General features: G+C 47.3%; 9 protein-coding genes, 3 long non-coding RNA genes and 1 pseudogene across 19 annotated transcripts; 6 read left to right on the top strand and 7 right to left on the bottom strand.

Moving 5' to 3' along the window:
- Positions 1-3,141: 3,141 nt before the first annotated feature.
- Positions 3,142-6,271, bottom strand: LOC120650152. Of its 3 annotated transcripts, none has more exons than XR_005665509.1 (10): positions 6,109-6,271; positions 5,857-5,930; positions 5,460-5,773; positions 4,686-4,745; positions 4,510-4,596; positions 4,341-4,403; positions 4,177-4,257; positions 3,668-4,050; positions 3,518-3,559; positions 3,142-3,415 (listed from the first exon to the last, which is right to left on the bottom strand). It is a non-coding gene; the product is annotated as an uncharacterized LOC120650152 (long non-coding RNA). The 3 variants fall into 3 exon arrangements; XR_005665510.1 differs by having other exon boundaries at positions 4,510-4,558; XR_005665511.1 differs by having other exon boundaries at positions 4,510-4,552.
- A 20,364-nt stretch (positions 6,272-26,635) lies between these two features.
- On the top strand, positions 26,636-27,363 carry LOC120650151. The gene has a single exon (XM_039927174.1). It carries the CDS (start codon positions 26,855-26,857, stop codon positions 27,200-27,202), a length of 348 nt encoding a protein of 115 aa, XP_039783108.1. The 5' UTR covers positions 26,636-26,854; the 3' UTR covers positions 27,203-27,363.
- Positions 27,364-29,240: 1,877 nt separating this feature from the next.
- On the top strand, positions 29,241-33,149 carry LOC120650149. Its single transcript, XM_039927173.1, has 6 exons — positions 29,241-29,409; positions 29,510-29,585; positions 29,974-30,081; positions 30,173-30,271; positions 31,404-31,529; positions 32,680-33,149. Exons 1-6 carry the CDS (start codon positions 29,266-29,268, stop codon positions 32,811-32,813), a joined length of 687 nt encoding a protein of 228 aa, XP_039783107.1. The 5' UTR covers positions 29,241-29,265; the 3' UTR covers positions 32,814-33,149.
- Positions 33,150-33,930: 781 nt separating this feature from the next.
- On the top strand, positions 33,931-40,001 carry LOC120650147 (ARF guanine-nucleotide exchange factor GNOM-like). The gene is made up of 2 exons (XM_039927171.1): positions 33,931-34,846; positions 36,220-40,001. Exons 1-2 carry the CDS (start codon positions 34,127-34,129, stop codon positions 39,724-39,726), a joined length of 4,227 nt encoding a protein of 1,408 aa, XP_039783105.1. The 5' UTR covers positions 33,931-34,126; the 3' UTR covers positions 39,727-40,001.
- Positions 40,002-40,114: 113 nt separating this feature from the next.
- On the bottom strand, positions 40,115-44,556 carry LOC120650148 (switch-associated protein 70-like). Its single transcript, XM_039927172.1, has 10 exons — positions 44,353-44,556; positions 44,146-44,250; positions 43,400-43,461; positions 43,233-43,316; positions 43,105-43,136; positions 42,904-42,985; positions 42,026-42,257; positions 41,262-41,489; positions 40,894-41,186; positions 40,115-40,784 (listed from the first exon to the last, which is right to left on the bottom strand). Exons 1-10 carry the CDS (start codon positions 44,374-44,376, stop codon positions 40,424-40,426), a joined length of 1,503 nt encoding a protein of 500 aa, XP_039783106.1. The 5' UTR covers positions 44,377-44,556; the 3' UTR covers positions 40,115-40,423.
- Positions 44,557-46,210: 1,654 nt separating this feature from the next.
- Positions 46,211-49,017, top strand: LOC120650146. 2 transcript variants are annotated; one of them, XR_005665508.1, is made up of 5 exons: positions 46,211-46,714; positions 47,777-47,877; positions 48,138-48,209; positions 48,348-48,367; positions 48,447-49,017. It is a non-coding gene; the product is annotated as an uncharacterized LOC120650146 (long non-coding RNA). The 2 variants fall into 2 exon arrangements; XR_005665507.1 differs by having other exon boundaries at positions 48,138-48,367.
- Positions 49,018-50,584: 1,567 nt separating this feature from the next.
- Positions 50,585-51,921, bottom strand: LOC120650145. Of its 2 annotated transcripts, none has more exons than XR_005665505.1 (4): positions 51,799-51,921; positions 51,011-51,514; positions 50,863-50,922; positions 50,585-50,770 (listed from the first exon to the last, which is right to left on the bottom strand). It is a non-coding gene; the product is annotated as an uncharacterized LOC120650145 (long non-coding RNA). The 2 variants fall into 2 exon arrangements; XR_005665506.1 differs by having other exon boundaries at positions 51,011-51,559; positions 51,799-51,915.
- Positions 51,922-53,702: 1,781 nt separating this feature from the next.
- Positions 53,703-55,382, top strand: LOC120650144 (trihelix transcription factor ASR3-like). Its single transcript, XM_039927170.1, has 2 exons — positions 53,703-54,523; positions 54,627-55,382. The coding sequence occupies exons 1-2, from the start codon at positions 53,950-53,952 to the stop codon at positions 55,124-55,126; spliced, it is 1,074 nt and encodes a 357-aa protein (XP_039783104.1). The 5' UTR covers positions 53,703-53,949; the 3' UTR covers positions 55,127-55,382.
- A 5,834-nt stretch (positions 55,383-61,216) lies between these two features.
- LOC120650143 (ras-related protein Rab5A) lies at positions 61,217-65,345 on the top strand. The gene is made up of 7 exons (XM_039927169.1): positions 61,217-61,448; positions 62,003-62,080; positions 62,165-62,332; positions 63,352-63,400; positions 63,922-63,995; positions 64,669-64,762; positions 64,977-65,345. Exons 1-7 carry the CDS (start codon positions 61,407-61,409, stop codon positions 65,081-65,083), a joined length of 612 nt encoding a protein of 203 aa, XP_039783103.1. The 5' UTR covers positions 61,217-61,406; the 3' UTR covers positions 65,084-65,345.
- A 265-nt stretch (positions 65,346-65,610) lies between these two features.
- On the bottom strand, positions 65,611-69,545 carry LOC120650142 (TLC domain-containing protein 4-B-like). Of its 4 annotated transcripts, none has more exons than XM_039927164.1 (9): positions 69,315-69,541; positions 68,500-68,636; positions 67,374-67,462; positions 67,143-67,278; positions 66,957-67,031; positions 66,761-66,882; positions 66,561-66,636; positions 66,153-66,234; positions 65,611-66,052 (listed from the first exon to the last, which is right to left on the bottom strand). In XM_039927164.1, exons 2-9 carry the CDS (start codon positions 68,614-68,616, stop codon positions 65,859-65,861), a joined length of 891 nt encoding a protein of 296 aa, XP_039783098.1. In that variant the 5' UTR covers positions 68,617-68,636; positions 69,315-69,541; the 3' UTR covers positions 65,611-65,858. The 4 variants fall into 4 exon arrangements, with proteins under 4 accessions (XP_039783098.1, XP_039783099.1, XP_039783101.1 ...); XM_039927165.1 differs by having other exon boundaries at positions 66,153-66,212; positions 69,315-69,535; XM_039927167.1 differs by lacking the exons at positions 67,143-67,278; positions 67,374-67,462 and having other exon boundaries at positions 69,315-69,545.
- A 7,916-nt stretch (positions 69,546-77,461) lies between these two features.
- Positions 77,462-81,526, bottom strand: LOC120650140 (BTB/POZ domain and ankyrin repeat-containing protein NPR3-like). Its single transcript, XM_039927163.1, has 4 exons — positions 80,584-81,526; positions 79,670-80,435; positions 78,208-78,393; positions 77,462-78,043 (listed from the first exon to the last, which is right to left on the bottom strand). Exons 1-4 carry the CDS (start codon positions 81,118-81,120, stop codon positions 77,757-77,759), a joined length of 1,776 nt encoding a protein of 591 aa, XP_039783097.1. The 5' UTR covers positions 81,121-81,526; the 3' UTR covers positions 77,462-77,756.
- Positions 81,527-82,900: 1,374 nt separating this feature from the next.
- LOC120650139 lies at positions 82,901-97,772 on the bottom strand (annotated as a pseudogene).
- A 3,541-nt stretch (positions 97,773-101,313) lies between these two features.
- Positions 101,314-102,880, bottom strand: LOC120650138 (fe(2+) transport protein 2-like). The gene is made up of 2 exons (XM_039927162.1): positions 102,146-102,880; positions 101,314-102,036 (listed from the first exon to the last, which is right to left on the bottom strand). Exons 1-2 carry the CDS (start codon positions 102,824-102,826, stop codon positions 101,581-101,583), a joined length of 1,137 nt encoding a protein of 378 aa, XP_039783096.1. The 5' UTR covers positions 102,827-102,880; the 3' UTR covers positions 101,314-101,580.
- Positions 102,881-140,310: the final 37,430 nt, after the last annotated feature.

Genomic DNA, 140,310 nt, shown 5'->3' with positions numbered 1-140,310 from the left:
TTTGGGAATTAAACAGAGCCTAACTATAAATGTGAAATATCTCTGCTAACAAAATCCCTTCATGCCATCCCACAAAAAAGTAGTAAGTCGAAGAGGAGGCTCAACTCCACGGACCATGAGTTTCAAGATAGTTTGCATTTTGCAATTTAAATTGTAAAACATACCAATCCAAAAGGGCTAGTCCCCTCCAAGGAAGACTCGGCAAAGCCGCGCATCTTCTAAAGACCTAAATGGGGGCGATTTTTGGCCCCCCATCGAGCCACGTCATCAAAAAAATAAGGGCCGTCCGACCGGCCAGCAAAGAGATCTAAGCCGTCGGATCGCATGTAAATTTTACAAAAAAAGTCTCTCAACTTTATAGAAATTAACCCACAGTCTGTATATTTTTATGAAAAAACCCTAAACTTTTTACAAATCAACCCGCAGTCCAAAATTTTGCCAAAAAATCCCCAGGCTTTGTGAAAATCAATCCATAGTCCCTGCATTTTTACTAAACAAACCCTAAAATTTCTACAAAATAACCTGTAGTCTAAATTTACAAAAAAGTCCCTCAAGATTACAGAAATCAACCCGCAGCCTGTATATTTTTATGAAAAAGACACTGAGCTTTTTACAAATCAACCCGCAGTCCAAAATTTCGCCAAAAAGTCCCCTAGCTTTGTGAAAATCAACCCATAGTCCCTGCATTTTTACTAAACAAATGCTAAAATTTCTAAAAAAGAACCTGTAGTCTAAAATTTTGTAAAAAACATCAATAACCTTTGTAACAATCACTAGTCTACACTCTCCCTCTCTCTCAAACCCTAGCTATTTAAGACAAAAGTTTAAGACAAAAGAGAGGACCTCTAAACGAGATATACAATACAACCACTCTATGTGTTTTAGTTAATGCACTATATTTTTTTGAACCTATGCTGAATGTCACAAGACAAATACTATGGTCTACTCTTACTTCGCACAAATAGCTCTGATATTTAGGAAGGGCACATATTTCTGCTCTTTCCAACTAGCAAAAACTAAAGATAAGCACAAGCCTGTAATATTTTGGTGTGTCATATGCCAAGTTATAATAACAAAAATAATTGTGTGTGTGCAATGAATTATAACTCCAAATGCTGAACAATTAAGTTTTTTCTTCATAACTCCCACATAATTCTCTCTATTAGTCACCACCCTACACATTCGTTTTCGTATCACAGAAACGATAGACAAATACCATGAGTTCCACCACATTGGCCTACAGGTCGTGGTGTGGCAAAGACGCGCCAGTTTTTATAGCCACGTCAGCCGGAATATCCCGGCCGTCGGATCACGCGTGGATGGCTCAGATTATTTAGAAGGCTCGGCAATTTTATAAAAAAACCCTCGAAATTTATCAAAATTAATAAATAGTCCAATGCACACTCAGTTAATTTTATAGAAACCCCCTTGAACTTTGCAGAAATAGCATTTGCTCAAGCCACCTCGCAAACAGTTTTACAGCAACCCCCTCAAGCTTTATAGAAATACAATTTGAACCACGTCATCGGGAATTTCTCGGCCGTCGGATCGCGCATGGATGGCTCGGATTATCCACGAGGCACGGTAATTTTATAAAAAACCCTTGAACTTTATTAAAATTAATATGTAGTCCAGCCCACACTCAGTTAATTTTATAGAAACCCCCTTGAGCTTCGCTGAAATAGTATTTGCTCAAGCCACATCTCAAACAGTTTTACGGTAACCCCTCGAGTTTCATATAAATACAATTTTAATCAAGCCAACTCTCAGGCAGTTTTATGGAAACCACCGCTAACTTTGAACGAATGCCAGCTGGGCTGCCAATTTTACAAAACTCCCCCAAACTTTATCAAAATTAAACTGTAGTCCAACCACTCCTCTAACAATTTACTGACACCCCCCCGAGCTTTTCATAAATACCATTTATTTAAGCCACCTCTCCGGCAATTTTACGACAACTCTCTCGATCCAGCCACCTCTCAGGTAATTTTATGATAACCAACCCACGATCCATGCATTTTTTACAAACCCAAGCTCTACAGCAATTAACCCACGCTCCACAGACTTTTACGAAAAAGGCCCTAAACTTCCTAAAAATGTACCCACAACCCGAAACATTGCAAAAAAGACCCCCCAGATTCATGACAATCAACCCATGGCCCCTGCATTCTAACAAAATAATAATACCCTAAAGTTTCTATAAATTAATCCATAACCTAAAATTTCGCGAAAAATATTCCAGTACCAATCACTGGGCTACAGGTCGGCCGCGCCAGTCTTTCTAGTGTGTTTCTAGTCTTTTAAATGAACTGAACTGTCAGGAGCTTTTTTTACCACTGTAAACGAACATCATTGAGGTCGACAGGTGCTCTTGATCGAAGAGGACAAGGATTGGTCACTTTTGCATGACCTCACTCCAACTGCTACGCTTTTATTGGGATTTGTGGATCACGCCCGTCTTCTTTTGGCTCCCATTCCAGGATCCACAGCACTCGCATGCCTGTCTCTTTCTCCGTCGCGTCTGCCAACATGTCTGCTGTACTATCCATCCATCTAGGCCAGCAGCACTGAGCTCATCTCATCATGGACTCTCTAGCAGCACAGGTTCTACACTTTTTTGTGATATTTGCTAGGCTTGGAACTTGGAAGAGCATGGCAGCCCTTTTTCTTTGTGGAGCTGCTGATAGAAAAAGGTTCTGAACTTCGTTTAGCTGCAGAGCTCGTGACCATTTCCCTATTTGCTCTTGAAAGGAACAAAATGCTGGGAAATGGATGTGAAAGGGTACCCATAACGGAAGCTCGTGAAGCCAACAGCTTCAAGAAGTATTTCATTTTGATACGAATCAGTGCGCATCTCTCATCAGCAGCAGGCGATCGACCATCTTTCTCAACTTCTGCAATGAGACGGGATTGTAATTTAGAACTCAAACTTCTGGATGCTGTCTTGCTGGGCTTCGATTTTTTTCTTGGTAGAAGTACGCAACTGACCCTTTCTTTAGATAGTGTTTAGGCCCAGCCCAATCTCAGGAGTATATGCACTGCAGGCCGAACAATCTAGGGCCTGCCCTTCGGTGTCATATATATGCACGAGTACTTTGCGCACGCCTTGGCGCGCCCTAGTGTTACTTTTTATAGGAGATCAAAGAAAATTAAGAGTATTGTTGGGTAATAAGTGTTGCAAGGTAAAGTAGTATGGACATTTGCTGGAGTCGGGATATAGGTACGTATATATTACGTAGGTACATATATACAAGCAGCGTGTACTGAATGTTCGGTTACGTGCACTGGATTTATGATATGAAAACAACAGTAGATAGGCCGAGGAACTGGGTGCCTAGAATGTGTTAGTCTTAGAAGCAATATTGCTTTCTTCTTTCCCCTTCACGTTGGCTGATATTTGTCAAGTGCTGGGAGCCTGCAGATTTGCATGGTAGTTATTAGTGGTTGATCATTATTTTTTTTTTGAATGACTATTTTGCAGGGCAATAGGTTATAGATTTGTGAGAAGAACTTGTACCTGATGCATGGATTTATCAGTTTTTTGGCTCGCGATCTGGGTCTGCAAATAATTGTAATTACATATAGGTACATACGTATTTGGTTCATGACAAAGTAGTGTGTTGATATATAGAGGGAAGAAATGTATTTTGTAAAGCTGAATACTTACCTGCATAATAATAGGCTTCGTTTGGATCATCATCATCATCGGAAGTTTCACCTGAATATGTGAAGCCATTGACGACAGAAGGGTTGTTCATCCTTCTTTCATTCTCTATCTCAGTTGTTCATCCTTTTTTTCATTTTCTATCTCAGCTGAATATAGAAGGGTCATATGCAGCATCTTTTTTTTATTTTTTTAGAATCTTAAACTAACCTTCATATACTGCTCAGTTGCATTCCCTTACCATCTGGATCTTCTATCTCTTGTTCTTGATCTGGTGAAAAAAGAGTCGTGTATAGAATTGCAAATCACTCTGTTCGCTTCATCTTCGCTACATCCAGCCAACAGTATTTCTCTCACACAAAATCAGCACCAGACAACCAGCAGTACTTTTCTCTCACAAAAAATCAGCACCAGCCACCAGCACCAGCCAGCCGAACACAGTGAATATGATCAAGTTATGGTTACAATAAAGGAATAAAGAAGTGATATGTAAATTGTAAATGTGCACTAACCTTTGATGGGAGGTGGATTGTCATAGTCTGGATGTATTGGACGCTCGTAAATGTATCTGTGTAAAAGTTTGGTAGGTCCGGCTGCATATAGGGTATTAAATAGCAAGCCGTAAGAAGTATACCCTAATCATTTGTAGTAGGGGAAATACAGGAAACATGCTTACCAGCACAGATGGCAAGTAATTTTTTTTTTCTGATCTACAAGCACTAGCAGCAAATATGGAAATCTGGAAAGCAAAGAAAGGGAACAGAAGCTAAGAAAAAAAGATTGGATGGAACTTGGAGGGACTAAGCATCGGGAATAACTACGCTATGAGGCAGATGAAAACATACCAATGGAAAGCGGAACTCTCAGACGAGCAGAAGTCACGTCCACCTGTTCCTGGACGGACACTCTCAGGTGATCAGATGTAATGGTTACTGTGGGGGAAGAAACACAAATGGAAATGGCTGTTCTTAATTGCATTTACAACTTTGGAATAGCTGAATAGGTGGTTTATCTTGCTTACCTGGAACTATAGCGATAGTTCTTGCAGACCTGGAAGCAAATGAGACTTCTTATTCTCCTCCTACAAGCAGCAGTGGAAGCGGGGGGGGGGGGGGGGGGGGGGGGGGGGGGGGGGGGGATTAGAAAATACTTCCACGAAATGGCTGGAAGCCTTACAGAGGGTCCATGCTGACATTTCAGATGGATGTAAGCTGATTCAAGAAAGAGTGTGGTAACTGATGCAAGACAGGTAGTAAATATGATAAGCCTGAACTAATAATGTAACTTGGAGTTATGGGAATATTTTTCTAGGTAAACCCATATCACTGATCTTATCTCATGAGAAAAGGCCTAGTGTTAATAAGCCATTAAAAATGTACCAGACGCAGTATAAATTAGGGCATCCAAAATGATTCAGATATAGCATCCTATTATAATCTGATACCTAACAAACGGAAAAAAAGAAATATAAATGGGAGTTAAGTGATCATATGAACCCATATTCCCACACATCAATTCCACAAAATATGAGGACTCATCATGGAAATGAACAGCAGCTCTAAATATGGTTGCATAAACCTTTATTATAGCAATGCTCAAATGGAACATTATAAAACAATCCAGAGAGAAACCAATATTAAGTGTCTTCACCAAAAATAATGGTAAAGTTATGCCATCAAGCTCAACGGAAAGCCAGCAACAGTTTATGTGGAACACACGAGCTCCCTGTTAAATTTCAGTGAAAATTCAGCAACTACTAATTCTCCTGACCTCATTGTTTAGCTTTGGAAAATACCTGCAAGCTCTGCACTTGAAACTTGAACTTCAAAATATTGGACTCCTGCAGCATCTCACTCTGCACACAGAGAAGCAAGGCTATTGGTAGTAATGGAACCTCAGATTTTATCAACAGGGCAAATTCATGGCTAACAGGGCAAATTCTATTCAACAGAGTCTATGCTATTTCACAACAGAGCTGTTTATGAAACATCATATGTGGCAGTAGTGTCGATATCGCAGGCCGTTTGGCATATATTGCATGTTACGATATTGAGGTCGTAGCTGCCCAATATTTTTATCAGTAGCTTGGCATAGCAATCCAAATAGACCCTGCATTGTTATACCATATTAAGCTACTGTAAACAGGTACTCAGTACTAATATATGTAAATCATGACAAGCTTAGTTGCTTACCAAAGCGCTGAGCTTGGCCCGGCACCAAAATCCAACATCTTGGCAGGCGCAAACTCTGGCAACCTCCATCGAACCTGCAAAGCATACAAATCAGTCCGTTAATGGACCCCATCAAATAAAATCGGCTCATTGAAAACAAACAATATTGCGGAGCACATGGTGGAATGGCCCATAGGTGGCAGGCATGCGCAACACAGGCAACATTTCGTCCTTGCAGTGCCGCAGGATGATATCGCCGTACACGGACCGCACCTTCTGCGCGGCACCTGAGAGCGCGTTGAGGTCGTTGAGGAGCGTGACGCCGATGGCGGCCACGACGAGCTCGACACTGCCGCGCCGGAGTTTGGCGTGATCGAAGGAGGTCGAGAGAAGCAGCACCTTGCGGTTCATGGGTGCCTTGTCTTGTTCTGCGAGAGCAAGCTGTTGACAGCCAAATTTGGCACCTGCCGAGGCCGACCGGTCTGACCGGTCGACCGGTTAGACCGGTCTAGTCTGTACAGTCCGAGTAGAATTAGGTTTCTCATAAAGAGTCCTCATGTAATCCTACTGGTGAAGGGGTACATTTTCCCCGGCCTATAAATATAAAGGCTAAGGCCGATTGAGGTTATTCACAATCGAATCAATACAAAAATTGCATTACTTTTTATCTCTCAAACCCTAACCTTTTCCAACCTTAGATTGCTTTCTTCCTTCGTCTCGATGGCGTTTGAAGACGTTCTGAGTGGCCTGTCGACCTCAGAGCAACCCTACGTCCACGAGCTCCGACGGGGTCCCTCCCGAGCTCGCTGTTCTAGGTTTCCGGCGACGCCTTGCTTGCACCGGTCAGACCGGTCGGCGGCACCGGTCAGACCGGTCTGCCCAAGGTTTCGCGGGTGTTGATCGTTTTGACGATCGTCCGTGCATTCTAGCGCATTCGAGTGTGTTGGTGCGATTCTGCATCAACATACTTTTTGGCGACTCCGCTGGGGAACAGATTAATCTGGTTTTTTTTAAACCGATCTAATCTAACTTCTCCGGAAAGATGGGTTCTCATGGTGAAATTCACAACGACAACGTCATCAAGGCGACCATGGAGGAACTCACTGAAGACGAGCGCAGGGCCTACCTCATCGCTGAAGAGCACCTGAAAGAGCAGTTCCTTCAAGGATTCAAGGAGCGAGGAGGCCTATTCAAGAGGGTCGGGGAGTTCGTGATGCCATCATTCAAACTGAACCAAGACAAGGTCGAGGTACTTCCTAATGATCCCTTTGAATTAGTCAAGCAATTCTCTCTTATGGTAGATTCGAAAATATCCGCCGCGCAAGTAGCTACAGGAGAGAGTTTTGCTGGGCTCAATGATCAGATTGAGGCACTTAAAAAGGGCAAAAGTGTCGAGGGTGGCACTTATATTCCAGAAGCGAATTCGGCTAGCACATCTGCTACCCAGGATCAATTCTTTGGGATGCCGCCGAACTCGTTTCCAGGGCAAACACCGTTGCCATCTACTATCCACGCGCCACCAGTCCCACCGGTCTCCTCGACCGGTCAGACCGGTGCGGGCGGTCAGACCGGTTACACGACCGGTCAGACCGGTCCAACGGGACAGTGTCCAGTGCCCTCTGCACCGCATGCTTCTATTCCCGATTCGGACGTCCCTAGCCGAACCAATGAGATAGTGATGCATGCCGGGCCTCATACTACATCACAGCAGGGATCTGGACCTCACCGAGGGCCGATTCCTAACACAAACATGACTTACACCGGTCCTACCACGCAACGTGTCTCGGCCTCTTCGCATGCATCGGCCAGCAGTACTTATCAGGCCGATTTCAACAGGTTTAAGGAGGATTTGGCCGGTGTACTTAAATCTAAACTTGGGATTGGTATGGGTGGGTCACGTTTATATCAAAAGCCGTATCCTCCAGAGTTTGATTTCGTTTCATATCCTGCTGGTTGGCGTGTTCCCGAGTTTGTGAAATTTAATGGTGAAGATTCTCGTACGACTTGGGAGCATGTTAGCCAATATGTCTTGCAATTGGGAGAAGCGGGTCTTAACGATGCTTTGCGCGTTCGCTTATTTTCTTTATCTTTGACCGGAACTGCTTTCTCTTGGTTTTCCTCGCTTGCGCCGGGATCGATTTTAAATTGGAATCAATTAGAGCGCAAAATTCATGATCACTTCTTTAGTGGGAAAGCCGAAGTTAGATTGCTAGACTTAACATCGGTTAGACAAAACCGAGATGAATCGGTTTTGGATTATTTCCAGAGGTTTAAAGCTTTGAAAAACCGTTGTTTCAATTCGTCTCTTTCGGAAAAAGATTTGGCGGATTTGGCATTTAATGGCTTGCGTTCTTATTTGAAAGAGAAACTTGAAGGTTTTGATTTCATTACGGTTAATCATTTGCAAATGCGAGTTGTTGGTGTCGAATTTAAGTGTAAAAATTCTAAAGATTTCTTTAAGCCTCATCGGTCTAACACGCATGTTGTTGAGAATGATTCCGACTGTTCGGACGATGAGGAAAAGGGAGTGTACAGTGCTGAATTTGTTTGGTCGTCAAAGGACAAACCTTCTATGTGTCCTTCGCTTAAGCCGATTCAAAAGAATCGGCAAAATGAGATGAAATTTACTTTTGATGTTTCCAAGTGCGATAGGATTTTTGATGAATTACTTAAACATGGAAACATTCCTTTGTCTCATGCTATACCATCACCGGAAGAACTAAAAAGACATGCATATTGTAAGTGGCATAATTCTTTCTCACATGCTACTAATGATTGTAATGTTTTCCGTCGACAGATCCAATCGGCTATAGATGAAAGACGATTGGTGCTTTCTGAGATGCAAGTAGACAAGAATCCCTTCCCTGTCCATACTTTGGAACTAAATAATCCAAAGGTTCTCCTTCGGCCGGAGCAAGCCGAAGGGGCTCAAGGGAAGAATGTGGTGATTGGAGATCCGAGGCCGATGAATGCAAATGGCAAGATTCTGGCCCGAGAAGTCGTTGCTGAGAAGACTCCTGATGGGAAGCCGACTTTGAGGATTTTTGTTAATGCTATTAAGCCCGGGGGGCAAGCAAGTTCCTCCAGTCAGCCTGCTGTCCAGGCGCAACCGGTCAGACCGGTAGCATCAACCGGTCAGACCGGGTACAATGACCGGTCAGACCGGCCCAGGGAGCAACCCCGAACTTTCAAGCCAAAACGTCCGGAAGAGGGTACTTGGAAAACAAATGTGCCAAAATTGTAGGGTAAACATACAAATCAGGGACTTACCTTTGGGCAGTTATTGAACAAGTACACTAAGGCCGTTCAACAAGATCGGCCATTAAAAAAGAGACTTCATTCACCACCGCGTCGGGGCAATGCTTCGCCTCCAAGGAGGGAATTCATCAGGCGCAGGAGTGATTGTCCTCAGTTTCCTCCACAGAAGGTGTATGCTACTATACCTTGGTCCCCACCGGCGTCAAATGCAGTTAATCCGGTGTGGGTAAGGCTGGACGAAAAACTCGTGGCTCGGTAGCTCGCTCGACTCGGCTCGTTAGTGGCTCGGCTCGACTCGTTAGGAAATATTAGCGAGCTGAGCCAAGTATTTAGCTCGGCTCATTAACGAGCCAGCTCGAGCTGGCTCGCGAGCCGAAACGAGCTCTCTCTCTCTGGCTCTCTCTCTAGGGCGCTCTCTCTCTGGGTCCAGCACTCGTCCGCCCAGGTTGGTAGGTGGTCGTCAGGCGACAGACTGCCAGCGCCCGCCTCCATCCCGTGGCTCCTCGCTGCGGCCGGCGGCCCTGCGTACTGCTCCGTCCGCCTGCCTCCGAGGCGTGGCCGGTGGCCCCGCGTGCCGCCTCGTCCGCCTGGCGCACGCCCGGGCCGACACTTCGCGCGCCACCCCGTCCGCCTGTCTCGCGCCCCAGCCGGCGGCCTCGCGCGCCGCCCCGTCCGCCTGCCTCCGCGTCATGGCCGGCGGCCCCGCGCGCTGCCCCCTCCGTCGGCCTCCGCGCCCCGGCAGGTGGCCCCGCGCGACGCCCCCTCCGACGGCCTCCGCGCCCCGGCTGGCAGCCCCGCGCGACGCCCCCACCACCCCCGTACCATGGCTCCACGCCGCGGCGGCGGCCTACGCTCCGCCTCCGTGTGACGCCCAGATGCTAATTCAAGCTGGCTCACGAGCTAACGAGCCAGCTCGAGCTGGCAAACGAGTCGAGCCGAGCCTATCTTCTGGCTCGCAACGATAACGAGCCGAGCCGAGCTAGCTCGTTATCCTAACGAGCCAGCTCGAGCTAAGCCGAGCCGAGCAGAGCCGGCTTGATATCCAGTCTTAGGTGTGGGAACATGAGGGGATTTGGCTCCAGTGCTTTCCAATGCCATATCCACCACCATATCAGGGGGAGGAAAGATCAAGGACGCCAGTACACGACCGATTGGGAGCACACCAATCTGGTCCAGCTCAGCAGGCGCCACCGGTCAGACCGGTCCCCTATGACCGGTCAGACCGGTCTCAGCAGAGACCGGCGCGATTTGTTCCTCCACAGGTTGAATACCGCGTGAAGGAAAAGAAGTTAGAGGTGCAATCAGAAGCTACTCCAGAGAAGGCTAAAGCCGATATTGTTGTTCAGATCGGCGAGATTAAAGTGGTTGTACAAGATAAGGGTAAGAAGCCGATGGTGATTGATAAATCGGCTACTTCTTCTGCTCCTCCTGTCCAGAAACCTTTTACTGCTAACAATCATGAGGCCGTTGGCAGCAAGGTGGCGGACAAATACCATCAACCTCGTTGGTGTCCCGAGGGATTGACGCATACCCAGAAGAGGAAGCTCCAACGTCTTCGCAATAAGGAAAAGAGGGAGCAGGAGGCAGAGAAGGCGAGGGATGAGTACTTCAACAAATACAGACCCATGATCACTCAAGGCAAAGTGTGGCAGGTCAAGACAATTGACCAGCCAGCAGAAGGACTGGTCGAACCGACCCCGGCGACCGGTCAGACCGGTGCTTCTGACTGGTCAGACCGCCCTGAGCCACCGGTCAGACCGGTTGAGCCCAGTGCAGAGAGTACAACTGAATCAGCGGTGTCTGTTTCAGTTTCTTGAGTTGGTGGAGTAGAACCAGCTCCTCCAGCGATGGAAGAATAGGAATTGGTGGATTATGAGGCGTCTCTGGAGCGCAACAATTTGGAGATTAACGTTGTGCATATGTCTTCGGATTATCTCATAATTCCTGAAGAGGAGGTGGTTCATCTTCAATTTGGGCCTCGTGATGCTGTGTTCCAGAAGCCCAAGGAATCGGATAACCACTTGAAAGTTGTCTACATGAGGGGACATCTTAATGGAAAGCCGATTTCTCGCATGTTAGTGGATGGTGGGGCTATTGTAAATCTTATGCCCTACTCATTGTATAAGAAGCTTGGTGGGAAGGATGAGGAGCTGATCAAGACCAACATGACGGTTAGCGGTGTAGGTGGAGGTGATCCCATTGGTGCCAAGGGAGTTGCATCCATGGAGTTGACCATTGGAAGTAAGACGCTTGCCATAGCCTTCTTCGTCTCGGAAGTGCAAGGTAACTTCAGTTTAATACTTGGGCGTGATTGGATTTATGCCAATCAATGTGTTCCGTCTACCTTGCATCAATTTCTTATTCAATGGATCGGTGATGAGGTTGAGATAGTGCCTGGTGACACTTCTTCCTTCATAGGTACCGCCGATTCCAATTCCATTGGTGCCAATGACAACGTCAAGTGCTTATCGGGCTTGGATCTGTCCGATTATGAGCTTATCAGTTGCACCAAGGAGGGTTTCGTTCCTGCGACTCTCAAGCCGATGGAAAATCGGCTGAATCACTTAATGCTGTAAAGATGAGTCCAGCAGGAGACTCAGGTGCAACCGGTCAGACCGAGTCCCACGACCGGTCAGACCGGTCTTCTTCGAATCGGCCATCAGAGCCGACCGGTCAAACCGGTGGGTCAGACCGGTCCAACGCAGAGTGGCTCCAGCAACGCATTGAGCACTATCGGGCACGTACGAACGATATGTGCGAAACTATTAAAGAATCAGAAGACATGGACAAGTTGGGCCAAGGTTTTATGTCGGCTGATCCTTTAGAAAAGGTAGATCTAGGTGATGGTACTACTCCTAGGCCGACTTTTGTAAACAAGAATTTATCGGTTGAGTTTAAAGCCGATTTGATAAAGTTATTAAAAGAATATATCGATTGTTTTGCTTGGGAGTATTCTGAAATGCCGGGATTGAGTCGTGATCTTGTTGAACATCGCTTACCAATCAAAGCCGGTTTTAAACCTTATAAACAACCAGCTAGACGTTTCAATCCCAGTATTTATGACCAAATTAAAGAGGAGATTAATCGATTATTAGATGCTGGTTTTATTCGGTCTTGTCGTTATGCGGATTGGATCTCTAATATTGTGCCCGTTGAAAAGAAAGATTCGGGCAAGATTCGTGTTTGCATTAATTTTAGAGATCTCAATAAAGCTACTCCCAAGGATGAATATCCTATGCCTATAGCTGATATACTAATTAATGAAGCATCGGGACATCGTGTTATTAGCTTTCTTGATGGTAACGCGGGTTATAATCAAATATTCATGGCCGAGGAAGATACGTCTAAAACGGCCTTTGTGTGTCCCGGGTTTGTTGGTTTGTTTGAGTGGGTGGTTATGACTTTTGGCTTAAAGAACGCCGGTGCAACTTATTAGAGGGCTATGAATTTAATCTTCCATGATTTGCTTGGTTGTAAGGATCACCGGGGTGTCCGACCCTAGAGGGGGAGGGGTGAATAGGGTCGCTAATCGCTTTTTAACCTAGGGCTCAAACTACTTGCATAAGATAAACCTAACACGTCCTATACATGCTAGTTATGACTAAGGTTTATCTATGCTACTCTCTACTTACCCCTAAAAGACTTGCAACCTAGCCAATCCTAATCAAACCAACTAGGAAAGTAAAGGTACGCAAGATAGAGTAAATGCGGAAACGTAATACGGTAAGTAAAGAGGTAAGTGCAAGAGGGATGCAAACTCCCGAGTAGACACGGTCATGTAACGTGGTTCGGCACAAACGCCTACGTCCACGGGACACCGAGGCTCTTCCGATCACCGTCTTGCACTACGCCACCAAGGCGATGCCGGCAAGCAAAGGCAAGTGCCCCTAAGACACTAAGTCTCGTGCACCGCCACCGTCTCTCTCGGTCACCCGGCCGAAATCCACTATGGAGCTTCTCCACCAAGGAGGGGGTCTCCTCTTCCCCTGCACAAAGTGTCGTTGCCACTCCACACCAAGTCGGAGGGTCACACGACGGATCACAAGTTGCTTGCCGCAGCAAGGCTTTCTCTCAAGCTAGTTCTCTCAAGAACTAAGCCTAATCAAGCACTAAACACTCTCACAAGTGTGCTTAAGCCTATATGATGTACAATGAAGCACTATGGTGGTTGGAGATGATCTTTGGCTCTTGTATACTTCCTTGGTCTCCAGCACTCTCAAATGAGCCGTGGGGTGGCATATATATAGCCCCAACCCCTCAAACTAGCCGTTGGAAAAAGGCTGACAAAAACCCTTAACACCGGTTAATCCGATGCTCTAGCTTTTGTCATCACCGGTTTAACCGGTGAGTGCATTCTCCAACTAGCTGTTATACTTCAACGGCTACCTGATCAATCGACCGACGCTCTTAAAACTAACGTCGGTTCAACCGGTGCATGTAATCTTCAATCGACCGACGCTCTCAAAACTAACAGCGGAACCACCGTAGGGGCGGCCCTTCGGGCCTTCTACGCCTATCCTCTCTTTGTCATCACCTGAACCTAAAAGCCTGAGAATGGTCATCTTAACAATCATATTAGTCCAAGTGTTGTGTTATCTATATCAATCACCAAAACATTATATTGAAATATGGCATGAGAGGCCATTTTCGCTACATTGGTGTTATCTTGGAAGTATACATTGATGATATTGTTATTAAATCGGCCAATTTGGATTCTCATTTAGCCTATTTAAGACTTGCTCTTGAAAGGATGTGTCGGTATGGTTTGAAGATGAATCCACTTAAATGTGATTTTGGAGTATCGGCGGGAAAATTTCTTGGTTTCATCATTCATGAGAAGGGCATAGAGATTGATCCTAAAAGAATTGAAGCTATGAGGAAAGTTGAGGCTCCTACTTGCAAGAAAGACTTGCAAAAATTTATGGGCAAGGTAAATTATTTGAGAAGATTTATTTCTAATTTGTCCGGAAAGATTGATGCTTTTGCTCCTATTCTTCGGTTAAAGAATGAAGCCGAATTTACTTGGGGGGCAAAACAGCAAGAGTGTAACATCCAAAAATCCACTGAAGTAAATCACACGCTAAAATTGTTTCAAAAGTTTTTCGTCGCTGAGCTCGAACCATTTTCCCACCCGATCTCCCGATCTTTCCAAGAACCCGATCCTGACATCTGAACCCCACGGTCACATCCCTCTGTTCGCCTTCGTCCCGCGCATCGCGCCCAACCGCGCACGCGTGACCGACGCCGCGCGTGGCCGACCGGGGCCGCGATCGCCGCCGGCGCACGCTCGCACCCCCCTTTTTTTCCCTTTTCCCTTTTTCCCTTTTTTCTTCTCTTTTTCTCCATTTCTTTTTCCCTTTTTCCTTTTATTTTCTTTTTTCCTTTTTCTCTTTTCTCTCTTTCTCTTTTCTTTCCCTCTCCTTCCTTCCCTCCCTCTCTCCTTCCCCGAGTGCAGCTCAGCCCGGCCTGCCCCTGCTCCGCACGCCCGGCCCGGTCCGACTCCCCTTCACCTCCCGCGAGCAAGCCGCTCGCTGCACCGCCGCTCCGCCCCCGCTCCTGGCCTGCCCCTGCTCGCCTGCCCCGCGTGCCGCGCTCCCCTCCGCGCGCCACACGCGCACGCGCGCACGCGGCGTATGGCGCGCCGAGCCGTGCACGCCGCACTGTTCACCCGCGTGCACGCCCCGAGACCTGCCTGCGCGCCGCTCACTGCTGCTCGACGCGTCCCGTCAACTGCCTCGCCGCGCCTCCCGTCGAGCGAACAGCACGCCGCGTCGCGACACGAGCAAGTGGCCGGAGCGCCATTAATGGCGCCCCGCGATGCTCGCTAGCAGGCCACCTGCCCCGCGTCGCTCCACCACCTTGCTCGGACTATAAAGCGACCCCCGCGCCACTCCTCCGCCTCATAGTCACCTCCGCCACCTCCAACTCCCTCTCTTCTAGCTTGCAACGCCGCCGCCGCTCCCGTCGTCCCGCCTCCCCGTGTTGCCCCGGCCCAAGGTAGGGGGCGCACTGGGCTCCTCCCTTCCTCCTCACCCTTCTTCCCCACTCCCTGGCCGCCGATGAGTTCTGCAGCGCCAGCCCAGCGCCACTCGCCGCCCGTCGCGGCCAGGCCACCTCGGGCCGCCTCTGGCCCAGCTGCGACCAGGGATCGGACCCCCGCACCTCCCTCCTCCTTTCCCCCTCGCTCCCGGCCGCCGCCATGGCCCTGGACAGCCGGATTGGCTGCCGCCAGCGCCGCACGGCCCCCTCCCCTATTCTGCGGTCGGGAGGAAGAAGAGGGGGGCATATTAGCCCAAAACCCCCTCCCCTCTCTTTTATTTATTAAAGGGACCTTCCACCTTTGGCCCATTTGCAAAGAAATCCCTAACCTTCATTATATTCACAACTAAACCCTATATCTTTTTAGGATGCACTGAACATTTCTGGAAATTACAACTAAGTCCTTTTCTATTCCAAAACTATTTACAAATGAGCCCTGAACCCTTATGTAACCCCTAAACCTCTATATAACCTATCATTTCATGCGCCAAACGACCTCGAATCTACCTAAAACTTTACCATGCCTCTCACGACATAGTTTTGTCCATGCCATTAGGAAACTGCCCGAAAATATTACTCCTAGTTTTGTCCATGCCATTAGGAAACCGCCCGAAAATATTACTCCGAACTCCATATCTTCATTATTTCCGATTCGAGCTCAACGATAAAACTTTTATTTATTTTTCTTGATTGTGTGTTTGTTTGTATGCGTTGTAGACCACAGTGTGAATGAAGGAGAGCCCGTTGATGAGCAGTACTGCGAGCCAGCGAACGAGGACCAGTTCCGCGACCCCGAACCCGAAGGACAGTGCTTCGATCAGGACCTCCCCGAAGGCTTCGAAGATGGCAAGTTCAATCCCATCGATTGATGCATGTTTTGTCCTAGTTTTTATAAACACAACCTATTGGTCTGTTTTACAAATTTGCATATGTTTTGCTTGCTGAAAACACAGTTGGATAGCCACCCCTTGATTTGTTATAACCATTCCTTGACCACCTAGATTAATGTCTGCTTTTGCTTGGACGTTAATCGATGCAAGGATGCTTAGGGCCTTATACAACTTGTTTTATAAAGAAAACGTGTGCGTGTGGGAAGGGAAAAATGTGGAATTTCGAAAAATGAGTTTAGACGGGATGGATGGCATTTCTGTGGGATTTGCCGGTTGGTGTGCTCGTGCCTGTGTGGCAGGGCAAGGAAGGGAGATATCCATCTTGTCACAGTTAAGGACCGAGTTGATGTGTCACCTCACCTAACTCCACTATCGTGCAAACCACTCGACCGTTGAATGGGCAACGACTTAGCATAAACCCCACTAGTTAGTCTGATAGCCATCAGGAGAGCTGAGAGCAACGGGTGATCAAGGAGAAGGGATTAGCTCTGTGTGACTTATGCCCCGATTAAAACCTCTGTGATAGGTCAATGACCCCTTGGTGCATCCCGTGATGGCTAGTCGGTCTAGCTAAGGTGGGTAATGGCTTTGTTGGGATCTGCACCGACACTAAGGTGATCGAGTTGCGGTACCCCACTTGTGGGTAAAGTTGCACACCTCTGCAGAGTTAAGAATCTATTCAAATAGTCATGCCCACGGTACTGGGCGAGTTACGGTGTGGTCACATAACTAGTGTTTACTTTGGGATGAGTTGGCGTGAGTTGTTTTGGAAATGTGTCCGGCAGTTGTGCCGTGTGCTACGGCGGATGAGGAGTCCAGTAGCAGCTTAAAATTTGGATCCTGTGTGGATCAACCCCTCGTGTTACTCGGTACAAGAAAACTGGTTTTGGAAAATACTTTCTTTCAAATGAACCCCTGCATAAAATATTGCTTTCCGCAAAACAAACCCTAGCCTTATCCTTGATTTACCCTGTGCATTATATTCTGTTTATACCCCCTCCGTGGGTGTGGTTGGACTTGCTGAGTACGTTTGTACTCACCCCATTTCTTAATTTTTCAGAGGAAGATCCAGACTTTGTTCCAGAAGACGTCGAGTAGGGTACCGTCCTGCACCCAACCTTGCCTGTGGATTAGGGTCACCCGCAGGAGATTCCGCATGGCGCAAGACTCTGATGACCCTCTTTTTATAATTAATATCGTTGTGTGGGTATGGGTTGTAATCCTCGCGATAGTGGCGCTCCTCTGCCCATTACCGCGAAGAGTTGTACGGTGATGAACCATCTGATGTAATAAATGTGTCATCAGCCTTCTGGGACTGATGTTTGTATCACATTTAAGTCTTCTCTTATGAGGGGACGCTTCAAAGAGGCATTTGAGAAAATTAAATACTATTTGTCTTCGCCACCGGTTCTTAAAGCACCTAGGAGAGGTGTTCCTTTTAAACTTTATATAGCGGCCGAAGATAAAGTTATTGGAGCTGTTTTGACTCAAGAGACCGAAGGAAAGAAGTATGTTGTTACTTATATAGGCCGACGACTTATTGATGCGGAAACAAGGTATACTTTTATTGAAAAGTTGTGCTTGTCTTTATATCATGCTTGTACTAAATTGCGACACTATCTACTATCTAGTATATGCATAGTAATATGTCAAACCGATGTGATAAAACATATGTTGCAAAAGCTGATTTTGAGTGGTAGAATCGACAAGTGGGCATATGCTTTGATAGAATATGATTTGGCTTGTGAATCTTTGAAGTCTATGAAAGGCCAAATTGTAGCGGATTTCATTGTTGAGCATCGAATTAATGATGAGCATGATTTAGAAATCGGCTATATTTTTTACACGCCATGGAAGCTTTATTTTGATGGATCGGTTTGTGATGATGGGAGAGGGATTGGTGCTGTCCTTATATCTCCAAGTGGTGCTGTTTTTGAGTTCTCAAACCGATTAGAAGAATATTGCACAAATAACCAAGTTGAGTATGAAGCATTATTATTCGGCTTGGAAATTTTACAATCCATGGGCATGAAGCATGTTGAAGTTTTTGGTGATTCGCTTCTCGTTGTGCAACAAGTATCCAAGGTATGCCAATGTTATAATGGTTCATTAAATGCATATCTCGATAAGTGCCTCGAAATTATTTCTTCTTTTGATGAATTCGTTATAAGACATTTGCCAAGAGAAGAAAATGGACAGGCTAACGCTCTAGCTCAGCAAGCATCTGGTTATAATGTTAGAAAAGGAAAATTTAACATTAGAAAACCGATGCAGATGATAGCCGAGTTGCAGTTTCTGGACGAACCGGTCAAACTGGTTGACGCGACCGGTCTAACCGCCCCGACCAGTCTGACCGGTCCAGAGACCGGTCTAACCGATCAGACAGCAGAAAACACTGATTCGGCCATGAAAAAAAGCCGAAGATCAGGATTGGAGAGTTCCTATAATCTCCTATCTTAAAGATCCTGGTCGTGGTGCAGAGAGAAATATTCGGCGTGCAGCGTTCAAGTATATTTTAATTGATGATGAGCTTTATCGTCGAACCGCCGATGATTTGTTTTTTAAGTGTTTGGACTCGGATCAGGCCAAGGTTGCTATGGGAGAAGTTCATGAAGGCATCTGTGGTACTCATAAATCGGTTCCTAAAATGAAGTGGTTGCTTAGGAGAGCCGGTTTCTATTGGCCTTCCATGATTTCGGATTGTTTCAAGTATTATAAGGGATGTGAAGAATGTCAACGGTTTGGAGATTTGCAATTGGTACCTGCTGCATCGTTGCATCCTATCATTAAACCATGGCCATTCCGAGGTTGGGGGTTGGATTTTATTGGACAAATTAATCATCCATCTTCGAAGGGGCATCACTTCGTGTTGGTTGCTACGGATTATTTTACTAAGTGGACCGAAGCGGTTCCTTTGAAGAATATGACACATAGAGAGGTGATTGAGTTTATAACTGAGCATATTATTCATAGATTCGGTATTCCTCAAACTTTGACTACGGATCAAGGCTCTTCATTTATATCCAAGGAGGTACGCGCATTTATCGAATCTTACAAGATCAAGTTGCTCAATTCATCTACATATTATGCTCAGGCCAATGGACAGGCCGAGTCAAGTAACAAGATTTTGATCAAACTTATTAAGAAGAAAATAAAAGAAAATCCTAAAAGATGGCATGAAGTGTTATCTGAAGCATTGTGGGCTCATCGTATATCTCGTCATGGTGCTACCGAGATTACTCCTTTTGAGCTTGTGTATGGTCAAGAGGCCGTTTTACCCGTTGAGGTAAATCTGGACGCTTATAGATTGGCTAAGCAAAATGATCTTTCTGCTGTTGATTATTTTAATTCAATGATGAATAATATTGATGAGGTGACCGACAAGCGTATGAAGGCTTTAAAGGAGATTGAAAAGGACAAGCTTCGGGTTGCTAGAGCTTACAATAAGAAGGTAAAAGATAAATCTTTTTAGGTTGGGAATTTAGTTTGGAAGACAATATTACCTCTTGGGATGAAAAGCAATAAGTTTGGTAAGTGGTCGCCAAGTTGGGAGGGTCCATATAGAGTTGTTAAAGTTATCTTCGGGAATTCCTACATGATGGAGACGCTGCAAGGAGATCAACTACCTAGAGCTATCAATGGGAAGTACTCGAAGAAATTCTACCCAAGCGTGTGGCAAGATGCATGAAGAAAGATGGCCGGTTTATGAGAATCGTCCTTAGCAGTATTTTTTAGGCCCTAGTATTGTGTAGAATACTTCTGTTATGCTTTTTAGCTTGTAAACTCACTAAAAAGCGGGGGGGGGGCATATGTTGACAGTCAAATTTGGCACCTGCCGAGGCCGACCGGTCTGACCGGTCGGGTCGACCGGTGAGACAGGTCTGGTCTGTACAGTCCGAGTAGAATTAGGTTTCTTGTAAAGAGTCTTCATGTAATCCTACTCGTGAAGTGGTACGTCTTCCCCGGCCTATAAATATAAAGGCTAAGGCCGATTGAGGTTATTCCCAATCGAATCAATACAAAAATTACATTACTTTTTATCTCTCAAACCCTAACATTTTCCAACCCTAGATTGCTTTCTTCCTTCGTCTCGACGGCGTTTGAAGATGTTCTGAGTGGCCTGCCGACCTCAGAGCAACCCTACGTTCACGAGCTCCGATGGGGTCCCTCCCAAGCTCGCTGTTCTAGGTTTCCGGCGACGCCTTGCTTGCACCGGTCAGACCGGTCTGCCCAAGGTTTCGCGGGTGTTGATCGTTTTGACGATCGTCCGCGCGTTCTAGCGTATTTGAGTGTGTTGGTGCGATTCTGCATCAACACAAGCACCAGTTGTGGGGTAGGCTATCCGTCGAGCAGGTGGTGGGCGAGGAGCCGGGGCGGAACTAGGCGGAGAGGCATGAGTAGGGGTCATCCCTGGGCATCGGAGTCGATCTGTTGCGCCCTTTGGGTCCACGCCGTTGTTCGCCCTTTGACACCCGCGGCGGGGATGCCGTGGTGGGGCGACCGGAGCCACGCCAGCCGCACACTCCGTGCGCGCCGACCCCCAGCCATGTGCTGGACCATGGGACGGGCGGTCCTGCGCGACCGGCCGGCCGGCTGGCAGAGCTCGCAGACCTTGGGGACGCAGGAGGAGAGGGGGAGGGAGGTCGGGAGGGGACGGCTTGAGGAAGGCCCGCTCGGCCATCTTACTGGACCTCCTCATCGGCGGCCACGTCCGGCCTCAGGTGCAGGTGGACGGGGATGAGGCCGCCAAGATCCCGGATGTGGGACAACGCCTTGCGCAGGGGCCGGGTTTGGTCGGAGCCGATGAGCATTGCCGCTGCGAGCCTCCTCCTGGCTGTGGAGCTGTCAGGAGCCGCCCGCCCCGCTGGCGGCGGCAGCGCCACGGTAGCCACCGCCTTCGCCTCGCCATCCGCGGGAGGTCGAGCGCCATCGGAGAAGTTTCGCGAATAAATTTTTTTTACAGCAGCCGGGTGAACGATGGCCACCGCAGGATATCCATCAAACGACCGAAATCTTTTTTACTGTCGTGACCCAATGAGATGCGGCTGAGGCGTGCGGCTTTAACATATAGAAATGGGCCACCAGCATCGATTCGAGACATTTCAGTAGCCCAGTGATCAGATTTTTTGTCCTCCCACCGTCTTAGCTAATTTAGCCTGAACAAAAAGTAGATATAACTGATAAGAGCCAAAGAGCGCCGTGGCAAAAACCAAACAGCTGTTTATCAGGAACAAATGAGCAAAAAAAAATTAAGAATTTACTTAGCGGCATCATCTTCTATTCCTTTTTGAAGAAAACTTTTAGCTGAATAACAGGGAGAGGTATACACATATATGTCTACATCCTGGACTCATGAGCCAGGCAACCAAAAATGTTTTGTTAGTGTGGCAAGAGCAAGTTCATGTGTTGTTTTTCTTTCCTTAGGAGAAATGCCATGTGGGTCTTTGGGGCGCATGTGGCGGGGTCATTAGAAAAACATGGTTGACACAGTACTGAACCAATGTATCAGGCGACATAGCAGCGTGATCATCTCTTAGGTAATGCAGCTAGCAACTCCCCATGTGCCCACTCATTGGCCTGTGTGCGTGGAAGCATGAATACTGTCAAGCCGAATCAAATAAAAGAAATGGACCCCTGATGACAAAGCAACTAAATAAATTCAGACTTGATAAGAAACTTATCTTTGATCAGATGAAGGATTTTTGCAGGTTATCAAGAAGGGTGTCTACCCTCCTAATGCCTCTCTGTTCTAGAACCGTACTTACTAATTTCTAAAGATCCGTAAACCTAAGTTGTAATCGTGGGGGCAGAACAATTTCAGTATATCTGAAATGGATGATCATGTGAATGCAGTGTCCACTATTTGCTAACTTGTTTACCTGGCATATGTAATAATGTAAGGGAGGAAATACCATGATTTTTCATTTGTTTTTCTTTTTCCAGATGGAAATGAACTTGCCAGCTTGTTCAGCCAGTGACAATACCTCCTCTTAAATTTCCAGTACCGGATAACGATGATAATGCAGCAGCCTCTCATGCGGCTGTGGGAGGACAAGGACAAGGATCACCGTTATCATGTGAGCCTTGGCCACGACATTCATTATCTCATATCGTTTTCCTGCACGCAGCCCCGAAATCCTGTGACCTGCACGCAGTCACCACAGTAGCATGAGGCTCACCAACAAACGAACGAAGGCATGCATAAAGATCAAGGACACTGCCCATGGCGACGGGAAAGTATCAGCAGTTCATGCACCTTTTGTGCATAGCATCAGCAGCTCCATATTGATGCATGTGTACCGGCCCACAGTTCACCGGAAAACCGCCGTCTTCCTGCAGCCGTCTTCTTCTTGCCCGACAACAGTTAGCTCACATGGCAAACGGGCAGTGCCATTTGCCGGCCTGTTCCTTTAGACGGCTCACATACAAACACTGAACCCCCCCACCATGCGTTGCTGCAACTTGCCGCGTCCGCACACATCACATGTCCTCAATCACTTACGCAGCCAATCTCTGCGCCAGCGATGGTGGCCCGTGCTGTTCATGAATGGTTTGGCTCGGACTACAGAGAATGGCAGCATGCCATGGCTGTGTGTCCGATCTTGTCTCTGAAGCTGATTCACCGTGGGTCCCTATTGGTGCCGCTGCCACAAGGCATTGCTCATCTTTTTCTGTGTCCAGAGATGAACATCAATGAATGGCCATGGGAATCGGATAATATGTGTAGAGGTGCTGCAGTCAAGCCCATGTGGAGCCGTGGAGGGAGATGATGGTGAAATGCAGCCACCGGTATATAGTCATGATCTGTTTCGCTGTCATTGCGTCTCTGTCAATTTGCCATTCGATCCCCTGGAGAACAGAAATGAACGGATACGGACATTTGGAGTGGCAAGATTGATTGGCATGGTGTAGTTTTATTGTACATTGATTGGCATGGTGTAGTTTTATTGTACATAAGTACATAACATTCCTCTTTATGATGAGGAAAAAATATATTTTACAAGAGGCAGTTTTCCTTTTCGTTTTCTGGACTCCATGATTAGAGCTTCTCTGTTCAGTAACCTTGTTTGACACTTGGCAGGTAATCATGCTTTCAAAGGTAAAAATATCCAGCAACATTTTCATTAAGCATAAGTTATGAACTGGCGATCCTTAAGAAGATAGCCTATCAAATGCTCCTTATTAACTGGGAAAATTGATTTATAATTGTGGCCTCCACTGGATCAGTGATGATTCAAATATAGCTTTGAACCTTTGGGGTATCAAGTGATGATTACAGCTAGACTTAGCCACCTACCATAGACTTTTTGACCTTGTTAGCCCCAGGCCTTCGAATGGTAAATAGATTGTAGGTTTTTTTTAGGGTCCCCGGTGGTTGGGGGGGGGGGGGGGGGATCCCCACCTGAATTTTCTCTTTGTTTTCACCTAGCCATTTGCTTTAATTGCACTGTTCATATTCTTCACTTTATGCAATTGCCACTTAAGGGAAGCAAGCATATGAGAGAAACAGAACAACTAAATTCATGCACCAAACCAACAGTCCAGCTACCAGAGAGCGGTTGTATACTTGTATATTAATGTAGCGTTTGTGCTCAGCCATATTAAGCTTCAACATGGCCACTGCCCACTGCCACTACATGTCCACATGTTTCATAAGCTGCACGTTTAAGAGGATACTGAACATTTCGCCTTGTACCAAATTGAGGTTTATGCATTAGTCATATACACCAGGAGCATACCTCAACTTTGGTAGCAATGTAACATATAGAGTAGCACATGGATGGACCACGTTACCTTCAACTACTAGAGTAATCTACCTGAAAACTGATAGGCAATCTTACTAACTTATAGGCAATTTAACATTCCCCATAGTAACACGTATGGTATCTGAAGAGGGAAACACACACGCGATATACTCATAGAAGATGATATGCAATTGAGTAGCATCATGTGCAGGGGACTGGAAGTCAAACGGCATGAAAGGGAATACAAATTCGTGATCCCACATTAAAATTGATTGAAACTACATTTGCACTGTATACAGCACGATGTGCCTATGTGGATGAGCACCATCTCCGGGAAAGAAATCATTACATGGGTGGATGAGATTGGCTATGGACAACCTAAAATGTAGCCCTAGATTCTAGTGGTCAATCAAATTACAAAAAGAAGAAGCACCATGTGCATATAAATGGTATTTAAATGGAAGATTGAGACAGATGATCTACATGACTTCTTAACTTATCTAGCAAACAGAGCATGGTTAAAATTTATAATAGTGATATGTGAATATAGAATGCTGGTTGCTCTGTATTAAGTATTCAGAAAGTTTACCTGCGAAGATCAAATGCGTGATTCTGTTTAGCCAGAAAAAGGTATAAGATAGTATAGCAGTGGACAATGACTTAGCCAGCTAACAATAAGAAAAGCTCCATTTCTATTGGAAAGATCTGAAAATAAGACAAAGGGAAGTGAACAATCAACAACTATCAGCTAGAATACCAGACAATGACAGGCCGAGCAAAACCAGTATAACGGTAACCTTCACCGAAAGGCAGTAAATGGAAATGAAAGGTAATACTTGATAGACATACCAGATCTTTTTCTTTTGTGCACGGTATAAAGCAGGATAATGGCAACCTTCACCGAAAGGCAGTACAAATTGGATTCAATAGGCAATACTAGAGGAGCACGATAATTTTAGGCAATACTAGAGGAGCATGATAATTTTAGGCAATACCAGAGAAGCACAGTAATTTTAAGATTGTAATACTGGATATGCAAGTTCTGAAAGTCATCTATTGGGTCCCATAACTTAGTAGAATATGTGTTACACCTGACAAGAATTTAGTATTTTTAGATACTATACTAATAATTCTAGGGTTGTTTCTGCTTAAAAGCTTCCTTAAGCTTAATCCCCAGCATACAGATTTTAAGATAAACTTAAGCGCCTCATTGCATAGATTCTTTCATGGCCTAATCTTTGATGTATTAGTATTGTAGGCCCCTGTCCTTATGTACTATGTAGAGTACATGGAACACTTGGTATAATAACACTCTTGCAAAATGGTACTGACTGCTGAATACTAGCTAACAGTTTTATTTTTAACAAGACGCCAGCTAAATTCTCTCATCTTCTCCAAGCGCATTGCTTCTACTTAATGCATCAAACTCCAAAACCACGAACATCAAATCAAGATCAAAACAAATTGGGCACTGAGGATTTCAGTTTCGTGTTCCTACAGGAAAAAAAAATCCACATCATATAGTGTGGTGTGGAATTGTCCTTGACACCTTGCCATGATACTTTCTCAGTATGTATCTATTCAATAATTTTATTATTCTATAAATATGTTCACATACCATAATCTAGCATTATCTCAGACCGCTGTCAAGTCATTGGCATTAGTGTATGCTGCTATAGTGAAACATAAATGCAGGAAATTGAATGGCACTAACCTGGTTATGGCACCTGATATGTAACGCGTGATTATCAAAAAATTCAAATAAACCAGCAGGTCAGGTTTTGAACTTGCAAGTTGAAATTGGAGGACTAAAGGACCCAAATGCGCTGACCTTTTCATGAGGAAATCTTCTTTGGAGTCATATTTACCTTTCTTTCGTTCTCCAACTGCTTATTTTGAATATTGCTTAGAACACAAACTTCAGCAATAAAATGTACACCAGTTAAAGCATAATCATAATTAATGTTCCATATAAAGTGGTGCATCCTTCCATAATGCAGTGACTAATTCCATTTCATCAGAGAAAAGCAGCAGACATTCAGCACAGCACAAGATTTCATGGGCCAGTCCAAATTGTAGGAGCCATCTCTTGCCATACTTCAAGAAAAGAAGCACCAACTTGCTAAAGTTATTCATAGACCATGTCACAAAAGACTAAAAGATAATGCTAACATGCAAGTCATTTTAGGACATCCAGGTTCAGAATTATATGCAAAGGACCACAATAGGTTATCTCGGGAACCAACTCTGAATCAACTTTGTCTTAAACAAAAAAAAAGGATAATCAATATAGGTTGACAACGACATCCAGCCTAAACTTCCTTTACAAGCGACGACTGTGCTCTGCTATGAATCTATGACAGATATCTTGTAAGCATGTAGAATCTAATCTGGTAGCAGGGTGAGATGTCCTCAGCCTGACAGATGGTTGGCTTTTATATTATCAGGAACAGAACAGAGTTTGAGTTCAAACATTGCAGGAATCCATGACTATAGAGCACCAGGATGATTAAGACTTTTCATAATACCGGATGAATCTCCTCTTATTGTGCCCAGGCAAGTTCGCTAAAAAAAATACCGGATGAAGTTAATACATTCTTTGCTGTGCTATCTCAAGAATTTAGCTTTGAGAGTTGGAAAGGAAATAGGGTGCTGGGTAAGGAAACTGAATCTTGAGAAAGGGCCAACGCAAAAACTCTTAACCAGAAAAAAGTACTAGGTGGCAAGGTGGGCCGATTAGCACGGGAAAGCGTGCTCTTTCTCAGAATTCAGCAAAGGGACAAACTTGGAATTTCCTGAGCGCCCCCCCCCCCCCCCCCCCAACAAATTCCCACAGCACCAGCAAGCCCCGTCCCCTCTAGCCACCAACTGATGCCAGAGTTTTTTAATGCCAGGAAAAGGCCAACAAATGAGGCTCAAACCCAACTAACTCTGTCTCAAATCTCTGACCTCAGAACATGCACCGATACCTCACCATCATAAATACCTCATCCATCCATCCCCACCATTGCCCCCTCACAACCATAATAACCTCCCTACAAATAGCCTCCAGTCCAAGGAACCAAGGCGCACACAAAGAAGCAAGCAATGGAGATAGAGTCGGTAAAGTGTGAGTGCTGCGGCCTGAGGGAGGACTGCACCCTGGACTACATTGCCAGCGTCAGAGCAAGCTTCCACGGCCAATGGCTGTGTGGGCTGTGCTGTGAGGCAGTCCGGGATGAGGCGTGCAGGAAGAAGGCTCAGCCAGGCGTGGAGGAGGCAGTGAGGGCTCACATGGCGTTCTGCAAGATGTTCAAGTCAAACCCCGCTGTCCGGGTGGCTGACGGAATGCGGCAGATGCTCCGGAGGCGGTCCGGTGACATGTCGAAGCCAGAATCAGCCAAGAAGTACAGCACCTCGCAGGTTGGAGATGAATCATCGGTGACACTGTATTGAAGAGTTCATCCATCCTAAGGCTTGTAGACCATCTAGTCCTCTTCTCAGGCTGAAATCCCTTCCATCTTTTGTCAGTTTGATGTATGTTCTCATCATGCCATCTTGGAATGTACATAAGATTCATGAGAATAGATGCTAGTGTTGTCTGGCTTTTTGATGAAGTTGCCTTCTTTCTGTGCTCACAACACAATCATTGAGTTGATAACATATGCTTAGATATACTAACCCGTTTCTGTCTGGAACCTAACAAAAGAAGGGGAATTGGTTAGCATGTGCAAGCAGTATTGTTCACACCTCAGGTCACCGTTCTTGCTGTACCTGACTTGACATGTGATGCGGACACTACACCATCAAGGGATCCATGCATATTACCTAGTTGGTGGTTGCACATTGCACCACAATATTGTGCTTTTCCCTCTTATACTCCTCTGCTTTCTGATACTCACAATAATGATAATCGACCAACTCTGCTCAGACAAAAAGGTTAACCGACTGAATCGAGCTTACTATAACGTTGTAATTGTGATATGACTTGCTATTGGAATTGTAGAATTATGGTACTGCAGTGTCATGGTCACTTTTTGCGAGAATGAACCCTGTTTCTGAAATGGATTCAGTATTATTATTTTGAAGAAATTGAATTAATACAGACATTGCAAAAGCTTCATCAGTTCACCATCCCTTTTCAAAATAAATACTGAACACCAAAGTTACAGTTACTGAGTTGCAAACTGTACTGTAGTTTCATTTCACCTTTGGAAAAACTCCCCAGTCCCCCTATGTGTTCGCTTTAAGTGGCAATTGATGATGTTAACAGCTTAACTTATGGTCTAGTCATCATCTTTCTAATTTTGTTTATGTCAGTTATCCACATCTTATGGCGGCAGAACGGTTACCTAAATCTTTCTTGTGTGCAATGCCGAGCAACAACAGAGGTGAAACGTGCAGACCTAAAACCATGCCATCGAAGCTGTTCATAATCACTTAATCACGGTTGAGCGTGGCCCATCTGTTTGAAACACCATATGAGATAAAGGCATGGCTTAGATCCCCTTCTTCTGGACGGATCACATGAAGTTGCTACTGCAGCTGCAAGCAAGACAGGACTGCACGTCTGCACGCATTGCTATGCGTTCAATTTTCACTGCACTGACACAAATTGTAGTACTATATGCAAACGCAAGCTAATTTGAGGCGTATGGTTCAGCGTTTCAGAGGCTGCAGCGGGTAGAGTTATTATCATGTAAACTGTGGCACTGACGCAGACCGTCGTAACGGGCCGGCACTGGCGCGCGGTGCGGCGTCGCGGACGACCATGCCGTCCAGAACCCAAGAGCACGACGAGGCATGGGTCACTTCAATTCGCAATGATTTCGCATGATCAGGAAAGGGAAATACCAACAGACCCATGCCTCGTCGTGCTCTTGGGGGAAATACCAACAGAGCAGCGAGGCAGCGCGTTGTCACTCGGCACAAGTAAACACTCGAGCTCAGGGAGGACGCACGCACCTGCGCTGCGCGTGTACCGGGCGCCTGCGCAATCCGTCGAGCACCTGGAGGGCGCGCATGATTCGGGCCCGCCCGCGTCTCTTGCCGCCAGACCACACCACACCTCCTCGCTCAAACGGGAGGGAGCCCCCGTCGCGATCGAGCGGCCGACGCGAGCACCTGCCAATCCAAGCGACGGATCGCGAGAGCGCATCATGGCGTCAGGGATCGGAGAGGCAGTGTCGCCGTCGCGTGAGGCGAGCGTGCGAGGCATGGCACCGCACGCGGGTCCGTCGCCGTCGTCCGCACCCGACGGCGCAACGGCCGCCGACGGGGACCGGAGTGGGGGAGCAGAAATCAGAACGCGTTTGGGATTTTGGACAGAGAATCCGGCCGGTATCATGGGCCGGGCGTCCTATGAATCGACACAGGCCCAGGAGGAGGTTGGGCCTGGGCTGGGCTCGAGAGATCTCCTCAACCTTTACGGCCCACTGGGCCCGTGTTTGCTCTCGTCTTCTTCCTCAAAACCTTTACGGCCCACTGGGCCGCAAACCCCTCCATCACACCGTGTCGCCATGCAGCGGGTCTCGCAGCTCGCGCTCCGCCGCCTGCTGTCGCCGCCGTCCGCCGCGGCGGCCGCTCGCCGGGCTGCGCCGGTCACCGCGGAGGCTGTTTCCGGCGGAGGATCAGTCCTTCTGCCCCGAGGCGGTGGCGCCGGAGTACGTCCCCGACCCTCTCTTAGATTTAGCGGTTCTGGGTTCCATCCATCCGCGTCGAACTCCTGTCTGAGCTCGCATGACTCTTGTGATATCGCTCTAGGTAGCAGCGAGCGAGTGGAGTGGTGGCGGCCAGGGGCTCTGGTTGGTTCGGAGGCTCTGCACCTACGACGAGAGAGGTACATCGGGCTCCGGTGGCTTCATTTCTGTTCTTGTGGTTGATCGATCTGATGGGGATAATTAGGCTTGCCAAATTTTGTCCTGGGATTGTTAATTTCCCTGATCAAGCGCATATCCTACTGTCCCTACACTCGTTGGTTCTGAAATCACCTTCCTAGTCTGGTCGTTGTAGAATTTCCTTACTGGATCTCGGTTGATGGAATACTTTTTTTTTTTCCTGGACTATTGTTATGTCACTATTTTTGGAACTGTGTTCAAATGAAATGCTGAGATATCGTGTTGAGCTACAATTTGTGAAGTTTGTTTCTATGTTCTGTCATTTTCTGGTTCCTGCTGAAAACATTAGTGTGGAATATGTCTTTTGGCGTCAACTGAAATGGTGCACAGATGACAGGGCGCTCGAGGAGGAAGCTGAGAAGAAATTTGGATGGATATTGAAGATATTTTTCCTAGGAACTGCTGGCCTAGTTGGCTACCAATTCTTTCCATACATGGGTATCAATTCTTTCACTACTGGGATTGAGTTATCTGCATAGGATATTTTCTGATTGACCTCCAAATATTACTTTGCCTGTCAAGTTTTCAGGGGATAACCTACTTCAGCAATCTATTTCACTTTTGCGTGTTAAGGATCCCTTGTTCAAGCGCATGGGAGCTTCCCGGTTAACTCGTTTTGCAGTGGATGGTAAGTAATTTTACTTAAGCATTTGTGCTGGTCTCAAAAGATTTATCTATTGCATTGTTGAGCTTTAGAACATGATGATAATCAACTGCTTAAAGAGAAGAACTAAACTTGTTGTACTACGTTAGTATAATGAATTGACTTGGATGCTTGTTATGTTTGTCACTTATTGATGATCGTTTTGATTCTCTGGAGTCTTGACCGAGGTCCTTTCTGTCATTACGATACTACTACTTTATGGCAACATGGAGGGTCTTATTCTTAGCAGTTAACACTTAGTTCTTTTGTGTTTTCTGCTGCTTTTATAAATACTGTAAATTGCACAAAAGTAAAGTTGATCTGCTAGTGGCATTGTTTCATTGTTCCATAGAACTAATAATGTTAGTTAATTTAGAGACCCTTGATGGTCTATCTCTTTCACACTTATATAGAAGTGTAGCCACTGTTTTCCTGTCCTAATGCTTAAGATTTTAGGTCTCAAAGGGTTACGACATTGGCTTGTCTCATTTTATTGCATTTTAGAGCTGTACTTAGGTATCTGTCTACACATTTCTATATTGGTCAGATTCTTATTAAAAGAATGTTTCTCATCTTGTGTGGAGGTAATCAGCAAAATATCTAGATGCGTGGTTTTTCATCCTATTTTCAATGAGATGATAATTCAGACATGTTCATTTTTCAAAACAATCCAGATTTCTAGTTAACACTTATTTGGGTTTAATCGACATGGGGCCATGCATTATGGGCTTCTTGACTAAAGGTTGTCAATTATCATAAACTTTTAAAGATCACAATCAATCTATCATGTTGGCTGCTATCATTCATGTTGTCTTGTCTGCTGTAGTAGTACCCACTCGCTGTGATCCATAACTCCATGCTATTAACCAAGTTCCAAACATCAGTCCAAACATCTAAGCTGATCGCCAATAGCTACATGTCACTGTTTCTATAGTCTGAGTGTCAATCCTACCTAGAAATATAAAATTAAGTCTTATAGTTTCAAGTAGGCTAAATGTTCCACTTCTTTTCCTATAACATAACATTTAATTTAGTCTTCACTTCATTTGCTTTATACATTCTATATCAATTATATTTTGGTTTATGAAATATTCTTTACTAATTCCTATGGGCACAGACCAAAGAAGAATGAAGGTGGTTGAGATGGGGGGAGCTCAGGAACTTCTTAATGTATTGGAAGGTGCTAAAGATGATAAAACACGTAAAGAAGCTCTAAAAACTCTTGTTGCACTTTCTAAATCTGGTGAGTAAAAAAAATTTGCCACCTCCTGTCCCTGCATCCTTGTTAATTTTAGTTTCTCTGTCAGTTCAAAGTGGTTTGTTTAAATATTCCTAAGTCCTTTCATTTTTTTTCTTTACTCATGATTTTTTTTGAAACGTATGCATTATCATGATTGAATGGCGTTGATTAGTTTTTGCACAAAAGGAGACCCCAGTGACAAACTTCCCACTGTTTCTCTCTTCTCTAGGTCGCTCTGTAATGATTCCAAGTTCTATTTTGGTTGTTGAAGTTTTGAAAGTTTATTAACACACCAAAAAGAAGGCACAACTCAGGTTGCCAAGAATATTGGAAATTATCAACTTTTTGATCTGCTAACTGATCATGTGACAGAACTGCCACTTCGGTGATTTGGTCCAACTCTCATGAGTCATGGCTCTAGGAGCGTTTGTGTCATTATGTCATGTTGCTGAATTGCCACTGTTTTGCGTTACCTAACACTTAACACTTGCTGTATAGCCTGTTCTGTGATCATGATTTCTTGTTGTTGTTTGTTCCTCTTTTTTTTTCCTTTTGAAGATGTGGTAGGAGCTCTGCTATTTATTGATAGAAGAAAGAGTTTTACTAGAAAACAAAAATTTGGAACATCAAAAGATCCCATCAAGAACAGAACAGAGAAACCCAAAACAGTTCACAACTCTAGGAAGAAACCATCTCCCATGGTAGTGCAGTTAACTAAGGCCTCTTTTGGATCGCTGCCCTGCCAATTTTTTGGCACTGACCATGCTCAGAATTGGCCATTTGTATGGAACCTAATAATTGGAGAGCCAAAACTTGCATCACACTGCCCCTATTGGTTTTCTCACCGGCAGCTGGCCGAACTCAGGGTAGCAGAATCCTTCGTCAAAAAAAAATGGTGAACCAGTGAATTTTCATATCCAAATGAAGCCTGCGTCATTTCCAGGGCACCCATGTTGACAAAAAAATATTCCTCTCACGCTATGTTAAAAATGGCATTTGCTTGAACATAGTTTGTTTGGAAGGTCCACCTCTTCTGTTTCTTCCAAAGGTTCCAACAAACACGTAAACATATACGAAGACTGAATTAGTACTTTGTTTTGGGGCTATCCTTTCCTATACACTATTCCTGTAACTTTTTCTTTGTAATGTACAGAAGAAGCTGCAGGATTTTTGGACAAGGCAGGTGCCTATGCAATAGTCAGCTCCACTCCCAACTCCTCAGAATACGCTGAGATCGAGACGTACAAGACTAGTTTTCTGACGGCCTTAGATAAACTGAAGTCATGACGTACGAATGGAAATGGATATGAGAGTTGATACATTTTGAATGAGAATTCATCCTGGCGGTCTTTTGGTGACCGGCGTCGGCTTGTCTGTTGCTGGAAATGCATGTCTTGTACATTTGTTCCGAACAGGCAGCACTTTTATTATGCCTTTTCTGTGGGCCAATAACAAAGAGCTTTATTTGGTTAAAGCAGGGTTTACTGTCCAAACAGGCAGCACATGGACAGTGTCGGGTGTTCTTTAGTTGTATGATGCGCACTGAATTGGTCTTTTGTTCGAGGAACACATTGGTTCAGGTTAACAATACCAGTTACCTCTAGAATATTTGTGATGACTTCAGGCTTGAGACAACATCTGGTTTGGTTTCTTTGATCCTGTCACGATCTTTAGCTTCCTTGTCGAGAATTGTCTGGTATTCTTTTGAGAACAGGCCACCGGTCTCAACAAGATTTTTGGCAGTTTGGATCAAACTACCATCTGAAGTTGGTCGGCTGGTCGCATAAGAAACCATGCTGAAAACAAAGAGCAACCTAGGAAAAAGTCACGAGTAGGACTTGTCAAGATAGCGAGGAAGGTAGTCTACTTAACCCCGCTCGAGTAGACTTGTTCCATCATAATAAATTAATAATACAGTGCTTTAACAAACTCAGGAAAAGAGGAGAACAAAGATTCGATGTAACTGCTAAACATAAATGACAAAACATAATGTGTTTTTTTTCTTTTTCAGCAAAAAAAATAATATAACGATAAAATACAAGGTAAAACCTTTTAAATCAAAAGGCAGGAGAAATGTACTTCCAGCGACAATCTGCGCGATGCTCTCATGCCAATGACTCGAGAAACCCGGATGCCCGGTGATCAACTCCGATGCATGACTCGAGGAAGGATTGTCCCTCCGGCCATTGCCAAGGAAGGCCAGCCAGGACGGGGACGGCGGGATCTCACGCACGGCTCACTTCGCCCGAGATCCTCGGCGCCGCAGCCCGCAGCGGAACCCGGGCCCCCGGAGCACGGGCCACACGGGCCTTGACGCCTGGCTTGACCTCCGCAACCCCAAACCCCAGCCGATCTCGGCTCACGCCGGCACGGCGCGGAAAAATTAAAGCCGACACGAGGAAAAAGGGCGAGCAGAGCAGGGCAGCAGGCACGCCCCGCACGAACTCCCCCGCGTCCTGCTCCCTCCTCCTTCCCTCGCCGTCTCCACCGAGGCGCGGCCCCCGCTCGGCTCCTCGCTGTCTCCGATCCCTCCCAACAGATCCGCCGCCCATGCGGCCTCCCCGCGCCGAGCCCTAGCCGCCAGCCAGCCCCGGACCAAAATGGGCCGCCCCAGGACGCTCGGCGCCGGCGGCATCGACCCCATCGCCGAGGAGCCCCACCACGCGCGCGCCTCCCCGGCCGATGGCCCCGGGCCCGACCCGGCGGCGCTCGCCTGCGCGATCTCCGCCGAGGCCAGCGCCGTGCTCGCCGTCATGCGCCGGGGCCTCCGCCACCCTCGCGCCGACGACGCCGCCGCCGAGCACCCGCTCGTCGCCTCCCTCCGCGCGCTCCGCCGCCTCGCCTTCTCCCCCGCCGCCCCCGCCGCGCTCCCCGCCGCCGCGCTGCGGCCCTTCCTCGACGCCGTCCGCTCCGAGGACGCCGGGGCCGCCGTCACCTCCGCCTCGCTCGCCGCGCTCCACGAGGTCATGTCCCTCACGGGGCCCGCCCTCCCGGGCGCCGCGCTCAGGGAGGTCGTCGACGCCGTCGCCAGCTGCCGCTTCGAGGCCGGGGCCGAGCCCGCCGCCGAGGAGGCCGTGCTCATGAGGATGCTGCAGGCGCTACTCGCCTGCCTCCGCGCCCCCGCCGCCGCGGCGCTCGGGGACCAGCACGTCTGCACCGCCGTCAACACCTGCTTCCGCGTCGTCCACCAGGCCGCCGCCAAGGGCGAGCTCCTGCAGCGGTTCTCGCGCCACGCGATGCACGAGCTCATCCGCTGTGTCTTTGCGCGCCTCCCGCAGATAGGCAGTGCTGATGGAGTGGACGGTGCTGTCAAACCAGAGGTAAGAGGCTGTGCTTTTGCTATTAATAGTCGCTACTCCTGCGTTGAGTTTACAAGTGCCAGTCAACCACGCATCTCACTCCTGACCATACCAAAGTTACTGGATATAAAGGAAATAAGCGGCATTGCACACGCAAAATGGGATTCTAGTACCACATTCTCAATTAAATAGCTTGTTCAAACCATCATGGTAGAAAATCACACGCTTGGGATGGGAATTACATTTAGTGCATATATTGTATCTTCATATCTTGTTAGGTTTGGGAATTACGCTTGTTAGGTTTGGGAAATATATACCTTTGATATGGGTGGAGGTTTTGTGTCATCTAACTTCATATCTTGCCATGACCTCTTGGAGATGCCTCTGTAGCGCGCCTCTTATCGAGTGAAAAATGCAAATGGAACTGTATGGTGGAACAAGTGAGGTAGATCTGTGAGGCAGATAATGGTGGTTATTTACCCTTTTATGCTCAATAACATTGCAAATAGGCTTAATCCCATAATGTGGATGCATATATGAAGCTTTTGTGACAAGTTTGGGAAGAAACATCTTCATCCTTGAACTCATGAAAGTTACCTCTTAAATCAGTGCCAAAATCAGCTGACTTGAGAAACACACTCCATTACTCCATATGATCTTTCTTAGCTATTAAGCCCATCAACTCAACTCTGTTAACATGACAAATGTTTCAAAAGTAGCATCACCACTACAGGGGCCTTTGATCTTTTGCCAATGTAGCTTGCCTCCTCAAATATAGCTGCACACACAGTTGATGCTACATTGCTGCAACACAGTTGGCCTATTTGATACGCTGACACCACTGCAGCAATGTTGACTGACTTGCATCTTCTAGCTCTACGCTACTTGTGTAACCGCTGGCATTACAACCCTACCAGCCTACTGCTAATTGAGTTTTTTTTGCGGGTTGTGAGAGGAAATCAAGGTCGTGTTGGGTTTAGTTTGTGGAGTGTTTTTATGTGTTTCAACTTTCAACTAGTTTGGTGAATTTCCAACAGAAATCTTGTTCGGACCATTGGAAATTGCTATTTATAGCAAGAAATAGGAATACACAGACATTGCTTCATCCAATAAATAAACTTGCTTAACAGTAAGGTAACCCAATTGGCAATTTTATGCCCGTGCATCCGAGTTTTATCTAGGTGGAAAAAAAATTAACAAGGTATGTGTTGGTCTACGCCCTAATAATTGTTTCACTCATTGGAGTATCAGAAAAGGGCCTTTAGATGTGGAAGTCTTCCTTGGTGTTTGTTTCTCTATTGTGAACCGTTGCCAAGTGTTAATGCATGCACAACATGCTAGCATTTTTGCTTGATGGAAAAGGTTTAGTTACTGCTTTTTTATGTTCTTGACAGATGGGTGGCACGGATATGAATCATCCTTTTGGTATCAGGAAAATGGAAAATGGTAATGGAAGCTACATGTCTGAGACAGGTACCTCTGATGAGAATTCTGCGGATGGCAGTGGTCTTGTTGTGGAGCCTTTTGGAGTCCCTTGCATGGTGGAAATCTTCCATTTCCTATGCTCTCTCCTCAATGTTGTTGAACAGATTGGCTTAGACGAAGATCTTCCTTTGTTTGCTCTCAAGTTGATCAATTCAGCAATTGAGCTTGGTGGGTCTTCAATTCAGAAACATCCAAAGCTGCTGTCCCTAGTGCAAGATGAGCTTTTCAGAAACTTAATGCAGTTCGGGTTGTCGATGAATCCACTCATCCTTTCAATAGTGTGCAGTATTGCATTGAATCTTTATCATCACCTCCGGACTGAGCTCAAGCTGCAGCTTGAGGCCTTCTTTTCTTGTATAATTATAAGGCTTGCACAACCCCGGTTTGGAGCAACATACCATCAGCAGGAGGTTGCAATGGAAGCTCTTGTAGACTTCTGTCGACAGAAAAAATTTATGGTGGAGATGTATGCCAATCTTGACTGTGATATAACGTGTAGAAATGTTTTTGAGGAGCTTGCAAATCTTCTGTCGAAGAGCGCTTTTCCTATCAACTGCCCCTTGTCTTCCATGCACATACTTGCTCTAGAAGGCTTGATTGCTGTGATTCAGGGAATGGCTGATCGTATTGGGAATGCAACCTCACGCCCTGAGCTCATGCCTGTGGAGCTCGATGAATACACTCCTTTCTGGACTGTTAAGTGTGAGAACTTCTCTGATCCTCGGCATTGGGTGAAATTTGTCCGTCAAAGGAAATATGTCAAAAGGAGGCTAATGATTGGTGCTGATCACTTCAACAGGGACCCAAAGAAAGGTCTGGAGTTTCTTCAAGGCACTCATCTGTTGCCCGAGAAGCTTGATCCCCAGAGCGTGGCTTGTTTTTTCCGCTACACAGCTGGTTTGGATAAGAATCTTGTTGGAGATTTCCTAGGCAATCATGATGAGTTTTGTGTTCAGGTACTTCATGAGTTTGCTCAGACCTTTGATTTCCAGGAGATGAACCTGGATACAGCTCTACGTCTATTTTTGGAGACTTTCCGTCTTCCCGGTGAATCTCAGAAGATACAGAGGGTTCTTGAGGCTTTCTCAGATAGATACTATGAGCAGTCTCCTCAGGCTTTCGCAAACAAAGACACTGCTCTACTACTGTCCTATTCCATTATAATGCTGAACACTGATCAACATAACATGCAAGTGAAGAAGAAGATGACTGAGGAGGACTTCATCAAGAACAACAGGAACATAAATGGGGGCAGCGACCTCCCACGTGAGATGTTGTCTGAGCTATACCATTCAATCTGCCGAAATGAGATTAAGACCACCCCTGAGCAGGGTATGGGATATTTTGAAATGTCTCCCAGTCGTTGGATAGATCTGATGCGGAAGTCAAAGTCTACATCCCCATATATTGTTGGTGACTCTCAGCCTTTCCTTGACCATGATATGTTTGCTGTTATGTCTGGCCCTACCATTGCAGCCATTGCAGTGGTATTTGATCATTCGGAGCATGAAGACATTCTATTGACCTGTGTGGATGGCTTTTTAGGTGTTGCAAAGATCTCTGCATTTCATCATCTTGAGGATGTCTTGGATGATCTTGTTGTTTCTTTGTGCAAATTCACCACACTATTGAATACCTCTTTGGTTGAGGAACCAGTTACTGCATTTGGAGATGACCTGAAAGCTAGATTAGCAACTGAGACATTATTTACTATAGCTAACAGATATGGTGATTACATACGTACTGGCTGGAGGAACGTGTTGGATTGTATCCTTAGGCTGCATAAGCTAGGGCTTCTCCCTGCCCGAGTTGCTAGTGATGCAGCTGATGATTCCGAGCTTTCTGCTGAAGCCGTCCAAGGAAAGGCCCCTCTTAGTGCCATTCCTCCATCTCATATTCCAGTGATGGGTACTCCTCGGAAATCTTCTGGGCTTATGGGAAGATTTAGTCAGCTGCTCTCTCTTGACAGTGAAGAACCAAGGTCACAACCAACTGAGCAGCAGCTTGCTGCTCACCAGAGAACTCTTCAGACAATTCAGAAATGCCGCATTGATAGTATATTTACAGAGAGCAAATTCTTGCAGCCTGATTCACTATTGCAACTTGCTAGGGCTCTGATTTGGGCAGCAGGCCGACCCCAAAAGGTTACTAGTTCGCCAGATGATGAGGATACAGCAGTTTTCTGCTTGGAGCTGCTGATTGCCATAACACTTAATAACCGAGACCGAATTGTACTCCTCTGGCAAGGTGTATACGAGCATATTGCCAACATAGTTCAGTCCACAGTTATGCCTTGCGCTCTAGTGGAGAAAGCTATTTTTGGACTCCTGAGAATATGCCAGAGGTTACTACCATACAAGGAGAACCTTGCTGATGAATTACTGAGGTCACTCCAGTTAGTTCTGAAGCTCGATGCACGTGTAGGAGATGCATACAGTGAGAACATCACACAGGAGGTTGCACGCCTTGTCAAAGCAAATGCGGCGCATATAAAGTCACAGATGGGCTGGAGAACAGTAGTAATGTTGCTCTCCATTACAGCTCGCCATCCTGATGCTTCAGAAGTAGGTTTTGAGGCTATCATGTTTATCATGACAGAGGGGGCTCACCTTTCACTAGCAAATTATGGCTTCTGCATTGAAGCATCACGGCAGTTTGCTGAGTCCAGGGTTGGTTTAGCTGATAGGTCTATCCGTGCCCTGGATTTGATGTCTGACTCTGTCAGAAGTCTTGCCTTGTGGTCCCAAGATATAAAAGGAACAGGTGAAGAAGGTGAGAAAAGGCTGGAGGTAATCAGAGAGATGTGGTTCAAACTGCTGCAATCACTCAAAAAACTGAGCCTGGATCAGAGAGAGGAGGTGCGAAATCATGCGCTAGCTTCGCTCCAACGATGCCTAACAGCAACAGAAGAAATCTGCCTCCAGTCCGCGACATGGTCCCATGCCTTTGATCTCGTCATATTTGCCCTGCTCGATGATTTGCTGGAGATAAGCCAGAATCACTCCCAAAAGGACTATAGAAACATGGAAGGTTCCCTTGTGCTTGCCATGAAACTAGTTGCGAAAGTATATCTTCAACTGTTGCCAGACCTTTTCGGCCTAAGCAGTTTCTGCAAACTGTGGCTGGGAGTCCTGAGCCGGATGGAGAAGTACATCAAGATCAAGGTCCGAGGCAAGCGAAGCGACAAGCTGCAAGAGGTGATCCCTGACCTGCTCAAGAACATTTTACTCGTGATGAAGAACAAGGGGATCCTTGCGAAGAGGAGCACGATTGGGGGTGACAGCTTGTGGGAGCTGACGTGGCTTCACGCGAACAACGTCTCCACGAGCCTGCTGCCAGAGGTTTTCCCAAGTCAGGAGTACGAGCAGCAGAGCAGTGCCGGTAGCCCGAGAGGGCCCAATGCTGTAGAGGCTTAGTGCTAAAATTTTCAGATGTTATCTATGACGGCGTGTGTAAGTTTATTTGTTTTACTAGGTTACTACCGCTTGTGTGTTCTAATCCATTGAAAGTATAAGGTTTTGATATTGTAATTGTGTATCGCCTTCATTGCAAGTATTATAGCATGTGTTTATTCCGGCGAGCTCAGAGACATGCTTATGTTCCTTGCTGATGGCCACTGTTTTTTGTAATATTGACATTAACATGACAAATTGACGCGCCATCTCTGTAAATGGAATATGTTTTGCTCAGAGACATGCTAGTGCTCCAATTCAACCCAGATGCTCATTTTCGCAAGGGAGGTCCATTGTACATCTGACATTGATTATGCGATGCTTCATAAGAATTTAACCGGCAAACCAATAGCTCAGGTTATTTTTATTCAGCTCACTGTTGATTTTACCTCAATACTTCGCTCCGCATCATTTTTCACATCATGAAATGTTATAGGAAAAATAACATGAAAAGGGGACGGGGTAAATAATTTACAATCCCACAACCAAACACTACTTATCTTTTTATTCAGTTGTATACTTAAATACAATAAACATACAACCGGCATCGATGCAAAAACACCCGCAACAGCAATTCTCTCCAGGATTCAAATCCCTATCGGTTTCTCAGAAATCACACTAATCTCAGAAGGTGGCAGCAGGCCAGCAGCAAACCGGGCATTCAAGGATGAGTTGCGCCTCCCTGCATATGATCATTGACTGGTGGGGGGTTTACCACAGGAATATCCAAGCTGCCGCCTTCCGCCTCTGGGGAGACCTCCCGCACATCAGCGATCAGAGCCTCTGACTGCTGGAAACTGCCCCACTCTGCATCGCCAATAGGACGGATGTCCACCCCATCCACAGCGAGTTGGACCTCTGTGCTTTCGCTGGAAACCAGGACTGATCTAGAGTCGCTTACACAGGCTTTGTCTACATCATCGTCTGACGCATCAACGTGCTTTGTTAAGGGAGGGGAATCGTCGGCACCAGAGCATGATTCAGACCTCTCCTCACATACTTGCTTTGTGCTGCTCTGTTCTCTGCGACAGTGAATTTTGTGTTTTAGCCATTAGCAATCACAGAGTAATGAATGAATCTATGTTTCATGCATATTAAAACTTCATATATGTTGTAGGAATGAGAACAAACCTCTGGACTTGTGATTGGAGAACACCAACCAGGGCTAGAAGCTCTTCCTTTTCTTTCTCCACAGCAAGCAGTTTTTCAGCAGCTTCCTTTATCCGAGCTGCAGCATCTGCTTCAGAAACCCTTGCCTTCTCCTCCGCTCGGGCAATAGTTGCTTCCTGAATCACTGCTTGCTCTCTAGCTTTTCCTAGTTCAGTGCGCCACATATGAGCCTCTTGAAATGCAGCATCTCTTTCCTTCATCAACTGGTCCTTCTCTTTGCTCAGGCTAATAACCTTCTCTTCAGATTGTCTTAGCTGCAATGTCCCCAAGACCATGCTCATGTCATGAATTTAGAGGACTAACAAATAAAAATTAACATGAAATTCTACCTTATGCATTGATTGTTCTATTTGCCTTTCCAAGGCATTTTTTAGACGCTCAATCTCCAAACATAAAAGTCGTCTCTGTTCATCCATTGTATGTGCCGCCGAAGCAGCAGCTTCTGCAGCCTCTGCAGTTTCAGTTAACTTGTCTGCTATTTCCTTTATTGTAGCATCACGAGAACGAATATCCTTAGCCAAATGCTGCAATTCCTCATCTTTCACTCGGAGAGTCTCCTGAGAGAGCAAAAAAACAAAGCAAGAAGAATTGATCAAATCATGCATGATGATATAATTAAGAATGCCTCAGTCATGAGTCACCACACAAGGACATCTGTACAGTTTGGCAATGTAAATCATGGAACTACTATACTATCAGCAAAAAGTTGGAAGCATGAAACACAACAAAATTTTTCATGGCATTCTGTTCTAGTGATGAATTTTAAATAAAGTTGTTATAGCACATTGTATTTTGCCTCAGGCATCTCGACTAACATCAAACTTAATGGTATACAAATACTGAAGAAATGATGTGTGCGTAGTATATGATGACCATAAAAGGCAAAGTTTTAACTTCTAAGTGGGTATGTAACTGCGGTTGCAGCAAAAATTAAGTTAATTTGCAGGTGTTACTGGTAGAAACTATTTTAGAGAATTGTTATCGCGATAGTATTTTTGAACAGAAAATGAAGTAACAATCATTAAGAGAGATCTGTGGGGCACTCCCTCACAGTTTTCCTTCAAAAAATAGTCATTAAGAGATGGATGCAGACCTTCATGATTGTTAGGTCATCTAGTTGGCCCTGATTGGAGTTATTTGTGCCCAAACCAAGAGCTGCCCTCATCGAGACCTTCATTGCAGCTTCTATCTCTTTGGTAGCCTCCATGGCTGTTGCATTAGCATTAGCAACTGCAGTAGCAACAGTGCCTAATGTAGCTGGAGAGCCATTCCCAGCCAAGGAATTCACTGCCTCTTTATGAGCTCGGAGTACTAACTGAGTTGCGCTGTTTAGTAACAACAGATAACTAGTCAGAATGCAGTAACGAGAATGACTTCAACGTTGTACTTTAACTATGCAAAGGAAATGATACAGTAGCAACAAAACACACACACACACAAAAAAACTACAGTCAGGATGCAGCAACAGGAATAGGACTCAACAAGTCAACATTGAATAGCTTAACTATGCAATTGCAAAGTAAAATTCAACATAATACTACAACATGCCAAATTAGTAACTACCAGGCTCAAGGGGGGAAAGATTTCACCGCTACGCTACATGTAAATTTGATCCCACTGAAAGGTTCTTAAGGTTATCTTATCATTACTGGAGCACAGAAAATAGATAATCCCTAGCCTAAGCATGAAGAGTCTTATCACAAATTCTCGGATCGATGTGGGAATGAATCATATCCTATAGATCCGCATCATGGGAAATTCGAGACAGTAGTTTCCACTGGGACACTGTAATCATACAATTACCAAATGGATGACAATCCAATCTCATATTGACTTTACACTCACATTGGAGTTTGCATTTTGCACTGAGATAAATTTTTGCTAGGTATTTGGCCTATTAATATACAAGACAAAAGTGTGAAACAAACTGTATTGAGCATGCATTGACTGGTCAGAGATCAGAAAGCTTACTGTAATGTAGATACCCAAGCTTTCGCAGCACCAGGAGTTTCAGCGCAAAGAAAGTAATCCTTCTTTTGAGGAGTTCCGATGTCTAAATACAGTAAAGGAATACTAAAAGCTTAAACCATGTGATATTTTTATATACAACTATTTTTAAACATGCTTCCGAAATAAATCAATTTGAGAGCAAAATATAGGAAAATAGGATACAGAAGCAGCAACCATCATACTTCGGCATCCCTCTGCAAAAAAAATAAAAGGAGAAATAATTGTAGGTTATAACCCTAACACTTAGGTACAACGTATCATGGAAAGGTTATGTTCATGAGACGTCTTACTGAAAGTTCACAGGAGACAAAGTAATGGTGCTTGAGGTGTCAAATAGAATGGTCCCCTTTATGGCAGTTTCATTCCTCCGGAGTCTGCACCAAAACATCAGTGCTTTCTAAGGTGATAATTGTAATTACTTGGCATTCTCAGTTATTAAACAGGCAAGGTTCCATACTTGTATTCCATCTTTCCAGATGTGGGGTCCAATATGACCCACCGTTCATTCCATTTCCGCAGCTGTTTGAAAGAAAATCATAAGAGTTTGGAAGGTGAAACTGTTGGGTAACACTCACAGGTATAAACCTAATTAGGAAAAAAGAAAAAAAAACTATGTTCGCTATGACCATACAGTTGTGTACATGGAAACAGTTGGTTTCAGGTGAACCATCAAATAGTAAATTTCAGGACAGTAGCAAGTCAACGAACACCAACAGAGTTACTTTTCAATGTGTGGCCAGCCCAACCATTCACAGTTCCACCCTCACAATGTAATGATACATCCGCAATATCAACGGCAAGGATTTTGATCAGTTCTACCTTGCTTAGGACAACAAAGGTACTTGTACAGATGCAATAAGATTGACTTTTCTCCTTTCTCTCCCTGCTAGAACCCAAAACTACAATACCGAATTATGTGGAAGACACAATTCAATGCACCATTCCCAATTATGAATTATCGCCTGGCGATTTTCATAAAACTAAGTCCCATGATCATGATATGCTAAGGCAATGTACAGAAACACACTAAGCTAATCGCATCCCAAAAAATCGCCACTACCAACCATACCAGTTACTACTGCATAATTAATCAGTAGTCCAATATTAACACCAAATTCAGCACCAAAGTCAAGCCCTCCCACGCCTAAACCCTATGGCACGAGCCATTTCCCCCATGAACATCTAGGCCAGGAACCATCATACCGTCTCAGATCGCTTGAGCAGGGGGCCCTGCAGCAGGTACCTCCCGGAACCCGACGACAGCTGGCGCTTCACCTTCTCCAGGCTGCTCTCCGTGTCCCGAACCCTCTGCAAAATCCCCAACGCCCACAACAAAATATGAACCAAAACGCCACCACCATCTCATAGGGGATAAACAACAGACAGAGTCAACCGCGCTGGGCCGCGTACCGGGGAGCTGCCGTTGGTGGCCATAGCGGGCGGAGAGCTGCGAAGGCGGCAGGGGCAGTAGGGTTTGGGGGGGCGGAGACGGAGACGGACGGCGACGGGCGGGGAGGGAGGTAGGCGGAGGCGCGCGACCGGCGGCCGGTGGGGGAGGGCGTACAGATCGATGGGAGGAAGGAAAACCTCGCGCTGCCGGAAATGCTTGTGCTACGCTGGCGGGCATTACCCGCGAGCTGTCGGTCATGTAGAGTGGGCCCGCCGACGGTGCCTCGGGTGTCAGTCACCTCCTGTTGCTTGGCTTGTGGGGCAACTTCTTTGGGTGATTTGTCCTCATCCGTGGTCGTTGTTTTAGTTTGTTACTACATTCGAGAAAATCCAGAGAAAATTCAAAACAGAAAATTTATTTTTACACGTGTATAGAACCTTATTTGAGCCTCGTTTAGTTGCGGGGTGTAAAATTTTTAAAATAAAATCATTTCATATTTGAAGTATTAAATATAGATTAATTATAAAATTATTACAGAACTCGTCTGTAAACTACGAGACGAATTTAATGAGCTTAATTAATCCATCATTAGTGTATAGTTACTGTAGCAGTTACTGTATCAATTTAATGTCTAATCATGATCTGCTTAGGCTCGTTAGATTCATCTCGTAATTTACAAGCAAACTATACAATTAGTTGTTTATTTCATCTAGATTTAATACTTCATGCATGTAATATTCCTGTTCGATGTGATAGATTTTGAATTTTGCAACTAAACAAGACCTTGGGAGTAGAAAGCATTCCATGAATTCAGTCTGAATTTTGTGAAGATTTAGGATGTTGTATTAAGATGGCGGGTACAGAAGCGCACCCTAACATGTCTTAAAATGTGGAATCCGGCATTTCTAATGACCCACTAATCAACAAGTTCGTATCACCCCCGGGCCATTATGAAAAATGAAAGAACAACTTAATTTAGCGAAATTAAAAAGCGCTGGATTCTTAATTGTCTTATTGCTCCTCATCTACGGCCTTGATTCCAAGATGCATTACGCTTTAGTTTTATCATAACACAATTTCCTGACTTACTCCAATTTTACAGAAATTATATTAATATATAAAATATCAAATAAATATGCTATCGAGATATATTTTCTGGTATATTTGATGAAACTAATTTTTGATGGTGTGGATTTAACTTCTCTGTAGACTAGGTCAAAACTAGAAAGTTTTGAGTCCAGATAAAAATACAACGTCTTACATTTTAAAATGGAGAAATAGCAATTTTATTCTAAATTAGGATGGAAAAATCATGTGGACGGGATTCGAGGGCTGAAAAATGTCAGTTAAAAACAAATTTGGTCTATATATATATATATAGTATTGCTATATGGTACCCAAGGTCCAAATAGCTATTCGGTCCCCAGCTCTCTTTTACCGAGGAGCCGAACAAGCTGGTTCCGAGCTGATGGCTTCCCCTCCGCTCCCACCTCGCTCCCACAGCTGGCGCCCGGCGGTTTTACGCTCGCCGTTCTTTCCACTCCCCACCCCCACTACCTCCCCCACTAGGGCTGGAAAAAAAGCTCGTTAAGCTGGCTCGGTGGCTCGTTTCAAAATTGCTTCGATTACGTTCGTTCTTTTTTTAAAATAAAGATTAATTGATTTGGAACAAAAGTCAATTTTGGCAGGCTCGGCTCGGCTCGGCTCGTTATGCTCGATTTGAAGTTGCATATCAAACAACATGGGAGACTATAATAAATACGAATATATTGATTTCGAAGAAAGCTCGAAAAAAGTCGAGGCTCGGCTCGATTCCACCCCTATCCCCAACCTCCCAGCGGTTCCCAGCTCCCCGGGTGTCATGCCGCTCCGAAGCTCCCCCACCGACACACGCAGCACCATTTGCTTTCTGAGGCCGGGAGCAGAAGGTCGAGTCGCCGCTCCCATGTTCAGCGCCAGCGTCGCTGCAGGCTCTTCACCCGCCGGCGTCGCCCCAAGCTCTTCACCCGGCGCCGCACTAGATTCTGGACCCGCCGGCACCGCCCCTTTCGGAGTTCTCCGTCGGCGTGCCTTATCTCCCCTCCCGCACTCAGGTACGGAGGCGTGGGTGCGGCGTACGTAGGCGCTGCCGCTTCCTTCACCTGCACCAGCGGCGGATCCGGCCTCGCCTGAGCCAGACGCCGCGCCGCCGAGGGCCGTCCCCACCACCGACGCTAGCGGCATCCATCCACTAGCGGTGTCTCGCAGGGTAGGAGGAGGCTCCCCAACCGGTGTCTCGCGGAGGCTCCTCCTTCCCCGACCGGCGGCGGCGCTATCTCCTTCCCCGAGCAGCGGCAGCTCGTCTTCGGTTTGATCCAGCGGCAGCTCGTCTTCAGTTTACTGGTATGGCCTCAACATTCGTGGTGCTTTTTTGTATGTACTATGATACAAATTATCTTCCTTGTCCTTTCCTGTATTGTCAATTTCTTTTTTGAACTGTGAATCTGTATGCCGAGAAGGTTGGTTTCGGTCTGAACTACGGAAACATAAAAACATATTCATATATAATTCGGTGCCCTCATCTGGCTTGATAAATGTTGCATGATGTTCATATAAACATGAAATTAATCTGTAGTATCATATACAGGATTAATCTGTAGTATCATATACATGATGCCCATTTTTCTCTCAATATACTTTGATCCCACTCATAATCGGGCATGTTTAAATTCAACAATAGGAGATGTTTTTGTTGGCAATTTCTCTGCTTCACATCAGATCAGATCACATCACATGGTGCGAGGCACAGCTCTTCCCCAACCTCCACGTCATCCAGCTGACGAGATGGACTAATGCTCCAATGATACCAAATTTATGCATTGTGTTAAAAAAAGGTATTCAGAGAGTTACCTAATTCTCTCCTCTAGAGGATTGCAAGATGTGTGTGGTTGTTGAAACAAAAATCATCCATGCATCTAGACTCAATCCTCAATATGTTCAGGTTAAAAAACTAGCAATTCAAAATCAGCTTAAAAAAGCCAAAAGGCATGCTCCGTCGGTAATTACCCAGCCTTCGGCAAGGTATTTCAACGAAGAAGCACTCTGCAAATTCTGAGATTACGTATGAAATTACTACTACCTAATTTGCTTCTAAGATTACGTATGAAATCTAGGCAGTAGGATCGGCATCTGGTTATATTTGTTCTTTTGTTGTGATCTTGATTTTTACATTAGTGTTTCTTAACGTGCCTAGATAATGACAGCTGTCAGTATGATACTTTTGAAATTTGTGAAGCAAGATGTGCATTATTTTTGGGATGGAGGGATTACTATTTTTACTAGCTAGGTCACCCACTTGATATGTAATGCACCTCATCTCTGAAAGAAGAATTACATTTTCGTGCCACTTGTATATTTGTATACTTGCTGCTGTTGTGTGTATGGACTTACCATATATTTTTGCAGGAAGTGCTTCTATGGATTATTAAATCTGTAATTGAAGAAACTGGGAGTGATGTTAGAACAGATCAACTCAGACTGTCTGGAAGACACTAAAGAGTGGAAAGGTATATCAGTTCACTGAGGTCTAGTGTTTGTGATCATGCTTGAACACAGTTCTGTTTCCCATAGGAAAGGCTATATCAATTCACTGAGTTTTGAATTATGTGCAGTAGGTCTGATAGAGTTGACTGTTTATGAAAGTGACATCTCTCTCATGGTCTGTGCACTGTTGCTGGGCAAGGCAATGTTGTACCAGATTGTGCTCCCACTCCTTTAGTTTCAGCTTACTGGTTATGAACACCATTCTTTGCCCATGTTTTCTCAGGTCAAGAACCCCTGGCCGAATGCTGATGTTCACAGGACTTTTGTTGAACCACTTTGGACTATTTGAAGCACGGTATGTTTATGTTTGTCATTTAGATACCAGTTTAGTCTCTCTTTTCGTTTACTCAGCAAACCTAGTTCTGAGTGAGCTCTCATGTCTGGAACACTATCTGTGCATGTATCACACTGTCTTTTTTGGTGTTTCGAGAAGCATGGGCATAGGATTCTCAGGTCTGCCTTCTACCTTCTCTTTATTGGTTTTCTTCTAGTAATTCTGCCGGCTAATTTTCTTTGATTATCAATGATGCAGCTCATCTGGGACCCTGCCCTTGGCCTGCCACTTGAGAGGCCGAAGAGTGTTACCATGGAGTGGCTGGAGAACTACTGCAAGAACAAGGCTACTTGAAGCTTGTCACAAATGCTGGCTTTTCCCAACCTTATGGTGTTAATAATTAAACATGGGTTATAGAAGTAGTCATTTCCGGATTTCCCCCTTGGCTGTTGAATAACGCAAGAGCACGATGCCCTCAGGCGGTAGAATTTTCTAATCTTCCTTTACTCGTGGACATCGAGATAGTTGATTTGCGGCAACACTGGCATAAGAGATTAGGACATGCTAATTAATCTTTACATGTCAGCATTGCAGAAGTGATTGGGTTGACTAGCATGAGGACGAGAGGTACGACTTGACAAAATCTATATAAGGGAGGAGATTTATTTACATAGCTAGCAATACTGCTACTGTCGTACACTGTACCCTCCAGATGCACAGGAGCTTAATTGCATCTTTAGCAGATCTGTAGGGAAAATATTTTCACAATAAACTTTGTAAAGGAAGCGTATCGAGATTCAAGAGGAATGAATCAGAAGGTGTTTTCCTAGCTAGCAGGATACCCTACAGATTGCCGTTTGGTAGAGGTGTCCCTGAAATCCACTAGCTCTACCAAGCTACTTAACTCCCTTCACACTTCAACTCTGGAAAGCAACGCAATTATATCAACCAAACAACATGCAACTCATACATCTGATCACTAAACAAGCCTACCATGCCATGGAGCCATTGATTTTCAGTTTTCCCAGGTCTACCATGCACCCATTCATTTTTCAGTTTGGCCTGATCTACCAGTGCCTCTAGAAGCTCGTCTCTGTACACTACGCCAAAAAATCACCAACAAGTCTACCATGCAGCCATACATTTTTTGGTTGCACTTGACCGACATCCTGCATCCATGCAACTGCTCATAGCATTCAACATCATTCGTGTTCAACAGATGGCTCAGAGGCGCCCAACCATGGCCGGTGCCGATTTCATTGTGCAAGGGTTGCAAGAACACCACCAGGCATATGGTGTCACCTCGGTCATGTGTTTCAACCATAATTAGCCACACTAACAAAATCAGTACCTTTGCGAGCAACCATGCACAGCAGATGGGTGACTATGCTTTCATGACAAGCGTTTGTGATCTGCAAAAAAAACATATCGAGAGAAGAGGATATACAACATTGATGAAAGGGAGCTATTAACTTGATACAGGAAGAACAACTTATAAATATTCAGATCAAAGTAAAGCGGTGACTCTGAGAATGGGATTGAGATCTCTGGGATCTGTAAAACATCACAGGCAAATATAAAATTATCCTCTTTGTTGAACCAAACTAATGCTGATTGCAAATGCACAAATATTGTCCTAAAATATTAGCACTTCAATGTACATGGAATCCTAGGGAAGGCTGACACTGATTGAAGACTTTAGTTCTAACATTCAACTAATACTTTCCAAGCATACAGGAGTACACTACTGATTAGGAGTTTTAAGACTGCATTCAATACAATATTTAGCTTTTATAGTGATGCAACACTAAATCCTGCATCACTTCTATTACTCACTCCCGCCACTGATGGCTTGTTCCTCCTGCCGGTCATCATCTACATATTCATCATCATCCTCGGAATTACTAGGGATTCCTATGTAAGAGTTGTCTTCCAAAAGCCTCCTCCTTTGCAGCGGCCTTTCCTCCAGTTCCTTCCTATTGTTTCCATGATCATACATGTTCTGCTTGTTCTTTGCTCCCGCAGGTCTGCCCCTCCTTTTATTCTTCATCGCTTCAAGGCGGTCTTTATTCTTTTGCAACGTTGGGCATGTCGCTGAGTTATGGGTTGACTTCAATTTACACACGCTGCATCTTCTGGTTCCCTTCTTTTCTCCTTGTGCTCCAAGAGTGACTTCATTCATTTCGGCTAATGTCTTGCTACGTCCCTTTGTCTTTGTACAAGGTAGTCGTTCCATTGAAATCCCGCTTTCCTGGGTTACGCCAACCTGTACATGTTTGTTCCATTTAAATTTGCTCAACCATAAATTGTTAATTCTATATACACTGCAAAGATTATCTCACATTGAGTGCTACTGTAGTGTCCTGATCGCTGGACTCCCATTTATTTTCCTCACCCACTGCCTGCAGTTGGATGCTCATTTATCCATTTTCATATAAGAATTCACACCTACAGCTATCATATGCACTTCAATTTCATTCAATGTTCATGCAATTTCAATTTACCTCTCCTGATGCCATGTTCAAGTGGTCATGACATGGATTATTTTCCGTGACAACTGCATTACTTGTTTGCCCGATTTCCTGCATTAGAAGAAGAAGAAAAATATCCTATTATCACCATCGATATGGTCACATTGCCAGCTTGTTGAATTTCACAAATTGAAATCAATTACCTGTGTACCTTCATTGTGCCCGCACATGTCTTCGTCACTGTCTCCTTGCCTATATGTTTCCTGTGTTTCAGCAACAAAATCACTGTTTTAGTATAAACTTTTCTACTTTTAACCATTTCCATCCATTCTCGATTCATCATTCAAATACCTGTCCTGTTGTATTTCTTCCTGTCGTGTTTTTTTTTTGGCCCAATATCATGCGGGATGTCCTTTATTTCGTTGAACACGCTATCCATCCCTTCAATTGCTCTTTCAAACGCCGCCTTCGACATGCTACCTGCTTGGACAACTTTTGTGCTCTTTTTCAGTAGCAATTTTGTTCTATAGTTTTTTGTGTTTCCATCGTCTCCTGTTAAAATCTTGTCTTCCCTGCTAAATGCCACATCTCTCCTTGCTGACTTGGTGTACCTCTTGAAAATGTATTTCGCAGGTATTTTATCAATTTGTATGTGAATGAAGGTCCGCAGCAAATGAACGCAGAATAGGCCTGCATGTTGAAACACCCCCCTGTATTCCTTGATTCTCTGCTACATCCTGCTGCATCCCTAGATTGCACCTTGTTGCCTCTTCGACAATGACTTCCTGTTCTTTTCTCACCGGAACATCTCCCTGCTCTCCTACTTCACCAAACTGGAGCCTTCTCGTTGCCATGCTGCTTCACAAAGTAAATGCCAAAACCATCAGCACATTATCCAGTCTGCATCCAGAGATGACAACTTAATTGATTAGCGTGGCATAGGATAGAATATCAGATGAGCAAATGGATAGTGGGGGGAAATCCCTTACTAGCTTCGCTAAATCATTAAGCTACATCATGAAAGCATTAAGCTATTGAATCCTCTCAGTGACATTTAATCGAACACGTGACCTCCATCGTTGGAAAGGGAGCAGATCACGCCATTACGAGCGGACAAACATAATCAAATACTCCAATACCTTGTGGGGCTGCACGCTGGTTTGGAGGCAGAGTAGTCCCCGTTGAGCGCGAGGCAGAGTAGACCACGGCGAGCGTGTGGCAGAGCAGTCCAAGGTGCTTCCTGCGACACCACGCCGTGCGCGAGAGGTCAGCTCCCACGGCCTCCGCCTCCTCGACCAGACACTGGTGCTGGAGAGGACCGCCGCGGCACGAAGTCCGGAGAGGTCCGTCGCGGCCCGAATTCTGGAGCAGTCCGCCGCGGCGCGCGCTCCGATGTTATCCGCCTCGAGCGAGAAACGGCTTACTGCTGTGCGTCTCGATTTCTTGCACGAGCGTGACGCCATTGGGAACCGCCGGGACGTGGGGGTGGTGGGGGGGGCGGCAGGGCGTGGCCGGGTCGGCGGACTGCGAAGGACGAACTGCCGCAGCGAATCGTGGCCGGAGGGAGCGCGGACTGAGGAGCCTTTTCGGCTCGGGGCGGGGGAGAGGGGGTCTGGACCGGCTCCATGTGGACGGCTCGGGGGCTCGTTCTCCTCGGTGGAGATTGGACGTTAGGGACCAAATACCTATTTGGAACCCGGAAACCAAATAGTGCTGCCCTATATATATATATATATATATATATATATATATATATATATATATATATATATATATATATATATATATATATATATATATATATATATATATATATATATATACTACGAAACTAAAGGGGGTGTCCTCGCTCCTCTTGAATTTTGAGAATCTGAAATTTATGTTAGGTTCACAGCATACACATATTTCTAACCGTACAACGAGTTGTAGACCATTATGTATGACTTTCGACAGTTGTTGATGGACAATGGCTTCACTTCCTGTTTCTTGCACCTTCATACCGGCCAATATTATCATCTACTTGCCTACCATTTCATCTCAGCTGGTCTCTATCCGTTGTCGCTTCCAGTTAATGAAATACGGTGGGGGGCCCTCCGGCCGTGTTCTTCTCTGCTGGTCTCTATCCGTTGCATAACTTTGTCGTCCTTGACTCCTTGAGCACACATCGACAAAAGGCCATTGGCCCGGCATTTTATAGAAAGCAGAATGTTAACTGGGGACAATTAATCCCTTGTAGTTTCGTGACCTCAATCAAGTCCCGAGCAAAATATCCAACACAAGTTCATCATCAGGATCCAGCGGATCAAACCTTCAGTAAACTTGATGCAGCGCATCCATTCAAATAATGTCAAGTCGTTGGCAGGGGAGCATGGCAGTGGTGAATGGTGGACCTTTGTCGTGTCCGTCGATGCACATACCTTTCTACTTGAAAGATCACATGCGCCTAAAAGCCTTGAGCTAGGTAGCGGCAATCAATCCACACACCCCAGCCTTCTTTTCTCCAGCCTTTTCCCCCCTGCCACCACACACACCCCAACTCCATGTGGTGCCTCTGGTATCAGTCGTACAATTGCTCCCCAAGATCAGTGTTAATTTAGTCACCTGCACATCCTCTCGCATTACCAAAACAAGATGGCTATTATGCCTTAACATGGGGCCTGATCACTGCCTCAGCAAATGATTGCAGTGGTTCTGCCCACTTCCCCAAAAGTGAGCCTTTTAACAGGAGAATCATAGAGCCACAGTGCTAGTATAACTCAGTTCCTTTAAGCTTGGAGGACTAAAACATTCCCATGCCTGAAACCCTAAGCAAATAAAGCTTCATGTCTTTCTAACCTTAAACTCCTCCCACATGCATTTGTCGATGATCAGATACAGCCAGCAGGGACCAAGAAAAAGGTAGTCAAACTCAATAGAACCCCACAAAATCCAGGTCAAAAAAGCCCACAGAAAGGGAGAGGAGAGAGATAGAGGGGATGAAAAGGCAATGCATAGAGCCAAACAGATGCCACTTTTCTCCTTGCTATCTCATGTGATTCTACAATCTACTGCAAGCATGAAGTCATTGGTGGTACTTCACTTCCCCTCATCACCTCGTGCATGCAACCCTCATCATACAGCTTCCACCAACAATGGCATCAGTAGGCACCACCAAGCTAGGAGGTAGGAGGTCATGGCTTCCCCTCTTGTGACTTGTGACTTGTGCCAGCATGCTATCGCATCAAATAACACACTGATCTCAGCACCGCGGAGCTAGCACCCCACTCCACCAGCAGACTGCGGCAGCAGCCATGGACGGCGGCTCCCGTGCCCTGCTCAGCCAGACGGGAGACGAGCAGTCCAGGAGGAGCGTCGTCATGGCCGGCGCCGGCGCCCTGACGGTGGCGAGGGACTACCGGCGGGGGAACTGGACGTTGCCGGAGACGATGCTGCTGATCGAGGCCAAGCGGAAGGTGCACGAGGAGCGGCACCGGGGGGACCAGGGCCTGGCGCGGTGGCGCTGGGTCGAGGACTACTGCTGGCGCGCCGGCTGCCGGCGCAGCCACAACCAGTGCAACGACCGCTGGGACAACCTCATGCGGGACTACAAGAAGGTGCGCGCCTACGAGGCGGCCGGCGCCGGCGCCGGCGCCGGCGCAGCGCCCAGCTACTGGGCGATGGGCAGGGCGGAGAGGAAGGAGAAGGGCCTCCCGAGCAACCTCCTCCGCGAGATATACGACGCCATGGGCGAGGTCATCGAGAGGAGGATGAGCTTGGGAGGCAGTGGCGGTGGCGCCGGCGCCGGCGGGGCGTCCTCCAGCCTCCTCGAAGTCCCCATGCAGGCTTCCCCGCTCGCCCAATTCCTACCCCGATCTCTACATCTTGGTACGTCATCTCTCTGTCGCGTCCGGTCCTCTTTCTGAATTGAGGCGCCATTTTGTGCTCGATCCTGATGTGCATGACTGGTTTCTTTCTCACTATGATCAAGAACAAGAGGCGCGGCATCACGAGTACGGCGTGGCGCATTTCAGCAGCCCGGAGTCGCCGGAGAGGAAGAGGAGGCGGCCATCGCTGGACGAGCTGCGGCCAGGGACAGGGAGTAGCACGCCACCAGCGCCGGTGGGACCGCACGTCGTCCACCGTCAGGAACAAGGGCACCGCCACCGCGAGGACGACGACGATCACGGGCGCCGCGACGGCGAGAGCTCCGATTCCGACGAGGAGGAGGAGATCCTGGGCGGCGCGATCGGGCGGTGCGCGGCGATCCTGTCGGAGGCGCTGGAGAGCCGGGAGGCCGCGGAGGAGCGGCGGCACCGGGAGGTGATGGCCGTGGAGGAGCGGCGCGGGCGCGCGCTGCAGGCGCGCCGCGAGGCCGGCGAGCAGTGCGTGGCCGGGCTGGCCGCGGCCGTGAACCAGCTCGCCGGGTCCATGCTGGCGCTCGCCGCCGCCAAGCACAAGGACAAGGGCGGCGCGGCGCCCCCCAAGTGAGACAGGTCCCCCGTCTCGCATGATGACGCCGCCGTGCCCGTGCGTGCGGCCGCTGCCGGAACACCGATCCGCGCACGCCACGGGCCATCGAGTGGGCGTCGACCAGATCGAGATCGTCCTGCCATCAGAGTGCTGGCGCTGCTGCATGGCGATGATGCTCGGCCTCGTATCGCAGCTCGAGGCCGTCAGCGCGTGCGCGCTGTCTCCTGCGGCGAGTCCGAGACGCCTAGCGGGGGGCTTTCTTCTGCATGCATGTGATAGGGACTGTTTGGCTCCAGGACTTTTTTCAAAAGTCCCTATCACATTAAAAGGAATCTTACTATTTTATATTATTAAATAAAATCTGTTTATAAATGTTTTTTGACAGCTGAGTGCTTTTTCGCGAGACGAATCTAATGAGCCTAATTAATTCATAATTTGCTACAGTGATGCTACAGTAACCATTCGCTAATCATAGATTAAGACACCTCATTAGATTCGTCTCGCAGTTTAGCCCCAGGGTTCTGCAGTTAGTTTTATAATTAATATTTATTTAATACTTCTAAATACTAAAAAGTCCCTGGGACTTTTTTGAAGTCCCTGTTTCTAAACACGCCCTATAGGGCCTCGCTGGGTTTGCTTTTCTGAACTTCTGATCGTCCTGAACCCGACAGGTCTAGACTACTGTCGTAGAATGCATTCGTGCACGATGGTAGAGGCGTATTAGATGAGTCTTGGAGAGACCTTTTGCTTATCTCTACTGGAGTAGTTCGGTTAATCTATGGTGTCAAAAAATTGATTCATAGTTAGTCCTGGCTGTGTCGATTTTAATCTGTTCATGTGACTGATCGTTTGTTTGCATCATGATACAATGGCCCGATGGGTTAGTTTACTGTGGTGACTTGTGCCACCGTGGTTTGAGATGAAGTAGCCAGGTGCAGAGCCAGAGAAAAATAGAGGAGAGTGCGGCACTTTATAGTACATATGATAAAAATCTAGAAGTGATAAGGGATTATGGATTCTTCGGGGTGCAATTGGTATTCGATGGTGTTTTTTCAGCTAATTAGTTGGATGCCATATTTTATTTGCTCTCTCTCCCGCACACACTAACTACGTGGCATGTCATTCTAGCTCATAGCAAATTTAACCTAATGAGTAATGACTAAAAAATATGTGGAACTTGCATCCCTAGGCACAAGCCTTTTAGGCTCCTTGGCGGATATATGTACTATACCTCCATATATAGAGACAATTTGATGTCTAGATATATAATAGTTTGTGTTAGGGATTGAAAAATCAACCATGCTTGCTACTGATGAGCATATGTTGTAGCATCATGCGAGCTCCAAATTTTCCAAGAGCCCAATCATATATAGGGCATGGAGGCATTTCATTTGGCTCCTCCGGCACTTGAATTTTAGATCATTGGATTTAGATCCAATAGTTATGGGACAAGCGTCTCCATCTTCAATTTTTCATACCCGCCAGTGGAGAACGCACACCTGGCGAATAGATGGCTAATGCACCCCTCTCTTCATCTTCTTCCTTTCCATCTTTTTTCTTCTCGTCCCTCTTCATTTTCTTCTTCTCCGGCATCCATGCATGCATATGCCCATCATTTTCTTCTTCAATTCCTGATAGCGGCAAGCTTTTCCACCACCGCTCGTCCACGGAATGTTTTTCTCCATTGTCTTCAGTGTCTTCAAAGGAATTCTATGCTGTATGCTGCCTTGTCAACTTGCCCACCAACGGCTCTGCTTCTAAATCCTCATTGATTAAACTTGTTTCCAAAATCCGCAACCTAAATCGAAAATCCCTACTCCTAACTGCTGGAGAACCTCATTTTTTGCCTTTGAGATTAAATATATGGGTATGAACTCCATATTAAATATATGGGTCTCCCTTTAGTAAGTCCACGTTAATTGTTGGTGTTACTAATCGGGACTATAAAAAGACTACGGTGTCTATAAAATTTAGACCGTCGGAGACTAAACTCTACCTAGACAAAACGAGAGGAAGCGATGTGAGTTTTTCTACCAATGTGACTGACATAGATATATATGTGGGCACTTGGATTCGGGCCGAGCAACCTTTTTCTGGTACGTACGAAAAGTAAAGCCATTGTGAGTACTTGGTAAAAGCAAAGGAGCACTCATGTGTCATATGAGCCATGAGTCGATCGATCTCTTACGTGCTGATAATATAAGCGCCGGCCAACCTTGTCATGGTGATCATGCATGGCATGCGATGGAAAAGGCTGCAATGCATGCCGTCCGAGGTGTGCCGCCTCTCTACAATCATTATATTGTCACACGCTGCTTAGAGGTAGCTGTACATTCATTTGCATCACATCAGTGGTAGTAGCTTTCATTTGTAGAGAGGTAGAACCAGCTATAGCAGCTAGCGGGGATGCACGCTGCATGCATGCTTTCAGTTCCGGTCCTTTTAAAATTGGTTGTAGTTAGTTGACATGCATGTCCACGTTCTTAGCTGCCTTGTTGCTCATCATCAATCGCCTGTAGAAAGGTTCATTGTATTCGATTCCACGATTTGCATCGCATGAGCAGTACGTATATATACTGAAGTTCGTCCGACAGGAGGATGCTTGGACCAGCGAGCGTCTGATCGATACGGTAGGAGAGAAAAAGAAAAGCGAGCAGTTTGCGATTGCTCCAGCAGTCGTCGGGGCCAAGCGGAAGGGACCAAGGAAACGGCGAGCAGCCCAGCACAGCAGCATGGCACCAACTGATGGCTACTGATGCTGATCAGAGATGACAGACAGATGGAGGGGCCAGGCGCACTACAAGGAGAGCAGAGGTAAAGCTTTAATTTTGTCCAAGCCAGACACAGCCGGACAAAAATTGTTACCATGATTACCGGCCAGTGACGACTGGGAGGGAGGCGCCTCAGGGGCAGGGGCACAGGCAGCTCAGCTGCTGGGAGTGGGACTGGGAGGGAGGGAAAAGTTACTGTGCTGCTTACCTACTGCACAGTAACGCGACTGGGCCGGGCAATGTGGCGCAGGCGGCAGGCATCCATTGATGCTGCAGCGAGCAGCTAGCGCAACCAGGAGCACAGCAGCCAGCAGGGCAGGGGGAAAGGAAAACTAATCGGAGAGAATTCCGGCGAGAAGAGAGAGATGGGCAGATGGCTGTGGCCTGTGGTGCTCGTGCTCGATCAGTTTCCCGGGCGGGGGGGGGGGGGGGGGGGGGGGGGGGTGGTGGCTGGTGCATGAAGACAGAGGCCGTGTTTGGATCGCACTACTGTCCCTAGTGCGTACATTTCTCGAAGGGTCAGTTGTATTTATGCCACTCCAATTTTTTAAAATTGGATTTCATGTTGAAAATCATACCATTGAGTGGCATGATTTTCAACATGACACTCAATTTCACGGAGTTGTGGTGGCATGAATCGAATTTTCCCTTTCTCGAAAAGAGGCATATGCATGGAGCACTAAATGAAATCTATTTATAAAACAATTTCAGAGATGGATGTAATTTTTCACGACGAATCTAATGACGATAATTAATTGATGATTGAATACAGTAATGCTACAGTAACCATTCTCTAATCACACGGTCAAATGACTCGTTAGATTCTTCATGGTTACTAGCGCAAGAGTTTTAGAGTTGGTTTTGTAAACTGACTTTATTTAATAACATAATTAGTGGTAAAAGTTTCCTAACATTAACATTCACTAGCGCGCAAAAGGGCCAGAGTACTCGGGGGCTCCGCCACAGGCTGGCGCGCGCAGCAGAGGGCTAGCTTAGCTCGTCCTAGGCGCGGCAGGTGAGAGAGGACTGGAGCGCGGTCAAAGGAATCAGGCCCTAGACACCGCTGCGATCGCTGCCGCCGCGGCCGTAGCCCTGCCGCGCCACGGCGAATGGCACGTCGAGCTGCTGCGTGCCCCCACTTAATTTTTTGAAAAATTTATCCGTGGGACATTGCGAAAGTGAGATTTTGTAAATTGATTTTGTCAGCAGCATATTGTAAAAAAATTCTTTGATTGCAACACACCACTGCAAATAAATTAATCATTTTTTGCTAGAAAAAGAGGTAAAAAATCTTATTTACCCTTAGCCCCACCTGTCATCTTCCTCTACCTCTTCTTTGCCTCTGCCGTCGTCTCTTTTTCTTCCCCACTAAGCTGCTGCTGCCTGAGCTCCGGCCACCGCCCCGGCGGTGGCACGCGTGGGGCACGACGGCAAGCGCGGCAAGGCAGTGGGCCCGCAAGACGGCTGCGCGCGCGGCAAGGCGGCGGGTGCGTAGCGGCGGAGGAGCACGGCGGCAGCCATGGCGGGCTTCGAGCTCGGGCCCTGACGGCGCGCGGAGGCCATTGCGGGGTGGAGGCCGCGATGGCGCACAGCGCGGCGGCTGGTGGCCGACTGTCTCCTCCCTCCCCCATCGACGAAGCGGACCAGGCGGCCGCGGGCACGCGGCGCCGTCGTAGTGCCGAAATCAAAGCAGCCTGCGTGAAGGGTGGGGCCACGGTGTGAAGACAGGCAGACCTGCAGGCAGCGGCGGCCGTCCCAGCCATGCGCCGCCCCGCACGCGCGGGTGGGGGTGGGGGCGGGGAGTTCGACGTGAAGTCCGGACAGGGAAGGCATAAGGAGGAAATACAGCTAAAGATATTTTAGTTTTTTCAAGTCATGTTCTCTCGTCACTCAGATTGAAAATGAGTTATTTAATGGAGTTCATGTGCCACACACAAAATTTTTCACTCAAGATGTCCTACAGACTAATTCAGGGAGTGGAATGTGCACCGCACAAAATCATGTTTTGAAAGTGTCCTCTAGAAAAAAAAAAACTCCTAATTTTTTCTCATGTGAGACGACGACCGTGACCCTGCTGCGTGCTGCCGGCCGCCCGCCTCGGCCGGCCTGATGCCTCCCGTGTCCAAAACAACAGCGTCGACGGCGCCGTCTCGTCCTCCTCCCTCCCTCCAAACCACCCGTCCCTCCAGAGAGCCGACGCGGTGGTGACCGGTGGCGAGTCGTGCCGTGCGCGTACCGCAGGGGGGGGAGGCGTATCTTTCGGCTTCGCTCCTGTTGTTACGCTACGCTGCTGCTCTTCCGATGCCTCTGGGCTCTCTGCACACATGGAAAAAGCGTCTTGCGAGACGTTGAGGTGGGGTTCTTGTGGAGTGGATAATATAATCCAATGCAGGTATCAATCAGTTCCCATCATTTGTGCGTTTCAATTAAAATAATAATAAAAGAACCACCAGCGCGAGAGTGTTTCCGATAATATGCTGCTGATGATGACAAGTCTTTCACGGTGCATATAAATACCTTAGTCGGTGATGCTCGAGGTGGATTCATGTGTGTGTAGTGGTGTGAATGTGTGGGCATTACTTCTTGTAATAATGACGAAAAGAACCAGACTTGACAGCAGAGAAGAAGACAACATATGGGAATTAGTGAGAGGTTGGGTGGATTATGAGCGATGCAGCCAATTATGGAAGAGAACGAATGTTCTAGAACAACTCTACAAAATGCCTTGGTAATTCAATATTCAAGTACAACAGCATGCATGCAAACGTCGTTGCCGAATTCAAATTGTTATCGTACCATACAAAAACATATGGGAATTCTTTGTTTATATTTCTTTTTTCTCAATGTTAATATTTGTAATGGTTAATCAAACAACTACTCCCTCCATTCTCAAATATATGACGTTTACCTTACATAGTGAATATGTGGAAAGGTTTCATATTATTGCAAAAGTTAAAAAATGAATTGGTAAGAATTATAACATGAGGTAAAAAAAATTCAAATTGAAGAAAATATTTGAACTTTTACAATAATATCCATCCTCAGGATATCCGAATTTAGGAAGAGCTTCGTACTTTCACCTAGCATCTTCCCGGATTTAATAATAATAATAATAATAATTTGGAAACAATCCAATTCCTTTTCTTACCCGCCACGAGAATACGGATGTGGACTTGCTCCATACGATGTCCCCACATTTGGACCATTTCTAATTCTAACCCATGGCTACTCCTCTAGGCTCAAGTGTTCAGATTAACCAACTGGGCTTTCCAGTCATCCAGTGGTGTTGAGCAAGCCTGAGGGCAATTATGTAACTTAGCAAGGGTTGGAGTGGGGAAACCCTTTTTCTTAAGCAAAAAAAAAAAAAACAAAACAAAACAAAAAAACAAGGGGAGAAGCATATAGCTCACGCGGAACACGGGAGCGGCGGAAGCAAACAACTGAAATTCCCCAGTCCGGTTCCTTCCGTGCGATTTGATCTCGTCGGAGGCGCGGCCGCGGTTACCCCCAACCCGCCATCGAATTCGATGGCGGCCAACGCCGGCAACAAGATCCGCAACGCCAAGCTGGTGCGAATTCCCTGTCCCTAGCGCTCAATTCCCGTTTTTGGTTTCGCCGCAGATCGAATCCCGGCCGGCCGGATCTTGATCGCCGGTATTGGGCTGGTTGGTGCTCGGTCGCGTGGGGTTGGTCGCGATCGTATACGCTCTTAGTTGCGGACGGATTATTACGACGAGACAAATAGACGGGGTCCTTCCTTTTATGGTTGTTGATAATAGTGTTAAGGAATTATACATACTTCTCTCTCTCTCTCTTTTTTCGAATTGTCCAACTTATGTCTCTAGATAAGTGGCTACCTTCTGGTTAATTTCTGCGTTAGCTTTCGAGAAACATTACCTGCGTTTTTGGTTGCCAATTCGTGGCTTGAGGTTGTCAAATGTACTTCGGGTGATGACTTTAATTGGCCTTCAGTATTGGTGGTAAATGAACTCCTAAATGGTCTCTTATCCGTGAGTAAATTCCGCTTCTTGAGGTTGTGGGGGCTTGTAGTTATGTCTCAAACATATAATTTTGCATTGTATAATCTCTGCTGCAAGAGTTTCATGATATTTCGATTTGTCAGGTTCTTCTTGGAGATGTGGGCGCTGGCAAATCTAGTTTGGTTCTTCGGTTTGTGAAAGGACAGTTTGTTGAATTCCAGGTGAATCATTTGAAACAGTTCTCATGATGAGATAGCGTATTGCTAGTTTTTCTTCTTCTCATTTTTCGGTCTACCTATTTGTAGGAATCAACGATTGGAGCAGCTTTCTTCTCTCAGACCTTGGCGGTCAATGATGAGACTGTTAAGTTTGAAATCTGGGATACTGCTGGGCAAGAGAGGTACCATAGCTTGGCACCCATGTACTATAGGGGTGCTGCTGCCGCCATCGTTGTCTACGACATTACGAATCTGGTTAGTAAAACACTAATAGTTTACTTGTTCTAGATAAATTGATTTATCAGGATTTAGGACCCCAGCAATTTCTTTCAAAGATTCATAGTTTAATGGATTCTTTGGTTAATAATAACAGTTAGAAGTTAAAACTCTCATGCCAGTGCATTGCTGAGATGAGCACTGGTTAGTAATAAAACCATAATTAGCAAAAGTTTTCAGATAGTTCCATTCATGATTCTTGTGATGCAAGCAATTAAAACTAGATGTTTGTAGGAATATGACAAGGTCTAGCTTTTCATCCTTTCAGTAGTGTGAAAAAGTAAAAAACTCGATCAAGGGGAGAGGCGTCCCCTTGACATAGCCCTTAAGGTAGGGACCCCCCGAACCTCAATAGCCAGCAGGAACCTCACGGGCGCACGCTTCGTGGCGGTCACGGACCCATCTGCACAGTTACTATATTTTTGGAGGGGGGCACAACAACCATGCAGCACCCAGGCTTCGAGCATGGGCAGGGAGGCGCCGCAGCGGGCGGCCTCAACCACAGGGGCAGCTAGTAGTGTGAAAAAGTGTTGACCTTTCAATATAGTAAGTGCTTTTAACCAGTGTTAAAACTACATGGAGTGCCTGCCTGGGTCCTGGGATGACTTATACTTTTATGATATATATCTGGTTGATGCTATTGCCAAAGGCCATTGGCAATGCATAGTTGACAACTTATATATGATGTTCCTTTCAATGCTCTGCACTAATCGATGTGCATCAATCTTAACATGCGTGCTCATTCACTGATAAACACTTGCATTTGGATGTGCACTATCTCTTATTTTGTAATTTTTAATTTTGTAACCATATTCCAATTTCCAATCACTTATGCAGCTCCCTATCACACTCATGCTCCCTGTTGTTCATACATCATGCAATGATTTAGTTGGGGGCTACAATTCAGAAGCAACACATCATTCAACAGTTTTATCTCCTTTACCCTGTTAAATGCAATTACACCACCACGTACTTATTCATTATTATGTTACTGTTAGGCCTCCTTCACTCGTGCGAAGAAATGGGTCCAAGAACTTCAAGCTCAAGGTACTTCAAGATTTAGGATGCTGCGTCTATGTTTTAGTTTTTTCCCTGCAAAGAAACTTTTTTATGCCTACCCAAAAACAAGTATATTCGTGGTCCTTTTTGCACTGATCTGCTCCTTATATTTGATATACTTGCTCAAAATGGTGTTCAACGCCCAATGCTTCTGGTTTTCAGTATTAAATGATGGTGTATCTAGTGGCCTTTTTTAAATACAAATCACTTTAGGCTTCCCTTTTTAGCCTATACCTTTTCATTTGATCTATACCTTGTAATGTTCCATGTATGCTGTTTTTTATTTCGTACTTCCTGTGTGGCTATTAAATCATTTGGCAGAAATAGAGATAGCATACTGAATTTATTTCTTCCTGAAACTTAGATTCCCCCAACCCATTTCATGTTTGAGTTTTTGGGTATGGTACTATGGTTGATGGTAATGCAAATAATGAAAAAAACAAAGCCATGTAATAGTTATGTAGCTTGTTGATACACAAGTAACGAATTTTCCCTTTGCTTTGGTGTAGGAAACCCGAATACAATAGTGGCTCTTGCTGGCAACAAAGCTGATATGCTAGATGCAAGGCAGGTGCCAGCAGAGGTATGCAATTCCTGTTTCTCCTGTCTTTCCTCTCCCTGTTCATTTTACTGTCTTCCTTAATCATGTTGTTCAAACCTTCTTCTGTTTCAGTATATAGTGTAGCATTGTGTCATAACGTTTAGCTGCTTTGTTTTCTGGTATGCCATCTCAGGAGGCTTTAGATTTCCTAATAATAGCCTAATAATATCACTGTTATTGATGCCTTATGACCCTTCTCTTTCTTTTCCCTTTTTTGGTGGCTCATGTTGGGTTTGAAATCTGACGTACCCCAACTTGCTTGGGATTGGCTCAGTTGTTTTTGTTGTTGTGATCGTTGTTTTTTGGTCTGGCAATTTGACTTCGCATAATCCCTTCTGGCACCTTGCCTATTTTTTTCTTTACATATAAAATTAATCCTTTCAGTTGTAAGTTTCCAATCTACCTTGCAAAAAAGAGAACTTAGGACACAAAAATTTCTACTATGACACATCCAAATTTTCAATCCAACCCCACTTGCATGCCACGTGATATAGATATAGCATAAAGGCTAAAATATTGCAATCTACAATTAGCATACGTAAGCCTGGACTGCTTCCTGCTGTTGTAGCATCTTTTTCGTCTGTTGTGGCCCCTGTGTGTTGCAATCAGTTGAACTTTGTTGATGCGTGTATGATATAATATTCTCTTGATGCAGGAAGCAAAAACATATGCACAGGAGAATGGACTTTTCTTCATGGAGACATCTGCCAAAACTGCGATCAATGTGAATGACATATTTTATGAGATCGGTGAGTTGAATTCCATTCTAATTCGGTGGTGGTCCATGGGCTGAACATTCAGTTATAACAGACAGATCTTTAATTCATAGCTCCAGCCACTGTGCCTTCACTCCACAATCTCTATTTATAATACATAATAATCTCGGTAGTTTCTTGCTTTTTATTGCTGATACTGTTACGATCTAACATTGTACACATTCATTGTCTTCTACTCCCTTTGCAGCAAAGAGACTGCTCCAAGGGCAACAGGATCCAAGCCCACAGGCTGGAATGGTTCTGAACCAAAGACCAAATGAGAGAATGGTCAGCAGTTCTTCATGCTGCTCTTGAATCTGTGTTTCAACCTCTTACTGCCATTGTGAAATGTATCAGAGGAAGTTAAACAAAATGTCCCAGTCTTCTGTGTGGCTGCATTCCAGCCTGATAATGCTCCAGCTTCCCTCTTCTTTTCTTCTCATGTGTTTGTCATGTAAATGTCAATACTAGAACATCACTGCACGGATAGTGTTACTGAAGTGTTGAATGTGCTCTTATTATATGATTGCGCCCACTCCAATCAGATTTGCACATGTCACAATTGTTGGGGTTTTCACCTCGGTCTAACATGTGCTATATCTGTTGTCTTTGATATGGTAAACCCGAGTTACAATTGCTGCAGAAACCAAGAATAGAATACTACAATTCCCTGTTATGTTTGACGTCTCCTGTTTATATGACACTTCGGTGGAATTAAATTTCCGGACACACAACAGATAATTTTAAAAGTAAATTAATCTCCGAATTCCTTGCATTGAACCCTTAAATTTAAGGGTAAATTGTGTTGTCGGCTCTTTTATCTTGAACTGTTGAATCACAAATTCAAAGTACATAGAGCTGGGATTGTATTTGGTGAATAAACAATCCATTCAAATGCTCTTCGGATATACACATGGCGCAGATAGTGTGAGCATAACAGCGTGCTAGAACTTCGGTACAAACCAAATTGGTTATGAAATTCCAGCTTTGCTGAAAATAGGGTGATTTCATCTAACCTAACTTGTTTGCTAATATTCTACACATTAACTTTCTCTAGTTAACCTGATATTCATAACTTTACAAATCAAGGTCACACAGTGCTGCCAGAAACGCCAAATCTTGTTAGCAGCTCTTGGATCCGATTGGTGTCATCCATCATGGCCATTTTGCCAGTGTTTTCTTCACACCCTTTAAGATCTTCATAAACCACATTGCGTTCATCACAAAGAGCACTGATGGCACAAGAAATGTCAGGTAGTACCCAAAGGCGTGCATCTGCATAATCTGTAGTTAAATAATTCGGAATTGAAAATGTGTCAGATGGCAAGATGTTTTGTACTTGAGTAAACTAAGATTGATGCATTTGGAATGAAGATCTTTGTACCTGACTGTAGTGCAAATAGATGTGATAAAATACATATATGAACAAAAATATCCTTGCCACCTGAAAGAAATATGAACAAATGCTACCATCATGAGTCATCAGCTCAATATCAGGGAATGAAATGGTAAGAAATGCAAATGATTTTTTGAAAGGGAAAACATCCCAGTATGGCAACCCGCTGCTGAGAGACTTCAAAATTGAAGTCTCAAGAAAAAAAAGGTGTTTTAAAAATGTGATAATATGAGTGCAGTCATTCAGAAATCACTCCTTTTCACCTATTTATTTTTATCAGTTTTTCCATATGGAAGCTTCATGCGGACATTTGCATTCTGTTTCCAACAGAAAATCGAGAACAATGAAATGGAAAGACAGGCTGTTTCTTAGTTCAAGAAACACTAGTATACGCACCAGCCATGCAACAAACATCAGAATTCCGTTAATCAAGTAAGCGCTTGATTTTTTCAGTCCAGCTGTGTCAAGAAACCTTTAAAGAAAAGCAGAACAAACAGCACATTAAAATCAAATCGTATTGACGGTTTTTTTAAAAAAAGTATTGATAATTGAGAATTCAATGTTAAGAAATAAATAAAACAATTCAGTTGCTTTACCATCGCAAGTTGATTTCAGGGGTGGTTGTCTCTGAAATAAGAACCATGTATGTGTAAAACTGCCCTTCCCCAGACAACATTGTGTATGCTATTGCAACTAAGGAAAGAGTATGATGGAGGACCTGAAACAGCAATACATAACCATTACATAAGAACCTTCCAGTGCATATATGTTTAATGTTTAGTTGGCACCTACATATTCCATTCCACCAAGGGAAGGATACAGCCAGAAGATCATTGCAAGATCTGTGATGAAGTAACCGACAGAAACCTGTAAAGCATACATTCAAGACACAACTATGTCAACTGAAGATAAAATGTAAGCACATTATAGACAGAATAAATGAAATGCTACTTTATCATAATAAATGGTATTCAGTACCCCCAATGCAGCAGTGGATATGATCGAATTACGGAATGTAATAGGTCCCTTGATCCGGTCAGAGAAAAGATCGGTCGACGCAACAAGATATAACGACACAGCTGTGATAAAGATTGCATGTGCACTGGACATACCCCTGAAACGTATAATTGATTGTGAGTATGAAGATTCTAAAAAGAAAATATGGGAACATGAGTAATTTAGATATAATAGCTCTCACACAATACTAACCTGTTGTTCCATTCGATGCGTTGTATTTTTGTTAATGAAGTATAGCCCTTGAAATAAAAGGAGCTCAATATCCGAGTGAAATCATAAGCCTAAACAAGAAAGCATGTTGTTTGTCAAAAAAAAAAAACACTTCTGTCATACAAAAAGTTGCTGACAAGGTCCAGAAATGTAAAGGCCAGCAGCCAGCCATACGATGGCATATATTCTGTCACATATAGAAGTTACTCTAGAAGGTTGTTTTGTTGTTTCTGGAGCATGGCGGGAATAATAGACTCACGCCAGACAAGTTATCTTTGTCCTGATCTATATACTTGATTCATACAGGCTAATTTGATTTGGGATGAAAAATGGCATCAGATTGAGGATATAGTAGACACGGTAGTGCTTGACTTTGGACAAATTGATTTAAACCACCACTAAAACTTGCCCAAGCATATTCATATGGTGAAAATCAGCATGTTCAATCAACATTGCTGGTTATGAAATAACAGTTAGCATCAAATTGTCAATGGTACAACTGAACTGAGATGTAGAAGGGTTGTCAAAAAATGTTAGTGACAAAATCACCAAAAAAATTAGCATCAATGGTCAAGAATTTATAAGAAGGAAGCACTAATAAATATTGTGGGCGCATTTTTTTTTCTTTCTGCTAACAAGCCTTGCGACCTGCGAGGGAGGAAATCAATGTCTACTCAACATTGCTGGTTAGGGAATTACAGTTAGCATCAAGCTATTGATAGTACAATTACTGGACTGAGAGGTCTGGAGGTTGTCAACAATCGTGGCAACGAAAGCTACATTTAGAATCAAAAGTCAAGGATTTAAACAGAGCACTAATAAATGTTGCAGGCACAGTAGGTCTTCTTTCTATTAATAAGCCAACAACTAGTCTTATTCGTGGCAGTTAGCCTTTCACACCACAGTGGACACACTGGTGTTACTCATTTGGGTTTAGTAGAGAAGGAAAAAAAACTTCAATTTGGTGTAACTAATCTCTCAGAAGGTAGTCATCCTGTGCAAAAGAGTAAGCGAGAACATGGATTGTTGCTCACATTAAGTTGATTACTCAATGCAATCATGAACCGTAAGTTCATAGCTTAGACATTGGAAGCGAAAATCAACCTACCATCTTGCAGAGGACAATGCCCATGAGCACCGAGGAGTATGGAACAAGTGGATCAGCTAGCAGGTAGTCCCTCATCAATGCCTGAGCTTGATACTTGTAAGCTGTCACGGCTGCCATCTTCACCGCTCAAACCGCACCTGCATCACAAGATGAATACTGACATGAACCTACTTCCAGAGAACATCTCAAAATTGGATCTTCGTGGTGCCTGAAAGGCTGAAACATCCACCAGATTTTCTTAGCAACACGTCTGTTATGCTCATTGATAAGCTCAAACCTATTCTCAGCACTCAACAGCATTTCCACACAACTTCTATCAATCCGGTCCCAAGGCTGTGATAAGGTATAGGGACCGAGCACACACCACTAAGCAATCCGTGTCAACGATCACACCGACAAACTCGAAGCAACTCATGGCTCAGATACAGATGCTGCAAGACATCATCAGGTCGGCTCGGTGTCGGTGACACAGGCAGATCTCCATGCGCAGCAACATAAAGCGATACCCCGAACGCTGCAAACTACGCAAAGGTAATGTACCTAACTTGCCACCAAATGGTCAAAACGCGCATAGGATCGGAGCACATGATGTACTTCACCAAGAACCGCCACCGACGGCGGCATGACCCCAAGAACAAAAAATCCCCCCAAATCGCAGGAAGCCAATAAAGGCCAAGATCCGTGGAAGGGTCAACTCAACCCAACCCCACCGAGAAAGAATGAGGGAGATGAATAAAAACAAGCCGAAAGGATCAAGAAACAGACGCCAACAAATGATCCGCGCCGGGGGGCCGGCAGGGCGGGGCAGCAAGTACCTCGCGGCAGGAATGGGAGCTCGACGGCGAGAGCGCAGGGGAGCGGGGCGCAGCTAGGCGCGCGGAGCTGAGGCGGGGAGGAGGGGGAGGCTCAGCTCCATTTCTTGGGTGGTGCGCTGGTTGTGCTGTTGGTGTTGGCGGCGGGCAGGCACGGGGGAGGAGGAGGAGGCAGGGAGCGGGTAGCTGCGGCGTGCCACCATCCGTCGGAGCCTTGTGCGGTTGCCGCATTTGCAACTACCTCCTTGATTAAAGCTTGCGCCTTGATTACCACACCAGCAACATTAGAGCGTCTCCCATTCTTGTTATTTGCCAACTCCCCAAATAGATATAGAGAGGCAAAAATGAGATCTCAAAAGTACCCCATTTTTACTTTCAAAATTGAAAAATCGTGACCCCACGAGATGAACTCTGCAGAAACGTTTCCTGCTCCCGGGATTCCTCGTCGGCGCTGCCTCTCGGTCGCCCATCCCTCCAGCCGGCTACTCCCACGAGTGAGCAATGCATGCACATGCACTACCCTAGTTTGAGCATGGCGCATCTTGTTTTGCCGATCGAGCACGATCCTTGGCATTTGCTCTGGGAATGATGGCGCCACCACCGTGTTTGTTGGATCCTCGAGGCCTGGCTTCTTTAGCAGTGCCAAATCGAGAACCATTGAGTCCATGGATGGAGGCGGCATCACACGCTTGTTGGCCGCTAGGGCTGCAAAAATAGCTCGAGGATCGCGAGCTGGCTCAAGCTCGCTTCGGCTCGGCTCGGCTCGGAGCGGCTCGCGAGCCTCCAACGAGCCGAGCCGAGCCTACTTCTCAGGCTGTGAAAATGACGAGCCGAGCCGAGCCGGCTCGCTGTGGCTCGCGAGCTCAGTCCACTGAGGCTTATAATGGTTCATAGGTTATTATGAAACACTCTAATCCTAACATGTGGTGTGACAATATCAATATTAATCTATATCTATACTTAATATGATTATTGTTTATTGATTACTTTCATTTCAACACATGTATGCGCTTTATATATTTATATGCACTAGTCAATGTGTTATAATGTGTATACTAAATGCATAGTATATATTTTGTGCCAGGCTCGCGAGCCGGCTTCGAGCCGAGCCGAGCCTCCTCAGCGAGCTCGCCAAACTACCGAGCCGAGCCAAGCTCGGCTCGCTCATGCACCGAGCCTCGCCGAGCCCGGCTCGGCTCGTTTCCAGCCCTATTGGCCGGTAAGCAAATGGGGACGGAACACGCGCCCTTCTGCCGAGGCCCCGGCTCGTGGACGCGCTCGCATGTGGAAGCGACCACATCCTTCGGCGGCTGTGCACTCGCGCGCTCCTTGGCACGGCGGCAAGACCGCATCCGCCGGCAGCGCGCAGGTGTGCTTCTTGGCGGGGAGGCACACCGTGGCCGGCAAGAACGGGACGGCCGCCGCCGGCTCCTCCGGCAACCACGCCACAACTGTCCCAGTGGCGGAGCCAGGAATTTGCGGCTGGGTATGCCAAACATAAAAAAAATCGAAGCTAATACGCAATATAATGGACAATTAAGTTATCACCGCCATAACAAATCCATAATAATAAATAGTGCCAGGCTCCTTCATGCTGGTGCTGGGGCGCTGGCACTGGGATGGCGAGGCGCCTGCGGTCTGCCACGCTGGAGTTGCCGTTGCTGAGATGGGGAGGGAGGGAGGAGGGAGCCGAACTGTAACGCCGGTTTGGGGGACAGGCGGAGGGCCGAGGGCCGGAGGCGCACTAGAGAGGACACAGAGCCGGGGGACAGGGGCTTGAGGCGAGCCGCAAGCAGAGACAGAGAGAGCAATTCTTTTACATGTTGGTCTTTTTTTGCTAGGCTTTGTTGAATTGAGACTATAAGTTGTATATGATACTCTCTCCATCCCAAAATAAGTGTAGTTTTTGGCTTTCAAATTTTGTCCCATAAAAAGTATAGTTTTAGCTTGTTATGAGATCCATCTAATTAAAGCAATACCAAGTATACCAAGAAAGCATTGCATAGAAAACGTATAGAGCTAATAAAATATTCAGTAGATATTACATTTCTAGTTCCAATGTGTATGCATTCATTGAGGATCCAGAAAACCAAATAAATAACACGGTTTTCAATCACAATTGGTAGAAGTAATTAGGGGTAACAAAGTCATTTCTTCGAATGAGTAATGTGCCTGAAATTTTCTAAAACTATACTCTTTGTAGAATGCAAGAAGTAGTATACATTTATGAATACATATTAGTATTTTTCTCAAAATCTTGGGTATGCCTAGGCATACAGGGGCATACCCCTGGCGCCGCCACTGAACTGTCCTCTTGTTTACCGGGAGGCAAACTGAGACGGAGCTGATCCGTGCTGGGCGCCGATGTACGCCGGACGCCGGATCTCCATGGACGCCGGCGGCAAGACGGATAAGCTTCACGCGGGAAGAACAAGGGCGACAAAGAAAACTCCCGATGGGAGTTGCGATCGGGAGGAACGGAGTAGTGCGTATATTTACGCACAAAGGAGGACAATTTGACAATTGTTAAGAGATGGGGAGGTAGAATAGGGAACATATAGTTTTTTTCCTTTTTCATAAAAAAACAAGGATGGGGAAGTGAGATTGGAAACACTTGGAGATGCTCTTAAGTGCTTAATCTGCTATTCTGCTGACAGATAACCTATTCTGTTTGGAGACTGAAGAGTGAAGACAGAGCTCGCATACATGTATATTTTTTTCCTTCCTGGCAAGAAGACAGACCTCATTCGGTGAGGATTAGGGATGTAAATGGTATGGATATTTTCCGACCGTATTCGAATTCGATTCGATCTGGAAGGATTTTTATCCGTCCGTATCCGATTCCGAGTATCCAATATCCGTAATCGATCCGTATCCGAATGCTCAAAATTTATATTTTTATGATGTCGATATTCATTACAATCTTATCTGATAAAAACTAACATTATCCGTATCCGACTCTGTATTCGAACACAAATATGAAAACAAATACGATATCAATAATACCCATCCGTATCTGATTCGTTTTCATCCCTCATGCTACTTAGACTGCTTAATCATTGCCTTGCTTGGGCAAACCCAGAGGACACTGGCGAGGGACAGAAAGGTCATCTGGCATGGCAATTGGCAGCAGCTTGCAGCTGTGGTCTCCATTGTCATCCAGCCAAAATATCATTGTTTTCTCAACGTAATTAGTGGAGCCTGGTCACATTGTTGAGAGGATAAGCTGGATGCGGATAAGCTGCTGACGTTTGGGAGCAGCTGCGCATTGCACATGTTACTTCTGAATAACCAAAATTCGATACCAAGGAATCCAAATGGACAAACTAGACATCATATGATTCCTCATCTTACTATTAGTAATTGGAGGCTCATTTTTAAGCCTTCAGGTGATGGCACTTAGGATTCTAGGTGGACAGTCTAAAAAATTAAGAACTCCTACAAATTCTCACAAAAATCAGAAACATCTGGCCATCAATTCGGCAACTCTGATCATAATAGCTGTTGAATCTGTTATTTTTTTAATAAATTACCCACCTTTGTCATTATGAAAATAAATTAAAGTAACCCCTACACTACACATGTATCTAAAATACCCACCTCTGTCATTATAAAAATAATCTAAAATAACCCTCTAATCTTCATGTAAATTACCCACTTATGCCATTATAAAATAATATCTAATAACCCCCTAAATTTTTGTATATATTATCCAATGATATCATTATAAAAAATTAAAATAAGCCCCAAATCTGAATCAAAATTATATTATTACAATAAAATCTTAAAGTGCATCAATATAAAATTCTAAATTACTATTTTTATCATTATTAGTATATTATTTATAGAAAAATACTAACCATAATGTGTGTCACCATATATTCATGTATAAGAGAAGAGATAAGAATACCAATTTTCATGTTATTCACATAGCTCAAACAAAATGTTCAATTAAATACATATCAAACATATATGGAGGTATGATGCAAAGTGACAAAAAAATATTAGTAACTAAACCTATCACATTTATTACAATTACATAATCATAAATATGTATCTTTATAATTAGATTAGAATATTTAATTGGTTAAAGAGAGCGTGAGATAGATAATTATAGATATCTCTAACTAGCCCGTGCGGGAGCACGAGTTGATAGACTAGTAGAAATCAAATGATTCCTGCGTAGTAGGAATACTATTTGGAAGAAGGGTGTCATTCTGTGTAAGGCGAGATCTGTAGAACTTTTGTTTTCTACAAATTTTATGTGAATTAAAATCTTAACTGTCCCTATTATTATTTGTCATGTTGGCCAGAGAATCCAACTGGCGAATATATTCGCATAGGACATGCATGGCTGCCAGATGGATTGTGCGTAAGCCATTTGCGTTGGTGTTGGTTAAGGGCTGTTTGGAAGACCTCTCTCGACTCTCAAAACGGCTTTACCGGTGAAGGAAAAAAAAATGGTTGCTTCCAATTTCTAGTATTATTTTTTATCCCAACTTACAGAACGAATTCATGCTATACTGCTTCGTTTTGTGCAAAACAGGTGAAGCCGAGGCCGCAGTAAACCCTTCCAAAATCAACTCCATGACATGGCAGCATCACCCTGTGACTGATACCAAGACACCAAGTACGAGCAGCCAATTGTTTGTGCTCTTTCCGGGGCCCAAAAAGGTACTTGCAGAACACACTACTGGTTTGGTTAGGTGGCTCTCGCGGATACCGGTCAGAGGTCACAAGCAGGACCTGGACCTGAGATATGGAGCGAGCATGATCAACACAGGCGAAGCCAGCCAATCCCATCTAGATCCCTAATCCCATCCCATCCTCCGGTGGATATACGTGGACTCCAAGGGAGCACGTCGCGCTCCTTCCTTTCGTTCTAGGCAAACGCTGACTCGTTTTTTTATTCTTGTTAAACAGATCACAACCCGCAAACCCGTAAACGCAAAAAAAAACATCACATCGAATATTTCGACACATGCATGAAGTACTAAATGAAGTCTATTTACAAAACTTTTTGCATGGATGAGCTGTAAATCGCGAGACGAATCTAATGAGCATACTTAATCCATGATTTGTAATAGTGATGCTATAATAACCATATGTTAATTACGAATTAATTATAGATTAATTAGCATCATTAGATTCGTCTCGTGATTTACAACCCATCTATGTAAAAAGTTTTATAGATAGACTTCATTTAGTACTTCAAATTAGTAAGATACCATCGCAATTTTTTTTTTGCAAAACATCTAAACACGGCCTTACGGCCTTAGTATTTTTCCTTTTCCTTCATCGGAACTGAAAAATTAGTGGACTGATGAAGCTGCTGCACAGCTGTGAGCTCGGCTAAGCTGGGGGAAAAAATGCTCCTCTTTTCAGGCTAATAAGAGGTTGCTTGTGCAGGAGTACTGCGTCCGCCGCATCCAGCAAACACACTACCACCTCTCCTTTCCGCAAAAACGTGGGAGGGAGGCAAGCTTGGATTGTACTCCAGCGTTTTGGCTCACAAAATCATCCGCCACGCTTTACGGCAAGTTTCTGATGAACAGAGTGCGTAGTAATAGGTCAGCCTAGAAGCTAAGAAATTTTGTAGAATACAGTAATCAGACATGCTTGGTCAAATCTTCTGGCAAGTTTGTGGAGTGCAAACTGATCAGACTATGGACAACGTAAATACCCCTCCAACCCACCCCGGAAGTGGAATCCACATTAGATCAGTCTCGGTAAAACTGTCATGAGTGCGGCTATTAAGTTACCAAACTATCATATCCCATGACACTCTCCATCTTCTCTCTTCATAATAACTTTGTTAGTAAATTTAATACTCATAACACTTTTACGACATTTTCATTAAGATTGATCTACCTTGTGAAGTGGGAGTCCTCTACCAGGAGAAAAGGGAACTTGCATCCTCTTCCCTCAAGCCCAATGACAACCGAACTGATTTTGATAGCAAAATTTCTTTAAGTCTCAAATGGAAAAATTCTGTAAAAAAAACAGTACGAAATCCCTTTTGTTACAAAGGGGCATCGCATCAGTTCAGTGTAAATGGCATCTCCAAATTCCATCTCTACCCTTGAGGCTAAATGACAGGCTCCAAGGAAAATATTAGTGGTTCTTTCTTTTTTGAAAGACAAATAGTAGTGGCTCTCAACATCAATTAATACTACCATAAATAGTTATATTATACTATTATCATCCGCCACGGGAGGAGGGAGCGAGCAAGCACGAGCATGTGACCGCCGACGGCTCCAGTCCAGCAGCCTACGCAACCCACGAGGAGTCTCGGCTAGGTTAGCTAGTAGTGTGGGCGCCGAGTGCTCGTGGGGAACGGGCACGAGCCACCAGCCACCTGCTGTCGCCGTCCTCCTCCTCGGAGCTGGCCCTCGGCTGGACTGGACATCTGCTATTCTGCAGCTGCAGACAGGCACAAACGGCCGTGCTGTGTGCCTGTCCCTGTTTGGTTTGCGCAGCACGAGTAGTGCACACGATTTTCGAGAAAAAAATTTTACGCATGAAGTACTACACGAATTTTATTTGTAAAACTTTTTTACGGATGGATGTAATTTTTCACGACGAATCTAATGATAGTAATTAATCGATAATTGACTACAGTTATGCTACAGTACAATTCTTTAATCGTGCGGTCAAAGACCTCGTTAAATTCGTCTCGCGAAGTAGCGTAGAGTTGTGGAGTTAGTTTTGTAAATTATTTTTACTTAGTATCTCTAATTATTGGTCAAATTTTTTGTGCTATTTGTGTCTCCTGCAACGCTGCAACTGCAGCATAAACAACTCCGCAGCTGCGGGCACTGAAACTCCCCAATGCCCACCTGCAGCGATCAGCCTGGCTGCCCCGGCCAGCGGCACGTCGGCACTGAAACTATCATGCAGTCGTGCTGATAGAGAGGAGAGAGCTGGATGCCGGAGAAAAGCAATAGTGAGGAGGAAGAAATGATCCGTAATTTTCAGTTAACAGAGCACTACAGCAGAGTTTCAGTGCCACAAAGGGAGCATTTCCCTGTATTATGACTCGTATAAATCGACAATCATACGGTGTTCCTTCCTCAAGGCGTGCTGAGGACATGAGGTAGATTGCTCGCCTTTCCTCATCACCACTCATGGATAAAGAAAACTCAAGTTAAAGAGAGCGAGAGAGAGCAAAAAGAAAAAAAGAAAAAAAGCAGCGGCATTGTTTAGTGAGCGGTCAAGGAGCAGGTGGTTCCTTGAAGCAAGAAAAGAAAGGGCGAAAGGCAGAGCAACCAGGCCCTGTATTTGCTTCTTCATCACTCGGCTTCTCCCTTTCTCCGATGACATCCAAGCCCTCATCGTCACCGGTAGAATTTGGTTTCCGGTCGCGTTCGGTTATAGGCGAGGGGTCCTATTTTCAACTGCATCATCATCAAACATCACCCTCGCCGCCGGCCATCTGGATAAACCCTCACCGTCACTGCTGTGCGCGGATTCTATCACCGTCGCGGCTATCGGCTCGCCTTCCCTTAGTCCTCCGCCCCCCTTTGAATTTTGGGTTAGTTGGATCCATGCCACTACAATTTCTTGAAATTGGATTTCATATTGAAATCCATGCCATTGAGTGGCATGATTTTCAACATGAAACCCAAATTCATGGAGTTGTGGTGGCATGAATCGAATTTTCCCTTGAATTTTGTTGGCTCCGCCAGTCATCTTCGTACGTGACCAGGGGCGGAGACAGGGGGGCGGGGGCTGGCCCCCCTAATGATCCCGTAGCACCATTATAGCACAATTATCAAAAGTGGAATTTACTCCAGCGGCAGCCTGTGGTAAGACTGTTGCCCCCCCCAATCACTGCTTGGTCCCCCAATGATCAAATCCTGACTCCGCCCCTGACGGTGACACTGACAGAGAGAGTGCACCTGTAAAATTCCTACATAATGGTAACAGGGTGATTTCACAAGTCCTGTGCAGAAGAACCATGCAGTGAAACCCTTTCTACTAACTGGCACAGCCATTTTGCCTCCAAAGACACTAGCAACTGACGGAGTGATTCTTTCAGGTTCAACCACTGAAAGACGCATTTCCAAATTCCTTTGTTTAGCTTACTGCAATTATCTTGTGTTCTGTATATCGACACTCTTCTTTAAGGCCGTATGCATCTTCTTGTATATCCACAGGAGTACAACTATTTTCTATAACGACACAGATATTAGCACCACTCCATTTCCCAGTCAAAAAGCAGTTTTTACATGCAAGACAACTATAGTGGCTGCAAAACTGACAGTCAGCACTTGGAAATTATCTAACAAAACATCATTACATGTCAAAGCTCGGCAGCTCCAGAAAATTTCTCGCCATGCTGGGTCAAATTGCTTCACTGTGCTACACGTTGTCAAAACAGTCTTCAAGCCTTCGTTCCCCACTTTTCTCAAAGTCATGTGTTTAGAACAGATTGCACTTAAACTACTGATATCTCCGTGGTTGCTTTGATTTCCTATTGGATTGTGTACCCCTCCCTTCATACCTTGCAGACGAAGATGAGGATGCTGATGAAGCTATGGCTGCGACGGCCGCCTTATCTTTTGTGAAGGCCTTGCGCACATCCTCTTTGAGTTCAGAGAAGCGCATCCGCTTGACTTGCTGGTCCTCTGGAGTGCCAGTTTCAAGGAAGATCAGGTCGGTGGATTCTTCGTTGAGAAAATTGTCAAGAACGTCCGAACAATGTGGGAAGTATCGTCTTCCTAGTTTGACTGGACAAATAAAAAAATGCTCATTAGAAATGATATCATACTACACCAAGTACCATGAAAGATTCAGTATGGAGCAATTTTCTTTTTGAACAAACCGTACTGAGCAATTTTAGCATACATATATGCTTGTATTTCAAATGAGGCAACTGTAGCTAATGCTGCACCTGTATTTGTTAAGGCATCAAGGCGTTCACGTAACCTCCTGTTTTGCATCGTGGGGGTCTCATTCAGATCAACCTCCTTCAGTTTACTGAAATTTGTGATGCCAGCAAACTCTTCAGTTGAATCAGCTTGTGCGATGCGCATGACAAGCTTGGCCTCAGAAGGGAAGAATATCCTTGCAAAGGCAACTGCATAAACAAGAAAGTAGAATTCAGCAGCGATTCTCAGAATAATATGCTTTAGTTTCAACCTGGAAAGAAACAAAATAGCAGCACATGCACAGAGATAAGAGCCTACTTAACCCTTTTTTTGGTCTTAAAAGGAAAGAAGTAAACAACAATTAATCTTTGATGCGTACATTAATACGTTATTCGAAGGACAGAAGCAATTGAATTTCTGCAAAGAAAGCCTAGCGTGAATGTTGCAAACTAAGCCAGTGAGCCTAGTGAGAATGTTGCAAACCAAGCCAGTGACACCATATACTTCTCAATCTAAGAGAACGCAAACATGCAAATTCTCAACACACCAACTGACGAAGCATCACCCCAGTGGCACAAAATGAACTAAATTCACTAGACAACAGACATTGATCAAACCTTAGACTAGTTCATGTAGACAAGACTAATGGCAAAACGATAAAAGCAAGATAAATATCCCCTCCAGTCTAAAATAAAGGGAGAAGTCCGAATTACGCCCTTGAACTGTTGCAAAAGTCCGATTTTCAACCTTCAACTACAAAACCGGATAGCATAGGCCATCCAACTATACAAACCGGACAAATTTGGCCGTTGGGGTGGTTTCCAAGGTGGTTTTGTATTTTTAAAGAAATTAAAAAATTCTAATTAGATCTAAAAAATCAAAACTAATTCATTTTAAATCAGAAAAAATTGAAACTAGTACCAAATTTTTTCTAAAAATGTAACCTATCTATATTGCTCTATTTGAATATTGGTTATTTAAAAAATAGACACAACTATAAGGAACCAAATATTATGAAAATAAAAAAATTGGATCTGAATAACTAAAAAGTATCATGCCAATAGATTAGTTTACATTTTAAAAAAACTTTTGATACCCAATTCGAATTTTTTATAATTAAAATGAATTACTTATGAACTTTTTAGTTTAAAATTGAATATTTTAATTCTCACAAAATGGAAAACCACCTTCAAAACCACCCAAAGGGCCAAATTTGTCCGGTTTTGACAGTTGGATGGTCTTTGTTATCTGGTTTTGTAGTTGAAGATTGAAAATCAAACTTTAGTGATAGTTCGAGGGTGTAAACTGGACTTTTCTCTAAAATAAACAGTGCCAATTTATGAAGTTGTTTTTTTAATAAAAGTACTTATGATTTGTCATGGGCAATTAGTTCCAGCCAATCTGATTGCTTGTTCGTGGTGTTAGAGAGGTAGGAAGGCATTGTATTAACCAACATATAATTAAGACAAGGGATTATAAGCAAACCTCTGTTTTCCAAGTTTATAAGCCTCATGTGAAAATTATCAACCAACAAAGGTGTGGCAATCGACTCCTCTATTGAGATCGGGTCCAAAATGATAGATTTCCTCTTAAGTTCTCGCTCCAATATGTCAATACACAAGTAAGGCTTGCTTTTCTCCTCGTATGTCTCCAACTTCCTGTTGCAGTCCTTCTCTCTTGTCAGTCTCTTGCAGATAGTAAGAGCATCACGCCCATCCAGCGTCCTCTCCAGCACAGAGGCTCCCCTCTCCACAAGTGAAAGAATGATGTCCGGTTCTCGCCTCATGCAAGCTATGTGCAGCGGTGTATACCCACTGCTATTCTTCAGATTCACATTGGCGGAATTTAGTTTCAGCAATTCCGCAAACACTTTAGGCTCGCAGTAGGCTGCAGCGTAGTGTAGAGCGAATGCATCATCCAAGGTGACCGCAGACTCCTTTAACAGCAAGCCAACAAGGTCAACGTCGTCAGAATCCAAGGCCTTGAGGATGTTTCTAACCCTCTTCTCATGCTCAGGGTCCCCAATGGCGTTCTCTGATTCATCCTGAAATGCACTCTGGCGGATTTGCTTGATCCTGCCGTATATATCATCTGGAAGCTCCTTCTCCAGGTACCCGCTATCGAGAGTGGAGAATGCAATCCTCTGAATACACTGATTGAGCAGGTCCTGAAGCTCGCAGGTGGAAGAAACATGAACAATCGGCACCACATCTTCGTCCAGAGCTGTGCTAACAAGGTCAGAGAGATGGCGCTGCAACACAAGATCAATGGTTAGAATTGCAATTTTCGTATCAGCCAGGAAGTAGGAAGGACAGGCAAAATGACTCCAAATCACTGGACCAATGGAGTGTCTGGTAATCTGGTTACACATTACTATCTTTGGTGAGTGGCCAGTATACCTGGAAGAGGGAGATAAGCTCGGAGATCTGGAAGCCAGAAGCGGCGTACATGGACTCGACGACAAAGTCAATCGCCGGTCGGCACGCCGCGTGGCCGCACGCTTCGTCCATGCAGGCGGTGACCTCCTGCGGCGGCGACTTGAGGCGGCCGGTGTAGAGGTACCCGAGGACGGGCACGAGGGCGTCCCGGCCGATGTGGCGGCCGCCGGGGACGAGACCGTCGAGCTCGAGCCGGGGCCTCTCGCCGGCGGCGGCGGGGGGCGGGAGGGAGGCGAAGTGGTCGAGGAAGAAGGCGCTCCTGGCGGCGAGGATGCAGCGGTGGACGCCGACGGCGGCGGCGCCCTTCCCCGCGGAGAGCGCGATCTCGGCGTCGGCGCAGTCGAGGAAGGCCGGGTCGAGGAGGCGCTCGAGGTTGTCGCTGAGGCGGCGCAGCCTGACGGCCTCGAGCTCCGCCGGCGTGGCCCGCGGCGGCTGCGGTGGCGGCGGGGACTGGGGCGACGAGGACGGGGACGAGAAGCTAATGGTGGAGGCCTCCATGGGGCGAGGCGGGGCTGCGAGGGCAGCGGGTAGAAGAAGAAGGTTCTAGAAGCCTCGTCCGCGTGAGCTACTAGCGGGACTTGGAAGGCCTGAAAGATCGAAGCTTCCCCTCCTGCTCCCAAGATTCAAGCCTCTCGCACGACGATTTCGTGGCTCGGGGAGACATCCGAGCCCGAAAAGCGAATTCGCAGATTCAAGATGGAACGGGGGAAAGCACAGCTCCAGCAATCAAGGCCGAATCGTCAGAACGCCCGACAGGTTCCGCAGCAGAGCCAAAAGGGGAAGCAGAGGCCCAAGACTGGGAGAGGGGAAGCAGCAAGGCAGCAAGCGACGAGCACGGCAAAGCGGAGGCAGACGCGGCCGGAGCCAGAAGCGTGCCCCCCTCCTACAATTATTATCTGTGGGGAAACTTGGCGCGTTTTTTTTCTTTTCTATCCTTTGGCGGACGGGACCCGAGCACCCGCCACCCGGCCCGGCGGAGGAGAAGAACGTGCGCGATTTGCTAGTGGCGGGGGTGGGAGTGGGGCGGGCCGCGGGCGTGACCGGGCGCGCGACGTCACGGCAGTGACGTCACGCCGGCGGGCGCGGGAGGGAAGTCGTGATCTCGTGGCGCCCCGGGCCGTAGGAGACGGAGGGAGGGAGGAGAAGAGGGGTGGGCGCCGGGCTGCCGACGAGGCCGGGGTTGACCGTTGACACGGATGCGGGGCCCAGGGGGCAGTGGTACGTGGCGGCCGGGCGGGTGTGAACTGGCAACTGCGAACGCATCTCGGCATCTGTGTGTGGCGGTGGCGGCGGTGGTTGTCTTGTGATCTTGTCTGATCGGCGAGGCGACGACGTTGACCGGCGTGACCATGCAATTCGCTAGGCGAAGGTGCGCGAGAGCGCGCAAGGATGGCGGCGGAGCGGTGGGAATGATGATGGTTGATTTCTAGGCACAAGTTTACTGACTGTTGATGAAAGTTTCTCAATCAGGTCAGCTGCATAAGCATTGCGAATCTGCCTCTCCGTTCCAAATTATAATTCGTTTAACTCTTTTAACTTAAAATTTGACCACTCATCTTATTTCAAAAATTTGTACAAATATAATTAAATTCAAATCATTTTTGAAAAACTTTTATTAATAATAAAGCAAGACACAACAGAAAAATTAGACGAATTGTAATTTTGGAGCGGAGGAAGTAGTACTTAATAATCAATCACAGGCTATTTTGAAGTCATGAAATTAGGTACTGTCCAAAGGACATAAAAGAAGAAGATGAAGCTTGCGTATGGCCTGGAGCTGCAGTGGGCAAATTAAAGCAGCAGATTGGCCGGCGCGCGTAGCATGTTTCGGAAGACCGGCAAGGCGTGCGGAGCGGAAACAGACCCCGGGACCGGAAACTTGGCCCCCATCGAGGAGGATCCAGCCGCCAAGACAACAGCTGCTGCTGCTGCTGCCGCACAGCGGGGGGACGACGCGGATTCTCGCAAGCAAAGAAGCAGCAGCTTTCGGTAACGCCGGCTCACATGCCCTTTTTTGGGCTCGATAATTGGTTGCGGGGCCTCGTGGTGGTGTGTCCACCTCCAACTTTATACGGCGGCAGCAGCCGTCCGCCCAGTGGTACTGCGCGAAAATCACTCTAGCTGGATCGGGATAGAATCAGTGGAGAGGGTGCTTTTCCGACGACCGCCTAGGCGGCAGCTTTTCTCGGCCGCGGCCTGCGTGGCCTGATGCTGACTGGTGCGGCAGGCCCACTTCATTGTACAGAGCTTTTCTTTTTTTCCTTCACACGAATATACATTTACAGCTAGCTCTAGCTGATGTTCACACGATCAAATACTACTACACTGACGAAGAGCAGAGATGACTACTGCAGACAACGAAAGAGAAACTCAATCCAGTCACACATGCAAAGCCAAGCAGGATACTGACAACACAAAGTTTTTGAGAAAATAAAAAAGGACGCCTACGACAGCAGCGTGCGGGTGATCGAGCTGGCTGAACATGCCAGCCGGCGGAGCAAACATCTACTACCCAGCAACTGGAGCATGCAAGAGTAGAGCGTGCAACTGCCCATCCAGCATCTCAGGCATGCCGTCCAGATGAAATGAGCCGATCACCTGTCAACCCCCGTGGAGTACGCACCATCAGCTCCTGACAAATTCGAGGAATTCAAGTATGGACCATGATTTATAAGATTTATTAATGCAATGATTGTCTATACAAGAATGGATGAATTGTAATACCATTTCTTCTCCTGCTTCGACGTCATCATCTAGACAAGTCATTAGTGAAGTAACAGCAGTGGGATCAGGGCCTAATACACCATAGAGTATGCAATAGCATAGTTAGTGCTGCAATATATATATGGGAACGTATCTAGTGCAAACCAAGGACCTTGTGCAAACCCGTGCAAACCTACTAAACAAAATTTCAAAAAATTCTGAAAAAAATCATGAATGTGCTTCTCAGATTACATCATCTATATATAAAATTTCATTGTCAAATTCGTCTTACTCTAGAAGTGACAAAAAAGACAAATTTGAGATGCATTTGAACCATTATTGTTGTCAGAAAATTTGTCTTTTTTGTAACTTTTAGAGTAAGATGAATTTGACCATAAAATTTTGTATATAGATGAGGTAAGCTGAGAAGCACATTCATGATTTTTTTCAGAATTTTTTGAAACTTTTTTTAGTAGGTTTGCACGAGTTTGCACAAGATCGTTGGTTTGCACTAGATACGTTGCCTATATTATAAAGCATCTCTTATTATTTGGGAGGGTTGCACGAAAGCTATATATTTACCTAACATGTCAGCACGAGACCAAGCTTGCACACACATAACTGCTTCTAAAATCTGTGGTGAAAGTCTGCTACGATGTGGACTACTGATTATTCTCTCACCACTACCAAACACTGTCTCAGGCGATACTGCTGTCACAGAAATTGCCATGATATCCCGGGCAATCTTTTGCAGTGTAGGATACTTGGTTCCTTCAAACTGCCACCAATGGATGATGTCTAGCTCTTGCTGTGTTCTCTGCAGCTTTGGTTCATTCAGATACAAATCCAACTCTGTGTGCGCGTAAGAAGAGGAGGCAACTGGTTGCCAAGACATGTATTCATCAAATAGGTCCAAGACTTCGTCATTTCCTTGCTTCTGGACGGCGCTAGTACTAGGAGCAACAACCTCCATAGAATCTTTGTATTGTGACACCAAAGTGTACAGTAACTTTCTAACTTCTGCAACTTTCTCAGCTGCACCCACTTCTCCATAGATTCTACTAAAAATGGCATTCAAAAAATGAAGCTTATACCGAGGATCTAAAACAATAGCAACTGCCATGAGACAATAAACATCCGACCAATATTTCTCAAACTTTTCTTTCAACAATTTCGACATATTTTCTATCAGGGGATCATCGCTAGCTTGCCATTTCCTTATGTCCAAATATATACAACATAATTTGGGAAAGAAAATGTTAACTGTAGCATAAGTAATGTCTGACAGTACCTCAGTTATATCAAAGAACATCTTCAATCTTTCACAAAGCTCCCTGGCAAGCTTCCAATCAGCACTGGTTGGGCAGCAAGGAGTAAACAACTTTTCACTCTGTCCAAGATAGACAAAAACTTCTTGGTAGACCAGTGCAGTTCTAAGCATGACATAAGTGGAGTTCCATCTAGTTTCACAATCAAGAGCAATTCTTTTCTCATATTTAATGTTCCTTTCATATGACGTTTTTTCAAAACTTTCATGCCTTTTTGTTGTGGCCACCCAAAATGCAACACCTTTGCGAACGCTCTCAATGCTCTTTTCCATGACAGCCATTCCATCTTTCACAATAAGACTCAATGCACGTGGAACATGACACATATGCAACAATGAACCATCCAACATAAGAGAGCCCATAGACAACTTATTTGGTATTTTATCCATCAGATTATCATTGGTGGTGCAATTGTCAATAGACACAGTTGACAGCTTCATTGTAATGTGCCATTCCGTGAGAACCTCTTGAAGAACATCACTTATAACTTCACCAGTATGTGGAGCCGGCACATAAATGAACCTAAAAAATCAAAAAATATCAAAATAATTTTAAATCATACTATGATAAGAAGACTCAATTCAAAATTACCTTAAAAGATAGCTTTTCAGCTTCCAGTTATCATCAATGCAATATGCCGTGATTGCCATGTAGCTTTTCTTCGGATGATTCACTGTCCACATGTCTGCAGTAACAGCTACACGGGCTTGACATTGTTCAAAGTGCTTCACCATCGAGAGCTTCTGCACTTCATATAGATTCAAAACATAGTTCCTAATTGTGTTTTTGGACACTACCTTAAACATTGGTTGCACTGCAGCACAAAATTTGCGAAACCCAGCATGCTCAACCATAGATAGCGGTTACTCATGGACACATATCATTGATGCAAGTTCTTTAGTAGCAACCTCTTGATTAAAAACATATTTCTTCAAAGTAATATTGCTTTCCTGTGGATTTTGTAACAATTTTGATGAGGACTGATTTGGGATTTTTGTTGCCTGCCTGGACCGACAAGTTTGTATGTGGCGATGCAAGTGTTTGGTCCCATTTTTTGCGCATGCTGAAAGTGATGTATTACACCGCATGCATATAGCAAACCAATCATTCCCTCTTTTAACTCTTTCAAATTCATCCCAGACTGCAGATCTCAGTTTCCTTTTATATCCAACACCAACATCGTCATCTACCGCAACATCAGCACATTGAAATTCTAGCTGACCTGAGACTGCGGCGGCACTATGATCTGGTATATCAGTAGGATCCGTACCATCCGCAGCCCGTGACGTATCCAGAATCGACATTTTCAATCTGATAAAATGGACAACATTAGCATTACTATTCCATACTTCAGTAGTTGACAGCAGAGCAGCAGACAATAAAACAAGAATCAGCTTATGGGGCACGTTCTCAGGAAAAACTAAGCATTCCCATTTGCTAACCAATTAAGGAGAGAGATTAACACAAATGAGACCTTTTCATGATGCTGAAACCAGTATTAAACATATCAACATAAGAAAAATTACAGAAAACCCCTGTTTGATGACCACCTGTCTTAGCAGTCTATAGTTATCAGTTCAGTGCTTATGACATTTTTTTTACTAAATCTTGAAATTCGTCCAAACTTAAACGACACGGGCCAAATAACAAAAATCACTGGCTGGACCATATGTTGATGTTGGATAAGCTGCAAGCATGCATCCATTCCGTAGAAATTGCTTAGTGTTTTGTGGAGGCTTGATCCTTTGTTCCAAAATACCAAAAGGGTTCTTAGGAGGAAAATGGTTCTCATAAAAAATTGAGTGCGCTCAAATTTTCTTTTCTTGGAAAACTGATAGCCACTTTCGAAAGCTACCATAACTAAACCATATAGTCTCTCCGTCCCAAATTATTAGTCGTTTTGGTGCTATGCAACGAGACATGATATATATCTAGATGTATAGTAAAAACTATACACCTAGAAAACACAAAACGACTAATAATTTGGGACGGAGAGACTATATATCAAAGAATAACACCTACAAGAAACACTTTTGAAGCAAGACTGAAATGCACTATACGATAGTCAATACGGCAGAGCCATATCTTTGTGATTCAATATTTCTACACTTCTGCAGATATCCTTCCATTATTTTTTTTTTGCACAAAAAGACAGGGTTGGAACACGGACAGCCCGGGTCCTGGCTTTGCCACTGGATGAGCGGATGGCAAATCCCCAACAATCCCCCGCGCGTATATTCGAAATTCTGTGAAGGTTACCTGTGCCGCTGTGCGCGTGCTAGCAAAATGGAACATGCACATCTTATCTTCAATTCTGTGAAGTTTGAGTTAATTTGGAAGTCGTTTCGTAATTTATTAATTCGAAGCAAACAGAAGGCCAAGCAGAATGCATTTTTTGTGCGTTTTGACTGGCTAGCGATAGCAGGAGGCATGCATCGCGTCAGGCGCTCGGGCGCCATGTACATGTGCACGGCGCCATGTGGTTTAGCGTGCAGTGCCACAGCCACATAGGCACCACCATATAAATATACGGCGCAAAGTATATGGCGCCGTAACGTGTAGGCTTGGCGCCATGTGATTTGGCGCCATAGAAAGGGTCCATTTCTACAATTCAAACCATTAGGGGTCTAAATGTAAAAAGCTTTTCATAGAAAGACTAAATTCAATGCCGTGTTTTCTTTCTTCTTCAACAGGCTTATTGATTGTCGTTTACCACATTGTACCTTGGAGATGAAGACGAGGATTCTTCTGAAACAATGACTGCACCACCGGCCTTATCTTTGTTGAAGGCCTTCTTCAAATCCTCTCTGAGTTCGTAGAAGCGCATCCTCAGCTGTATACTCCTCGGCTCGTCTTCTGGTGTGCCACTTCCCAGTATAGTCAAAGCTGATCCTTCATCGAGGAATTTATCGAGAACAGATGAACAATTTGGGAAATACCATCTCCCTAACTTCACTACAGAACATAACAGTTAATTAGGTGACAGTAAACTGGGCCAAATACACTTGTCAGCTTGACTGTTGAACACTTTTTAATCAGTATAAAATACGTAATCATGTAAAAATTGAGGCAACAAATAGCTATTGACGAACCTGTGTTTGTTAAGGCATCAAAACGTTCACGCAACCTCTTATCAATTTTGGGGTTCTCCTTTAAACCAATCTCCTTCAATCTAGTGGCAACAAACTTTTCAGTTGAATCAGCTTCTGCTATTCGCATAGCAAGTTGGGCTTCAGAAGGGAAGAACAGTTTTGCAAATTCAACTGCATGAACATGTAATGTGAACTTCAAAACAACTATCATGATTGGTGTATTTTAGTTGCAAGATGGATGAAACATAATCAGACAAAAATAAAAAAATCTTCTATTTTCTGCGCATCTGATACTAGAAGATATTACCAAATGATACCTGACACTACGACAAACTAAAGCAGTTACACATTATATTTGAATCCAAAATGAAATAATTCGATCAGGACATGAAACTCAAAAGAGTGGTGTTTCAGGATTTCTGACTTCATGATGAGTCACTGACACATATCATTCATGGGTTTACAAAATTCTGAATTACTTTCATAAAAAAAATTCTGAATTACCATTCTGTTGAGTGGCATATCCTAAATTCAAGTATTCAAGATAAGGAAAAGGCAAGGAGAGGAAACACCCGCTCCCAACATATTAGCCATACAATATATGAAGTTAAATCACTTGAGGGAGTTTACACAAACCTCTAAATTCCAGATCTAGAAGTCTCATGAGAAAATTAGGAACCAGCAAAGGTGTGACTTCGATAATTGTGTCCTCTAAAGGGACCTGGTCCAAGCAGAGGAAGGAGGTCCACTCGGTTTCCTCCAAGATGTTGATACACAAGTAACCGTTGCTTGTTTCCTGACCTTTTTTCATCTCTATGTTGACATCTTTCTCCTTTCTTGTTAATCTCTTGCAAATAGTAAGAGCATCACGTGATTCACGTCCGTCTCGTCTGAATCGGCACAGAGGCTCCCTTCCTTAAGAGCGAAACAATGATGTCTGGTTCTAGCCTCATGCAAGCCATATGGAGTGGTGTATATCCACCGTGATTCCTCATATTCACGTTAGCGGAATCCAGTTTCAGCAATTCTTTCAACACTTCGGGCTTACAGTGGGCTGCAGCGTAGTGTATGGCGAATGCATCATCCAAGGTGACCGTGGACTGCTTTAAGAGCATGCCAACAAGGTCGACATTACCAGAATCCAATGCCTTGTGGATCTTTGTACTCTCATGGTCAGGGTCCATAAAGAAAGTGTGTGATTCAGTAAGTAATGAGGACTGACGACAGAACTCCTTGATGTATCTGTATATATCATCAGGAAGCTTCTTCTCGAGGTACGTGCTGTCCAGATTTGAGATGGCAACATTTTGAATACAGTGACTGAGCAAATCCAGAAGCTTGCATTCGTAAGCAACAATAATGATTGGTAGTATGTCCTCGTCGAAAGCTATGTTGACAATTTCATACAGTCGTCGCTGCAGCAAGAATCCCATATCACGGTTAGAACTGAACTTTTTTTGAGGCAGCAAGCAAGTGGGTGATTTCCCTACTGATTATATATGTTAACAGGTAGCCTAGAAGGTACAACATGAAACAAAAAAGATCAAGAGAATTATACAAAGTTCTCCAGCCATTCATCAACTAGAGGAAAATAAGTCTTTTAAACTCGATGGATAACCAGGGAAACTCTGATCAAGAGAAATGAACCTTCTTTGCAAGCGAAGAATGTTCTAGTACTGCATATTACTATTTATCATTGTACCAATTAATAATGTAGTGTCCACACTATCAGATAGGATGAAGTTGGCTTCAAAAAAAGAAAAGATAGGATGAAGTTAAAGGTGGGCCCACATTGATGATAGTGACTCTAGTTTTGGATGACCATGGATGACATAAGAAGTCATTTTCGATTTTGCCAAGCCTCGGGAAGAATTTTCCGATGTGCAAGTAAGGAAGCACTAGTATTGATCATTTAGGGTGTGTTTGGATGGTGGGTAGAAGTAGATCTATCCCTAAAGGCCCCTCAGATCTGGGTTGAGTTGGTCCCTCCGATTCGAGCGAACCAACTGATTCCTCCATGAAGACTGGGAGGGACAGGCGGCACCGGAGTTGGGCCAGGCAGGGTTTACATTATTGATAAATTAAAAATATTGAAGGTTAGTGATAAACGAGAATATCGGATATATCGGAATTCTACCGATGATAGAGAAATTTTTCCGGATAAAATTAAGAGAAAAAAGTCTTTTCAACCATATAGCCTAAAAAACTATGCATAAAGCATAATAAATTAGAAAAATGAAAGAAAATAGGCGGTTGTGAGACATATCGGCTACATCGGTTCTCACTAGAATGTGAAGGGTTGGATGGTGAAATAAAAAGCAAATGAATGGTTTCAGGTTAAAAGATGGTTACATGCCCTTTTTACTCGTTATAGTGGGTAAAAAGTATGTGCACAAGCTTGTGAGTTAGTTGAATTGTGAATTAGTTGAATGGCGTCTTGAATTTAAAATACTGATATGTTTGGATGATAATTGGGACTCATCGGTAAAATAGAAATATCAGAATTATCGGAAATCGGTGGTAAGGTGAACGTACGGGCCAGGAGGACGGTGGCGTCTGGCGAGCGAGCGAGCCGCAGCGGAGCAGCGCGAGGCGAGGTGGAGGAGCGCGGCGGAGCGGGGCCCGCGGAGCAGCAGCGCGGCACGGCGGAGTAGCGAGGCGGAGCGGAGCACGAGCGGCCGATGCGAGGCAGGCGGAGGCGGCCGAAAGCACCGCGGGCGAAGACAGCCTTCGCGAGCAGGCGGAGCAGGATCGGGCAGCGCCGAGCGGCCGTTGCGGGGGTGCGGAGGCGGCCCTCGCGCACAGAGCGGAGGCGGCCATCGCGAGCAGGCGTAGGCGGCCGACGCGCGGCGAGCAGAGGCGGTCATCGCCCGCTGCTGGAGGCGGACGACACGCGGCGGCCGGAGCTGGCCCTCGCGCGCCGGGTGGAGGACGGGAGGAGGCCGGCACGGAGCTGAGCGCCGGCGGTGCAGGAGGGCTCGGTGAAGCTCCGATGAGCAAGGGAAGGACGAAGGAAAAAAAAATAGAGGATGACAGATATGGGTCCCATAGGTGATTGTGTGTGAAAACGGGGAAATCTATTCCCCACATATGCGGGTGGACGCAACGTGTTGCACAGGGCGGGTTTTTTTTAAGCCTCTCTCGATACAGATGTAGTATCTGTTCTTGTATGCGTATATAAGTGCACCACAGACTCACACTCCTACACACATACGCAGACCTACATCTACACACAGAAAATATGATCGCGTCCTTCCTGATATCGACAGAGCCAGTTTAGTTCTGTAGACGACGGGCACGTTGTACTGACCATTGTGGCGTCACGCGAGGGAGGCAGCGTGAAGCTTCACCGACGACAGTCTCCTGTACAAAAAAAACTCACGGACCCAACACCGCCACAGGAGCACACGACAGCGAAGAAGAGAGAAGCCCGGAGTACTTTATTCCACAAACGCGACACCGACTCTCTCATCTGAGCGCCGCCGGGAAACCACACCTCATGCTCCCACCGGCCCGGAGGGGAAAGAAGCTGATGAAACTTCTTCCTCTGATCTTCCCAATTGTGTCTCTACTTCATCCGAGAAGCAGCACTCCAGCACGCATCATCATCACCCTCGCGACGCATCCAGACCAGGAAAACGACACCAAATGTAAACCGCATGAGATCCTCGGTGAAAGAACGTCGGTCGTCAAACTTCCCTGTCCAACAACCCAATCTCGCCAACGCCCATGCGAACCAGAGCACCCCTGCATCGGATCAACCAAGAACGGCAACCCAAGAAGACGCAAAACGGTGAAGCTGGCACCACCACCGACGAGCAGCAGTAGCCCAGTAGCAAATCCGCATCGGCTCGGCAAGGAAGCGCCCAAGCCAACCGACCAGAAGGGAAATCCGGCAGTCCGGAGAACGCAGCTCCTGGGGGAGCACAAAAGATCCATCCCCATCGCACGAGAATGGACCAGAGCTCTCAAACCTTCATCGCCGAGAAAAGGAAGACCTCCAGTGCCGCCAGCCACGCCGACGGCGACGAGGAGGGGCCCCGATCCAAAAGAGGCGAAGGAGAGAAGACAAAATCCAAAAGCAACCACCTCACCGAGAAGAGCGACAATGCCGTCGTCGTCGGAGAGGTCCTGCAGAAGCTTTATTCGCCGGCGTGAAGGTCGCGCCACCATCGCCGGAAACCTAAGCTCCGCCGTCAAGGTCGACGGCGAGCAAACCCTAGGCCTAGACTACAAGAAGTCTACCCTATACACAGCCGGCGATCGAATCCCCCGGCTCCTTGCCTCTCCGGCACCGGCGAGGTCGCCGGAGAGGCAAGGAGCCGACGGGATCGACCCCGGAGGCGTCACCGCTCTTTTCGCCTCCTCTCTCTACTGTAGTGTCGAGAAGAAAGTGGAAGAGAGTCCCCCACAGGGCGGGGGTTCTTCCTCCTCCTCTCGACCCCGCCGCCGGCGCGCTAGGGGAGGATGAGAGGGAGAAGCGGCCACCGGGGAGTGGCAGTTGGTGGAGGAAGCAGCCGCCGGCGAGGTCGCCGGCGGGCGGCAGCGAACTTTAAGTTCTGGGTCGTCGAGTTTCAATCGCTACCGGATCTAAAGGAAAGGGCAGGGAGTGGCGGCGGTGGCCTGGTCGGGATTCCCGGTGGGCGGTGACCGACGGCGGAGGTGGGCAGTGGCTGACGGCGGAGGTGCACGATGTGTCGGTGCCGCTCCGCATATGCAGTGAATAGACGCCCTGTAAAAACTGCATAACTCCTCCAAGCAAATTCTTTAAAACAGAAAAAACTGGATTCGACCGCCCGTGTAACCAAACAGGGTTAACCCGGATTCACCCCAACCCAAAAAAAAAAATTAATGGATCCAACCCATTTTGGAATCAAACGCATACACATGCTTGATAACTTGCTACAACGGTTGCGGCGGAGCTCGTTGGAGGCAAGTAAATGCAGTCTAGATTTACGTAAAATAGTCACTGTTCGTCCTTTTCTTGTTAGTTAATACCAACCTCCGTTTTCAAATACTGTCACTTTTAACCACTTTCAGTTTTATTTGTTTTCAAAATACACTACGGAAAACCGGCTCTTTGCCGAGTGCTAAATGATTTGACAAGTGCAATATTTTGGGCACTTGGCAAACATTCTTGTTGCTAAGTGTCAAAACATCACTGGGCAAACAAACTCTTAACCGAGTGTATTATTTTTGCACTCGGCGAAGAAGCTATGGCAAATGATAAATTTAAAGCACATTTTGAAGCAGTAAATTAATTCAAATGAAAATATTTTCAACTACAAAGTTGTATAACTTTTCGAGATCTACAACTTGATCTTTATTTCATTCGACAAAAGCGATAGTAATATTATTCATAAAATCTACTTGTCTCTCAAATAGTTTCATGAAACTATAAGAGAGGCATATATGATTTGTGAACGATGTTACTACTGCTATGTTGAATGAACAAATGACCAAAATAAAAGTTGTAGATCTTGAGAAGTTATATAGCTTTGTAGTTGAACACTTTTTAATTTGAATTAATTTTACCAACGAAAAGTACATTTGAATTTCTCAAATTTGAAATTTGAAAGGATGTTGATCACGCGATGTCGTAGCCTAGAGGGGGGGGGGGGTGAATAGGCGTTTCTTCAAAATTTAGCGCTTAATCCCTGCTGGGACTGCCTGGACCGGTCAGACCGGTCTATACAGGCAGACAGCCCGGTCAGCAGGAAAAGCCCCCTCTCGAGCTTGAACCTATAAGAAACTTGAGATATGTGTCTTGCAGAGTATTTCTAACAAAGTAAACAAGTCCCTACACACAAGTAGAGCACACCCAAGTAGATCGAGCGGAAGCACAAGTCAAACTCAAAACTATAAATGCAAGGTAAGTAAATCAAACCGAAATAGAGATGATGCAATGAAGACACGGTGATTTGTTTGATCGAAGTTCGGATTCACCACGTGCACCCCCGTGTGAATCCTACTCTCCGTTGAGGAAGCTCGTAGTGACCTTAAGGTCAAGCTATCTCCTCTTCTCCACTATATGACCATGCGCCCTCTTGGCACACGATCGAAGCCGCAACAAACTTGCCGCTGCTCACCACAACCTTGGGAGCTAGCCGGCGACGCCTAGCCGTATAGGAGCCGATGCTCAAAGAGTAACAAATGCTTCAATCGAGTTGGCCGACGCAACCTCAAGTGCTCAAAGCTTGGGATGTTTCTCTCTTGCTCAAATGACTCTCAAGGAATGAATTCACTCAACCCAACTCAAAGATTCACCTTGAATCAAGCAACTCTCACAAAGAGAGGTTGGGGAGGACTCTCCAAGTGCTCACAAGGCTCTCAAGATGTTCTGAAATGTTCTAGCATCAGCACCCACGAATGGGTGAAGACATGGGGTATAAATACCCCTTCTCACAAAACTAGCCGTTGCCCTGTCAGTGTTAGACCGGTCAGACCGGTCCCCCAGACCGGTCAGACCGGTATGTTTTGAAAACTAGCCGTTGGAGACTCACTCTGCTCAGACCGGTCCCTCTATGTTTTCTGCAGTTAGCTCTTACTCCTTAGGCTAAACTCTCTAGGGACTGATTTGAGCACTTTTGGTATTGTCTAAACCTACTGATGTTGCATCCCTCTTTATAGAACGGCATACCTATACTCAAGTGCACAAATGAAATATACAATTTCCACAATTACTTGAGCTTCTTCATAATATGATCATGCCGACTTTTCTTCGATCAATACCGTGAGGGCATCAACATCTTCTTTCTTTTGAGCATACCCGCTTTGAGCTAGTGACTTTGAATCTTTGAATTGCATAGGAATGAAATCCACCTTGATTCACAAGTCACCTTCTTTTCTTGAATAATGACACTCTTCTACATAGAGCTCTCCATGACTCTAGGATCTCCGGCCTTTGACCCGTATCGGTTTCTTTGCTCTCCCCAAGCCGTCGCTTGCGTAGCCTCTTGAAACACGCCTCTCGGTCCTCTACCTTTATCCTAGCCGTCCATCTTGAACTCAAATTGATTTGTGTCATGCATGAAATCTTCATTGTCAATTTGAATTCTCAATTTAATCTTATATGCAAGCCTTCCAATTTGAGACATCATATATGTATCAACTCATGTCTCATTCTCTTTTGCCTTGCTTGCTTGCATCTTAAGTTAACATCCATTTATCACATGTGACAAGATCTTCTATATTTGAGACTATGCATAAGCATATCACATCTTATTCACAAAATCTTTACTTGTCACTTTGAATCCCATCATAGATCGAAACAAGCCTTCGCAAATATTAGAGTCTTTATATCAATCATGAATACTTTGCTCTATTTTCCTTTTCTTGTTTTGCTTGTCACATGCACATTATACCAATGGGATAAACACGTTTGCTTGCAACACATGAGCCATCTCTTTTAATACATATTTCATAATTAAATACCTGTTCATAATCTCATGCAAACAAGTTAGTCCTTTAATCGTGTTGTCAATGAATGCTCCAAAACCCACTAGGGCCTAGATGCTCTTTCAAAATTTGAATTTTTCAAACAACATCGGATGGACAAACAGCCAAAATAAGAGTTGTAGATCCAAATAGGTTATGAAACTTTGTAGTTGACAATTTTTTAGTTTAAAATCATCTTGTCAACGGAAACTAATTTTGAACTTGCAAAAGTTTGAAATTTGATTTTTCTGAAGTATCTCGATTGGGGAAACAACTAAAATTAAAGTTGTAGATCTTGAAAAGTTATAAAACTTTGTAGTTGACAACTTTTTTATTTGAAATCATCTTGTCAGCGAAAACCAAATTTGAAATTTTTAATTTTAAAATTCAAATTTTGTAAACGCCCTCAGATGGATAAACTACTAAAATAAAAGTTGTAGATTTTGAAAAGTTATGAAACTTTATACCTGATAATTTTTTTATTTGAATTCGTTTAGAGTCTCAAACAAGCAATTTACACTTCATTTAGTATAATATGTGAGGAACCAAAATGAAATATAGACACAAATGATAGTGTAGTGCTGTGGTAGAAGAGGTTATATGTGAGGGGGAGGTCCTGGGTTTGATTCCCGCCGGCCGCGTAGTGAGCAGGGTTTAATTATCCGACCGGTGACCGGTAACCGCCGGCCTCCGGTTCCGGTATACCGGTCCGGTTTGGCCGGTTACCGGTCGGAACCGGTCAAATCCAAATTTGAATTCAAATTTCCCAGTTCAACCGGTTCGTACCGGTATACCGGCCGGTTACACCGGTATACCGGCCGGTTTGACCGGTATACCGGTCGGTTTGGCTGGTAACCGGCCGGTTTGACTGGTAACCGGTCAAATTTAATTTTTTTTCTTTTTTGGTTTAAATTCAAATGCCCGCAAAATATACTAAATAAATGTTTGTATAACATATTTTAGTCTAAATGAACCCTCCAACCCTCTTTTGTACTACTTTTACATTGTATTTGTATACTTTTGTATGCACGTTTTTTTGTTTAACTTCAAATCCCCGCAAACTATACTAAATGAACGAATTTTTGAGAAAATTTGACATCATTAGATTCATCACACCTTAAAATATTTTTAGGAATTTTTTGGGAATTTTTCATTTTTTTGAATTCAAATTTAAATTTTGAATTTGGACCGGTTTCATACCGGACCAAACCGGAACCGGTCCGGACCGGTTTGACCAAACCGGACCGGTTACCGACGGTTTGGTTAACCCTGGTAGTGAGAGGATTTTGCGCAAAAAATATCGCAACTTACAACTTGGGCGGAACGGGCGGGTGGTTGGCCGGAGGGGTCCTCCCTGGATTAAATATTTTTCCTAATTTTAAAATCGGTTTTCTGAAAAATTCTTTGTCGAGTGCTTTTTAACACTCGGCAAACTCTTTATCGAGTATCCGAGAAAAAAACACTCGGCAAAGAGCTATTTACCGTCACTTTGGTTGTTGTGTGACGTTTGTCGAGGATGGCACTCGGCAAACACTTTACTGAATGTAAAAAGTCCTTTGCCATGTGCTCTAGGCATTCGACAAATAATCTGTTTCCTGTAGTGATATTTGGTATGTTCTCTGAAATATAATTTTCTATTTTGCCCTTACAGGAATATTATAAGAATGTTCTAGGAATACTAAAATGTAGCTTTACAAGGGCATTTTGATCATTCGGTAATAGGTAAATTGGTTTTGTGTTCGTGTCTTGGTTAAAGTTGCTAAGTACTTCTTCCATCCTAGGATACGAGGCATGCACGTAATTGAAGATTCAAACTATAAAAATTTTGAGCTATGACTAATCTTGTATAATAAAAATTTTATCTTATAACAATCATATCATTGTATTTAAATTTAAAAATAGTTTCATATATTGCTACAAATATTGTATTATAAGAAATATTAAAAGTAGTAAGATCGTGCTAAGTTTGACCATAGCTTGTATGCTTGGTTTGTAAAGTAGTAGTCGCGGTCTCGTTACCTGGAAGAGCCGGATGAGCTCGTGGATCTGGAAGCCGGAGGCGGCATAGGTGGCCTCGACGACGAAGTCTATCGCCGGCCGGCACGCCTGGTGCGTGCACTTGTGGTCGACGCACTCCCGCGGCGGGACCTTGGGCGGCCTCGCAGTGTACAGGGACCCAAGGACCGACACGAGGGCCTCGCGGCCGATCCGGTGGCCGCCAGGGACCAGCTCGGCGAGCTCGAACCGCAGCTTCTCCCCGGCGGGGCGCGCGGAGATGTGGTGGCGGAAGAAGGGGCTCCGCGCGAGCAAGCAGCTGTACGCGCCGACGGCGGTGGCGGGTACTACGCCGCCGCATGCCGCCGCGGCGAGGATGATCTCGACGTCGGCGCGGTCGAGGAAGGACGGGTCCAGGAGGCTCTCTCGAGGTGGTCTGTTAGAAGGGTTTGGCTCCAGGCGTCGGCGTCGGCCGACCCGGCCTTCTGCGGCGGCGAGGAAAAGCAGCTTGTGCCGCCGGAGCTGTCCATGCATCGAGCGGACGAGGGCCACTGACGCTACCTTCTTCAAGCTTTGCGGATGAACCAATCCGATCGAGTTTTGAGTTTGGGTGGCGACAGCCCACTGAGATGCGCTGGGCAGCAACTTCTTTGCCCAAAGCACAAGAGAAGCAAAGCATGCTAGCTACAAACCACCTCTTATCGGCAAGATCCCGCGTTTTATTACATGCCCTCTTGACAAAGTGACGGCCACTTGATGTCACGGCCTCACGGGCGCCAGGGATCGGGCTTCGGGCCTCGGGCGGGTGGCCTTGCCGCCGGCGGAGAGTGACGACTTGTAAGTCAGTCTTAGTGAAAACTTCGTGGACATAGTTATCTAGAGGGAAAACTAGTTAATTGTGTCAGACATGTTTCATAATGATGTGAGGGATCGAAAAGGCGACCAGAGGGGAGTGAATGAGAGCCGATTAAAACTTTCGCCGAAGCAAAAGTACGGCCTATCTCCCAATTGCGCACCCAACCCCTAGAGTTCTAGGTTAAGTGTGGAATAGCTATGTAAGAGCTAAATCAACACAAAATAGACCCTAGAAACGAGCGAGAGAAAACACGGAAACGAACGAGAAAATTTGCAAACCGCACAGCCAGGGACCGGTCAGACCGGTGGTCGACACCGGTCAGACCGGTTGCTCCCAGAGAGCCCGTGAATAAGGCTTCAAATGTTGAATCTTGAGCAAATGAAGTTCAACTCCAACGAAACATGGAGGATACCTTCACAACTGTCCCGTGAACATATCCCCAAGAGATCTCTCCCAAAAAATTAAAGGAACTTGAGAATTCGAGGGAATATCAAAGTGGATTGGGGTTTACTCAAGAACGTGAAAAACTCCAATTCATGAGAACTCGCGATTCCAGAGGGTTTGGCACTAGACTAGATGGATTAGAATCGTCACAACGAGTTCAGCAAAATACGAATCAAGGGCTTGTCTCCTTCAAACACAAAACACACCAAAAGAGGAGAATTCGAGCCAAAAAACGCAAGGGAGGAAGGGGATGACGAAAACTCAGCACACAAGGGTGAATCTTAAACCGATTTCATTCATGAATTTCAGAGGAATCCACCTATACAAGACTAGAGCCTACCACCCTATCATCCACCCTCTTGATTAGAGAGATTAGCTATAACCTAATCCTCCTTTGCGTTGGAGATATTGGCCCTAGCCTGGAGCAGAAGTAAGAGGAAGGAGGAAACAGAAAAGAACTCAAGAGACTCCACACCCACGGGCAGGTGAGAGGGGACTTAAATACCCCAGCCGCGCCCAGGCCGGTCAGACTGGTCCTAGGGACCGGTCAGACCGGTCGGAGCTGCAGAACCTATACACGATCTCATCCGACGGCTGAGGTTCTTTCTTCGAAACGAAGTCTTCTCCGCGATGCCGCCACGTCGATGAAGATCCGATCCGCGGTTTTGGAGGGTCCGCGAAACCCGGGTAGGTGGCCGGTTTTGAGAAAACCGCCAAAACTCCACGCGCGGGAAGATTCCCGCCTCCACGCCGTGGCCCTAGACGCCGTTCCCACCTCAGCCTTCTGACGGCCCTAGACGCCGCCCAACGCCCGTCACCTCCTCGCCCGCAGCGAGGTCCTAGACGCCGTCGACGCCCGTTCCTCCGCCAGTCCCGAGACCGACGCCCGTGCCTCCACGACTTGGCGTCTTCAACCGCCGTCCGCCAGCTTGGTTTTGTGGCGCAAACCAAGAAACCCGCCATCCGTCGCTGCTTGCGCCCTCGATCCAGGAGTGGACGCCACAGCTACCGCCCGGCCTGAGCTCATCCACGGCAACTCTCCGTCGACACTCGACGCCCGTGTACCTGCAACCAAAGACCAAGCACACGATCACACCGCACGGTTGACAATTCACTCATCACAGCCAGGAGTGAGTACTGCTCATTCCTCATAATGAAACTTTCCTCACATTCTATAAAACTCCAGTCTTCTCTCTCCTTGTTATGTAAGTAAAAATGATAATATTTAATGGCATAAAATTCTCTATGAAAACTCCTTATAATTGAAGTGGAGGACAAAACAAGCACTAGCAGACAGACCGGGGTCGACAGATTTGTCGGGCGACGACTTTGACTACCGAGGATTTTTTGAAAACAAGACTACCGAGGAATGAAAAGAACACGGAGGAAAACTTTACGCCGTGCATGATTGCCCCTGCCGCTCCCCAGCCACCGAGTCTTTATCGTCATCGTGCGTGGCCTCTTATTTTGCATCAACTTTCTAAGGACGGCGGAGAGGTGATCCTCAAAACCATATTTTGTTTCAGTTCTCGTTCTTATTAACCTACCATTGCTCTGTTAGTATATCATGTGTCATATATATGCTTTTAGCAATAGGTAAGAGCAGCTCTAGCATAACAATTTTGAGGGTGCTCCCAAGCCACCAGACAAGATTCCTCTCTGCTATACGCGGGAGACGTGGGTGCTCTAGAGCACCACCTTAGTGGTACTTGATTTTGCATCCGGTGCTCCAAATAGAATAATCATTTTTTAGTGACTGTTGCAAGTAGCTGTTACATAAAAAGAGGTTCAGCAGCTGCTCCAAGCTTTATTGACGTAGGACCATACGCTGGAGAGTTTTGTTTTCTGGAGCACCTGGGTGACGTGTCCAATCCTAGCACTACCTACCTAATAGTCTATACGCTGCTGCTGCTCTAAGTATTACTTGAACACAAACGAAACAACATCAAATTTGTATCACAAAAGCTTATACTCCCTCCTTCCAATTTTGTAAGGGATAGCATAACATTACATGGTTTTCCAAATAACACTTTGAGTATTCATTTATCATATATTAATATATCAATTATGGTTATAAACTTATGTTCACGGTAAAATATATATTTTACCAATCAATCATATAAAGTTTATATTATAAAAAATTAATAGTCAAATTATTGATTAAAGATAGCAAAGTTTGATTCTTGATATGCATTTGCGTCTTATAAAAGTGAGGGGAGGGAGTACATAACTAGCGTAATTATTGATCAAAAGCTATACACATAAACCAAAATATGTTTTTCATTTTTAGAGACAGTGACCACTACACACACACCCGGCCTGGTGTCAGCCCAAACTCGCTATATGGGCCCTTTACTCATGGGCCGACCCAGCTGCTTTTTGTGTAGTTTGAAGCCAAATTGTAGGCAACAGCTCCTGCAGGCACCAGGCTACAGTGAAAAACTCAAAAAGTAGCGCCGCAAGTGAAATGTTTTTCCTCCTCCAACTATCGCAATAGTTTGTTTTAAAAAGACGAGGGAGCAATTATATCCGATTTTATAGTTGATGGAGGAAAAATGTACTTTTACGATAGTTGAGGGAGAGGAAGGTAGAGAGAACTTTTTCCTTCTACTGCTATTGCTAGGTAGGTTCTAGAAATGTGGCCGTCAGTTGTCCCAATTTCCGAACTAGTCCATCACAGGCCCAGTACCGGACACGTTCTATTTGGGCTGTTTGCCCACGGACCGACCCGAAGCGGTAAAATAGCGGCCTACATGTCTTAATGTTGTCTACCATTTCAACCAATAGTCCAATACCAGGTTGATCAAAAAAAAAAAAAGTCCAATACCAGGACATCTGCTTCATTCTGTACATGGCTTTTGGTATCTTATTCATATCGCACAAATTTACACTTTACAAGTAGATCATCTTCCAACACAGTACAGTACTACTACTTCTAATATTCACACCTCAAATCCGCTACCGCGTCAGAGAAGGTAAAATTGATAGCAGGAGGCGGGAGCACATACAGCATGCATGAGCATATATATATATATACACACGTACAAGTACCTGTACCTAACGTAATTGCCGTGTTACTGTCTGCTCGTCTCCGACGGACACATCACGCCCACTTGGCCATGACGGACATGCCGCCGGCGCCGAGGAGGACGGCGAGGAAGCAGACGAGCTGGAGCCTGACGCTTCCCTGCAGCCTGGGCCCCATGAAGTCGGCGGCGAGGAGGTCCACGAGCGCCATGTAGTGGAGCAGCCCCGCCGACGCCGCGTTGAGCAGGCCGACCACGACCAGCGCCGTCGGGCTGCTGTCGCTGTACACCCTGGTGAGCGCGAGCCCCAGCGCGATCCCGAGCGGCGTCGTCGTCGAGAAGAAGAAGACCAGCACCGACCTCGTCCGGGCGCCGTACTCCGCCTGCAGGATGCAGCCGCCGAGCCCCATCCCCTCGAACAGCTGGTGGAAGCAGAGCGCCGCCACCAGCGGCCGGATCGTGCACACGTTCTGCGACGCGCCCATCCCGAGGCCGATCACCACCGAGTGCACCACGATGCCCATCTCCAGAACCTGCGGATCGATCGAGGTGCGGTGGATCGACGATGATGAACAGCAACGAACAGCCAGCAGAGCTTCCAATAATATCTGCTGTGTGAGACGTGATGCGAGCGATTATTACCTGAACAATGACGCGGTTCCTGAGCAGCTGCGTTCTGCCAGCCTCCACGTCGTCCTCCGAGCTCGCCGCCGGCTCACTCATGTCGTCCAGATGCCCGTAACCATGGCGGTTCACGAGCTCCTGCGGAGGAGGGCTGCCATGGCGGCCGTGGTGGTGCGCGACCGCGGCGCTGGCCTTGCCCCGGCTGTGGAACGTGAGCATGAGCGAGTCCACCATGAGCGTGAGCACGGCGGCGAGCATGGCGACGAACGCCGTGAAGGGGAACTCCGCCCAGGGCCTCCGCGGCAGGCAGGGCGAGGTGAGGTCGTTGAAGGAGTCCGGGAGCACGTGCATGTAGCCCGTGCCGAGGATGACCCCCGACGCGAAGGCCTTGACGACGGCGAAGAGGTCGCCGTCGGGGCGGAGCGCCGGCACGGAGCGGGAGGCGAGCGGCAGGCTCACGCCGACCGTGCTGGCGAGGAGGATCGCCGGGATGGCGATCAGCTTCAGCCGCAGCGCCCTGGGGACGCTGTGGCATCCCCCGCCCGCGTCCGCGCCGCCGCCGCCGCACACGCCGTGGGCCGGCGGTGCCGCCGCTTCGGGCTCGGCTTGCGCAGCGGCCGCGACGGCCAGCGAGGAGGACGCGAGCACGAGGAGAGTGAGGACGAACACTACTGCTACTCTTGGTGTTTGTGAAGGCATTTCAGCTCGAGCTGAACCGTTATTTGGAGGTGTTGTGTTTTGCCTATGGGTGTGGTCGTGCGGACTTGCAGTGTGTCGAGATGAGCTTGGGCAAAGGGTTTTATAGGAGGAACCCACGAGACAGCTCCAAGATAGATGACACCATGCAGCTTATTGTATACCCCAAAAAAAAAAAAATTCAGAAACTAAAGATGCCCAAAATGGCCACGCATGTCGGTTGTACACTTGTACTTGCTGGCACGTCAACTTTTTTTTTTTGATAATACGTATTTGTATTCTTAGATAAGGAAAACGTACAAGTACTCGTACGCATACAGAGATGTATGTACAGGATACAGAGGAAGCTGATACAGCCAAACTTCACAAAGGACCCTAACCAAAAGAGAAATTGCAAAGAAGCCCCTGGAACCTTCGTGAAACCCCTGCCGCCGACCTCGTCGTCGCCAGCTATCGCCGTCGAGGAAGAAGCCGATCTTCACCGTGAGCTGCCGAGGCCCCATCGCACCCTGGCTTTTGAAGGAGTCGCAGCAGAAGTCGCCGTCGGCTGTAGCCCATCGACCGGGGACACGCCCCGACCTCTGCAACCCCCGGATCCGCGCTCGCCATCGACGGCCGCCGCCAGCGAGGTGAATCCGAGCCCGATCCGGCCACCCAACCTCCACAAAACCCACAGCTTGCCCTCTGAGGAGGAAACAAAAGAACTCACCTCCGACACGGTACCAAGGTCGAAGAAAGACCACAGTACCCGAGCTGGAGACGAGGAACAAACACGCAGGCTCCAGTTGCCCAGATCCGCGAGACAAAAGGTTCACCAGCTCCCCGCCAGCAACAGGAACAACACCGAATGGATGGAGAAGGAGCAGGAACCACCTTATTCCCCACACCATCGTCTTCCCCGCGATAATGATGGCGCACAGGAAACTGGACCTAGAACTACTAGGACTATTTACACCACCGCGCAATCCGGGGTCCCCACTCTTCCGGCAGGCCAAACGCCCACCAGAATCGAAGGGGACCACCGGTCTCGCCGGTGGAGACGCGAGGTCGCCTCGGTTCCGCCTGCAGTCGCCAACTTGGCGCCAGAAAAAAGAGATCAAAGATTCAAAGCGCGGATCTTGATGCATCGTCAGCTCGAGCTTTGCCCGGCCTGTACTTCCGGTGTTGAGCCTGGCACTCTCCGCGCCCAGAGGAGTGACGCACGCAGAGGGGCATCCCGGGCAGGGCCGTGGCGGCCACGAGCCGGCAGCAGGGAGGCCACGCGCGCCTCCCTTCCCCGTACGGCTCCGTACTCCCTCGAGCCCGGGCGCGGCACGCGCCCCCCCCTCCCCCCCGCCCGACAGGGCGCTGGCACCCGTGGCCCACCCTGCCCGGGGCCCAGGTGCTCGCGGGAGCGAGTGGGCCCGTGGGGCCACCGGCTACGTGGCGCAAGGGGGTTTCGGTGGCCGCTGGTTTGGAGTTTTGGACTGATGCCGTGGGCGACGCAGCAGCCGCGGGAGGCTAAACCAATCGGCCGACTAAACAAGGCAATTACGTGTATTTTCTTTATTAAGATAATCCCATCGTTAATTAATTAACACTGGGAGAGTCAACTGCGTACTGCTGGAGCTCGTTCCTGGTCGGTAACTGTTTAACGATGACGGTCGTACAACTGGTCTGTGGGTGCACCTACCCATAGAATTAGGCAGTCAGCAGATAACACACTACACATGTGATCATATACAAGCCGATCGAGGGAGTCTTTTCTCCCCCCGTCGCTCCTCGGGGCGGCTCGGGCGGAAACCCCGCTCCCGGCGCCGCCGCCCCTCCAGCGCCGCCTCCCTCCCTCGCCGTCACCTGAGTGGCTGCAGGAAGTCCGCGTGGCCGCAAGGAAGGTGGCGGCGGGGCTCCACAAACCTCCTTCCCTCCTCCCCTCCTCCTCCTTCCTCTCCCCATCTCGCCCTCTCTCTGGGGGATGCCCTGGCCATGGCGACGACAGCTGGCTCCGGCTGTCTGCGACCAGATCCGGCCAGGGACCGGTCGGATCCACCACCACGGCCACCAGATCTGCGTCCCCCGAGCCTCTGGCGTGCTGGGGGCGGCGTTCTCTCACGTCTGCGGGTGGCCCGTGCGTCAGGCACGCGGCTCAGCCTGCCTGCGGCGGTGCCGAAGGCTGGGGCGCCGCTTCGCCCGGCTGCGGAGGCGTGCCTCGGCGCGGCTCCGGCCGTCTGCGGCCGAACACAGGCGCGTGGCGCGACCAGCACGGGCTTGTGGGGCCTGTGCGGGCTCGGCGGGCGCTGTTGCACCACGCCGCGCGGCCACGTGCAGGAGCACCTGGTACCCACTCTTCCACGGCTACTTCGGTGAGCGGTGGACCTCCGGACCTCCTCTTCGTGCTGCCCCCTATGGCCGGATCCGGCTTCCCGGGGGTCTGATCTGCCATCATTAGGGAGGTCCGCTGCGGTCACCGCCCTCCACGCCGCCACGACCGCCATCCCTCCATGGCGCCGCGACACCATGCTGGCTTCGTTCTGGGGCGGCTTTGTGGCGGCCGGTGGTGGCGCTCTGCTGCTCGCGCGAGCTATTGAGGGCTCACTCAGCAGGGTGCAATGGCCACACTCACACCAGCCGTGTAGGGTGCTGCATCTGGTTCGCCGGTGTCTTCTTGGTGGTAGCAAGGTACATGACTGTCCTGGAGCTCTCTAGGTGAAAACTGAAAACCTACTCGGCTCATTGCCGGTGCTGATGGCAATGGCGCCCTCGTGCGTCATCTTCCTCGTTGGAGGTGTCGTCCAAGAACTCCTTGCATCCGTGCTACGTTTGGATCTCTAGGTGAAAACCCAACCTGTTCTGGGTGGGCGATGGCGGCATCTCTAATGTCGTTACCTTGCTGAAGGCGTCGCTTTTGGAGATCCCCTCACAGCTTAGAAATCATCTACCTCCCAACCAAAACCCACCAACAGTGATTGAGCTCTTTCCCATGATATTTGCACGAGCTGCTAGCTGACAAGTGGTTGCTGCCAAGGTCCTTCGTCACACCATCCAGGATCCTTGATTCCATCGTCTCATCAAATGCCGGGTTAGCGAGACCATGATCCCCTCTCTTGGATCTCCTCGTTCTCCTATCACCGGCCCTCCCTCCTCTGAGGCTTCCTCCCCTTAAAGGGCGTTGGAGGGCGTCGATTGGATCCTGAATGTGCTTCAAAGATGATGATTCACAACTGTCGTCTGTTACTTCAACTCGGTGCTTTACAGTTGCCTGTGGAATGGATATTGTCGAATTGAAGTCTCTTGGAAATATCATTGGTCGGCGAACAACAACATGCTTTGTCATAGCTATTAGGAGTAACAATATGATGTATCTATGCTTCTTGTAATCTCCTCTTCTCCTCTTTTGTACTCTCTTGACCTTCCAAGGTCACGCATGTACTTGGTGCCATGCACCTTCCTTCACCGGCTTGCCGGTATCAATGGAAGTTTATTCAGGTGGGGACTCATCGTCTCCCCTGGTGTTCTCCTAAAAAAAACACACTACACATGTACTTTTTTTTCGGCAACACGTAATTGAGTTCCTAATTGTACATATAATACGCACTATACTAACACAAGGTGCCATCTTAATTAGGTTGCGTGGCCGCACTTTTTTGAACTCCAATTGCAAATTGCTTCCTGCATGCGGTGTACGAAAATTGGTGCTTGCAAATTTGTCTTTAAAAGGAGTACTCTTATAAGAATATGCTTTTGCTATACTTTATGTTAAATATATTGGTGATGCTGTCAGTTTGAAAATAATCTTCTTTGCAGTCTGTAGATTGCTATCGGAGGGTAGCATATTGTTCTTCTTGATCCCTCCACTGCTCTTGCTTGTGTTGAGGCTCACCATCGTCCCACTTTCCTACAACCATCTTCTCGAACAAGGTGCCGAACTGGCTCAGATCCCGAAACCCAAAGCTCATCGGCAACATTACGCTCACTGAATACGTGATGGCGACAATGCTGACTGAAATTTTGTTCTTTTTATATAGTTAATTAATAACCGGCAATGTAATACGAGAGATGTGTAATTGTATTATGATAAACAGCAGTTGTTCAAAGTTATTTTTTGGAAAGAAAATTAGTAGTCGAAGTTGTGGCCTTGTGATTTGGGCTGTTTTGTGTGGCTGGGCTATACCTTTGTTTTTTTACAACCGGAATAGTAGAGTAAAATCGCCAGGGGCGTCTATTCTTCCCAAATCACATGCCAGCTGGTACGAGCCATTCGGACGACACGACCCACTGGACCATTCATCCACCAGCCCACCAACCGCTCAAAGGTGATCAAGCATGTCGGTACCCTGTAGCAGGGGTACCCACTTCTACTGCGGCAAGACAGAACTCACATAGTCATCAGTAACTACGCCCTAAAGGACGGAGCAGCCGGACCCTTGGGGTCCGGAACTTACCTCACCGGGCCAACGGCCCCGGACCCGTTCTCCGCTCGGGAAACGGTCTGGAGACGCCACGTGTCCCCGAGGAAGGGAAGCTCCGCGCTGATAGCTGAGGGCTCGGACCCCCTGTAGGGTCCGGGACCTCCTGGCGTCCGACCGGACCCCCCATGCACTTGGAACCGAAATACCACAGGGGCGGGGTCCGGGGGTGCCACGTGTCCCGCTGGCGCGGGCGTAGGAGCGAGTCTTCTGCTGGAAGACTCGCCCACCACCGCATTCAATGCGGGTGGTTGAGGCGTGCTCTGATGCCGCGGAACGCGGGGCAGCCTTTGACAGGCCTCACTGTACACCGCACATTACCGAGGAACACAGTGCAGCCGCAGGCGCCGCGCCCGCGCAGAGCACGCCTTGCCGCATTAAATGGATATGACGGCACGACCCTTTCCATCATGTTGCCTAAGCCACAAGCTACACCGCCAGTACAGCTACGCGGCAGGCTACGCCAAGCTATGCCTGGAGCCATTTCGACAAGATAGGGCAAGGCGCGCTGGTCGTAAGATTCCCGCGGACAAACCAGGGAAATCCTGGAATAAGATCTCCGTCACCTGCAGCGCCATAAGGCTCTGTACAGTATGTTATTTTACACTACATTGTTGGGCCCACATGTCGGGGACCCAACGGCCATGTACGCATCTCCCTTGAGATATAAAAGGGAGGCGCTCGCTAGAATAGGGACAACTCTCTCCACACTCTCCGGCATCAAACACACACACTTGCTCTCAATCTCTTGGGAGCACAAGTAATACATCACACAGTGGACATAGGGTATTACGCTTCGGCGACCCGAACCACTCTAAACCCTCGTGTTCATCGTGTTCTAGATCGAGATCGAACTAAGCCTAGCTACCCCTCGAATTCATACTCCCTTAGGGCTTAGGCGAGTGCATTCCGCCACCCGGTTGTGGGTTTGCACACCACGACATTTGGCGTGCCAGGTAGGGGTGCTAGCGAGTTTTAGTTCATCTCTTCCTTGTCTCCATGGTTTGTGTGGTGGAGCACTCCCACCACGACGATGCCGTGGAGATGGCGGAGGGTGTGGCATCATCCGCGCCATGCGCCTCTCGCCTTCCTGCGCCAGGGGCAACCATGCCCGTGGAGCAGCCACCGTCCGCAGTGGCACACGCTGCACGTCAGCGAGTGTCAGGGCGCCCGTCAAAGGCTCCCTCACAAGCTACGAGCGGCGTGGCGCTGGCGGCAGCTAGGGAGTTGCTCCGCAACCCTCCGGCTGCTACAGCTTCACCAGACGCTCTGAGGCAGTGGCGGGACGATGTTGACCGTCTCCTCCACCTAGCTCAGGCCTCCCCTAGCTCTGCAAGGACTGGGCAACGGCCTCCTCCCGGCAATGCGGTGGTACCCTACCACCGACGCCAGGGCGGTGCGTCGGCATCCGTGCACTCCCCCACTGTGAGCGGTGCGTGAACAGAAGAGCTGCGGGCGGAGCTCAACCGCAGGCGTGCGGGTGAGGACGCCTGCGTCTCCCTGGAAAGGGCGCGAGAACACCGCCTCAACATCGAGGGCCGCAATCTCAACGCCGACTTGGATGCAGTGGCACCCAAGCTTCCGGGAAAAGCCCGGGCACCAGCGCCTGCCCCGATTGCTGGGGTGGGCTGTGCCGTGCTCGCGGATCATCTCCGCGCTATGGCCTGCACCTGCCGGAGAAGTACGATGATACCACTAATCCGTCGGAATTCCTGCAGGTGTACGTCACCGCCATCACAGCAGCTGGTGGCAACGACGCTATCATGGTGAGCTACTTTCATGTAGCCTTGACTGGGCCAGCCCGCACTTGGCTCATGAACCTCACTCCTGGGACGATTTAGTCCTGGGAGGATCTCTGTGCGAGGTTCACTGCGAACTTCGCCAATGCATACCGGCAGCATGGTGTGGAGGCTCACCTCCATGCCGTGAGGCAGAAACCCGGAGAGACGCTCCGGGCATTCATCTCGTGCTTCACCAAGGTACGAGGTACCATTCCTCGTATCTCTGATGCATCTATCATTACTGCTTTTCGTCAGGGGGTACGTGATGAGAAGATGCTCGAGAAACTGGCGACGCACGAGGTGGAAAGTGTGACCACGCTTTTTTCTCTGGCTGCCAAGTGTGCCAGGGCCACTGAGGGCCGCGCATGGCACTCAGCCCCCCAAGACGGAGTCGCCGAGGCTGGTGGCTCCGGAGGCACCGTTCAGGGCGGTGGCAAGAAGAAGAAGAACAAGAACCGCGGTCGCGGGGGATCCCAGGCTGGAACCCCAGTTGCTGCGGCAGTAGCACCAGCTGCAACTGGGGGCCAGAATGCGAACGACAAGCGCCCGCGCCTGCAGGGCGGAAGTGGTGGTTCATGCCCAGTGCATCCCACCGCTCGCCACAGCGCTGCTGACTGCCGCAAGATCCAGAAACTCGCGAAGCGGGTCAGTGGGCGGCGTGAGCAGCCCTCCAAGGACGGCTCACCCCCTCCTCGCCAGCGGTTTGGCAAGGAGAAATCTTCCGACAGTGAGACCGCTGCCGGGGGGAAGGAGCTGGGGTACCAATCCCCCGCTCGGGAGCTGAAGGGCGTTTACCGCCACATCAACTCCGACTCCGACAACGAGGAGCGCCGCAAGAAGCTGTACGTAATGTACGGCGGAAGCTGGGAGCTTGTCTCCCAGCGGGACGTGAAGACCCTTCGCCGAGAAGTCCTTTCGGCAAACCCGGGGGTCCCGAAGGCGGCGCCGTACCACAGGTGGAGGAACACCACCATCTCCTTCGGGCCATCTGACTGCCCGAAGAACATGGCCGGGGCTGGTGTACTACCTCTAGTCACCGCCCCTGTCATAGCCAACATCAGGCTCTACCACGTGCTGATCGACGGTGGGGCTGGCCTCAACATCATCAGCTATGCAGTGTTCAAGCAGCTGCAGATCCCGGAGTCCAAGCTGACTCCCTCTCGCCCATTCTCCGGAGTGGGCCCACATCCGGTGTTCCCTCTGGGGAGCATCACTCTGCCGGTCACGTTCAAGACCGAGGAGAACTTCTGCACAGAGAGCATCTAGTTCGATGTTGCGGAGGTGAACCTCCCGTTCAATGCCATCATTGCAGGCCGGCTCTCTACCGCTTCATGGCCATTGCCCATTACGGGTACTTGGTCCTGAAGATGCCTTCCCCTGCCAGTGTCCTCACCGTGCGGAGAGATCGCACCGCTGCCGTCGCTGCAGTTGAGAGACTGCATGCTCTGGCGGCAGAGTCTGCGTGTTCCGAGGAGGATGCCCCATCCACCTCGCGAGCCAAGGTGCCTGCCAGAACACCTAGGGTTCAGCCGTCCGACCCGGACAATGTCCTTGTGAAGACCGTCCAGATCAGAGCTGACTACTCCCGAACCACCCGCATCGCTGGGAACCTGGAGGACAAATAGGAAGACACGCTCGTCGCTTTCCTCCATGCTAATGTGGACGTGTTCTCCTGGGAACCGTCACAGATGCCCGGGATCCCCAGGGAAGTGATCGAGCACCATCTGAGGATCTATCCCGACGCCAAGCCGGTGCGCCAGAAACCTCGGAAGCAGTCTGTGGAGCGGCATAACTTCATCCGTGAAGAGGTCCGCAAGCTGCTACTTGCTGGCTTCATTGAGGAGGTCCACCACCCCGAGTGGTTGGCCAATCCGGTCGTCATCCCGAAGGCCAACGGGAAGCTTCGGATGTGCATCTACTACACCAGCCTCAACAAGGCATGTCCCAGAGACCCCTATTCTCTTCCATGTATCGATCAGATCGTGGACTCCACCTCCGGGTGTGACCTTTTGTCTTTTCTAGATGCTTACTCTGGTTTCCACCCGATACAAATGTCTAGTGAGGATAGGAAGCATACTACTTTTGTAACAGTGGATGAACTTTATTGTTATATTGTCATGCCATATGGTCTGTGGAATACCTTACCCACGTTTGTACGAGCTATGAACAAAACCTTCTGTAATCTAATTAGAGATATAGTTGAGGTGTATGTCGATGACATCGTAGTCAAAACTAAGATAGGGTCAACTCTAGTTGAGGATCTGACCCTCGTCTTCGACCGACTGCGCACCACGCGCACGAAGCTGAATCCCGAGAAGTGCGTGTTCGGCGTCTCGGCATGGAAGCTACTGGGTTTCCTGGTCTCACATCAAGGCATCAAGGCAAACCCAGCCAAGATCAAGGCGATCGAAGCGATGAGGTGTAACACCCTAATTTAAATTTCAGCATTTAATAATAAATTTAATTGGCTTTATTTAAATTTCTAAGGTTTATTGTGTTAGACTTGCATTTAATCTAAATTTTTTGTTCTATAAGTAATTAAAATTTTATCATAGGTTTAAATTTTGTTGTGCATTCATGCTGGTGTATACTTTAAATTGAGTGTGGTTTGAATTCAAATTTGCATTTGAATTCAAACTTGTTTGAATTAAGAATAGAAAAAGAAATAGAAAAGAGAAGGAAAAGGAGAAGAATAGAAACCCAACCCAAGACCCTCAACCCAGCCCAAACCCAGAATCCGGCCCTACCCGCTGCGTACACCCCATGCCACGGGCCCACTCCACCTCACCTCAGCCTGGCCCATGTCTCGCCAAACACCGGCCCGGCCTGCTTCTCCCGCTCGCTGGCCCAGCATCGCGCTCACCCGCTCAGCGTCCCGCGCTCACCCGCGCCCCGCTGACAAGCCTGCCCCACCTAGCAGCCTCGTCACCTTCCCCTTTCCCCTCCGCTGCGCCAACGGACCCCGACCTTCCCGCCGTGATCCCCGTGCTGCGCCGCGTCCTTAGCACGCATGCCTAGGTTCCCCGCCGCCCTATAAGTAGCGCCCCGCGACCCCCAACATCCCCTCACCCTAACCCTAGCGCCGCCCCTGCTCTGCTCCGCCGACAGGAGAGCTTTGCGCCGCCGCAGGTAAACTCCGCCGCCCAAATTCTCCGCCGCCGGCGACCCAGAGCCCCCCCTTACCCCCATAATCTTTGCACAGGACCGCCAGGAGCTTCCCCGGGCCTGCTGCGATCCACACCGACCCCGATTCGACCTCCCTCCGCGAGCTCCACTGGTGCGCCACCGTCGGACGTCGCCGCCGAACGCCCTATGCCGGCCACCTCCTTCAATACACAGCCCGGTGAGCTTCGCGAACCTGCTCTGGACCTCTTGGCGCTAGCTGTAGCCCTTGGGACCCTCTAGACCGCCATCGTCGGCGATGCCATGTCCCGCCGAACCGCCTCACCGCCGTTTGCCCTAGCCCGGCCATCCCTGGCCCGCGTTCGGGATCCCAGTGTATCACCCGTGCCGCATTTGTGCTCCCCGGCCCTTCCCCACAGCAAATTAACCCCCGGAGTGCCGGATTAGAGCGAACTCCGGCGGACCCTGCCGCGCGCCGCCGCGGAAAACGAACCCCGGCGACCCAGCGCCGCCGCCCTCACCCCCAACCCTTCTGAGCCGTCCGTTTCGATGTCCACGGCCTAGATTAGATCCCGCACCGATCTATTCCTAGCCCTCGGATCCAGATCCGGCGATCCAGATCTAAGCATACCCCTTCGGCCTGCACCTTTTGTTAAAGAGCCCTCGGATTTTAGCCAAATCAACCCGCACTCCTTTGTTGTTCAAAAGTAATTGCAGATATGCCCGAAACTTTGCAAGGACCCCCCTGACCTTCCTAGAAATTGAACCCACCGTCCAGCCCCTGTCTTTTTGCGAGTTAGACCCTGAAGCTTTAGTTTAATTACGTTTAGACCCTCGGTTTTTGCAGAAAACCCCCTGGAACCTTAGTTTTCTCGCAGTTTAGCCCCTAGAACTTGTTTTTAGCCTAGAAAATGCGTTTTAGCTCCGATTTAGGCGTTCTTTATATCCACGCGATCGTTGTAACGCGTAGAATAGTTTTAGCTTAGTTTTTCTTGCTGTTTTTATGTATTGATGTACTGTTTCTTAGTTTTTGCTAGTGTTTGCTTGTATGCTTATTGTTGTGCATTGTTTTGGCCATGTGTTCGTGAGTAGACGCTGAGTTACCAGAGGAGCCCCAGTACCAGTACCCGGAGCAGCCGTCTTCCGAGCACTTTGAGCAGCAGCAGGAGCAGTACGAGGAAGGCAAGTATAACATGAACAACCTATCACCTTTAATTACAATTTCATACTGCATTTTAATACTGTATGCCTATAAGGACTTTCCTAGCCACTTTATATCCTTTATATATGCCTTTGGGTTGCATTTTGTTTAGTTGTGCTAGGTTGCTGCGCTATAACACACTTGGTCCTTTTTAATTAATTTGATTAATGGTTTACTTGAACTTAATTCTGGGAGTGGCCCTCTGTGCTTCGTGCTTGAGTGGCTCACGTCTCGTTAAAATATGGTTTTTGTAGAAACATGGTTTAGGGGGCCAGCACGGTGCTTAGTGCTTGGTTGGCTACTCTCCATAAGGACCGGTTCATAGAGCGACAACCTGGGACAACAGCGCTACCACAATGCTAGAATGGGATAGACTTGGCGTAATAATTAGATCTTTTTGGTTTGGAGTAACTTACCTGCGGGGCAGGGGCGGTAAGCTTCTATGGCCCTCATGCTGAGTGGCCTCATCTGTGCTTCGTGTCTTGACGCCCACTAGACCAGCTCCATAGTCGCCGATCCAACCTTGCGGTTACTCCCTACCAACGAGATTCTTTGTAAAGGCCTCGTAGTGAGACGCTAGTCATCTCACCTAAGGAAGTGTGATGAACAACTGGCGTAGCTCACGACTTGTGGGTAAAGATGTGCAACCTCTGCAGAGTGTAAAACTGGTATACTAGCCGTGCTCACGGTTATGAGCGGCCCAGATCCTCCTTTTGATTAGTGGGGTTGTCTCCTTCCGACGAGGGAGGTGCCTCTCGGGGTTACCTTAGTGGTTTTGGTTTGGTTCTCAGTAGTAACATGATTAATTCTGATTAATTACTATGTAACTGGGTTAATGGTAATTCATCAACTTGTAGTAAATAGCTTTAATAAAATTTTGCCAAAACTTAAAAGCTATTGCAGTTGAGTCAGCCAACCTTAGAGCCTCATAGTTTGTGTTATACTTGTGAGTACAAGTTGTGTACTCACTCTTGCCTCTTCTCTACTTTTTCCTCTTGGCTACGCTACTGCTGCTCAGTTCCTGTCGACACGAGGGAGTTCGCTCAGCGCTACCAGGACTACGAGGACTTCTAGGTGTTCGTCTCCCAGTCGACGTCCCTGTGGCGCCCTGCTCAGCTTCGGAGAGATCTTTTATCGTATTTGTACTTCGCTTCCGCTGTATCAGACATTTTGTCATTAATGTAATGAATAACACTCGTATTTCGATTTATTATATCTTATTCATGATATGTGCTGTGATATACTGTTCATTCTGTTGTATATACGTGTGACTTGATCCTGGCACGCATAGGATTGCTCGGTTTATGTTCTTTTATAAACCGGGTGTTACAGAGTGGTATCAGAGCCGTATCGACTGTAGGACGAAGCCTAGACAGAACTGGTCGAGTTTTAGGACTTCTTTTCTCCAATCCTTGCCTACTGAAACTATTTTACTATTATACCCCTTGACTTCTTTGACTTTTACCCTTCTTGCCTTGATTTCTCTCTCTGGAGAATAGTTTTCGTGGATTTTGGCCTGAATCAGTCATCTGACCACCATGAGTATCAGCTAGGTGACCCTTTATAATAATACGATAGCACGTTCTGCGACGCGTTGTGTTAGTCGAGTCGTATGCTAAACTCGGCTAAGTCGTGAAAATTGTCTGCTTGTTATTATGCTACATGTTTGATTTGGATTTTTGACTGATTGCATAGCTTAGTAGTTTAAATTTGTTTACAGAAAATCACTCTTATGCTAAAGTTAACTAATTAATAAAATGAGTTAGATCGTTGGGGGTAAAACAGTCCACTCTATCCTGTCTACTTTATCATGGCTGAGTCTTTTTCCGCAAAGAGTTATTATATCCATCTGAATTCATTCCTACAGTATCCTTACTCGTGAAATCTTTTGTCCAAAATCAGATGGTGAACACCAGGCGTGGTTCTGACCAGCAGGGGCAGAACAACCAGGGTCAGAACACCCAGGGGACCGGGATCCCGATGCCTCCGCCTTTGACTCCGGAGCAGTACTTCCAGCTCCAGATGCAGATGATGGCCACCCTGAACAACACTGTTCAGGCTCTTCAGCAGGCTCACACTCAGCCTCCGCCTCCTCCACCGCCGCAGCCTCGCGATAGGCGTGCTGAGTTCCTGAGGGGTCACCCGCCGACGTTTTCTCACACGTCCGACCCTCTTCAGGCTGACGACTGGCTCCGTGCAGTGGAGCGTCAGCTGGACATCGCCCAGTGCGATGATCGTGAGCGCGTCTTGTACGCAGCAGGACAGCTGCGAGGGGCAGCTTTGGACTGGTGGGAGTCCCACCCAGTTCATGACCGCGAGTCTCTCACCTGGCTCCAGTTCCGAGAGCGGTTCCGCAGCCACAACGTCCCCGCGGGCGTTATGAAGATGAAGCAGAAGGAGTTCCTTGCACTGAAGCAGGTAATCTTAAATATAATCATTTAGTGGTTTCTTTTGAGCTAATGCCCCTTGTTCTATCCTTGTGAATCTCGAGTTAATCTTTCGATATCTATCTATCTTTGACACTTCAGGGGACTATGTCGGTCACGGAGTATCGTGATCGCTTTCTGCAGCTTGCTCGCTACGCCCCTGCCGATGTTGCGGATGACCGCAAGAAGCAGGAGCACTTCATGGAGGGTCTTGAGGACTACCTCCAGTACGTGCTGCTCAACCTCCACTTCGACGACTTTAACCATCTGGTTGACAGCGCGCTCAACACTGAGCGCAAGCACCTGGAGATGGAGGACAAGAAGAGGAAGATTGTCCCCGTTGCTTCCGGCAGCAACACTCGTCCTCGCCTCCAGCCGCCCCAGCAGTACCAGCAGCCTCAGTACCGGCCTCCCCAGCAGTACCAGCAGAGGCCGCAGCAGTACCCGCCTCGACAGCAGCAGCAGGCAGGTCAGGGCCCGAGGTTACCGGCACCTCCGGCTCGTGCTGCTCCACTAGCCCCGCGAGCACCCCAGGCTCCACGTCCGGCAGCTCCTACCGGACAGCAGGCTTCGACACTTGCACGGGTGTGCTATCACTGCGGCCAGCCGGGGCACTACGCCAACACTTGCCCCCGGAAGGCGCAGGCGGGACAGCAGGGGCGCCCAGCCCAGCCCAGGGCGCCAGCACAGGGTCGGGTGAACCACGTGACGGCCGAGTCAGCGGCCGAGGCTCCTAACGTGGTTATTGGTACGTTCATGGTCAACTCCCACCCCGCTACAGTGCTTTTCGATACCGGTGCAACTCATTCTTTCATTTCCAAGTCATTTGCCGAGCAGCATGGTATACCGGTTTCTTGTATGAGGACAGCTATGGTAGTTACCTCACCTGGAGGTCAGATACGTACATGTTCTATATGCTCCAGAGTTAGTATTGTCATAAAGGGGGTAGAATTCCGCACTGGCCTGATAGTTATTGACTCCTCGGGGATAGATGTGATTCTGGGCATGGAGACCCTCACCAGATGGGGAGTCCGTATTGATTGTGCTCAGCGGACAGTTCACTTATCGGCATCTGATGGCCAAGAGGTGACAGTCAGTGCTTCAGAGCCTTCTGGATTTCTTCATCAGACGGAGGCTAGACCCACGTACGGTATTCGCGTGGTGTCTGAATTCCCGGATGTCTTTCTGGATGATCTGCCAGGTATGCCGCCTGAACGCGCCATTGAGTTTTGTATTGATCTCTTGCCTGGCACAGCTCCTATTGCAAAGCGGCCCTACCATATGGCACCTATAGAGCATGAAGAAGTTAAGAAGACTATTGATGAGTGGCTAGCCAAGGGCTATATCCGTCGCAGCTTCTCTCCTTGGGCTTTTCCATTATTGCTGGTAGATAAGAAGGATGGCTCGAAGAGGATGTGTGTCGATTATCGGGAGCTGAATGCAGTTACTATCAAGAACAAGCATCCACTGCCCCGTATTGAGGATCTCTTCGATTTGCTTCGAGGTGCTCGTATATTCTCGAAGATTGATCTTCGTTCGGGTTATTTTCAGCTGAGGATCCATCCTGGTGATATTCCGAAGACGGCATTCACTTGCAAGTACGGGCTATATGAGTATACAGTCATGTCTTTCGGCTTGACTAATGCCCCGGCTTACTTCATGCACTTGATGAACATGGTTTTCATGGACTATCTGGATGTCTTCGTGGTGATCTTTATTGATGATATTCTGATCTTTTCCAAGACAGAAGAAGAGCATGAGGAGCATCTGAGACTCGTATTGCAGAGATTGAGAGAGCATCAGCTGTATGCCAAGTTCAGCAAGTGCGAGTTCTGGATTGACGAGGTTCCATTCCTCGGTCATGTTATCTCTCAGGGGGGCATTGCTGTTGATCCGAGCAAGGTGAAGGATGTGCTCGAGTGGGAGACACCGCAGACAGTAAAGGAAGTCAGGTCATTCTTGGGCTTAGCTGGATACTATCGGAGGTTCATTGAGAATTTCTCCAAGATCGCGAAGCCTTTGACTTCTTTGCTGGAGAAAAATGTGGCTTTCGTGTGGACTGATGAGCGTCAGATGGCCTTTGATGAGCTGAAGAAAAGGTTGACTACGGCGCCAGTCCTGACTCTGCCAGACCAGACGAAGAGGTTCACGGTATATTGTGATGCTACGAAGGATGGTCTTGGGTGTGTTCTGATGCAAGAGGGCAGAGTGATTGCTTATGCTTCACGGCAGCTACGCCGGCATGAGCTGAACTATCCTACTCATGATCTTGAGTTAGCCGCAGTTGTGCATGCTCTGAAGATTTGGAGGCACTACTTATATGGGCAGCGGTGTGATATCTACACTGATCACAAGAGCCTCAATTACATTTTCACGCAGAATGAGCTGAACATGCGGCAGAGAAGATGGCTTGAGTTGGTCAAGGATTACGATCTGGAGATTCACTATCATCCGGGCAAGGCCAATGTTGTAGCAGATGCTCTGAGCTGGAGAAGCTATGTCAACATGGCCGTGGCTTTCCAGATGCCTCCAGAGTTATGCGATGAGTTCGAGCAGTCGAGTCTGGGCTTCTTGCATCATACTTCCAGTGCAGCGTTTGAGGCAGTACCGACTCTAGAGACAGAGATTAGGCAGCATCAGATCGAAGATGAGAAGCTGCAGGAGATCCGTGAGTTGCTCAAGAAGGGCAAGGCTCCTCATTTCAGAGAGGATGATCAGGGTACTTTGTGGTACAAGAACCGGATCTGTGTGCCCGATGTGAAGGATCTCCGGAAGTTGATTCTGAGTGAGGCCCATGATACAGCTTACTCTATTCATCCGGGCAGCACGAAGATGTATTATGATCTGAAGGAACGTTTCTGGTGGTATGGGATGAAGCGTTCAATGGCAGAGTACGTGGCTATTTGTGACACCTGTCAGCGTGTCAAGGCTGAGCATCAGAGGCCAGCAGGTCTGTTACAGCCTTTGAAGATTCCAGAGTGGAAATGGGAGGAAATCACTATGGACTTCATTGTTGGATTGCCTCGTACTCAGAAAGGGTACAACTCCATTTGGGTAGTAGTGGATCGTCTGACGAAGGTTGCTCACTTCATTCCAGTGAACACTACTTACTCCGGTGCTAGACTTGCAGAGTTGTACATCTCTCGGATTGTCTGCTTGCATGGTGTGCCCAAGAAGATCATATCTGACAGAGGGTCTCAGTTCACTTCTCGATTCTGGGAGCAGCTCCATGATTCGCTGGATACGAAGCTGCGTTTCAGTATGGCTTATCACCCTCAGACAGATGGGCAGACAGAGAGAACCAACCAAGTGTTGGAAGATATGCTGAGAGCTTGTGCCATTCAGTACGGTACTAGTTGGGATAAGTGCCTTTCATATGCTGAGTTTTCATATAACAACAGCTATCAGGCCAGTCTGAAGAAGTCCCCCTTTGAGGCATTGTATGGCAGAAAGTGCAGGACTCCTCTCTATTGGGATCAGATTGGTGAGAAGCAGCTCTTTGGCCGTGAGATCATAGATGATGCAGAGCAGATGGTTCAGGCTGTGCGAGAAAATCTGAGGATTGCACAGAGCAGACAGAAGAGCTATGCAGATGGCAAACGGAGAGACCTGACCTTCAGTGTCGGTGATTATGTATACCTGAAGGTGTCTCCGATGAGAGGGATCCGCAGATTCAATGTCAAGGGGAAGTTAGCACCTCGGTATGTGGGGCCATTCAAGGTGTTAGAGCGTAAGGGCGAAGTTGCTTATCGCCTGGAGTTACCTCTCAGCCTCTCAGGAGTTCATGATGTCTTTCATATATCTCAGCTGAAGAGGTGTCTGAGAGTACCCGAGGAGCAGGCACCCCTGGATGGAGTCGATGTGCAGGAAGATCTGACTTATACTGAGCATCCCGTGAAGATTCTGGAGACATCAGAGAGGGTTACTCGGAACAAGCGCATCAAGATGTGCAGAGTTCAGTGGAGCCATCACAGTGAAGCTGAGGCTACTTGGGAGCGAGAAGATGAGCTGAAGAAGACATACCCAGATCTCTTTGCTAGCCAGCCCAGCTAAATCTCGGGGATGAGATTTCTTTAAGGGGGTAGGGTCTGTAACACCCTAATTTAAATTTCAGAATTTAATAAAAAAATTAATTGGCTTTATTTAAATTTCTAAGGTTTATTGTGTTAGACTTGCATTTAATCTAAATTTTTTGTTCTATAAGTAATTAAAATTTTATCATAGGTTTAAATTTTGTTGTGCATTCATGCTGGTGCATACTTTAAATTGAGTGTGGTTTGAATTCAAATTTGCATTTGAATTCAAACTTGTTTGAATTAGGAATAGAAAAAGAAATAGAAAAGAGAAGGAAAAGGAGAAGAATAGAAACCCAACCCAAGACCCTCAACCCAGCCCAAACCCAGAATCCGGCCCAACCCGCTGCGTACACCCCATGCCACGGGCCCACTCCACCTCACCTCAGCCTGGCCCACGTCTCGCCAAACACCGGGCCGGCCTGCTTCTCCCGCTTGCTGGCCCAGCATCGCGCTCACCCGCTCAGCGCCCCGCGTTCACCCGCGCCCCGCTGACAAGCCTGCCCCACCTAGCAGCCTCGTCACCTTCCCCTTTCCCCTCCGCTGCGCCAACGGACCCCGACCTTCCCGCCGTGATCCCCGCGCTGCGTCGCGTCCTTAGCACGCATGCCTAGGTTCCCCGCCGCCCTATAAGTAGCGCCCCGCGACCCCCATCATCCCCTCACCCTAACCCTAGCGCCGCCCCCGCTCTGCTCCGCCGCCAGGAGAGCTTTGCGCCGCCGCAGGTAAACTCCGCCGCCCAAATTCTCCGCCGCCGGCGACCCAGAGCCCCCCTTACCCCCATAATCTTTGCACAGGACCGCCAGGAGCTTCCCCGGGCCTGCTGCGATCCACACCGACCCCGGTTCGACCTCCCTCCGCGAGCTCCACCGGTGCACCACCGCCGGACGTCGCCACCGAACGCCCTACGCCGGCCACCTCCTTCAATACACAGCTCGGTGAGCTTCGCGAACCTGCTCTGGACCTCTTGGCGCTAGCTGTAGCCCTTGGGACCCTCTAGACCGCCATCGTCGGCGATGCCATGTCCCGCCGAACCGCCTCACCGCCGTTTGCCCTAGCCCGGCCATCCCTGGCCCGCGTTCGGGATCCCAGTGTATCACCCGTGCCGCTTTTGTGCTCCCCGGCCCTTCCCCACAGCAAATTAACCCCCGGAGTGCCGGATTAGAGCGAACTCCGGCGGACCCTGCCGCGCGCCGCCGCGGAAAACGAACCCCGGCGACCCAGCGCCGCCGCCCTCACCCCCAACCCTTCTGAGCCATCCGTTTCGATGTCCACGGCCTAGATTAGATCCCGCACCGATCTATTCCTAGCCCTCGGATCCAGATCCGGCGATCCAGATCTAAGCATACCCCTTCGGCCTGCACCTTTTGTTAAAGAGCCCTCGGATTTTAGCCAAATCAACCCGCACTCCTTTGTAGTTCAAAAGTAATTGCAGATATGCCCGAAACTTTGCAAGGACCCCCCTGACCTTCCTAGAAATTGAACCCGCCGTCCAGCCCCTGTCTTTTTGCGAGTTAGACCCTAAAGCTTTAGTTTAATTACGTTTAGACCCTCGGTTTTTGCAGAAAACCCCCTGGAACCTTAGTTTTCTCGCAGTTTAGCCCCTAGAACTTGTTTTAGCCTAGAAAATGTGTAACACCCTAATTTAAATTTCAGCATTTAATAATAAATTTAATTGGTTTTATTTAAATTTCTAAGGTTTTTGGTGATTAGACTTGCATTTAATCTAATTTTGATCCTAAAGTAATTAAAATTTATTTTAGGTCAAACTTGCTTGTGCATTCATGCTGGTGCATAAATTTTTTTTGGGTTGAGTGCTTAGGGTTTGAATTCAAATTTTGGTTTGAATTCAAATAGTTGAGTGGTGTTTAGAAATAGAAAAGAGAAAAGAAACTAGAAAAGAACCCAGCCCAACAAAAAGCCAAACCCAACCCACCAATCCAGCCCAGCCCGCGGCCCTTTGTTTTCCCCGCATGGGCCCGCTTCCACCCGCACACTCTCGGCCCGCGACGCACGCCGGCCCAGCTTGCGTACCTCAGCGTGGCCCGCGCCAACCCCCGTTCCCCGCTCTACGCCTAGCCTCACGCGCCCGCTTGCGCGCGGCCCACACCCGCACCCCAGCTCAGCGCTCCGCTCGGCTCGCCCGCTCTCTCCGCGCGTCGCCCGCGACCACTGACAGCCTGGCCCCACTGTCAGGCCCGTCTTCCCCCTCGCGCAACTGAACCCCGCGATCTCCGCCGAGACGCTCGCCGGCTTTCCAAACCCGGGCGCGCACGCCAAGGGCGCTCCGCCGCCCTTTAAATACCGCCCGCGGACCCCCCCTGCTCCCTCCAACCCTAGCCGCCACCCCCAAGCCACTCTGCTCCGCCGCGCCTTGCTCCGCCGCACCGCACGCCGGCGCTGCCACGACCACAACGCCCTGCCGCGCCACCGCTCCTACCGAGCCCCACCAGAGATCCGCCCTGAGCCCAGGGTTCACTCCGAGCTCGCTTGCCCCGATTCGAGCCACGACCGTGCCGGAATCGCACCGGACCGCCGCCGGTGAGTTCCCTTATTTTTGAGCAATTGTTCGCCGTCGTCGCCCCTCCGGCCATCCTGACCCCTCTAGCATCCCCGCAGGAGCTTCACGAGCCGAACCGCAGGATCCCGAAGCCCGGAAGACCACCACACCGCCCTGTCCGCGAGCTCCGCCCTGACCACGCCGCCGGTACTCGTCGCCGACCGCCCCTGGCTGCAGCTCCGGCCGTTTTGGGCCCTCGGTAAGCACCCTCAGGCCATCCCAAGCCTTTTTGCGCTAGATTAGGTCTGCCGTAGCCCTGGAGTCCCCGGAGCACCCGCTCGCCGGCGAGGGTCTCCGTGCAGAGCCGCCGCCGTCCATGTTCACGCCGTCCCGAGCTCCAATCCCCCGTCCTGAGCACGCAGGTGGACCACGCGTCCCGTTCTCGAGCTCCTAGGCCAAATTCCGGGGCAAACCATGCACGAGAGCGCCATTTTGGCTTGCTCCGGCGAACTCGCCGCCGCGGAACCGCGCTCCGGCGAGTCCCGCCGCCGCCCCACGCGCCCAAACTCCCAGGGCCCTCCGATCCGAGCCCAGCGGTCACGATTAGATCGTGGCCCGATCCGATCTGATCCGTCAGATCGTGATCCAACGGCCCTTATCTGAAGATACCGGTTCAGCCTGGTGTTTTTGCTTAAGAGCCCCTCCTTATTTTTCTTATTCAACCCGCACTCCTTTGTAGTTCAAAAATAATTGCAGATAAGCCCAAAACTTTGCACAGACCCCCCTGAGCTTTCCAGAAATCGAACCCGCGGTCTAGAGTTGTAGTTTTTGCACGTTGGACCCTAGATCTTTAGTTTAATTATGTTTTAGCCCTCGGTTTTTGCAGAAAACCCCCTAGAACTTAGTTTTTCTCGTAGATAAGCCCCTAGAACTTGTTTTTAGCCTATATTATGCGTTTTAGCTCCGTTTTTAGCATTCTTTATGTCCACGCGATCGTTGTAACGCGTAGAATAGCTTTAGACTAGTTTTGTGTGCTGTTTTTATGTATTGATGTACTATTTCTTAGTTTTTGTTAGTGTTTGCTTGTATGCTTATTATTGTGCATTGTTTGGCCATGCGTTCGTGGGTAGACGTTGATCCATCTGAGGAGCCCCAGTACCAGTACCCGGAGCAGCCGTCTTCCGAGCACTTTGAGCAGCAGCAGGAGCAGTACGAGGAAGGCAAGTATAACATGAACAACCTATAACTTTTAATTACAATTTCATACTGCATTTTAATATTGTATGCCTATAAGGACTTTCCTAGCCACTTTATATCCTTTATATATATCCTTTGGGTTGCATTTTAGTTAGTTGTGCTAGGTTGCTGCGCTATAACACACTCTGGTCCTTTTTAATTAAATTGATTAATGGTTTACTTGAACTTAATTCTGAGAGTGGCCCTCTGTGTGGATGAGTGGCTCACGTCTCGTTAAAAGATGGTTTTTGTAGAAACATGGTTTAGGGGGCCAGCACGGTGCTTAGTGCTTGGTTGGCCACTCTCCATAAGGACCGGTTAATAGAGCGACAACCTGGGACAACAGCGCTACCACAAGGCTAGAATGGGATAGACTTGGCTTACTAATTAGGTCTTTTTAGTTTGGAGTAACTTACCTGCGGGGCAAGAGTAGTAAGCTTCAATGGTCCCTGCTCCTCCGGCTGGTCTGTGCTTGGTTTGCGTACCTGTGCTTGTACCCCCGTGAGGTGGGCCCCATCGTCGCCGACCTAACTCTCGCGGTTACGCCTTACCAACGAGATTCTTTGTAACGGCCTCGTAGTGAGTCGCTAGTCATCTCACCTAAGGAAGTGTGATGAACCTCTAGCGTAGCTCACGACTTGTGGGTAAAGATGTGCAACCTCTGCAGAGTGTAAAACTGGTATACTAGCCGTGCTCACGGTTATGAGCGGCCCAGATCCTCCTTTTGATTAGTGGAGTTATCTCCTTCCGACGAGGGAGGTGCTTCTCGGGGTTACCTTGGTGGCTTGGTTTGGTTTCTCAGTAGTTACATGATTAAACTTGATTAATAACTATGTAACTGGGTTAATGGTAATTCATCAACTCGTAGTAAATAGCTTTAATAAAATTTTGCCAACACTTAAAAGCTAATGCAGTTGAGTCAGCCAGCCTAGAGCCTCATAGTTTGTGTTATACTTGTTGAGTACAAGTTGTGTACTCACTCTTGCCTCTTCTCTACTTTATCCTCTTGGCTACGCTACTGCTGCTCAGTTCCTGCCGACACGAGGGAGTTCGTCCAGCGCTACCAGGACTACGAGGACTTCTAGGCATTCGTCTCCCAGTCGACGTCCCTGTGGCGCCCTGCTTCAGCTTTCGGAGAGCTTTTATCGTATTTTGTACTTCGCTTCCGCTGTATCAGACATTTTGTCATTATTGTAATAAATAACATTCGTATTTCGATTTATTAAGTCTTATTCGTGATATGTGCTATGATATAATGTTCATTCTGTTGTATATACGTGTGACTTGATCCTGGCACGTATATGATTGCTCGGTTTATGTCCTTTTATAAACCGGGTGTTACAAAATGCGTTTTAGCTCCGATTTAGGCGTTCTTTATATCCACGCGATCGTTGTAACGCGTAGAATAGTTTTAGCTTAGTTTTTCTTGCTGTTTTTATGTATTGATGTACTGTTTCTTAGTTTTTGCTAGTGTTTGCTTGTATGCTTATTGTTGTGCATTGTTTTGGCCATGTGTTCGTGAGTAGACGCTGAGTTACCAGAGGAGCCCCAGTACCAGTACCCGGAGCAGCCGTCTTCCGAGCACTTTGAGCAGCAGCAGGAGCAGTACGAGGAAGGCAAGTATAACATGAACAACCTATCACCTTTAATTACAATTTCATACTGCATTTTAATACTGTATGCCTATAAGGACTTTCCTAGCCACTTTATATCCTTTATATATGCCTTTGGGTTGCATTTTGGTTAGTTGTGCTAGGTTGCTGCGCTATAACACACTTGGTCCTTTTTAATTAATTTGATTAATGGTTTACTTGAACTTAATTCTGGGAGTGGCCCTCTGTGCTTCGTGCTTGAGTGGCTCACGTCTCGTTAAAATATGATTTTTGTAGAAACATGGTTTAGGGGGCCAGCACGGTGCTTAGTGCTTGGTTGGCCACTCTCCATAAGGACTGGTTCATAGAGCGACAACCTGGGACAACAGCGCAACCACAAGGCTAGAATGGGATAGACTTGGCGTAATAATTAGATCTTTTTGGTTTGGAGTAACTTACCTGCGGGGCAGGGGCGGTAAGCTTCTATGGCCCTCGTGCTGAGTGGCCTCGTCTGTGCTTCGTGTCTTGACGCCCACTAGATCTGCTCCATAGTCGCCGATCCAACCTTGCGGTTACTCCCTACCAACGAGATTCTTTGTAAAGGCCTCGTAGTGAGACGCTAGTCATCTCACCTAAGGAAGTGTGATGAACAACTGGCGTAGCTCACGACTTGTGGGTAAAGATGTGCAATCTCTGCAGAGTGTAAAACTGGTATACTAGCCGTGCTCACGGTTATGAGCGGCCCAGATCCTCCTTTTGATTAGTGGGGTTGTCTCCTTCCGACGAGGGAGGTGCCTCTCGGGGTTACCTTAGTGGTTTTGGTTTGGTTCTCAGTAGTAACATGATTAATTCTGATTAATTACTATGTAACTGGGTTAATGGTAATTCATCAACTTGTAGTAAATAGCTTTAATAAAATTTTGCCAAAACTTAAAAGCTAATGCAGTTGAGTCAGCCAACGTTAGAGCCTCATAGTTTGTGTTATACTTGTGAGTACAAGTTGTGTACTCACTCTTGCCTCTTCTCTACTTTTTCCTCTTGGCTACGCTACTGCTGCTCAGTTCCTGCCGACACGAGGGAGTTCGCTCAGCGCTACCAGGACTACGAGGACTTCTAGGTGTTCGTCTCCCAGTCGACGTCCCTGTGGCGCCCTGCTCAGCTTCGGAGAGATCTTTTATCGTATTTGTACTTCGCTTCCGCTGTATCAGACATTTTGTCATTAATGTAATGAATAACACTCGTATTTCGATTTATTATATCTTATTCGTGATATGTGCTGTGATATACTGTTCATTCTATTGTATATACGTGTGACTTGATCCTGGCACGTATATGATTGCTCGGTTTATGTTCTTTTATAAACCGGGTGTTACATGAGGCCTCCTGGCCGCATCAAGGACGTCCAAAAGCTCACTGGATCTCTGGCCGCTCTTAGCCGCTTCATGTCGAGGCTGGCTGAGAGGGCCCTCACCTTCTTCAAGCTGTTGAGGAGGTCCGGCCCATTCTCTTGGACTGAAGAGGCTGAGCAAGCCTTCCAGGAACTGAAGCAGCATCTCACCTCACTGCCAGTATTGGTGGCTCCAGAGCCTGGTGAGACATTGTTTTTGTACCTTGCTGTGTCCGCGGAGGCTGTCAGCATGGTGCTGGTGGCCGAGAGGACTGAGCAAGCCTGCCAGGGGAACACCGGGGTCCCCCCGGCCAAGGATGATGGCCCGGACCACCAATACGGCGGTCCGGCAGCCACACCCCTGCCTGAAGGTCCGGACCCCGGACAAGGGGGTCCGGAGGAGCCTGCATCCCTGCACCCCGCACAACCCCTGTACAGGTGTACTGTGCCTTGCGCAAGTCACCCAACCCTGCTACACTCGCGTCCGGGCCACAGAACGGCCTGCTCACCGCACAACGACGAGTTAGCACCGCCCCGCACCACCGCGAGCCTCACCCGGGCCCCAATCCGTAGACCTAAGCGCCCAGGTGTTTTAGCCATGCCGCGCTCATGCTGCACGGCCAAGCCGCAGCCCGAACCAACCCCGGAAGCGTCGGATTTGTTTCTCCGGCGAGCCTAGCGCCGCGCCGCCGCGAACAGAGTCGCCGGCGGTAGCGCGCCGCCGCCCCCACGCGCCCGAACCGTCCTGGCCGTCGGATCCGTTTCCTGCGGCACAGATTAGATCGCGAAACGTTATGTCCTTAGCCGCCGGATCGTGATCCAACGGATCAGATCCGTGCATACCGCTTCACCTTGGCCGTTTTGCTAAAGAGCCCTCGGGATTTCGCAAAATCAACCCGCAGTCCGTCCAGTTCAAAATTAATTCCTGTTAGGTCCCTATTTTTAACACTTTAGCCCCTGAGCTTCTTTAAAATAGAACCCACCGTCCTTTGCTGCTGATTTTGTGAGTTAGACCCTGGAGTTAAGGTTTATTTACGTTTTAGCCCTCGGTTTTAGCAGAAAAGTCCCTGGAACCCTGTTTTTATTACAAATAAGCCCCTGAATCTTGTTTTTAGCCTAGATTATGCGTTTTAGCTCCGTTTTAGGCGTTCTTTATGTCCAAGCGATCGTTGTAACGCGTAGAATAGTTTTAGACTAGTTTAGTGTGCTGTTTTTATGTATTGATGTATTGTTTCTTAGTTTTTGTTAATGTTTTGCTTGTATGCTTATTATTGTGCATTGTTTTGGCCATGTGTTCGTGAGTAGACGCTGATCCATCTGAGGAGCCCCAGTACCAGTACCAGGAGCAGCCGTCTTCCGAGCACTTTGAGCAGCAGCAGGAGCAGTACGAGGAAGGCAAGTATAACATGAACAACCTATCATCTTTAAATACAATTTCATACTGCATTTAATACTGTATGCCTATAAGGACTGTCCTAGCCACTTTATATCCTTTATATATCCTTTGGGCTGCATTTTGTTTAGTTGTGCTAGGTTGCTGCGCTATAACACACTCTGGTCCTTTTAATTAATTTGATTAATGGTTTACTTGAACTTAATTCTGAGAGTGGCCCTCTGTGCTTCGTGCTTGGGTGGCTCACGTCTCGTTAAAATATGGTTTTTGTAGAAACATGGTTTAGGGGGCCAGCACGGTGCTTAGTGCTTGGTTGGCCACTCTTCATAAGGACCGGTTCATAGAGCAACAACCTGGGACAACAGCGCTACCACAAGGCTAGAATGGGATAGACTGGGCTTACTAATTAGGTCTTTTTGGTTTGGAGTAACTTACCTGCGGGGCAAGAGTAGTAAGCTTCAATGGTCCCTGCTCCTCCGGCTGGTCTGTGCTTGGTTTGCGTACCTGTGCTTGTACCCCCGTGAGGTGGGCCCCATCATCGCTGACCTAACTCTCGCGGTTACGCCTTACCAACGAGATTCTTTGTAACGGCCTCGTAGTGAGTCGCTAGCCATCTCACCTAAGGAAGTGTGATGAACCTCTAGCGTAGCTCACGACTTGTGGGTAAAGATGTGCAACCTCTGCAGAGTGTAAAACTGGTATACTAGCCGTGCTCACGGTTATGAGCGGCCCAGATCCTCCTTTTGATTAGTGGGGTTGTCTCCTTCCGACGAGGGAGGTGCCTCTCGGGGTTACCTTGGTGGCTTGGTTTTGGTTTGGTTCTTAGTAGTAACATGATTAATTCTGATTAATTACTATGTAACTGGGTTAATGGCAATTCATCAACTCGTAGTAAATAGCTTTAATAAAATTTTGCCAAGATTAAAAGCTAATGCAGTTGAGTCAGCCAACCTTAGAGCCTCATAGTTTGTGTTATACTTGTTGAGTACAAGTTGTGTACTCACTCTTGCCTCTTCTCTACTTTTTCCTCTTGGCTACGCTACTGCTGCTCAGTTCCTGCCGACACGAGGGAGTTCGTCCAGCGCTACCAGGACTACAAGGACTTCTAGGTATTCGTCTCCCAGTCGACGTCCCTGTGGCGCCCTGCTCAGCTTCGGAGAGTTTCTATCGTATTTGTACTTCGCTTCCGCTGTATCAGACATTTTTGTCATTAATGTAATAAATAACATTCATATTCGCTATATTATATCTTTTTACGTGATATGTGCTATGATATACTGTTCATTCTGTTGTATATACGTGTGACTTGATCCTGGCACGTATATGATTGCTCGGTTTATGTTCTTTTATAAACCGGGTGTTACAGAGTGGTATCAGAGCCATATCGACTGTAGGACGAAGCCTAGATAGAACTGGTCGAGTTTTAGGACTTCTTCTCTCCAATCCTTGTCTGCTGAAACTATTTTACTATTATACCCCTTGAATTCTATGACTTTTACTCGTCTTGCCTTGATTTTTCTCTCTGAAGAATAGTTTTCGTAGATTTTGGCCTGAACCAGTCATCTGACCACCATGAGTATGAGATAGGTGACCCTTTTATAATAATACGATAGCACGTTCTGCGACGCGTTGTGTTAGTCGAGTCGTATGTTAAACTCGGCTATGTTGTGAAAAATTGTCTGCTTGTTATTATGCTACATGCTTGATTTGGATTTTTGAATGATTTCATAGCTTAGTAGTTTAAATTTGTTTATAGAAAATCACTCTTATGCTAAAGTTAACTAATTAATAAAATGAGTTAGATCGTTGAGGGTAAAACAGTCCACTCTATCCTGTCTACTTTATCATGGCTGAGTCTTTTTCCGTAAAGAGTTATCATATCCATCTGAATTTATTCCTGCAATATCCTTACTCGTGAAATCTTTTGTCCAAAATCAGATGGTGAACACCAGGCGTGGTTCTGACCAGCAGGGACAGAACAACCAGGGGCAGAACACCCAGGGGACCGGGATCCCGATGCCTCCACCTTTGACTCCGGAGCAGTACTTCCAGCTCCAGATGCAGATGATGGCCACCCTGAACAACACTGTTCAGGCTCTTCAGCAGGCTCACACTCAGCCTCCGCCTCCTCCACCGCCGCAGCCTCGCGACAGGCGTGCTGAGTTCCTGAGGGGTCACCCGCCGACGTTTTCTCACACGTCCGACCCTCTTCAGGCTGACGACTGGCTCCGTGCAGTGGAGCGTCAGCTGGACATCTCCCAGTGCGATGATCGGGAGAGAGTTCTGTACGCAGCAGGACAGCTGCGAGGGGCAGCTTTGGACTGGTGGGAGTCCCACCCAGTTCATGACCGCGAGGCTCTCACTTGGCTCCAGTTCAGGGAGCGTTTCCGCAGCCACAACGTCCCCGCGGGCGTTATGAAGATGAAGCAAAAGGAGTTCCTTGCACTGAAGCAGGTAATCTTAAATATAATCATTCCGCGGTTTCTTTTGAGCTAATGCCCCTTGTTCTATCCTTATGAATCTTGAGTTAATCTTTCGATATCTATCTGTCTTTGTCACTTCAGGGGACTATGTCGGTCACGGAGTATCGTGATCGCTTTCTGCAGCTCGCTCGCTACGCCCCTGCCGATGTTGCGGATGATCGCAAGAAGCAGGAGCACTTCATGGAGGGCCTTGAGGACTACCTCCAGTACGCGCTGCTCAACCTCCGCTTCGACGACTTCAACCATCTGGTTGACAGCACGCTCAACACTGAGCGCAAGCACCTGGAGATGGAGGACAAGAAGAGGAAGATTGTCCCCGTTGCTTCCGGCAGCAACACTCGTCCTCGCCTCCAGCCGCCCCAGTAGTACCAGCAGCAGTACCGGCCTCCCCAGCCGTACCAGCCGAGGCCGCAGCAGTACCCGCCTCGACAGCAGCAGCAGGCAGGTCAGGGCCCGAGGTTACCGGCACCTCCAGCTCGTGCTGCTCAACCAGCTCCGCCAGCACCTCAGGCTCCACGTCCGGAAGCTCCTACCGGACAGCAGGCTTCGACACTTGCGCTCGTCTGCTATCACTACGGCCAGCCGGGGCACTACGCCAACACTTTCCCCCGGAAGGCGCAGGCGGGACAGCAGGGGCGCCCAGCTCAGTCCAGGGCGCCACTTCAGGGCAGAGTGAACCACGTGACGGCCGAGTCAGCGGCCGAGGCTTCCAACGTGGTTATTGGTACGTTCATGGTTAATTCATATCCAGCTACAGTGGTTTTCAATACTGGTGCTACGCATTCCTTCATTACTCAGTCTTTTGTCGAGCATCATGGTATTCATACTAGCACATTAAAGAGGTTCCTGTTAGTATCTTCACCGGGAGGACAGCTGAGGTCTCACACTTACTGCCCGAGAGTCAGTGTTTCCTTGAGGGGAGTAGAGTTCTGTACTGATCTGATGGTGCTAGACACCAAGGGCATTGATGTCATTCTGGGAATGAAGACTCTTGCCAAGTGGGGAGTTCGGATAGATTGTGCTCAGAGGACAGTCTTGCTATCAGCTTCCAGTGGCCAAGAGGTTGTTATCAGTGCAGTAGAGCCTTCTGGATTTCTTCATCAGATGGAGGCTAGACCCACGGACGGTATTCGCGTGGTGTCTGAATTCCCGGATGTCTTTCCGGATGATCTGCCAGGTATGCTGCCTGAACGCGCCATTGAGTTTTGTATTGATCTCTTGCCTGGCACAGCTCCTATTGCAAAGCGGCCCTACCGTATGGCACCCATAGAGCATGAAGAAGTTAAGAAGACTATTGATGAGTTGCTAGCCAAGGGCTATATCCGTCGCAGCTTCTCTCCTTGGGCTTTTCCATTGTCGCTAGTAGATAAGAAGGATGGCTCGAAGAGAATGTGTGTTGATTATCGGGAGCTGAATGCAGTTACTATCAAGAACAAGCATCCACTACCCCGTATTGAGGATCTCTTCGATCTGCTTCGAGGTGCTCGTATATTCTCGAAGATTGATCTTCGTTCGGGTTATTTTCAGCTGAGGATCCGTCCTGGGGATATTCCGAAGACGGCATTCACCTGCAAGTACGGGCTATATGAGTATACAGTCATGTCCTTCGGCTTGACTAATGCCCCGGCTTTCTTCATGCATCTGATGAACATGGTCTTCATGGATTATCTGGATGTCTTTGTGGTGATTTTCATTGATGATATTCTGATCTTCTCCAAGACAGAGGAAGAGCATGAAGAGCATCTGAGGCTCGTGTTGCAGAGGTTGAGAGAGCATCAGCTATATGCCAAGTTCAGCAAGTGCGAGTTCTGGATTGACGAGGTTCCATTCCTCGGTCATGTTATCTCTCAGGGAGGCATTGCTGTTGATCCGAGCAAGGTGAAGGATGTGCTCGAGTGGGAGACACCGCAGACAGTAAAGGAAGTCAGGTCTTTCTTGGGCTTAGCTGGATATTATCGGAGGTTCGTTGAGAATTTCTCCAAGATCGCGAAGCCTTTGACTTCTTTGCTGGAGAAAAATGTGGCTTTCGTTTGGACTGATGAGCGTCAGAGGGCCTTTGATGAGCTGAAGAAAAGGTTGACTACGGCGCCAGTCCTGACTCTGCCAGACCAGACGAAGAGGTTCACGGTGTATTGTGATGCTTCGAAGGATGGTCTTGGGTGTGTTCTGATGCAGGAGGGCAGAGTGATTGCTTATGCTTCACGACAGTTACGTCGGCATGAGCTGAATTATCCCACTCATGATCTTGAGTTAGCCGCAGTTGTGCATGCTCTGAAGATTTAGAGGCATTACTTGTATGGGCAGCAGTGTGATATCTACACTGATCACAAGAGCCTCAAGTATATTTTCACGCAGAATGAGCTGAACATGCGGCAGAGAAGATGGCTAGAGTTAGTCAAGGACTATGACCTGGAGATTCACTATCATCCGGGGAAGGCCAATGTTGTAGCAGATGCTCTGAGCTGGAGAAGCTATGTCAACATGGCCGTGGCTTTCCAGATGCCTCCAGAGTTATGCGAGGAGTTCGAGCAGTTGAGTCTGGGCTTCTTGCATCATACCTCCATTGCAGCGTTTGAGGCAGTACCGACTCTAGAGTCAGAGATCAGGCAGCATCAGAAAGACGATGAGAAGCTGCAGGAGATTCATGAGTTGCTCAAGAAGGGCAAGGCTCCACATTTCAGAGAGGATGATCAGGGTACTTTGTGGTACAAGAACCTGATATGTGTGCCAGATGTGAAGGATCTCCGGAAGTTGATTCTGAGTGAGGCCCATGATACAGCTTACTCTATTCATCAGGGCAGCATGAAGATGTACTATGATCTGAAGGAACATTTCTGGTGGTATGGGATGAAGCGTTCAGTGGCAGAGTACGTGGCTATTTGTGACACCTGTCAGCGTGTCAAGGCTGAGCATCAGAGGCCAGCAGGTCTGTTACAGCCTTTGAAGATTCCAGAGTGGAAATGGGAGGAAATCACTATGGACTTCATTGTTGGATTGCCTCATACTCAGAAAGGGTGCAACTCCATATGGGTAGTAGTGGATCGATTGACGAAGGTTGCTCACTTCATTCCAGTGAACACTACTTACTCCGGTGCTAGACTCGCAGAGTTGTACATCTCTCGGATTGTCTGCTTACATGGTGTGCCCAAGAAGATCATATCTGACAGAGGGTCTCAGTTCACTTCTCGGTTCTGGGAGCAGCTCCGTGATTCGTTGGATACGAAGCTGCGCTTCAATACGGCTTATCACCCTCAGACAGATGGGCAGATAGAGAGAACCAACCAAGTGTTGGAAGATATGCTGAGAGCTTGTGCCATTCAGTACGGTACTAGTTGGGATAAGTGCCTATCATATGCTGAGTTCTCATACAACAACAGCTACCAGGCCAGTCTGAAGAAGTCTCCCTTTGAGGCATTGTATGGCAGAAAGTGCAGGACTCCTCTCTATTGGGATCAGATTGGTGAGAAGCAGCTCTTTGGCCCTGAGATCATAGATGATGCAGAGCAGATGGTTCAGGCTGTGCGAGAAAATCTGAGGATTGCACAGAGCAGACAGAAGAGCTATGCAGATGGCAAACGGAGAGACCTGACTTTTAGTGTCGGTGATTATGTATACCTGAAGGTGTCTCCGATGAGAGGAATCCGCAGATTCAATGTCAAAGGGAAGTTAGCACCTCGGTATGTGGGGCCATTCAAGGTGCTAGAGCGAAAAGGCGAAGTTGCTTATCGCCTGGAGTTGCCCACCAGCTGTAACACCCGGTTTATAAAAGAACATAAACCGAGCAATCATATACGTGCCAGGATCAAGTCACACGTATATACAACAGAATGAACAGTATATCACAGCACATATCACGAATAAGATATAATAAAGCGAATACGAATGTTATTTATTACATTAATGACAAAAATGTCTGATACAGCGGAAGCGAAGTACAAAAAATACGAATAAAGCTCTCTGAAGCTGAAGCAGGGCACCACAGGGACGTCGACTGGGAGACGAACACCTAGAAGTCCTCGTAGTCCTGGTAGCGCTGGACGAACTCCCTCGTGTCGGCAGGAACTGAGCAGCAGTAGCGTAGCCAAGAGGAAAAAGTAGAGAAGAGGCAAGAGTGAGTACACAACTTGTACTCAACAAGTATAACACAAACTATGAGGCTCTAGGCTGGCTGACTCAACTGCATTAGCTTTTAAGTGTTGGCAAAATTTTATTAGAGCTATTTACTACGAGTTGATGAATTACCCTTAACCCAGTTACATAGTAATTAATCAAGATTAACCATGGTACTACTGAGATCCAAACCAAAACCAAGCCACCAAGGTAAACCCGAGAAGCACCTCCCTCGTCGGAAGGAGATAACTTCACTAATCAAAAGGAGGATCTGGGCCGCTCATAACCGTGAGCACGGCTAGTATACCAGTTTTACACTCTGCAGAGGTTGCACATCTTTACCCACAAGTCGTGAGCTACGCCAGTTGTTCATCACACTTCCTTAGGTGAGATGGCCAGCGACTCACTACGAGGCCGTTACAAAGAATCTCGTTGGTAAGGCGTAACCGCGAAGAGTTGGATCGGCGACGATGGGGCCTACCTCACGGGGGTACAAGCACAGGTACGCAAACCAAGCACAGACCAGCCGGAGGAGCAGGGACCATTGAAGCTTACTACTCTTGCCCCGCAGGTAAGTTACTCCAAACCAAAAAGACCTAATTAGTAAGCCAAGTCTATCCCATTCTAGCCTTGTGGTAGCGCTGTTGTCCCAGGTTGTCGCTCTATGAACCGGTCCTTATGGAGAGTGGCCAACCAGGCAGTAAGCACCGTGCTGGCCCCCTAAACCATGTTTCTACAAAAACCTTCTTTTAACGAGACGTGAGCCACTCAAGCCACACAGAGTGCCACTCTCAGAATTAAGTTCAAGTAAACCATTAATCAATTTAATTAAAAAGGACCAAAGTGTGTTATAGCGCAGCAACCTAGCACAACTAACCAAAATGCAACCCAAAGGTATATTTAAAGGATATAAACTGGCTAGGAAATCCTTAAAGGCATACAGTATTAAAATGCAGTATGAAAATGTATTTAAGAGTGATGGGTTGTTCATGTTATACTTGCCTTCCTCGTACTGCTCTGGCTGCTGCTCAAACTGCTCGGAAGATGGCTGCTCCTGGTACTGGTACTGGGGCTCCTCAGATGGATCAACGTCTACTCACGAACACATGGCCAAAACAAAGCACAATAATAAACATACAAGAAAACACTAACAAAAACTAAGAAACGGTACATCAATACATAAAAACAGCACACTAATCTAGTCTAAAGTTATTCTACGCATTACAACGATCGCGTGGATATAAAGAACGCTAAAATCGGAGCTAAAACGCATAAACTAGGCCTAAAACAAGGTTCAGGGGCTTATTTGTAAGAAAACTGAAGTTCCAGGGGGTTTTCTGCAAAAACCGAGGGCCCAAACATAAATAAAGGATAAATCTAGGGTCTAACGTGTAAAAACAGCAGCTATGGACGGCGGGTTCTATTTCCAGAAAGGCCAGGGGGCTGTGTGTTAAAATTTGGACCAAACTGCAATTTCTTTTAGCTAAGGGTGGACTGCGGGTTGATTACTGGAAACTACAGGGGCTCTTTAACAAAAATTCCCAGCCGAACCGTTACGCGCGAATCACGGCCGCTGGATCTCGATCTGGTGGTCCAGATCTGATCGGTTTGGGTTCTAATCACGGGCGTCCATCTCGGATCGGACGGATCTAGGTGATTGGGGCGCGGGGCGGCGGCGCGGCTCGCCGGCGACTCTGCCCCACGGCGGCGCTGTGCCGGAGAAGACCGAACTCGGTCTTCCCGGGGTGGATTCGAGCGGCGCCTGGGTCGGGAAGCATCTGCGCCACACGGGTGATCCACTAGTAGCTCTAGCGGGCCTCGGGAAAGCCTGGAACGGCAGTTCGTCAACTATGGCAGCACGGCGGTGGTGGAAAGCACTAGCTAACGTGGCCGGTGCACCTAGGGTACGTCACACGTGAAGACATCTAGTGCAACAGAAAGGAGAAGCCGAGAGGATGCTCACGAGGCTTGGAAACGGGCTGTGGCGTGACGTAGCGGAGCCGGCGGCGAGACTCGGCAGTGGGTCACGGCGGCGCTCGAGGGAGAGGCTGCTGCAGTGGAGCTCCGGCAGCTGGGCTCCACGGGTTGGCTCTGCGTCACGCTGCGAGGCCAGGGAGGTGGTCAGCACGGCTGGGTACCCACCGACGGCGAAGTAATTTCATTGGCGGAGTGGCTCACCTGAGTTGAGCTCCGGGCGAATTCCCCGGCGAAGCGCGGCCGAGCTTGGGGTCGACGGATTCGGGGATGCTCCTGGAGCCGAGGCGGATCCGGTTCGGGGGTCTAAAAGGCTCGGGGCTCGGTGGTTCGGCGTGGCCACGGCGGCGTAGAGGTCCTGCTCCGGCGGCAAGATGCGGCGTGGAACTGGGGCTGTGGTGGCGGCTGCGGATGAGGATTAGGGTACCAGGGATTGCGACGTAGGTGATTAAAAGGAGCCGGGCCGGAGATCTCGGCGTGCGCGCCCAGGATAGGAAGTTCGGCGAGATTCCCGGCCGGGGATCTCGGCCGTGCGGGCGGGACCGTTGCGTTGCGGAGGGGAAAGGGCTGGCAAGCGGGCCCGGCTGGTCAGTGGGAGCGGCGTGGCGCGGGCGCTCAGCGGAGGGAGGCACTGGCAGGTGGGCCGGCGCAGCAGGCGGGTGACGCGCGAGTTGGGCTGCGGGAGGAGGGCGTGTGCGGGTTGTGCTGAGCGTGGGAGCGTCTTGGGCCGGGAAGCGGGGAGCGGGCGTGGGAGTGGGCCGAAGGGGGTTGAGCCGGTTGGGCCGCGCGGGGAGAGGCTAGGCCGCCTTGGGCTGGGCTCGGGAAAAAGGGAAGGGGGAAGTGATGGGCCGGACTGGGTTGGGTTTTGGGTTTTGCCTTTTCTAATTCTCTCTCACTTCTATTTCTAATTCAAACAAGTTTGAATTCAAATAAAAGTTTGAATTCAAACCACACTCAATTAAAAGTATGCACCAGCATGAATGCAACACTAAAATTAAACCTATGATAAATTTTAATTACTTATAGAACAAAAATTAAGGTTAAATGCAATTCTAGCACAATAAACCTTAGAAATTTAAATAAAGCCAATTAAATTTATAGATAAATGCTGAAATTTAAAATTAGGGTGTTACATACCCTACCCCCTTACAGAAATCTCGTCCCGAGATTTAGCTGGGCTGGCTAGCAAAGAGATCTGGATAGGTCTTCTTCAACTCATCTTCTCGCTCCCATGTAGCCTCAGCTTCACTATGATGACTCCACTGAACTCTGCACATTTTGATGCGCTTGTTCCGAGTAACCCTCTCTGATGTCTCCAGAATTTTCACCGGGTGCTCAGTATAAGTCAGATCTTCCTGCACATCGACTCCATCCAGGGGTGCCTGCTCCTCGGGTACTCGCAGACAGCTCTTCAGCTGAGATATATGAAAGACATCATGAACTCCCGAGAGGCTGAGAGGTAACTCCAGGCGATAAGCAACTTCGCCTTTCCGCTCTAGCACCTTGAATGGCCCCACATACCGAGGTGCTAACTTCCCTTTGACATTAAATCTGCGGATTCCTCTCATCGGAGACACCTTCAGATACACATAATCACCAACACTGAAAGTTATGTCTCTCCGTTTGCCATCTGCATAGCTCTTCTGTCTGCTCTGTGCAATCCTCAGATTTTCTCGCACAGCCTGGACCATCTGCTCTGCATCATCTATGACCTCAGGGCCAAAGAGCTGCTTCTCACCAATCTGATCCCAATAGAGAGGAGTCCTGCACTTTCTGCCATACAATGCCTCAAAGGGAGACTTCTTCAGACTGGCCTGATAGCTGTTGTTGTATGAGAACTCAGCATATGACAGGCACTTATCCCAATTAGTACCGTACTGAATGGCACAAGCTCTCAGCATATCTTCCAACACTTGGTTGGTTCTCTCTGTCCGCCCATCTGTCTGAGGGTGATAAGCCGTACTGAAACGCAGCTTCGTGTCCAAAGAATCATGGAGCTGCTCCCAGAATCGAGAAGTGAACTGAGACCCTCTGTCAGATATGATCTTCTTGGGCACACCATGCAAGCAGACAATCCGAGAGATGTACAACTCTGCAAGTCTAGCACCGGAGTAGGTAGTGTTCACTGGAATGAAGTGAGCAACCTTCGTCAGATGATCCACTACTACCCAAATGGAGTTGTACCCTTTCTGAGTACGAGGCAATCCAACAATGAAGTCCATAGTGATCTCCTCCCATTTCCACTCTGGAATCTTCAAAGGCTGTAACAGACCTGCTGGCCTCTGATGCTCAGCCTTGACACGCTGACAGGTGTCACAAATAGCCACGTACTCTGCCACTGAACGCTTCATTCCATACCACCAGAAACGTTCCTTCAGATCATAATACATCTTCGTGCTGCCCGGATGAATAGAGTAAGCTGTATCATGGGCCTCACTCAGAATCAACTTCCGAAGATCCTTCACATCAGGCACACAGATCCGGTTCTTGTACCACAAAGTACCCTGATCATCCTCTCTGAAATGAGGAGCCTTGCCCTTCCTGAGCAACTCACGAATCTCCTGCAGCTTCTCATCATCTTTCTGATGCTGCCTGATCTCTGACTCTAGAGTCGGTACCGCCTCAAACGCTGCACTGGAGGTATGATGCAAGAAGCCCAGACTCAACTGCTCGAACTCCTCGCATAACTCTGGAGGCATCTGGAAAGCCACGGCCATGTTGACATAACTTCTTCTGCTCAAAGCATCTGCTACAACATTGGCCTTGCCCGGATGATAGTGAATCTCCAGGTCATAGTCCTTGACTAACTCTAGCCATCTTCTCTGCCGCATGTTCAGCTCATTCTGCATGAAAATGTACTTGAGGCTCTTGTGATCAGTGTAGATATCACACCGCTGCCCATACAAGTAATGCCTCCAAATCTTCAGAGCATGTACAACTGCGGCTAACTCAAGATCATGAGTAGGATAGTTCAGCTCATGCCGGCGTAGCTGCCGTGAAGCATAAGCAATCACTCTGCCCTCCTGCATCAGAACACACCCAAGACCATCCTTCGAAGCATCACAATATACCGTGAACCTCTTCGTCTGGTCTGGCAGAGTCAGGACTGGCGCCGTGGTCAACCTCTTCTTCAGCTCATCAAAGGCCCTCTGACGCTCATCAGGCCACACGAAAGCCACATTTTTCTCCAGCAAAGAAGTCAAAGGCTTCGCGATCTTGGAGAAATTCTCAATGAACCTCCGATAATATCCAGCTAAGCCCAAGAAAGACCTGACTTCCTTTACTGTCTGCGGGGTCTCCCACTCTAGCACATCCTTCACCTTGCTCGGATCAACAGCAATGCCCCCCTGAGTGATAACATGACCGAGGAATGGAACCTCGTCAATCCAGAACTCGCACTTGCTGAACTTGGCATACAGCTGATGCTCTCTCAATCTCTGCAATACGAGTCTCAGATGCTCCTCATGCTCTTCTTCGGTCTTGGAGAAGATCAGAATATCATCAATGAAAATCACCACAAAGACATCCAGATAATCCATGAAGACCATGTTCATCAGATGCATGAAGTAAGCCGGGGCATTAGTCAAGACGAAGGACAAGACTGTATACTCATATAGCCCATACTTGCTGGTGAATGCCGTCTTCGGAATATCCCCAGGACGGATCCTCAGCTGAAAATAACCCGAACGAAGATCAATCTTCGAGAATATACGAGCACCTCAAAGCAGATCGAAGAGATCCTCAATACGGGGCAGTGGATGCT

The sequence above is a fragment of the Panicum virgatum genome, chromosome 9K (assembly GCF_016808335.1).
Source record: "Panicum virgatum strain AP13 chromosome 9K, P.virgatum_v5, whole genome shotgun sequence".
NCBI classification, from domain to species: Eukaryota; Viridiplantae; Streptophyta; class Magnoliopsida; order Poales; family Poaceae; genus Panicum; species Panicum virgatum.
The sequence above is the reverse complement of the archived record's forward strand: the minus strand, read 5'-3'. Positions and strand labels throughout refer to the sequence as shown.

What these genes read in the sequence shown, in the direction of transcription:
- LOC120650148 (XM_039927172.1), bottom strand. Translation starts at nt 44,376, where the DNA reads ATGGCCACCAACGGCAGCTCCCCG. An exon ending in CCACCAACGGCAGCTCCCCG is followed by an intron (nt 44,251 to 44,352) that starts GTACGCGGCCCA and finishes GGGATTTTGCAG; the next exon opens with AGGGTTCGGGACACGGAGAG. An exon ending in GTATGATGGTTGCTGCTTCT is followed by an intron (nt 42,986 to 43,104) that starts GTATCCTATTTT and finishes TACTGTATTTAG; the next exon opens with ACATCGGAACTCCTCAAAAG.
- LOC120650147 (XM_039927171.1), top strand. Translation starts at nt 34,127, where the DNA reads ATGGGCCGCCCCAGGACGCTCGGCGCCGGCGGCATCGACCCCATCGCC. An exon ending in ACGGTGCTGTCAAACCAGAG is followed by an intron (nt 34,847 to 36,219) that starts GTAAGAGGCTGT and finishes TGTTCTTGACAG; the next exon opens with ATGGGTGGCACGGATATGAA.
- LOC120650142 (XM_039927164.1), bottom strand. Translation starts at nt 68,616, where the DNA reads ATGGCAGCCGTGACAGCTTACAAGTATCAAGCTCAGGCATTGATGAGG. An exon ending in CCCTTGGTGGAATGGAATAT is followed by an intron (nt 66,883 to 66,956) that starts GTAGGTGCCAAC and finishes TTGCTGTTTCAG; the next exon opens with GTCCTCCATCATACTCTTTC. An exon ending in TGATGTTTGTTGCATGGCTG is followed by an intron (nt 66,235 to 66,560) that starts GTGCGTATACTA and finishes TCATGATGGTAG; the next exon opens with CATTTGTTCATATTTCTTTC.
- LOC120650151 (XM_039927174.1), top strand. Translation starts at nt 26,855, where the DNA reads ATGGAGATAGAGTCGGTAAAGTGTGAGTGCTGCGGCCTGAGGGAGGAC.
- LOC120650140 (XM_039927163.1), bottom strand. Translation starts at nt 81,120, where the DNA reads ATGGAGGCCTCCACCATTAGCTTCTCGTCCCCGTCCTCGTCGCCCCAG. An exon ending in TATAAACTTGGAAAACAGAG is followed by an intron (nt 78,394 to 79,669) that starts GTTTGCTTATAA and finishes TTGTTTATGCAG; the next exon opens with TTGCCTTTGCAAGGATATTC. An exon ending in TGATGCCTTAACAAATACAG is followed by an intron (nt 78,044 to 78,207) that starts GTGCAGCATTAG and finishes TTATTTGTCCAG; the next exon opens with TCAAACTAGGAAGACGATAC.
- LOC120650149 (XM_039927173.1), top strand. Translation starts at nt 29,266, where the DNA reads ATGCAGCGGGTCTCGCAGCTCGCGCTCCGCCGCCTGCTGTCGCCGCCG. An exon ending in AACTCGTTTTGCAGTGGATG is followed by an intron (nt 30,272 to 31,403) that starts GTAAGTAATTTT and finishes CTATGGGCACAG; the next exon opens with ACCAAAGAAGAATGAAGGTG. An exon ending in TGTTGCACTTTCTAAATCTG is followed by an intron (nt 31,530 to 32,679) that starts GTGAGTAAAAAA and finishes TGTAATGTACAG; the next exon opens with AAGAAGCTGCAGGATTTTTG.
- LOC120650144 (XM_039927170.1), top strand. Translation starts at nt 53,950, where the DNA reads ATGGACGGCGGCTCCCGTGCCCTGCTCAGCCAGACGGGAGACGAGCAG. An exon ending in ACCCCGATCTCTACATCTTG is followed by an intron (nt 54,524 to 54,626) that starts GTACGTCATCTC and finishes ACTATGATCAAG; the next exon opens with AACAAGAGGCGCGGCATCAC.
- LOC120650138 (XM_039927162.1), bottom strand. Translation starts at nt 102,826, where the DNA reads ATGCCTTCACAAACACCAAGAGTAGCAGTAGTGTTCGTCCTCACTCTC. An exon ending in GGAACCGCGTCATTGTTCAG is followed by an intron (nt 102,037 to 102,145) that starts GTAATAATCGCT and finishes ATCGATCCGCAG; the next exon opens with GTTCTGGAGATGGGCATCGT.
- LOC120650143 (XM_039927169.1), top strand. Translation starts at nt 61,407, where the DNA reads ATGGCGGCCAACGCCGGCAACAAGATCCGCAACGCCAAGCTG. An exon ending in AGATCCGCAACGCCAAGCTG is followed by an intron (nt 61,449 to 62,002) that starts GTGCGAATTCCC and finishes TCGATTTGTCAG; the next exon opens with GTTCTTCTTGGAGATGTGGG. An exon ending in GACAGTTTGTTGAATTCCAG is followed by an intron (nt 62,081 to 62,164) that starts GTGAATCATTTG and finishes ACCTATTTGTAG; the next exon opens with GAATCAACGATTGGAGCAGC.